This window comes from Colletotrichum abscissum, assembly GCF_030869225.1.
Source record: "Colletotrichum abscissum strain IMI 504890 chromosome Unknown Scaffold_2.1, whole genome shotgun sequence".
In the NCBI taxonomy this organism is placed as follows: Eukaryota; Fungi; Ascomycota; class Sordariomycetes; order Glomerellales; family Glomerellaceae; genus Colletotrichum; species Colletotrichum abscissum.
Window position 1 is genome coordinate 1,812,645 of NW_026850098.1, and position 109,441 is coordinate 1,922,085.

At 45.0% G+C, this 109,441-nt stretch overlaps 24 protein-coding genes across 24 annotated transcripts; 12 read left to right on the forward strand and 12 right to left on the reverse strand.

The window, feature by feature from the left end:
• Positions 1-28,214: 28,214 nt before the first annotated feature.
• Positions 28,215-30,622, forward strand: CABS01_01260 (bZIP transcription factor; the record flags this gene model as incomplete). The annotated part of the gene is made up of 3 exons (XM_060534640.1): positions 28,215-28,331; positions 29,198-29,858; positions 29,913-30,622. 3 exons carry the CDS (start codon positions 28,215-28,217, stop codon positions 30,620-30,622), a joined length of 1,488 nt encoding a protein of 495 aa, XP_060401718.1.
• Positions 30,623-31,392: 770 nt separating this feature from the next.
• CABS01_01261 (uncharacterized protein) lies at positions 31,393-32,605 on the reverse strand (the record flags this gene model as incomplete). The annotated part of the gene is made up of 2 exons (XM_060534641.1): positions 31,393-32,436; positions 32,492-32,605. 2 exons carry the CDS (start codon positions 32,603-32,605, stop codon positions 31,393-31,395), a joined length of 1,158 nt encoding a protein of 385 aa, XP_060401719.1.
• A 754-nt stretch (positions 32,606-33,359) lies between these two features.
• On the forward strand, positions 33,360-34,553 carry CABS01_01262 (protein transporter sec-13; the record flags this gene model as incomplete). The annotated part of the gene is made up of 4 exons (XM_060534642.1): positions 33,360-33,362; positions 33,421-33,465; positions 33,625-33,740; positions 33,806-34,553. The coding sequence occupies 4 exons, from the start codon at positions 33,360-33,362 to the stop codon at positions 34,551-34,553; spliced, it is 912 nt and encodes a 303-aa protein (XP_060401720.1).
• A 268-nt stretch (positions 34,554-34,821) lies between these two features.
• On the reverse strand, positions 34,822-36,388 carry CABS01_01263 (uncharacterized protein; the record flags this gene model as incomplete). The annotated part of the gene is made up of 3 exons (XM_060534643.1): positions 34,822-35,216; positions 35,275-36,025; positions 36,095-36,388. The coding sequence occupies 3 exons, from the start codon at positions 36,386-36,388 to the stop codon at positions 34,822-34,824; spliced, it is 1,440 nt and encodes a 479-aa protein (XP_060401721.1).
• A 918-nt stretch (positions 36,389-37,306) lies between these two features.
• On the reverse strand, positions 37,307-39,563 carry CABS01_01264 (dipeptidyl-peptidase III; the record flags this gene model as incomplete). The annotated part of the gene is made up of 6 exons (XM_060534644.1): positions 37,307-37,592; positions 37,650-37,996; positions 38,060-38,195; positions 38,253-38,289; positions 38,341-38,916; positions 39,518-39,563. The coding sequence occupies 6 exons, from the start codon at positions 39,561-39,563 to the stop codon at positions 37,307-37,309; spliced, it is 1,428 nt and encodes a 475-aa protein (XP_060401722.1).
• A 1,269-nt stretch (positions 39,564-40,832) lies between these two features.
• CABS01_01265 (uncharacterized protein) lies at positions 40,833-43,062 on the reverse strand (the record flags this gene model as incomplete). The annotated part of the gene is made up of 2 exons (XM_060534645.1): positions 40,833-42,783; positions 42,854-43,062. The coding sequence occupies 2 exons, from the start codon at positions 43,060-43,062 to the stop codon at positions 40,833-40,835; spliced, it is 2,160 nt and encodes a 719-aa protein (XP_060401723.1).
• A 3,319-nt stretch (positions 43,063-46,381) lies between these two features.
• Positions 46,382-49,819, forward strand: CABS01_01266 (uncharacterized protein; the record flags this gene model as incomplete). The annotated part of the gene is made up of 3 exons (XM_060534646.1): positions 46,382-47,116; positions 47,204-47,837; positions 47,889-49,819. 3 exons carry the CDS (start codon positions 46,382-46,384, stop codon positions 49,817-49,819), a joined length of 3,300 nt encoding a protein of 1,099 aa, XP_060401724.1.
• A 1,783-nt stretch (positions 49,820-51,602) lies between these two features.
• On the forward strand, positions 51,603-52,916 carry CABS01_01267 (cell differentiation family protein; the record flags this gene model as incomplete). Its single annotated transcript, XM_060534647.1, has 4 exons — positions 51,603-52,035; positions 52,090-52,245; positions 52,304-52,679; positions 52,733-52,916. 4 exons carry the CDS (start codon positions 51,603-51,605, stop codon positions 52,914-52,916), a joined length of 1,149 nt encoding a protein of 382 aa, XP_060401725.1.
• A 5,196-nt stretch (positions 52,917-58,112) lies between these two features.
• CABS01_01268 (uncharacterized protein) lies at positions 58,113-58,331 on the forward strand (the record flags this gene model as incomplete). The annotated part of the gene is made up of 1 exon (XM_060534648.1): positions 58,113-58,331. One exon carries the CDS (start codon positions 58,113-58,115, stop codon positions 58,329-58,331), a length of 219 nt encoding a protein of 72 aa, XP_060401726.1.
• A 4,657-nt stretch (positions 58,332-62,988) lies between these two features.
• Positions 62,989-63,395, reverse strand: CABS01_01269 (uncharacterized protein; the record flags this gene model as incomplete). Its single annotated transcript, XM_060534649.1, has 2 exons — positions 62,989-63,073; positions 63,175-63,395. The coding sequence occupies 2 exons, from the start codon at positions 63,393-63,395 to the stop codon at positions 62,989-62,991; spliced, it is 306 nt and encodes a 101-aa protein (XP_060401727.1).
• Positions 63,396-65,952: 2,557 nt separating this feature from the next.
• Positions 65,953-66,417, reverse strand: CABS01_01270 (uncharacterized protein; the record flags this gene model as incomplete). Its single annotated transcript, XM_060534650.1, has 1 exon — positions 65,953-66,417. The coding sequence occupies one exon, from the start codon at positions 66,415-66,417 to the stop codon at positions 65,953-65,955; it is 465 nt and encodes a 154-aa protein (XP_060401728.1).
• Positions 66,418-74,348: 7,931 nt separating this feature from the next.
• On the forward strand, positions 74,349-75,294 carry CABS01_01271 (uncharacterized protein; the record flags this gene model as incomplete). Its single annotated transcript, XM_060534651.1, has 3 exons — positions 74,349-74,541; positions 74,603-75,120; positions 75,181-75,294. The coding sequence occupies 3 exons, from the start codon at positions 74,349-74,351 to the stop codon at positions 75,292-75,294; spliced, it is 825 nt and encodes a 274-aa protein (XP_060401729.1).
• A 5,614-nt stretch (positions 75,295-80,908) lies between these two features.
• On the forward strand, positions 80,909-81,746 carry CABS01_01272 (complex I intermediate-associated protein 30; the record flags this gene model as incomplete). Its single annotated transcript, XM_060534652.1, has 3 exons — positions 80,909-80,952; positions 81,056-81,505; positions 81,563-81,746. The coding sequence occupies 3 exons, from the start codon at positions 80,909-80,911 to the stop codon at positions 81,744-81,746; spliced, it is 678 nt and encodes a 225-aa protein (XP_060401730.1).
• Positions 81,747-81,875: 129 nt separating this feature from the next.
• CABS01_01273 (homoserine dehydrogenase) lies at positions 81,876-83,068 on the reverse strand (the record flags this gene model as incomplete). The annotated part of the gene is made up of 2 exons (XM_060534653.1): positions 81,876-82,936; positions 83,032-83,068. The coding sequence occupies 2 exons, from the start codon at positions 83,066-83,068 to the stop codon at positions 81,876-81,878; spliced, it is 1,098 nt and encodes a 365-aa protein (XP_060401731.1).
• A 239-nt stretch (positions 83,069-83,307) lies between these two features.
• On the forward strand, positions 83,308-84,700 carry CABS01_01274 (uncharacterized protein; the record flags this gene model as incomplete). Its single annotated transcript, XM_060534654.1, has 4 exons — positions 83,308-83,403; positions 83,456-83,903; positions 83,965-84,301; positions 84,406-84,700. The coding sequence occupies 4 exons, from the start codon at positions 83,308-83,310 to the stop codon at positions 84,698-84,700; spliced, it is 1,176 nt and encodes a 391-aa protein (XP_060401732.1).
• A 388-nt stretch (positions 84,701-85,088) lies between these two features.
• On the reverse strand, positions 85,089-86,238 carry CABS01_01275 (fructose-1,6-bisphosphatase; the record flags this gene model as incomplete). The annotated part of the gene is made up of 3 exons (XM_060534655.1): positions 85,089-85,219; positions 85,277-86,058; positions 86,114-86,238. The coding sequence occupies 3 exons, from the start codon at positions 86,236-86,238 to the stop codon at positions 85,089-85,091; spliced, it is 1,038 nt and encodes a 345-aa protein (XP_060401733.1).
• A 475-nt stretch (positions 86,239-86,713) lies between these two features.
• Positions 86,714-87,199, forward strand: CABS01_01276 (uncharacterized protein; the record flags this gene model as incomplete). Its single annotated transcript, XM_060534656.1, has 1 exon — positions 86,714-87,199. The coding sequence occupies one exon, from the start codon at positions 86,714-86,716 to the stop codon at positions 87,197-87,199; it is 486 nt and encodes a 161-aa protein (XP_060401734.1).
• A 1,231-nt stretch (positions 87,200-88,430) lies between these two features.
• On the forward strand, positions 88,431-89,208 carry CABS01_01277 (peroxisomal biogenesis factor 11; the record flags this gene model as incomplete). Its single annotated transcript, XM_060534657.1, has 2 exons — positions 88,431-88,972; positions 89,046-89,208. 2 exons carry the CDS (start codon positions 88,431-88,433, stop codon positions 89,206-89,208), a joined length of 705 nt encoding a protein of 234 aa, XP_060401735.1.
• Positions 89,209-90,085: 877 nt separating this feature from the next.
• Positions 90,086-91,758, reverse strand: CABS01_01278 (pre-mRNA splicing factor; the record flags this gene model as incomplete). Its single annotated transcript, XM_060534658.1, has 7 exons — positions 90,086-90,505; positions 90,562-90,658; positions 90,719-90,795; positions 91,191-91,363; positions 91,439-91,444; positions 91,517-91,645; positions 91,707-91,758. The coding sequence occupies 7 exons, from the start codon at positions 91,756-91,758 to the stop codon at positions 90,086-90,088; spliced, it is 954 nt and encodes a 317-aa protein (XP_060401736.1).
• A 4,551-nt stretch (positions 91,759-96,309) lies between these two features.
• Positions 96,310-99,945, reverse strand: CABS01_01279 (uncharacterized protein; the record flags this gene model as incomplete). The annotated part of the gene is made up of 1 exon (XM_060534659.1): positions 96,310-99,945. One exon carries the CDS (start codon positions 99,943-99,945, stop codon positions 96,310-96,312), a length of 3,636 nt encoding a protein of 1,211 aa, XP_060401737.1.
• Positions 99,946-100,837: 892 nt separating this feature from the next.
• CABS01_01280 (tRNA (guanine-N(7)-)-methyltransferase) lies at positions 100,838-101,592 on the reverse strand (the record flags this gene model as incomplete). Its single annotated transcript, XM_060534660.1, has 2 exons — positions 100,838-101,325; positions 101,385-101,592. The coding sequence occupies 2 exons, from the start codon at positions 101,590-101,592 to the stop codon at positions 100,838-100,840; spliced, it is 696 nt and encodes a 231-aa protein (XP_060401738.1).
• Positions 101,593-103,020: 1,428 nt separating this feature from the next.
• Positions 103,021-103,428, forward strand: CABS01_01281 (uncharacterized protein; the record flags this gene model as incomplete). Its single annotated transcript, XM_060534661.1, has 2 exons — positions 103,021-103,086; positions 103,141-103,428. 2 exons carry the CDS (start codon positions 103,021-103,023, stop codon positions 103,426-103,428), a joined length of 354 nt encoding a protein of 117 aa, XP_060401739.1.
• Positions 103,429-104,179: 751 nt separating this feature from the next.
• CABS01_01282 (uncharacterized protein) lies at positions 104,180-105,229 on the forward strand (the record flags this gene model as incomplete). Its single annotated transcript, XM_060534662.1, has 1 exon — positions 104,180-105,229. The coding sequence occupies one exon, from the start codon at positions 104,180-104,182 to the stop codon at positions 105,227-105,229; it is 1,050 nt and encodes a 349-aa protein (XP_060401740.1).
• Positions 105,230-105,740: 511 nt separating this feature from the next.
• Positions 105,741-108,192, reverse strand: CABS01_01283 (uncharacterized protein; the record flags this gene model as incomplete). Its single annotated transcript, XM_060534663.1, has 2 exons — positions 105,741-106,905; positions 106,961-108,192. Coding segments are annotated over 2 exons (2,397 nt in total), but the record flags the coding sequence as incomplete, so codon positions are not given.
• Between the last annotated feature and the right edge of the window lie 1,249 nt (positions 108,193-109,441).

Below are 109,441 nucleotides of genomic sequence, written 5' to 3' on the forward strand. Positions count from 1 at the left end.
AATATACTTATTAATAAGCCCCCTTTTTATATATATTATAGGGTCTTTATAATATAAAAGCTTATTATTTTTACTAAGACTAAGCATATTTTTAAAAAAGCCTAGACTAAGCTTTATAAAAAGTTTAATAACTAATACCTAATCTTTTAGTATTTTTATCTAATATACTTATTTTTAAGAGTATAATAGGCCTATTATTTTATTTAAAAATTATTATATTAGAACTTTAGTACTTATATTACCTCTAGTACTAAGTTAAGTAATAATAATATTAAAAATTATTTTTTAAATAGTCTTAGTTATTTATATTAGCTTATTAATATTATATAGGATATAATTAATAATTAAGAGCTACGTTTTTACTAAGCTTATATAGAGGATAAGGTACTTATAAGCTAAGAATATATAAGTACTTATTTTAAGTACCTAAGTAAACTTTAAATAATATTTTTTTTAAAATATCTTATTTTAATTAGGATATAAGGCCGGTTTATAAAGAACGTAATATTGTTTAATAAGAGGCTATTTTAAAAACCCCTCGGATCTTATAATTTAAATTATATTATTTTAATTAAGCTAAGTATTTTATAATATTATAAGATTTACTATAAAATATTAAATTTAACTACTTTTAATAAATAAAAAGTATACCCTTAGTAACGTTTTTAAGAAACATTTTTTTTAAATTTATATTACTAAATCCTTAACCCTAAGATTATTAATTCTTTTTATAATAAGCTAAATAATATAATATAACCTATTTTCTTATTACTAGCCTTATTTAAAAAAAAGCTAGTTAGCTAGTTAAGCTTATATTATTTATAATAACTTAAGTATTAATAATAAGAAGCGAGGCTATTTATTTAAAAATAAAAATAAGTTAATACTAACTAAGTTTATAAAAAAAATAAATTAGCTAAGTTAAAACTAAATATTAAGCTTATTTTAATAATAAATAAAAAGCTAGTTTAGTGTTCTTAATAAGAAGAGGATAACGGGGAATTATATAAGTAAATAGCTAATATAACCTAGTATTTAAAAAAAATAAAGTTAATAAAAAATAGTTTATAATAATAATAAATTATTATAACTACGTTAAAAGAGTTAGTTACGTAGACGTTATTATAATTTACTCTTTATATATTTTAAATATAAAATAAAAAAAAGCCTTATTTATTTAAAATTTATAAAAGCTTAGATTATTAACTTATTTAAAATTTATAAATCTTAAATAAGTAATATAATAGTTCTAGATAAGTACGTAGGTTATAGTAGTATTTTTCCCCCCGATAGAGCAATCCGCCGGGGCCGTACTATATATTACGTATTAAAGAAAACTAAGTATATTACGCTCTATACTTAATTACTAATTAAAATAGTAATTAACTAACTTAATTATTATTTTCTTTTTATTAATAACTCCTGACCTTTCTCTACTTCTAGCCGTTTAGAGGGCGAGTTATACTTATTTTAATATATATAAGACCTCTTAATACTAGCTTATATAAGTAACTAAATCCTATATTATATACTCCTTTTTATTAAGGGTTAACGGGCCCCTTATATATTCCTTTATATTTATAATATAGCCTATATTAAAGGGATTTCTAGTTTTAAAAAGTATAATTTCTAAGTTATTATTAATATACTAAATTTTAACGTCCGTATTAGCCTAGCTATTTATAATATTCGTATTATTATTTAGTTAAACTCCGTATTATTAAAAAGTGCTTTACTAATCCTCGGGTATACTTACGTTAGTTACGATAGTTATAGTATTAAGCTAGCCGAGGGTACCTAGCCCGAGAGGGGTAAACTTATCGACGGGTATTTTTAAGTTCTTATTAAGGTAGTAATTTATATATTAATAGGTTTATTTAGTAGATTTATTTACTAGATTTATTTAGTTTAAATAGAGCAGCTTTAAGTAATATTAAAAGTAATAAGGATAGAAAGAATCTTTACGAGCTCTAGTATAAGTAGTAAATATTAGCTTATTTAACCCTTTTTTTAAAAACCTCTACGTCGCTATTAAAATTTAGAACCTCTGCGGTTAAAGAAGGCCGCTTCTAACTATTATAGCTAATTATTATAGCTAACTATTATAGCTAACTTTTATTATTAACCTTTTTAACTAGCGCCGTTATAAAATAGCTTACTTATCCTAAATTATATAGCGGTTTTAATATTGAAATTACTATATTACGTTAAGTAAGTACTTAGGGTATATTACGTATATTATATAGTTAAAAAGTATATTATATTATATAATTTCTTTTAAAAGCGTAATCCTGTTAAAGTCGATCTTTTCTACTTATAGAGCCGGAAAAAAAAACCACTACATAGTAATATTTTTATCTTTAAAGATTTTAAATTAAAGCTTAGGTTAAAAAGGATAATAAAAATAGCTATATTAATATAATTACTTTTACTACTTTTATAGGGAGGTACTATTTTTATAAACTAATAAAAAAATAGAATAATAACGCCTATATAAGAGCAACGCCCGTATATTAATTTACGGCGCCAGTATATTAATTCCCTTCTTTAATTATATTACGTAGTTATTTAACGAGCCCTTAATATAAATTTTTAAATACTTTTTCAATATTTAGTAAGTCCGCTCTATTTAGCTACTTATTTATAAATAATATTCATTCTTATATTTTACTTTTATTAACTACTCGGGTAGTTCTTAATATTAATTATATAGTATTAATATATAGTATTAATAAATACTCTTACTATCTTAATAAATCATTTTTTTAAATTTTCTACCTTTTTAACTTTCCTTTTTATAAAGTTTCTAATTATAGATTATTAATAGTAATATTAAATACCTAACGCTACTACTTTATAAGTCCGCATACCTAGCTAAGATAGTTACCCTTTTAAATAATAATAGCTTATAATATTATAATATTAAAAATACCCTCGTTATTACTATTAAAAATAATACTAACCTTCTTATTACTAATATTTATTATATATATATATATAGATATATATATTCGTTACCTCGTTTCCTTTATTAAAATTAAAAACGCTACTTCTTTTATTATTATTATTAATATTACTATTTAACTATTTATTTTAAATATATTTTATTAAAATACTAAGACGTTATTAATAACTCGTTAACCCTTAGGGCTTCTTTAATAACTCAAAGTTCGATCTTATAAATATTATACTAAATAACCCCGAGCTATAAAAAAACTACTTTAATAAATACTATATTAATAATATTAATTTATAAAAGACGGATAGATATATTATAATAAACGTCGCCCTTATTAATACTTTTTAAATATAATAAAGTAATATAAATAAGCCTAAGCTTAATAATATAATTAAAAACTTAAAAAGAGCGTAAGTAAGTATATTAAATAAGAATATTAAAGAGAGATTATTATTAAATAAAATAAAAAGAGAAAATAAGAGGTAGTATTTAGTTATTAAAAGGGTAATTAATATATTATAGCGGGATCGTTAATATCTTAAGTTTAGTTAGTATTAATAATCGATAATAGCTATACTAATTATAACTAGCTATTATTAGTTATAAATTCTTATTAAAGTACGTAATAAAAACTCAATATTAACCCTAATAAACTAGCTTACTTATAAAGGCGAAGATAGCCCCTAATGAGGCGGACCGGACCCTAAAGGGATATTAATATATATATTTAAAATCTTTAAGTTAATTATTTCTAATCCGTATTCCTTAAGACGACCTTATTATAGTTCGGGGGTTTTTAATATAATATTAATAAGATCGAATTACTAAAAATATCCCCTAAGGTATCCCTATAAGTTAACGAGTTATTAATATTTTAGTATTTTAATAATATATATATTTAAAATAAGTAAATAAAATAATAATAATAGTAATAATAATAGTAATAGCGTAATAATAATAAATAGCGAGGGAGGCGTTTTTTAATTTTAATAAAAGAAATAAAGTAATAAATATATATATATATGTAAGTAAAATTAAAATAGGGTAAATATACTTATAAAAGTTAGTACTAGCTATTTTTAATAACGGCGACGATAATATCTTTTATATTACTATTATAAACTATTATTACCTAGAGGGCCGTAAACTTAGCTAAGTAAACGTAGGTATATAAAGTAGTAGTATTAAACTTAATATCGCTATTAATCTATAATTATAAACTTTATAAAAAAGAAAGTTTAAAAAAGTAGAAGAATATTTAAAATAAAATAGTTTAATAAGATAGTAAGAGTATTTCCTAATACTATATATTAATACTATATAACTAATATCGAGAATCGCCCGAGTAGCTAATAAAAATAGAAATAAAAAATAAATAGTTATACTTATATTATAACCTCGCTAATTAATTACTTATAGCCTAATTTTCTATAATTTCAAAGGTTTTATTATTTTAAAATAACTAATATAAGTAATAATAAATTACGGAAATAGATAAAATATTAATAAAATAATACTTAGTCATTAATAAGGAGCTATTAATATTTATAAACTATAACTATTTAAAGTTAACTACTTAACCCTATTTTACTTAAAATAACGAGCTTATTATAAAACGGGTCCTATTTAAATATTAATATTTATAAAAGAGCTAAATAAAAAAAAAATCGGGGTAAATTACTTTTATAAGCTAGTTACCCCGTTAATACCCCGAGGACCTTATTTATTTTAAATAGGGCGTTTATTAATAATTAATTACTAAATATACGAGGTCTAAGCGTATATAAAGGTATAAATAATATTAAAATAGCTAGTTTAGTAAACCCTATATAGTAGTTTTTTTCTGGCTTTATAGGCGCAAAAGATCGACCTTAACGGGATTATATTTTTAAAAGAAATTATATAATATAGTATACTTTTTAATTATATAATATATATAATATACCCTAAGTACGTACTTAATATAATATAGTAATTTTAATACGAAAACTACTATATAATTTAGGATAAGTAAGCTACTTTATAGTAGCGCCAGCTAGAAAGGTTAACGATAGAAGTTAGCTATAAAAGTTAGAGGCGGCCTTCTTTAATTATAGAGGTTCTAAATTTTGATAATAATATAAAGGTTTCTAAAAAAAGGGCTAAAAGGGCTAATATTTAGCTACTTATACTAAAGCTTATAAAAATTCTTTTTATCCTTATTACTTTTAATATTACTCAAAGCTCTATTTAAACTAAATAAATTTATTAAATAAACTTATTAAACGAACTTATTAATATATAAATTACTCCTCTACTTTTAGTATATAGTTAGTAATTAGCGGGCTAGGACTCTTTAAAAATGCCCCTTAATAGGTCCCCCCCTCTAGGGCTTAATAAATTCTTAGGCCCCCTCGATACTTTAGTTATTATAATTAATATAAGTATATTTAAGGAATAGCGTAGTACTTTTTAATAATACAAAATTTAGCTAAGTAATAATATAAACGCTATAAATAGCTAGGCTAATATAAACGTTAAGATTTAGTATATTAATATTAACTTAGAAATTATATTTTATATAATTAAAAATCCTTTTAATACGGGCTATATTATAAATATAAAGGAATATATAAAGGGTTTTTTAATTTTTAATAAGAAGGAGTATATAATATAAAATCTAGCTACTTACGTAAGTTAGTATTAAGAGGTCTTATATATATTAAAATAAATATAGCTTATTTTTTAAATAACTAGAAGCGGTAAAAGGTTAGGAGCTATTTTAATTAGTAATTAGGTATAGAGCGTAATATACTTAGTTTTCCTTAATACGTAATATATAGTACGGCCCCGGCGGATTGCTCTATCGGGGGGTTAGTAAACCCTATAAGCTTAATAATAACCTATTTCTATAAGACAATAAAAATAATAATTAAAAACTAAAACTAAAAACAGCGTTAATATAAAAAGCTTATTTAATAACTTACTAAGTAGTTAATAATATATTTAAGTTAATAAAAATATAAAAAGCCTTCTTTTTATAATTATAAACTAATTAAAAAAGAGTTTACGAATACTTAAATAATAAAGCAAATTCTTATTATAAAAGTAAGTAATAATCTTTATTTGATTTTATATTCTGCTTTTACTAATTACTCAGGTAGTTCTTAATATTAGTTATATAGTATTAATATATAATATTAGTATATACTCTTACTATCTCAATAGACTATTTTTTTAGATTTTCTACTTTTAATCTTCTTTTTTAAGAAGTTTAAGATTATTAATAGCGATACTAGGCGCTCAATGCTACTACTTTATAAACCTATACCTACTTAGCTAAGTTTATTACCCTCTAAGTAATAATAGCTTATAATAATAATATTAGAAATAATACCGGTACTATTATTAAAAATAGATAGCGCCGACCTTATATCTACCCTAATATTTTTAATTTTACTTATATTTTATTTTATTATTCTACCTTTACTAGCTACTCGGGCGATTCTCGATATCGGTTATATAGTAATAATACATAGTATTAGTAGATACTTATACTGTCTCGTTAGACTATTTTTTTAATTTTCTTTTACTTTTTGAACTTTCCCTCTTATAAAGTTTACTAATACGGATTAATAGCGATATTAGGCGCGAATTTTACTTATATATATATATATTTATTACCTCGTTTTTTTTTTATTAAAATTAAAAAACGCTTCCCTCGCTATTTATTATTATCGCGCTATTACTATTATTATTATTATTTATAATAGATTCGGGATGCGGCCGGTAATAAGACGCTAATAACTTAGCGACTAGTATATAGATCGTATTATAAAAGAACTTTTTAAAAAGTAGAGCTTTTATAAAAACCTTTATAAACTTTAGTTTTATAATATATCTATATTTATATTATAACCTTACTAATTAAATACTTATAGCTTAATTTTTTATAATTTTAAAGCTTTTACTTTTATAAAATAATTAATATAAATAATAATAAATTATGGAAACGAACGGAACGTTAATAAAACAAGGCTTAGTTATTAATAAAGAGCCGTTAGTATTAACGAGTTATAGTTATTTAAAGCTAATTATTTAACCCTATTTTGTTTAGGAAAACGAGCTTATTATAGGGTAAATCCTACTTAAATATTAGTATTTATAAAAGAGCTAAATAAAGAAAATAATTAGGGTAGATTATTTTTATAAACTAATTACCTTATTAATAACCCGAGGACTTTATTTATTATAAACGGGGTATTTATTAATAATTAATTACTAAATATACGAGGTTAAGGCGTATATAAAAATACGGGTAGTATTAGAATAGCTAGTTTAGTAGACCCTATAAGCTTAATAATAACCTATTTCTATAAAATAATAAAAATAATAACTAAAGATCGAAACTAAAAACGGTATTAATATAAAGAGCTTATTTAATAACTTACTAAGCGGTTAATAACGTACTTAGATTAATAAAAATACGAAAAACCTCTTTTTTATAACTATAAACTAATTAAAAAAGAGTTTATAAGTACCTAAGTAGTAAACTAAATTATTATTATAAAAATAAATAATAACCTTTATATAAAAAGTATTATAGAATAGTATATTAAATAGGCCCTATTTAAAATATCCCTATTATTATAAATATAATAATATAACTACGAAAAGAGCTTTTAAGATCCCCTCTCTTAGGGCGACTTCTTAGTATTTATTTATTAATAATACGTAAACCCCGAGACTTAAGAATAGGAATATTATAAGGAGCTAAGGATAAAAAAGCTAAAAAAGGACTAGACCCCTACTTAGTTCTTTATTAAATAATTAATAATTTATTATAACTTAAATATAAAAAATATAAAGAATTTAAAAATAGAGGTATATTAGTTCTTTTTAAATTACTATCTTAGCTATAGGATGATCTAATTTATTAAAAGATTTTAATTAAAAGAGTATATAATATAGTTTATAAAATTAATAAATTATAATTATTAAATTAGTAAAAAGGTAGTAATTAGTTATAAAAGGATAATAAAAAGAGGCTATATTTATTATTAAAATAACTACGTTAAATATCCCCTTTTTATAAAAAAAAGAATAAAGAGAGCTTTAAGAAGCTAGGCTCTAGGGACTTATTAAAAATAATATTATAAAAGCTATATAATAAGAGTACTCGTACCGAGCTATTATAGAAGTATCGTAATAATAATATTGAGTACTTTATATATAATAAAATAAGCTATATATTTAGTAAGTACTAAAAGAATAAGTTAAAAAATAGGGGCGATAATAAGCCGACGTACTTCTAATTAAAGCTAATATTAATAACTATTTAATAGGTTATTACTAAGCTAAGAGTTATAAAAGTTAACTTATTAAAAATTAAGTAAATATAGGTAATATACTTAATATATTTATACTAAATATTAAAAAGGTATTAATAAAAATAATTATAAAAAGTAAGGTAATAGTTCTATAAAGTATTATTAAAAAGCTAGTAAAAGTTAATATAAATATATATTCTAAGATAAATATTATTAGTATTAGGCTTATAACTTATTTAAAGTTAACCCCGGCTATTACTATAGCTCCCTTATTAAGGAACTTTTAAAATAAAACTATAAACTAAAAAAAAGCTTACTAATTAACGCTCTTCTTTATTAATTATTATAAGTAATTAAAAAAGATTTAGTAACTATTTATTATAATTAATAAGAATAAAAGAATAATAAACCTCTTATTATTATAATTATTAATAAGCTAAGAGGGTATTCGTATTAATATAATAATAAATATATAGTTATATAAGCCTATTTTAATTATTAAACTAGAGGTAATAGCTCGTAATATTATTAAGAATTACGAGAGGGCTTATATATTATATATTATTATTATAAAAAGTATTACGAGGGTAATAAAAACTAAATTATAAGGGGGTCTATTATTAGAACTTTAATTAAAAATAGAAACGTTTAATAAGTAGTTAATAAAGGGACCGTAGTTATATAGCGGGGTAAAATACTTAATTAACCTAGTTCTAAGTACTAAACTACTATATAGTCCTATTTATCCTTTAAATTAGAAATAATTTAATAAACTTCGTATATTTATTTTTTATTTCTGCTTTTGCTAGTTACTCAAGCAATTCTCGATATTATTTATATAGTATTAATATACGGTATTAGTAAATACTTATACTATCTTACTAAACTATTTTTTTAAATTTTCTAACTTTTTAACTTTCCCTCTTATAAAGTTTATAACTACGGATTATTAATAATAATAATAAGCGCTACTACTTTATAAGCTTATTACGTACTTAGCTAAGTTAGCTACTTTTTTTAAATAATAATAGCTTATAACGGTAGTATTAGAAATATCCTCGTTACTATTATTAAGAATAATACTAACCTTACGATATCTACCCTGTTTTAACTTTATTTATATATATATATATATATTCGTTACTTTGTTTCTTTTATTAAAGTTAAAAAACGCTTCTCTTACTATCTATTACTATTACCCTATTACTATTACCCTATTATTGTTACCCTATTACTATTATTATTACTATTATTATTAAATCGTTTACTTATTCTTAAATATATACTATTAAAATACTAAGACGTATAATTATTATCGACCCCTAGGGCTTCTTTAATAGCTAGAAGTTCGATTTTATAAGTATTATACTCCCCCTGACGGAGCAATCCGCCGGGGCCGTATCGTATACTACGTATTAGAGAAAACTAAGTATATTACGCTTTATACCTAACTACTAATTAAAACTCCCGACCTTTTACCGCTTCTAGCCGTCTAGAGGGCGAGCTATACCCACTCTAACGTATATAAAACCTCATAGTATTAGCTTATATAAATAATTAGATCTTATATTATATACTCCTTTTTATTAAAAGTTAGGGGACCCCTTATATATTCTTTTATATTTATAATATAGCCTATATTAAAGGGATTTTTAGTTTTATAAAATATAATTTCTAAACTAGCGTTAATATATTAAATCTTAATATTTATATTAGCCCGGCTATTTATAACGTTTATATTATTACTTAGCTAGATTTTATATTATTAAAAGGTATTATACTACTCTTTAAGTATACTTATATTAGCTATAATAGCTAGGGCGTCGAGGGGGCCTAATCTATCGAGCCCTAGAGGGGGGGACCTATCGAGGGGTATCTTTAGTAAAGTAGTAATTTATATATTAATAAGTTTATTTAGTAAATTTATTTAGTAGATTTATTTAGTAAATTTATTTAGTTTAAATAGAGAGTAGCTTTAGGTAATATTAAAAACGATAAGGATAAAAAGAATCTTTACGAGCTCTAAAGAGTAGTAAATATTAGCTTATTTAGCCCTTTTTTTAAAAACCTCTATGTTATTATTAAAGTTCAAAACCTTTATAGTTAAAGAAGGCCGCTTCTAATTATTACGGCCAATTATTATAGCTAACTATTATAGCTAACTTTTATTATTAACCTTTTTAGTTAGCGTTATTATGTAATAAAAAGGGTAGCTTACTTATCCCGAATTATATAGCGGTTTTTATATTAAAATTACTATATTACGTTAAGCGCGTACTTAGGGTATATTACGTATATTATATAGTTAAAAAATATACCGTATTATATAATTTCTTTTAAAAGCGTAATCCCGTTAAAGTCGATCTTTTATACTTATAAAGCTAAAAAAAAGACTACTATATAAGTATTATACTAAAGGACTCCGGATTATAATACGGCTATTTTAAAAAATATAGATTAAATATTATTAATTTAAAAATTAGAAAAATATATATTAATATAGCTATTACTTTAATAAGCACCTAGCTTATATAATATAATAACCTCGAAATACTTAACTAATTCTAGAGTATTATTAATATTTTAAAAACGTAGTATAAGAGTAGGTTAAGAAAGACTAAAAGGGATATTCTAAAGTTATTAAATAAAGTAGAAAATAGGGGGTAGTTTTTAGCTATTTAGAGGGTAATTAATATATTATAATAGGATCGTTAGTATTTACTTAATAATAGCTATGGCTAGTTATTATTAATTATAAAGTTTATTACGTAATAAAAACACTTAATATTAACCCTAATAAACTAGCTTATTCGTAAAGGCGAAGATAGCCCCTAATAAGGCGGACCAGACCCCAAAGGGCTATTTACTATATATATATTATTTATAAATAGATAGTTAAATAGAGCGGACTTATTAAATATTAAAAAAGTATTTAAAAATCTATATTAAGGGCTTGCTAAATAAGTAAGTAGCGTAGTTAAAAAAGGCCGAGTTTATATATAACAATAACTAATACTTTATTATAAAAATATCCCTATATATAGTATTATATAGTTACTACCCTAAGTATATTAAATATATACTTAATTATAAAGCTATAGTTTAAAAAGTTTAAAAAAGGGGTTAAAAAATTAGAAATATTAAGGCCTAGGTTATACGAGTATAAGTATAAGCCTCTAAGAACTAAGTAGCTTATTATAATAAAAAATATACTCTAAAAATATTTAATTATAAAGAGGTTATTAGCTTATTAATAAAAAATATATAATTTAAAAGTAATAAACTAGTACCGAGATATATTAAAATAGTAATAGCTAAAAAAGTAGAAAAATAAGCTTACTAAATATATTTATTAAAGTAATATTAAAAAATATATAATATTTTCTTAGTTTCTTAGCTTAAGTTATAAGGAAATTATTAAATAGTTAGTAACTAAATAGTAAATCTCTTAAAGTTAGAGAATAAGTAAGACGTTTAAGAAGTTAAAAAATTGTTATAAAATAAAGCGAGGGAAGAAATTTATAATATCTTATTAAATAAGCTAAGTAATTTACTAAATATAATACGTAAGAACTTATTAAGTATTTTAAAAAAGTAATAAAAATAATTAAAAAATTCGAATATTATAAAAAAATATATATATATAAAATAAAATAATAAACGTTAAGTTCGTAATAAAAAGTTACTAAAAATAAGTTAATTAATAATACTTTATAAAACCCTTTTTATTTAGCTTAGCGCAATTCTTAAGAAAAAATTATAACATTATAACCCTTAGTAATATATTACTAAGAAATTATTAAAATCTAGCTATATAAAAAGAGTAACTTACGTAATACTAATAATAATAATAATAATTTTAGTATATACTTTTAAAATGTAATAATTAGTAATAATAATCTATTTAATAAGTAAAAAACGGGGAGGCTTTATATACGTACTTAGCTAACTATTTAAAATAAAGCCGTTAACTTTATTAATATTATAATAAGTAAAAGGGAAGTAATTAAAATTACGTAAAGTATTATATATATTAATAATAGTAGTTTATAAAGCGTTCGCTACTTAGTTACCGTTAGAGGCTATAATAAAAAGTATAATAAGAGCTATAATAAGAAGTATAATAGGAGTTATAATAAGGAGTATAACGAGAGTTATAATAAGAGGTATAATAAAAGCTATAATAAGAAGTATATTAAGAGCTATAATAAAAGGTATAACGGGAGCTATAATAAGAAGTAAAGTAAGAAGTAAAATAAGGGGTATAATATTATTATTATTAAGAATAGGTCGGGGACGGGGGACGTTATCTAAAGTAATACTATTATAATCTTAGTTAAACTAAGGGACCTTAGTAATATTAATATTTATAAAGAACTTATTAATATTAAATTACTAATTATAACCCATAGCTTTAACCTTAGTATAAGTTATAACTTTATTAAGTTATTATAAAACTTTTACTTAGAGCGGGAGGAGTATAATATTAGTTTTATTAAGATTTAAAATAATATAACTAAGGGCTAGAGAACCTTTATTTATATTAAAAAAAGCAGTACGGGTAGGGGTTAATAAGTTATTAATATTAAAATAGTAGCGCTTATTATAATATTAAAAAAGAGAATTTTCTAAGTTACTATCGAGCTTTTTAGATTTAATATCCTTATACTAAGACTTATTAAACTTAAACTTAAAGTCGTCCCGCTCGTTATTATTACTAAGAATATAATTAGTAATAAAAGTATATTTTTTAATAAGAGTCTAAGTTTTAGGGCTATGGAAAATAAAAGTAATATTATATATAATAATAATATAAGTAAGTACTTTATTTATTAAGAACTTAGTAACGTATTTATAAAAATAAAAAAAGTAAAAAACTCCTAAATATATATAATAATAACGTCCTAAGGAGTCTTTTTATAATACTAAATTAGAGCGTTAAGGTTATTTTATAAAGTAGTTACGTAGCTATTATTATAAAAATAAGCTAGTTAAAAGCGACTAAGGTAAGAAATAATCTTAGCTTTATTATTAATATTAAGAATACTAACCTAAGAAAAAAAATCTAAGTTAATAAAAAAAAAAGTTAGCTAAATAATTATTAATAACTTATTATAATCGAGATTAATAAGTTTAAATACTCGTAGTTAATAATAAGCTCTTAAAAAGTAACTTATTTAAAATAGACCTTTTTCTCTTTATTACTTATTAACGAGTTAGTAATATAAGTAGTAACTTTCTCTTATATATTAATAATATAGTTAAAAGTATAAAGAATATAGCTACGTTTATCCCCCTAACGGAGTAATCCGCCGGGGCCGTACTATATATTACGTATTAAAGAAAACTAGGTATATTACGCTCTATACCTAATTATTAATTAAAATAGCTCCCGACCTTCCTCTACTTCTAGCTATTTAGAGGGCGAGCTATACCTATTTTAATATACATAAGACCTCTTAATACTAACTTATATAAATAATTAGATTTTATATTATATACTCCTTTTTATTAAGAGTTAAGGGGCCCTTTATATATTCTTTTATATTTATAATATAGCCTATATTAAAAAGATTTCTAACTTTATAAAATATAATTTTTAAATTAATATTAATATACTAAATCTTAACGTTTATATTAACCTAGTTATTTATAGCGTTCGTATTATTACTTAGCTAGATTCTATATTATTAAAAAATATTATACTACTCTTTAAGTATACTTATATTAGCTACGATAGCTAGGGCATCGAGGGGGCCTAAGAATCTATCGAGCCCTAGAGGGGGGGACCTATTAAGGGGCATCTTTAGCCCGCTAGTTATTAATTATATACTAAGAAAGTAGGTTCTTAACGAGGTAGTAGTTTATATATTAATAAGTTCGTTTAATAAGTTTATTTAATAGATTATTTAATAGATTTATTTAGTTTAAATAGAAAGTAGCTTTAAGTAATATTAGAAATAATAAGGATAAAAAGAATCGTTACGAGCTCTAAGTAATTAAATATTAGCCCTTTTAGCCCTTTTTTTAAAAACCTCTACGTTACTATTAAAGTTTAAAACCTTTATAATTAAGAGCTATTTCTAACTTTTATAGCCAACTTCTATTATTAACTTTTTTAACTAGCGCCACTATATAAATATATTACTTAGCTTATCGTTAAGTAGCTTACTTATTCTAAATTATATAGCGGTTTTTATATCGAAATTATTATATTACGTTAAGCGCATACTTAGGATATATTATGTATATTATATAGTTAAAAAGTATACTATATTATGTAATTTCTTTTAAAAACGTAATCCCGTTAAGGTCGATCTTTTATACTTATAAAGCTAGAAAAAAACTACTATATAGCTACGTTTATAAAAGTTAAAGTTATTCTATTCCTTAGTATTATAGAACTTTATAAGGGTATTTAAAATAAACTAAATAGTACTATATAGCTCCTTAAGAACTTAAAAAATATTATTAACTTAATATTTTAATAGTAAATTAACGAGGACTTAATAACTTATAATAAAATACTTCTTTTTATTAATTTTATAAACAATATACTTAGTAACGTAAGCGCTAGTAATATAAACGAGCTCGTTAATATTATAATATATACTAGCTAAGTAGTATATATAAAGAGTACTATTATAGAGACTATAGAAGCCCTTTTTAAGATTATATTTTTAATTAAGTATATCCTAAATATACAAAATAGTAAATATTTTAGTAAATATTCAGTAATAATATAGTAAGAGAGTTGTAATTAAGAAACGATACGGAATTAGAATATTATAAAAAAAAAGTATAATTATATAAAAAAGAATTTATAAAACGGTTACTAAATAAAAGGGAAAAATAAATAAATAAATATATAACTAATAACGGGAAAAAAAATTTATTATACTTAATAGCTTAGTAATAATAATAACTATAAGGTTAAGTAAGCTCTTAAATATTATAATAATTAGAATTTGTTTTTTATTTCTACCTTTACTAGCTACTCGGGCGATTCTTAATATCGTTTATACGGTATTAATATACGGTATTAGTAAATACTTATACTATTTTACTAAACTATTTTTTTAGATTTTCTAACTTTTTAACTTTCCCTTTTATAAAGTTTATTACTACGGATTATTAACGGCGATAATAGGTACTATTATTTTATAAACTTACTACGTACCTAGCTAAGTTAGCTACCCTTTTAGGTAATAGTAGTTTATAACGGTAGTATTAAAGATACCCTCGTTACCGTTATTAAGAATAATACTAACTTAATATCTACCCTAGTACTTTTAACTTTACTCGTATATATATATATTCGTTACCTTATTTCCTTTATTAAAGTTAAAAAACGCTACTTCTCTTACTATCTATTACTATTACCCTATTACTATCGCCCTATTACTATTACTATCGAATTATCTATTTTAAATATATACTATTAAAATACCGAGATACGCAGTTATTATCGACCCCTAGGGCTTTTTTAATAGCTAGAAGTTTAATTTTATAAGGATTATACTAAAGGACCCTAGATTATAATACGGCTATTTTAAGGAATACAGATTAGATATTATTAATTTAAAAATCAGAAAAATATATATTAATATAGCTATTACCCTAATAAGCGCCTAGTTTATATAATATAATAGCCTTAAAATACCTAATTAACTTTAGAGTATTATTAATATTCTAAAAACGTAGTATAAGAGTAAGTTAAAAAAGATTAAAAAGGATATTCTAAAGTTATTAAATAAGGTAAAAAGTAGGGGGTAGTTTTTAACTATTTAGAGGGCGATTAATATATTATAGCGAGATCGTTAGTATTTAGTAACGGCTACGACTAGCTATTATTAATTATAAAGTTTATTACGTAATAAAAATACTTAATATTAACCCTAATAAACTAGCTTGCCCGTGAAGGTAAAGATAGCCCCTAATGAGGCGGACCGGACCCTAAAAGGATAATAATTAGAATACTTTATTATAAATACGTATTACTAACTTAGTAACTAGTTAGTACGCTATTACTAAATAATAATAATAAAATATTTATTAAATAATAAGATAAGAATAATACCTTATTCCTAAGTAAGAAAAGATATTATTAACGCTTTATAGAATTTATTATAAATAACGACGTTAATAGCTTTATTATTAATATTAAAAAGAAATATTATATAATAATTTTAGGGACTAGAGTTATATAAGGGGGAAGTAATTATAATAAATTTAGGATATAGTTAATAATAAGACGTTAATAACTTAGTAATTAGTATACGGATTATATTATAAAAGAACTTTTTAAAAAGTAAAGCCCTTATAAAGGACTCTATAAGCTTTAGTCTTATAATATACTTATACCTATATTATAGCCTTATTAGTTAAGTACTCATAGCCTAATCTCTTATATTATTCTTATTACTATTATTATTATTACTACTATTACTATTATTATTATTATTACGATTATTATTACTATTACTATTACTATTTAATTATCTATTTTTAATATATATTATTAAAATACTTAGATACTAATAACTCGTTAACTTATAATAATACCTTAGGGGATATACTTAGTAGTTTAGTTTATAGAGATAGTAGGAGTATCTATTAATACTATATATTTATACCATATAATCGATATTAAGAACCGCCCGAGTAGCTAGTAAAAGTAGAATAAAAAATAAATAAATAACTACGGATTAGTAATAGTAATATTAAGCGCTCAATATTATTACTTTATAAGCCCGTATACCTGGCTAAGTTAGCTACCTTTCTAAATATAGTAATTTATAATAGTAGTATTAAAGATACCCTTATTACCGTTATTAAAAACGATATTAACCTCATAATATTTACCTTAATATTTTTAATTTTAACTCGTATATATATATATATATTCAGTCTATCGAGATAGTAGGAGTATTTATTAATACTATATATTAATACTATATAATCGATATCGAGAACCGCCCGAGCAGCTAGCAAAGGCAGAATACTAAAATAAATATATATATTCGTTACCTCGTTTCTTTTATTAAAATTAAAAACGCTACTTCCCTCGCTATTACTATTACTATTATTATTACTATTTAACTATTTCCTTTAAATATACTTTATTAAAATACTAAGACGTTATTAATAACTCGTTAACCCTTAGGGCTTTTTTAATAATTAAAAGTTATTTAATTTTATAAGTATTATATAAAATAACCTCGAGTTAGAAAAAGATTATTTTAATAAATATTATATTAATAATATCGATTTATAAGAAATAAATAAATATATTATAATAAGTATTATTTTTATTAATACTTTTTTAATATAAAGAAGTAAAATAAATAAACCTAAACTTAATAATATAATTAAGAGCTTAAAAAGAGTATAAGCGAGCGTATTAACTAAGAATATTAGAGAGAGGTTATTATTAAATAAGATAAAAGGAGAAAATAAGGAGTAGTATTTAGTTATTAAAAGGGCGATTAATATATTATAATAATAGCCCCCTAACGGAGCAATCCGCCGGGGCCGTACCGTATATTACGTATTAAAGAAAACTAAGTATATTACGCTCTATACCTAATTATTAATTAAAATAGCTCCTAACCTTCCCCTACTTCGAACTATCTAGAGGGTAAGCTATACCTATTTTAATATATATAAAACCTCTTAATATTAACTTATATAAGTAACTAAATCCCGTATTATATATTCTTTTTTATTAAGGGTTAAGGGGCCCTTTATATATTCCCTTATATTTATAATATAGCCTATATTAAAGGGATTTTTAGCTTTATAAAGTATAATTTTTAAACTAATATTAATATATTAAATTTTAACGTCTATATTAGCCTAGCTATTTATAGTATTCGTACTATTACTTAGTTAGATTTTATATTATTAAAAAGTATTATATTACTTTTTAAGCGTATTTACGTTAGTTATAATAATTAAGGTATTAAAGGGGCCTAAGAATTTATTAAGCTTTAGAAGGGGGGACTTATTAAAAAGTATCTTTAGCTTACTAATTACTAACTATATACTAAGAAGTTCTTAACGAGTAGTAGTTTATATATTAATAAGTTCGTTTAATAAGTTCGTTTAATAAGTTATTTAATAGATTTATTTAGTTTAAATAAAGAGTAGCTTTAAGTAATATTAAAAATAATAAAGATAGAAAAAATCTTTATAAGCTCTAATATAAGTAGTTAAATATTAGCCCTTTTAGCCCTTTCTTTAGAAACCTCTATATTATTATTAAAGTTTAGAACCTTTATAATTAAAAAAGGCCGCTTTTAACCTTTATAGCTAACCTCTATTATTAACCTTTCTAACTAGCGCCGCTATAGGGTAGCTTACTTATCTTAAATTATATAGTAATTTTCGTATTAAAATTACTATATTACGTTAAGCGCGTATTTAGGGTATATTATACGTATTATATAATTAAAAAGTATATTATATTATATAATTTCTTTTAAAAGCGTAATCCTATTAAGGTCGATCTTTTGCGCTTATAAAGCCGGAAAAAAACTACTATATATTATAATAATAGGCTCGTTAGCATTTTAAGTTTAGTTAGTATTAATAACTACTTAGTAATAGCTACGGCTAGTTATAGTTAGTTATAAAGTTTTATTTAAATACGTAATAAAAATACTTAATATTAACCCTAATAAACTAGCTTATTTATAAAGGCGAAGATAGCCCTTAATAAGGCGGACGGACCCTAAAGGGGTTTTTAATAATATATATCTTTATTACGTATTTTAATAAAACTTTATAATTAATTATAGCCGGCTACAGCCGTTATTAAATACTAACGACCTTATTACTATAAGATATTAATCGCTTTATAAATAGTTAAAAACTACCCCTTATTTTTTATCTTATTTAATAACTTTAGAATATCTTTTCTAGCCCTTCTTAGTTTATTCCTATACTACGTTTTTAAAATATTAATAATATCTTAAAGTTAGTTAAATATTTTGAGATTATTATATTATATAAACTAAGTCCTAATTTAAATAATAGTTATATTAATATATATCTTTCCGATTTTTAACTCAATAATATCTAATTTATATTCTCTAAAACGATTATATTATAATTCGGGGTTCTTTAATATAATACTTATAGGATTAAACTTCTAGTTATTAAAGAAGTCCTAGGGGTTAATAATAACTAAGCGTCTTAGTATTTTGATAATATATATTTAAATAAGTAAACGATTTAATAATAATAGTAATAGGGTAATAGTAATAGGGCAATAGTACTAAATAATAAGGGAAGCACCGTTTTTTAACTTTAATAAAAGAAATAAAATAACGAATATATATATATATATAAGTAAAGTTAAAGTCTATCGAGATAGTGAGAGTATATACTAATGCTATGTATTAATACCGTATAAACGATACTAAGAATCGCCCGAGTAGCTAGTAAAGGCAGAATATAAAAATAAATAAGTATAGTTAAAAGTGCGGTAGATATTAGTAATAAGTAGATTAGTATTATTCTTAATAATAGTAACGAGGGTATTTTTAATACTATATTATTATAAGCTATTATTACCTAGAGAGTAGTAAACTTAGCTAAGTAGATAGTTTATAAAGTAGTAGCGTCGGGTGCTTAATATTACCGTTAATAATTTATAATTATTTATTTTTTTATTTTTACCTTTACTAGCTACTCGGGCAATTCTCAATATCGGTTATATAGTATTAATATATAGTATTAGCGAATACTCCTATTATTTTATTAGACTGTTTTTTTTTAAATATTCTTTTACTTTTTGAAACTTTCCTTCTTATAAAGTTTATAATTACGGATTAATAATAATATTCAATACGATATTATTACTTTATAAACCTACGTTTACTTAGCTAAGTTTACGGCCCTTTAAGTAATAATAGTTTAGAATAATAATATTAAAAATACTATCGTTATTATTATAAAGAATAGCTAGTACTAACCTTATATCTACCCTATTTTAACTTTACTTATATATATATATATATTCCCTTTTGGGGTCCGGTCCGCCTTATTAAGGGCTATCTTTGCCTTTATAGGTAAGCTAGTTTATTAAGGTTAATATTAAGTTTTTATTACGTAATAAGCTTTATAACTAATAATAACCGGCCGTAGCTATTAATACTAACTAAACTTAAGATATTAATAACCCTGCTACTATAGTATATTAATTACTTTTTAAATAACTAAATACTACCCCTTACTTTCTCTTTTTATTTTATTTAATAATAACCTCTCCTTAATATTCTTATTTAATACGCTCGCTTATGCTCTTTTTAAGCTCTTAATTATATTATTAAGTCTAAGCTTATTTATATTACTTTATTATATTAAAAAGGCGCTAATAAGAATAATACTTATTATAATATATAGTGGTCTTTTTCTAGCTTTATAGGCGCAAAAGATCGACCTTAACGGGATTACGCTTTTAAAAGAAATTATATAATATAGTATACTTTTTAATTATATAATACGCATAATATATCCTAAGTACGCGCTTAACGTAATATAATAATTTCGATACGAAAACTACTATATAATTTAGGATAGATAAGCTACCTTACTACTTATTAATTATAAGCTAAGCGATATATTTACGTAGTAGCGCCGGTTAGAAAGGTTAATAATAGAGGTCGGCTATAATAATTAGCTATAATAGTCGGCTATAATAATTAGAGGCGGCCCTTAATTATAGAGGTTCTAAACTTTAATAGCGACGTAAAGGTTTTTAAAAAAAGGGCTAAATAGGCTAATATCTACTACTTAGAGCTCATAAAAATTCTTTCTATCCTTATTGTTTTTAATATTGCCCAAAGCTCTATTTAAACTAAATAAATTTATTAAATAAATTTATTAAACAAACTTATTAATATATAAACTACTACTCTCTTAGTATATAATTAGTAACTAATAGGCTAAGACTCTTTAAGAATACCCCTTAATAAGTCCCCCCCTCTAGGGCTTAATAAATTCTTAGGCCCCCTTAACGCCCTAGCTATTATAACTAACGTAAATATACTTAAAAAGTAATATAATACTTTTTAATAATATAAAATCTAACTAAGTAATAATATAAATACTATAAATAGCCGGGCTAATATAAATATTAAAATTTAATATATTAATATTAGTTTAAAAATTATACTTTATAGAGCTAGATATTTTTTTAATATAAGCTATATTATAAACATAAGGGAACATATAAGGGGTCCCTTAACCCTTAATAAAAAGGAATATATAATATAAAATCTAATTACTTATACGGGCTAGTATTAAGAGGTCTTATATACGTTAGAATAAGTATAGCTCGCTCTTTAAATAGGTAATAAAAAGTTAGGAGTTTTAATTAATAATTAAGTATAGAGCGCAATATACCTAGTTTTCCTTAATACGTAATATATAGTACGGCCCCGGCGGATTACTCCGTCGGGGGGGCTTATTATAATATATTTATCTATTTTTTATAAGTTAATATTATTAATATAGTATTTATTAAAGTAGTCTTTTTATAGCTTAGGGTCGTTTAGTATAATATACATAAGATCGAACTTCTAATTATTAAAAAAGCCCTAAGGGTCGACGAGCTATTAACGTCTTAGTATTTTAATAAAATATATTTAAAGTAAACGGTTAAATAGCAATAGTAATAATAATAACAAGGGAAGTAGCGTTTTTGATTTTAATAAAAAAAACGAAGTAATAAATATATATATATATATATAGTAAATATCGTGCTTATAGAGGTCGGTATTATTTAATAATAGTAATAAGGGCATCTCTAATACTACCGTTATAAGCTACTATACCTAGAAGGGTAGCTAACTTAGCTAGGTACGTAGTAGGCTTATAAAGTAGTGGCACCTATTATTACTATTAATAATCCGTAGTTATAAACTTTATAAAAGGGAAAGTTAAGGAAAATCTAAAAAAATAGTCTAGCGAGATAGTATAAGTATATACTAATACTATATATTAATACTATATAAATAATATTAAGAATCGCCCGAGTAGCTAGTAAAGGCAGAATATAAAAATAAATATATATATATTCGTTACCTCGTTTTTTTTATTAAAATCGAAAAACGCTTCCCTTACTATTTATTATTATTATATTATTACTATTACTATTACTATTATTATTACTATTACTATCGCTATCGCTATTAAATTATCTACTTATTCTTAAATATATATTATTAAAATACTAAGACGCTAACTTATTAATTTATAAGGATACCTTAAGGGCTAGAAGTTCGATCTTATAAATATTATATTCCCTTTAGGGTCCGGTCCGCCTTATTAGAGGCTATTTTTGCCTTTATAAATAAGCTAGTCTATTAGGGTTAATATTAAGTATCTTTATTACGTACTTTAATAAAACTTTATAACTAATTATAACCGGCCGTAGCTATTATTAATTATTAATACTAACTAAACTTAAGATATTAATAACCCTACTACCGTAATATATTAATTACCTTTTTAATAACTAAATATTACCCCTTACTTTCTCTTTTTATCTTATTTAATAATAACCTCTCTTTAATATTCCTATTTAATACGCTTACTTATACTCTTTTTAAGCTCTTAATTATATTATTAAGTTTAAGCTTATTTATATTCTATTATATTAAAAAGGCGTTAATAAAAGTAATACTTATTATAATATATCTGTCTATTTTTTATAAGTTAATATTATTAATATAGTATTTATTAAGGCGGTTTCTCTATAGCTTAGGGTCGTTTAGTATAATACTTATAAAATCGAACTTTTAGCTTTTAAAAAAGCCCTAAGGGTTAACGAGCTATTAATATCTTAGTATTTTAATAAAGTATACTTAAGTAGCGTTTTTTAACTTCGATAAAGGAAATAAGGTAATAAATATATATTTGTTTTAGTATTCTGCCTTTGCTAGCTGCTCGGGCGATTCTCAATATCCTTTATACGGCTTTAATACACGGTATTAGTAAATACTCCCACTATCTCAGTAGACTATAAACTATGTTATAAATATAAAAAAATATATAAGGGGTCCTTTAATTTTTAATAAAAAGGAGTATATAATATAGGATCTAATTACTTATATAAGCTAATACTAAGAGGTCTTATATACGTTAAAATAAATATAGCTTGCTCTTTAAATAATTAGAAGTAGTAGAAGGTCGGGAGCTGTTTTAATTAGTAATTAGGTATAGAGCGCAATATACTTAGTTTTCTTAGATTTTAATATATAATATCCGGTACGGCCCCGGCGGATTACTCTATTAGAGGGAAAAACCGCTATATAATTCGGGATAAGTAAGTTACTCTACTACTTATTAATAATAAGCTAAGTAATATATTTATATAATAATACTAATTAAAAAAATTAATAATAGAGGTTAGTTTTAAAAGTTAAAAGCGGCCTTTTTTAATTATAAACGTTCTAAACTTTAATAATAACGTAGAGGTTTTTAAAAAAAGAGCTAAAAGGGCTAATATTTAGCTACTTAGAGCTCGTAAAGATTTTTTCTATCTTTATTACTTTTAATATTACTTAAAACTACTCTTTATTAAAACTAAATAAATTTACTAAATAAACCTACTAAATAAACTTATTAATATATAAACTACTACTTCGTTAAGAACTTATTTTATCAAAAATACTCCTTAATAAGTCCCCCCCTCTAGGGCTCGATAGATTCTTAGGCTCCCTTAACGCACTAATTATTATAATTAATATAAATATACTTAAAAAGTAGTATAATACTTTTTAATAATATAAAATCTAGTTAAATAATAATATTAATATTATAAATAGCCGGGCTAATACGAATATTAAAATTTAATATACCGATATTAGCTTAGAAATTATACTTTATAAACCTAGAAATGCCTTTAATATAGGCTATATTATAAATATAAGGGAATATATAAAGGGTCTCCCCTTTGGGGTCCGGTCCGTCTTATTAGGGGCCATCTTCGCCTTTATAAATAAACTAGTTTATTAAAATTAATATTAAGTTTTTATTACGTACTTTAATAAGACTTTAAAACTAATTATAACTAGCCATAGCTATTACTAAATATTAACGATTTTATTATAATATATTAATTACCCTCTAAATAACTAAAACCTACTTCCTATTTTCTAACTTATTTAATAACTTTAAAATATTCTTTTTAATCTCTTTAAACCTCTTATTTTACTATTATAATACTAAAATATTAATTATATTTTATAATTAATTAAGTATTTTATTAAGGCTATATTATATTAATTCAGTATTAATAAGGGTAATACTTATATTAATATATATATTTTAAATTTTTAAATTAATAATATTTAATCCGTATTCCTTAAAATAACCTTATTATAGTTCGTGGTTTTTTAATATAATATTAATAAGATCGAACTACTAAGTATATCCCTTAAGGTATCTTTATAAGTCGACGAGTTATTAGTATTTTAGTATTTTAATAATATATATTTAAGAGTAAGTAAACGATTTAATAATAATAATAATAGTAATAATATAATAATAATAAATAGTAAGGGAAGTAGCGTTTTTTAATTTTAATAAAAGAAACGAGGTAATAAATATATATATATATATATAAGTAAAGTTAAAATAGGGTAGACGTAAGGTTAGCGCTAGCTATTCTTAACAATAATAATAATAATATGTCTAATACTACTATTATAAACTACTATTACTTAGAGGGCTATAAACTTAGCTAAGTAAACGGCTTATAAAGTAGTAATATTATACTTAATATTACCGTTAATCCGTAATTATAAACTTTATAAAAAGAAAAGTTTAAAAAAGTAGAAAATTTAAAAAAAAAATAGTCTAACGAGATAGTAAGAGTATTTACTAATATTATATATTAATACTATATAGCTAATATTAAAAATTACCCGAGTAGCTAGTAAAAATAGAAATAAAAAAATAAATATAAAGGGTCTCTTAACCTTTAATAAAAAAGAGTATATAATATAAAATTTAATTATTAATACGGGCTAGTATTAAGAGGTCTTATATACGTTAAAATAAGTATAGCTTACTTTTTGAATAAGTAGTAAAAAGTTAGGAACTATTTTAATTAGTAATTAAGTATAGAGCGCAATATACTTAGTTTTCTTTAATATATCATACGTAGTACGGCCCCGGCGGATTACTCTATTAGGGGGATATATTAATACTATATAAATAATATTAAGAACTACCTAAGTAGTTAATAAAAGTAAAATATATATATAAATAAAAATAAATAAAATTAAAATAATAAACTAGTTCTTTATATAGTTTTTATATGCCCCTCTAAGTAATAATAATATTTATAAAAAAGAACGAATTATATTAAATTTAGTTATATATATAAGCTAGTATTACCCCTTAGGGTCCGGTCCGCCTTATTAGGGGCCATCTTCGCTTTTATAAATAAGCTAGTTTATTAAGGTTAATATTAAGTTTTTATTATATACTTTAATAAGATTTTATAACTAACTATAACTAGCTATAATTATTATTAAATACTAACGATCTTACCGTAATATACTAATTACCCTCTAAATAGCAAAATACTACCCCTTACTTTTTTTTTTATTTTTTTTAATAATAACCTCTTTTTAATATTCCTATTTAATATACTTACTTATACTCTTTTTAAGCTCTTAATAATATTATTAAGTCTAAGCTTATTTATATTATTTTATTATATTAAAAGGGTATTAATAAAAGTAATTTGTTTTTTATTTCTACTTTTACTAACTACTCGGGCGATTCTTAATATCGATTATATAGTATTAATATATAAAATTAATAAATACTCTTACTATTTTAATAAACTATTTTTTTTAGATTTTCTACTTCTTTAACTTTCCTTTTTATAAAGTTTATAACTACGGATTATTAATAATAATATTAAGTGCTTAACGCTATTACTTTATAAGCCCGCGTACCTAGCTAAGTTAGCTACCCTTTTAAGTAATAATAGCTCATAATAGTATATTATTAAAAATACCCTTATTGCTATTATTAAATAATATTAACCTCTATAAGTACGATATATACCCTAACACTTTTAATTTTAACTCGTATATATATATATATATATATTCGTTACCCCGTTTCTTTTATTAAAATTAAAAAACGCTTCCCTTATTATTTATTATTATTATATTATTACGCTATTACTATTACTATTTAACTATCTATTTACTCTTAAGTATATTTTATTAAAATACTAAAATACTAACTCGTCGACCCTTAGGGCTTCCTTAATAACTAGAAGTTCGATTTTATAAATATTATACTAAATAACCCTAAGTTATAAAAAGACCGCTTTAATAAATATTTTATTAATAATATTAACTTATAAAAAATAAATAAATATATTATAATAAGCGTTGCCCTTATTAATACCTTTTTAATATAATAAAGTAATATAAATAAGCTTAGACTTAATAATATAATTAAGAACTTAAAAAGAGTATAGTTAAGTATATTAAATAGGAATATTAAAGAGAGGTTATTATTAAATAAGATAAAAAGAGAAAGTAAGGGGTAATATTTAGTTATTAAAAGGGTAATTAATATATTATAATAGGATCCTTAGTATTTACTTAGTAATATAGTGGTTTTTTTCTAGCTTTATAAGCACAAAAGATCGACCTTAACGGGATTACGCTTTTAAAAAAAATTATATAATACGGTATACTTTTTAACTATATAATATACGTAATATACCCTAAGTACGCGCTTAACGTAATATAGTAATTTCGATATGAAAACCGCTATATAATTCGGGATAGGTAAGCTATTTACTTAGTAATAGTTACGGCTAGCTATAAATTATTATAAAGTTTTATAAAATACGTAATAAAAATACTTAATATTAACCCTAATAGACTAACTTACTTATAAAAGCGAAGATAGCCCCTAATAAAGCAGACCGGACCCTAAAGGGTTAATAAAAGTAATACTTATTATAATATATTTATATATTTTTTATAAGTTAATATTATAAATATAATATTTATTAAAGTAGTTTTTTTATAGCTCGGGGTCGTTTAGTATAATACTTATAAGATCGAACTTCTAATTATTAAAAAAGCCCTAAGGGTCGACGAGCTATTAGCGTCTTAGTATTTTAATAAAATATACTTAAGTAGCGTTTTTTAATTTTAATAAAAGAAATAAGGTAACGAATATATATATATATACGAGTTAAAAGTAAAAGTATAACAAATATCGTAAGGTTAATATTATTCTTAATAATAATAACGAGGGTATTTCTAATATTATTATTATAAACTACTATATTTAGAGGGCTATAAACTTAACTAAGTAAGTAGCTTATAAAGTAGTAATATTAAGTACTTAATATTACTATTAATAATCCGTAGTTATAAACTTTATAAGAGGGAAAGTTAAAAAAGTAAAATCTTTTTAAAAAAATAGTTTATTAAAATAATAAGAGTGTTTATTAATACTATATATTAATATTATATAATCGATATTAAGAATTGCCTAAGTAGCTAGTAAAAATAAAATATAAAAATAAATAAGCTAATATTAATAAGTCTTATATATATTAAAATAAGTAAAGCTTATTTAATAAATAGTTAGAAGTAGCAGAAGGTCGGGAGTTTTAGTTAGTAATTAGGTATAGAGCGTAATATACTTAGTTTTCCTCAATACGTAATATATAGTACGGCCCCGGCGGATTACTCCGTTAGGGGAATGTATTAATACTATATAATCGATATTAAGAACTGCCTAAGTAACTAGTAAAGGCAGAATATAAAAATAAATAAGTGTTTTTACGGCATCTTTCGTACTGACGGCCACGTCGGTGGGCTCTTTGCAGCCAAGCTCCTATCCAGATACTCTAATAGTCTCACCGGCACTGTGCGAGGGAGATGCAGGAAACTGAAGTAACTCCTGCTGGAGTATTTTTTTGGACTGAACCGTCAGACTGCAGCCAGATTCGGAGGAATCGTTGTAGGTTGAAATGGTCGTGTTTCAGGTCGCCAATGGTCGGTCGCAAGCCATCCTCACTGACACGGAAGGAAATGCATATTACAAACCCCATCTTTCCTCCACGCCATTCCTCTGTGAACATAGAATATTTAAAGCAAAGCACCTGTGAGACTTTTGACTCCTTCCACAAGTATGTACCGGCTTGAGACTTGTGGAACTCTCCAGCATTATTGGATTGCGGCCCGTGGGATTACTGTGTCGGTATGGCAAGAGCATCGACAGGTAAACAGTAGGAGTTGAGCGGTACGTTATTAGAGCAAATTCCGCATATCAGCGCAGCGCGGAAGCTCTAGGTGCCACGTACCTACATACCTTAAGCGAAGAAGATGCCCCTCATCGTACTACTTATCGGAGTTGATCATTGGCTGCTGTTGGAGCAATGCCTTTAGTCCGCACTGTATTCTGCCTGCCATCGTCACAAACCAATCAGAGCAAACGTCCCGTGCGCTCGGTCAAGCCGAATCAGGCTTAGCATCAGAAAGTGTGACTCACACTCTCATTTCGTGCAGGGGTACCACTTCCTTCCTGTGGGCGCAGTTGCCTGCCTTGCGCTCCATCTGGAGGCGGTACTTCTGTCTAGGTAGCGCACTTGCGATCTGAAGACCGATCCGTGCGCTTAATGACATGGCGGGATACAAAGCCCCGCTGTACCTTCTAGACAACAGGGCTTCGACAACTGCGCCCTTCGCCCTGCTTGCGTATCCGGAAGTGCCGTCCCACAACCACCCGCCCTTTTCGGGGGGGTTTGGCCTGTTGCTGCCTTTCAGGCTACAAAAGCTCGCTAATCCCTCCGTGCCTAATTTTTCACGTACCCTTTTCCTCCTTCCTCCTCACCACCACAATTTTCCAAACTACAATCAAGAATCATTCAGCCATAGAGCCCCGCCAAAATGCGTTAAATCATCGTCTTCAGTTCGATCCCGCTTCAAAGCTCAACAAAATTCAGTCTACAACAATTCACGACTTTTCTCCGCTCTTCACTTCAGCTCAACCTTCCCAGGTCGACCTGAACTACACTACGGCTTCCAGCTCTAGCTTAAGTTCCGCCTCCGCCAACATTCTACCTCGAGACTTTTCAGTCTTCACAACGGATTCCCAATCATCATGGCTTCCCTCCAGTTCACCCAGCCTGCCGGCACAACCCGCGCAACAGCCTCAGTTCAGCCCACCGGAACAGTCTCCCCAGCAGGACTTCGTCTTGTTCGATCAGCCTCGTACCAGTCAACCTAGACACTTGGCAACCCATACCGCCATCGGTTTGAACCAACGTCGCCACTCGTCATATCATCTCCGACAGAACCAACAAGGTCGCGTCCATTTTCAACAGAAGCATCGTCTTGCTCAGATCCAAGCTTCCGGATCTAATTCCCGGTCACCTTCAGTGTGCTCCCCCGCTCAGTCAGCTCAATTCTACGCTTCATCCGCTCCGTCGTCTTCAGCTGCTCTGAACCGCCGTCAGCGTCCTCCTGTACCATTGTTCGCTCAAAGTACTCAGGGCGTAACCAACAAGATGGATATTCAAGGTAAACCGCTCACACTCTGGTCTCGCCCAGGACTGTGCTCACATGTCTCTACAGACCTTGACCTTGACGACTTCACCGGCTTCGAGGGTGGTGCGTCTACCACCTACTCGTCGCCAGCCATGCCCTCGGTCTTCGATGTCGGTCCTAGCACCCTGGGCACCGTGTCTCCTCATGACCTTCTCATTCAGGAGCCCTTCATGTCTGCTCCCAACTCAACAGCTTTGACCGCCTTGACATCGCCTTCGATCTACAATGAGTCTCCTGACTTTAACGACGGTTACGATGTTTCCCCCAGTTTTGACTCGGGCGACTTCGGGTCGGCAGATTTTGACACCACTGCTGGTGATCCTTGGTTTCCCCTCTTTCCCCAGGAATCTACCGCTGTCACAAAGGACGTCACCGGTATCGAGGAGATCCAGAAACTGCAGACTGATCAGTCTCCCGCTCTCAAAGGCGATGATCTGGAGGTGGTCGAGTTCACTTCAACCTCGGGCCGCCGGAAGTCTGTCAACTCTTCCCCAACTAGTTCTGCCCGCCACTCTTCAGTCTCGGGCGTGAGCTCTCGTCGACGAGACAAACCGCTGCCTCCTATCATTGTTGAGGATCCTAGTGATACCACTGCTATGAAGCGTGCCCGCAACACACTCGCTGCACGCAAGTCTCGCGAGCGTAAGGCCCAGCGGTTTGAAGATTTGGAAGAGAAGATTCGTAAGCTTGAAGAGGAGCGTGACCACTGGAAGAGCATTGCCCTTGGTCGATCCTGAACTGTTTCCTCACAGACCACTAAGGCACAACTGGATGAATTGGAGGGATTACGGTACACTTTGTGCATTTCCTTCAGCAATATCCATTTTCCTCATCGCTTATTGTTTTTGTTGTTTGTCCCGCTTGTCATTCTCGGCTGTAGTTTATACAATTCACATATTAAAAATCCAACATCTGGAATATCGAGTAAACAAACAAGATGATTATACTCCCTCGTAAGCGGAGGATACTAAATACAAGGTACGGTAACTCGATCTAGGCTCGCAAGCGTCTGCATATCTATCCCTGCTTATTCCTCCTGTAATCCCAACCCCGATGTCGTAGTTCGGCAGAATCACAGGTTGCTAAATTCCTCGTGCCATGTACGTTTGTCCTTCAAATCCCACCAACAAGCCTTAGAGCTACCGACCGACCGACATTTCGCGTCGCCGCCAGGGCAGCTTCAATTTCGCTGTCGTCTCGATGCGATCTCCAGCGTCCTCTTTACGCCAGTAATCATAAGCCCTGCCTGTTATTGGAAGTCTCTCGATGACGATTCGTCGTATCATACGTAACGGTACCGGATCGCTAGAGCATCAAGTGGTCTATAGCTGTGTCAACGATATTTGCTACAGCGTTCTGTAATATTCATTTTACATACAACAACGCCGAATGCCGTCTTTGCGCGATGACCCCTTACATAACGGCTCTTGTACCGGGCTTTGCGGTTGACATTAGCCATGATATCAACGTGGTTGGGTGGTGTTTAGGAGCATTGGAGTTCTCGAGGTCAATTCCGGCCGATTCGCTCGCCGCCAACTTTGGTTTCGAGAATTTCGTTGTTGACGATGTCTTTGTTTCCATCCCGAAAGTCTTTCATCAGTGATAAGAACCGAGAATTCTTCCATTTGTCTCCTTGTTCATGTTGAACCGAGTCAAGTATCTGTCTCGCTGCCTCCGAAATGTCAGATGTTGACTGGACATGTTCTGCAGATGCTTGCTCCGCTTCGTCGAGCCCTAGACGTTCCAAGTCAGGCATGTGGTCTGGAAAACTCGCTCTTTTTGATACTCCGATGGCATCAATCCCAAGGACCGAGGATGCGCCGGGTATTTGTTGGTTTGTTGAAGCTGTAGCATCGAATGTTTGTATTCCTTGTGCTTCATCTTGGACAGAAACATCTAGAGAGGTCGTGAAAGTATCCACAGAGCTGCCGGTGGTATCTCTGGATGCTTGTGTAGCGGCCTCTGGTTGCTGCTCTTGTTCCAGTTCTCGCGCGAGTTGTTCCATAACAGTGTCGAGGTCCTCCATCTGTCCGTCTCCGTTGGCCGCCATCCACCGATTCATCTCAACATCAAAGTCAGCTTCGGTGTTTGTAACTCCGTGATTTGTGGCGGTTACAGAACCGCCTTGGGGCCCGAATAACCAAGGTCTTAAATGCGACCCCATCATATTCTGCGTAAATCCGGCTACAGGCGCTGGATATTGCGAAGAAGAAAACCCTGTTGTGTAGTTTCCAGCACCTGGCGGTGCCCTAGAGAATGATGCAAAATCTTGTGCCCAACTCGATGTCCTCGGTGGCGACGCCATAGACACATTTTGCCGAGAAGCTGTCGGAATTTGTGACGTAGATTGGTAGAGGTTGGGTGGGAGAATTCGACCGGCAGGGGCCGCTGATGATTGGAATGATTGCAACCCTCGAGGGAAGCTTGATGCGGGCGAGTTGAGAGTTTGGGGAGTGTTTATGCTGACTTGCCCAGCCCCGTTGGAGTCGAGGAATTCGCCAAAGCCTGCTTGAGCCGGCGCCGAGACGGTTTGACTTGTGGATCGAAAGCCCTGTCATTGTTAGGAGAACTGCGTGAGAGCACGGGGGCGGTACTGTAGGCCTTACTTGCTGGAGACTAGGAGTACTGGAAAACCGATCTCGGTGCAGACTTCGATCTTGGGCCCCATGGTCAACGAGACCTTTGAACGGCGTAGAGCCGCTACAGGAACTGTCAGCCATTATGAGGGCGCCTGCGATGGCTTCGTACGGGAAATGATCAATGGTTCCAGTGCTTAGGATGTACAGTATTCGAGTGCGCACTCGGATTGCATGTGGTGTCTGAAGAGTGTGGCCTGTGGTGTTTAAGGCTGATCACAGTGTTAGCAGAAGCCTATGGCGCGTCGAGTAAAGGTGTCGACTGAGATGGTAAATTATTCCGTCGAGCGCCAAGGTAGCCGGGTACATGGAGTAGCACTGTAGAGAAAAGTACCGCAACGTTGTCTGTTATTCATGGGTCGGTAGACAGTAATGAGGCTTTCATCGACTCTCACTTCGGTTTACCTCGGCATCGGCTTGTACGCACACTACCTCTGCGTCAGCGCGGCACCCACCCCGTTAACGGGACCGGAGCTGGGGGAGGGGGAGGGGAGACGTCTCACGTGCAAGAAACTGGAAGCTCCTAGCCGTCAATCTAAAGGAAGTCACGAGACTCAGGTCACGGGAAGTCTATCCCACCGCCTTCCTCATACGGAACACCCTACTGGTGGTCCTGCAACACGGCCCCATCCCGTTGGCCAAATTGGATCTCAAGCTTGGGCTAAGGCCAGCTGGGAGCTTCGATTCCCTTAGGTGGCACTTACAGTGACGCCGTCCAGTCTGCCATTCAACATATACCCAAGTCTTACCCAGCTCTCGACCTTCCCGCATCAGCCCATATTAGATGTTCTGAATGAGCGCAGTCCTTGATTAACAACACCAGCTTCTACTTCACGCAATGGTATGGCTTCTCAATATATACTTGGCAATCCGCTCCGCTAACATGGCTCTTCACGTAGGCGTCTGCCCAGGTCATATCGAATTCTGGCCACGATGATATGATTGTAAGTGTCTCTTCGAGTGTTGCCCCACGTTCCCAATCGCCCAGTGGTTTGCGAGACGGGGAAATATATACCATCGACGCCTGTGTCATGATGTGCGATCGGCGGCCGCCTCCTTGTCCTACATGTTCGGTTAGGCTAATACTTCACCACCCTTACCAGCACGATGCCGTCCTCGATTACTACGGACGTCGCCTTGCGACATGCTCAAGCGACCGCACCATCAAAATATTCGAAATCGACGGGGACTCCCAACGACTTGTCGAGACCCTGAAAGGGTAAGCATTGCACATTCGAGACCTTCAGAAACACGAGCCTACTACTCCTGCTGACTCTGTTGCAGACATGATGGTGCAGTTTGGTGCGTTTCATGGGCGCACCCCAAGTATGGAAATATACTGGCCTCCGCAGGTTACGACGGCAAGGTCTTCATCTGGAGGGAACAGAACAATCAGTGGCAGAAGATTTTCGATTTCGCTCTGCACAAAGCTTCCGTCAATATCGTCTCTTGGTCACCACACGAGTCTGGGTGCCTCCTGGCGTGCGCTTCTTCGGACGGCAACGTAAGCATACTCGAGTTCCGCGACAACAGCTTCGACCATGTGACATTCCCAGCCCACGGGTTGGGCGTCAACTCCGTCTCATGGGCCCCAGCCACGGCCCCTGGAAGCATTGTCAGCAGTTCTCCTGGTCCTGGTTCAGCTGGGGTGAGGCGATTTGTCACGGGCGGCTGTGATAACTTGCTCAAAGTTTGGGTTTTCGATTCAGCATCGCAGTCGTACAAGCAGGAGCAGGAGCCTCTTGCCGGTCATACAGACTGGGTTCGTGACGTAGCATGGTCGCCGACGGTCTTGCAGAAGTCATACATTGCGTCAGCCTCCCAAGACAAGACGGTTCGCATTTGGACGTCGGATTCGTCGAGCCGTGGACAATGGAACTGCAAGGTCCTCAACTTCGATGCAGCTGTGTGGAGAGTCAGCTGGTCTCTGAGCGGCAATGTGCTCGCGGTCAGCGGAGGTGACAACAAGGTCTCGTTGTGGAAGGAGAACCTCAGAGGCGAGTGGGAGTGTGTCAAGAGCATCGAGGAATAATACAGACATCCATGTAACGTCATAGGCGAGGCGTTCGCGGCAAAATAGGGCATAAATGGGTCATCACGTATTTGAACTCGTGAATTTCATGTCGTCTTGGAGTTGGATCAATCGTTACGGATGATACAAACCCAGACTAGCAAGCCACTGTCGATTGCACACCGTAGATCATTGATTACATGAAGCAGCATACTCTTGGTACCAACTGAATATTTGTTGACTCTTTGAACCCGGCCATTCCCAGACTGAGAGTATATGAAGCTGAATCTCAGAGAAGGATCAACCTGACCACGCCCGCACTTCCCATGAAAACAAATACTGAGACCGCAAGGCTGCCAAAAGAGGTGAGCCGGGAGGGGACTAAAGTTGCTGCAGCGTCGGGTGATGATGTTGGAACAGGGATGGCCGGAGAACTGGTCGAGACTGAGACATCGGTCCGCTGAAGGACATAAATTTCACCCGTCGAATCTGATGTCATGAAGAGTCTCTGCTGACTGTCCCAAGCAAGTCCTACCGGGCGAAAGCAGTGGTCAGGGCAGCTGCTGGTGTCTGCGTTACTTAGAATATCAGTAATTGGTGTCCGGCTATCAGCTGACTCTGTAGGCTCTCCGTTCGAGAAACGTATGCTAGATAGCTTGTAGCCGACTGCCTCGTCTCGGTTCCCTAGGCCGGTGTAAGTCATGGGATTAAATGTGGACAATAGAGCCCTGGCACCACTCACAACTGCCATGGAATGTTACAAAGGCTTCTGAGCCATCGGGCGTGAATTTTATATCCAATGGAGCAGTGTGCGCCTGGAAAGATAGTCTCGGGGGCACATAGGCGGAATTGCAAGTTGTATCGTTCAGGGTGCGTGATGGGTTGAGGCTGAACTGATCTCCCGTCGTCATGTTGCCTTTATCGGGAAATCCCTCGGTCGACCAAACAGCAAAGCAACCTGGATATCCATAATTACCGCCCTGATCCTTGTTAGAATCACTGAGGTGCCCGTGGAAGTTGAGTTCTTCGGCAGGATTGTCAGTGTGAATATCAACATTGTTCCTCCTCAACTGGTCCGCTGAATTCTCTACTGTCCATACACCGCCTGTGACGGGCTCTTCTGCCACGCCCACTGAGTTCCGCAATCCCCAGCCGAGCATCCTTCCCTCAGTTGGGAAGTTGAGCGGCCCAGAATTCTCACCGAGGCTCCCGATATCAAAGGCGCGAAGCTGGGAATGCCCAGTCGACTGGCGGGTCGCAGCCTCGTCAATGTTGGACGCGCTACCTCTCGACACCAAGAGTATGCCTGGACTTTTTTTGGATAGAAGTAACGTCCGGGTGGTATGATCGGTATTGCTCATGTTCGCTATGAGTGTCCTATTCCTATCGCCAACGGTGGCAGCACTGCCATTGTATGCCCAGGAATATACCTTGTCGGCGGTCGAGGCATACAGAGTCTTCCCATCCGGGGAGAGGGCTATTCCGTGGTTCAACTTTGGGTCGCCGGACACATTACAATAAGTAAGCTCGCTACACATACTCGGCCTCTAGAGTTGCCATACCTCTGGAGAATCAATAATCGTCCGTTTCTCGGCCACAGATAAGCAAGTGCCGCCATCGTCAGTCAGCTTCAGATGTTTTACTCCAGAGTTAGCATCGACAACCAGGAGAGCTCCCTGGTTGTCGAAAAGTATGCTTCTGGGTCGAGTGAGTCCGTTCGCGATCAGGCGATATGTCCAGCCACCGGCAGCAATGGGCGAGGTATACGTTGCTTTCAACGTATTTCTGCACTCCTGGGCCAAGGCCACAGAAAATTGAGTGGCGGCAAGAATATGCAAAGAAAGTAAGAGATTCATGCTGTTGGTAGTGGACACGTACATACTGGAACGGAGAAGCACGGTGAATGTAGAGAGGGCCGTATGGCGAATAACCGGATCGGACCTGAAGCCGCTGTTATAGTGCGGAGAGGCAGGCGTCACTATTCTGCGACGGAAGACCACCCTGTGTTGCACTGAAACTTAGCCTGGACCGACGGTCCAGCCAAGAAATGATGCCACACTTGTTTGTGCCGGGGGAACTTGGCTAGGATTGGGGGCTGATTAGTGTGCCTGACGCTGATTCTCCCCAAGTGAATGATTATGGGGAAGAAGGTGCGATGTCCCCTTCGTATGAGGGCTGCTTCTGTCTCCAAATAAAACATAGCTAGCATTGAGGTGCAAGGCATTTTCTCCTTATTGTCCAGGAGCCCAGTGGGGTGAAGGATGCGACAGTATGAGCAGGAGTTAGATGAAGACTACCTACCCATCTATACTGACAGATTGAGAACACAGCTGGCAGCGGCCCCGAGCCAAGACACCATAGACTTGAAGTCACTACACCTGAAATTATTCAATGGTCCATTCCGTTAAGACGATGACGAGAACGTCACTACTGGGTTCCTCACAAGTATCAATCATGAGCCCACGTATCTAAGTGACAGTCATGATCAAGAAAACGCTTCTGTTTGATTATGTAAGAACTGACCTATGACTAATGTTTGCTTGGTCTGACGCACCTATGAACACGCTCAATATCAGCCTCAGATAGCGGTCTCGCCATTGAAAACGAATGTTGCCTATGCGTGGCCGACGAAGCCCACGAACCATTTCGCGCATGTGTTGAAAGAAGTAGACGGAAGGAAACCCATATTTCAGCCCACAAAGCCAGGCTGCGCTACACCATTACGCCCATTCCTGACCTCTCGCCGCACAATATAGTAGCCAAGCTTGTCGGCCTCATCGGAGGCCGATTACGCTCATTTCCAGGGTCCAAACGCGCCTGATCCAGACCTTCAGCTTCCCCTCAATACCCTCAACGTTGTCAAGCTCCACGCCTTCCCACCAGCAGCGTCTCGCAGGCTTCCTCCAAAAGAGGAGCAGCTTTTGCGCCATGCCAACGGCATTGCTGCCCATATCATTACCTCTGATATCGCTTCGTAGGCGTGCCAATGCTAAGCTACAAACGACCGCCTTGTTCGGTTCTCCTGCTCTGTGTCCCCAGTTGTCGTCATGGTTGAACCCGCTGGTGAATGGTTAGCTCTTGTCAAGGGCCGGACATTGTCATGCCGGGGGAACTTACCCTGCTGTGAGCATTTCGATGAGGTGAGCTTCCGTAGTACCCGGCTCATCACTGCGCTTCAGACCTGAGAAAATACCCGTCTGTTGAAGAAGGGCTCTCCCCGCAGCTCTCTTGACTTCCATCATTTCAGGCTGCGTGATTTCGGCCCGCGGTGGTATGACGTAGAAGTCAAGATCCTCTCTCAGAACGATGATGCCAGCTCTCTTGGATGAGTCGTCTCGTGAGCCCATTGGGTCTCCCGTCGCAGGATCCTCCTCCTGAGAAACACTCGGAGATGAGTCAACAGGTATCGACTGCGCAACGGTGCGAAAGAAGTCCAGCATATACTGCAGGGATGCCGGGTCGTACTGCCGAGAAGTTGTCAATAATTAAAGTGCACTATGTAGGTCACTGTGAGAATTTGTACTCACGTCCACTTGCACTGCATCGCCCTCAGTAAATCCCCCCATATGCCCCTCAGGGAAAAGGCCGTTAGGGAACAACGATAAGAGGACAAATTCGGGCAGCGTCAAGAGTTCGTCTCGCGACAGAACAAATCGGGTGCCCCTGCAGATCACAACGATTAGCGTTCAGGATAGGACGTCGAGTAGAAGCAAACCCTACCGAAGGTCCATCGCGATCGTCTCGTCGGCACCAACATCTGCCATTACGTTAGTCTTATTCGATTTGTCCTGGTCGAGTAGCAACTCACCTCCAATCGCATTGATAGGCGGCCCTCCTTGTTGCACCTGAGTAATGATACTCGACGCGCCTCCGGCGGTAGCCATCAGAAAGGCAAACGATTGGAGTGGACTGGGTCCCTCCGAGTATGCGGGGGGTGGTTCGGCGTTGTCGTCCTTTCCGGATGAGCCCCCTTTGGTGTCTCGAGGGAGCGCACGCTTTGTTTCTGTAAGAGCGTGATCAAAGGAAGTCGGAACCGATTGTTCTGTAGAGAAGCCTGGAGCTAGAGATGCATACGACGGTGCAGCAGGGGATATTCCAGCGACTGTGACTGTGATCGCAGAGCGGGGGTCGTGAGCCGGTTCGGAGGGGTTTTCGAGCGAATCGCACACTGAAGAGAAGGGTGGCGGCCGGGAGGTTGATGCTTCGGAGGAGGGATACTGAGGAGGCGGAGGAGGAGGAGGAAGAGGTGACGGGGCGCTGAGGCTGGACTCTCCTGCACTTTCTTGCTCGGTCTTTGCTGGTAGCTGAGGAGGATCTTCTTCTTCAGAGGCGGTGACTGTACGCCGGGCGGACACGGGCTGCCCGTTCCTGACGTGTTGCGAGCCTGGCAACGTGTTGGCGGTTTCGACAAGGTATCGAGTATCGGATCGTAGTTGGATACAAATAAGTAGGGTGCACCACTCGACCTCTTAGCTAGTTCCAATTGATGGCATTCGTTAACAGAGTTTGTAATCAGGCGCCAATGCGAAAGCCAAACGTATGTTTTATTTGTGCCGCTCCTAGCTCGGATGGCGAAGATGGGTTCAGTGAACAAAGTGGTTTGCGAAGGACAGACGTGTAGAGAGAGGGAGAGAGGAAGAGCGACGGGATGCTCGCCAAAGGTTAGTTCGTTTAGTCGAGTGCGAAACGGGGTAAAGGTCGCCTTGCAAGCGCAGGGGTGGCAGGCGTATGCTAGGCCTAGAGAAACCAATGGTTGATTGCGAGTGTCCGAGCAAATGGTGGATGGGAAATTGGTCGTTGGGGGGCAGTTTGATGAGGTAGAACAGGCAGGGGATGATGGCGGCTATTTCCTTACCTTAGGTAGGCAGTGACCAAAGAGGCAAGCCCAAGTCCAGAGCACTTTTGCCCAGTCAGTCCCAGTATTACGTCTACGCGCCTGCAGTAGTCTACTAAAGGACCCTAGGAGTGAGTGGTCACCCGTTGACGGATCTCCGCTTTAAGGCATGGCAAATCGTAGCTTGCTTTGTTCATTATTGTTGTTTTCAAAACAAATGATGCTAATGATATAAGTTAGACTAGACTGTTTTTTTCCTTCTACAAATTCGATTCATATAGAGTATTTTATGTGTATTTTATCTATCAAATACTAGGATTTAATAATTAAAAGCTAAACTGTATAATATTAAATACAAATATTATAATGTCTACTTCAATATTTACATAGCTTTCTCTAGTATAAGTCTAAATAATATAGTTTCAATAATACTTATGTCTTATTTAAGAAGAACTCTTATATTGCAAAGAGAATCGGCCAAATGGAGTGAACCGTCGTGTAAGTGAAGGACGCACCCAGACTAACAGGAACAGTTTATGGGCTATCTTACTGCGACTACAAAGTTGCTTGAGCACCCCTTTGAGGGTGGGGAACTACTTGCTGTTGTACCCAGACTAGGTACCTGAAGGCTGACGGAGGGAGATGGTTGGTGCAGCCAACGAACGCACCTCGGAGGCCCAGCGCGCCCGTAAAAATGGACGTAGCCCAGGTATCGTTATGAGATATTGCTTACCTTCCTCACAACCATTTTCCTTCTAGATGATGGCCAACAAAATTCAAGGCAAGTCACCATGTCATTAGACACATGCTTGGCCATTGGGATGTTATCGCGGGGCTTTCATGCATCGAAATAACATGTGATGACCTCACGTGCTATGCCGATAGTCTAGTCTGACGCTCCGAACACCTGCAGTGTCGACTTCCCTTACCGCTACGGTAGCTATAGCACAAACATAGGCATATGTGTAAAGCTGTATGAAGAAACTACTAGTAGGAAGGTCTAGATTGCCCGCGGCGCCCGGTTCCAAGATAGTGTCGTTTCCCCATCTCATCTAGCAAATGCATTGCCCATGCTTTTATGCCCAACATAACTGAGTTCCTGCCCGCTGTGTATTATGATTCCGAGCATGGCAGCACTTTCTTGGAATACCCCAGGTTCCTCAGCTCTATCGGCATCTATTGTTGGCCCTGTGGTATAAACGATTGTGAACTTTCAAAGCGCGATTTTCTTACGGAGGCATTTCAGTCAATCCCCGTATCTCGGCTTCCGCGAATACATCCAAAGCCGGTATGTGGAGCACCCGCCCTTCCGGTCCTGTGCTGCAAACAGCTTGCTATATTCCTTGAGAGTCTAAGTCGAAGGTGATGGGTTTTGTATACCAGCAAGGCCCCTCTGCGAAGTATGGCTCTAGGCTTTCTGGTATACGTCATGACGTCAGTCTCAGTGAAGACAGTTGATACTTACTTCATTCAGCCTCATCGCTGCTGTCACCAAAGATCGATTTGAAGACGTCGTTGCTTGGTCGCGAGACCTCGCCGGCCTCGCTTCCGAGCTTTGAGATGTCGGCCGTCTGCGTCGACAACTGCTTCGCCATATCGAAACCCAGCATGTCATCCATATCTGAGTTCGTTTCACGACTGAGCGGTTCGTGAGGTGTGACCTCACTCGCAGGTACTCCGTAGGAAGTCTTATGAGGCTCTAATGGAAATGCCGCATCTGAATCTGGTTGCGAATGAGCCGGGGGCCGGACATTGAACCGCTTGCACAGTAATCTGGTGGGAAAGAAGTCTGCAGTCAGCCTCGTCATGCGCCCATACATTCCCATCTTGGCCGCCGTTTCAATATGATCTGCCTGCCCAACTGGCCTCGGGACCTGCTGCGCATTGTGAGTAGAGCCTGCGTCTACGCCCTCCCCAGACCCAGTCGAAGCTGTCGTGAACCGTGTTGCCATAAAGCCCGTCATTGGCTTGAATAGCCGAGCACACCCGTAAAACTCTTCGATCTCCTTAACATAGTCATCTTCGGTCATGCCTGAAGGCTTGAGAGGAGCTGAACCCCCGAATCCCGCGGCATCCTGTAGATACAGTCGATATCTTGCCTGCTTGGCCTCGTTGTTTGCATAAGGCCCTCCTGTGCCTGATCCTCGACTCATTGCGGCAATGGCCGTCTCTTTGGCCAAGACAGGTATGTTCCCTAGCATATCCTGTAACTTTTGCTCTGCCGTGCGCGCATACTCTGCGGGAATCTCGCCTTTAGCGGGGGGAAGATTTTTTCTCCCAGTGGCCGCGGCCAGTCGCTCGCGAGCAGCGGATGACATGTAGTCAAAGATTGATTTGCCAGGCAACGTCGACTCACCCAGGAGCAGCGCGCGAGATCTGGGATCATGTTGAGCCGTCTTGGCAGCGTCTGCTGTTGAGATGTACACTGCTGTTGTGTTCCCACCGACAGGGCGCTTCGTTGATATCCAGTGATCGGGTACGGTTGGGGGACGATATGACACCGCGAGTTGTCCAGTCAGCCGAGACTCTGTACTGCGGCCAAGGGCGAATCCCTTGAGCGGCAGCTTGCCGTCAAGACATCGTTTCTGGCCATAGGCATTTGCCGACGAGGATTTGGCGATGAAGACTGGTTTCGACCCCACGGTGGGGTTCGCAGACAGACTAGCTGGTTGCCTCTTCTTCTTCCTACTTTTGTCTCCACCTAGAACTCGATTGTATGATATTCGTGGCCCAATATCGTACGGATCTTCGTCATCTGAGCCGGTGTCATTCAGTATGCCCACACCCAACCCCCCACGCGGCGCTGCCTGGACTGGCTTTCCTGTCCTGCGTGAGATGCCGAGTGCGGGTTGGAGGCCATCCGAGAGTTCATTGCCGTTGCTCGCCTCGTCATCCACGCCAGATTGATCTCGACTCGCCCGTATGATGCCTGGACCAGATAGCTGTGAGAGTTTTTGCTCTCCTGTGAAACCCAAGCCTTGGCGGTTTCGCTTGCGATCGAACTCTATCATGTTGACATCATCTGGAGCGAACAAGTGGGTGTTTCCACTGGTTACATCTTGAGTGCTGGTCATGATACCCAGGCGAGCGGTCCGCCGTACTTTGGGGCCAATGCCCTGCCCGTCCTTCCAGCCCATCTTCCTCAAAAGCTTGAGGCCCATGGTATCGCCATAAGCTCTCGCTAAACCAGTGGAATCGTTCGCGTGACGTCTGTCATGGCTAGAAGCTCCGAGAGAGGAAAACGGATCAGTTGTCTGGATGTTCTGAGTGGCAGCGGTATCTGCGAGATCCTCTTCGTCCATGTAATCCTCTGGCCGTTGTCGGCTCATACGTGGCTCGTTTTTTTGACGGTTTGTGCGACTTGAGACGAACGTAGATGGCGTCCATCCTTCTTTGGAGCCAACGGTGTTGAAGTATCTGGGTTCCTTATGTCAGTCAAGTGATGACTGAGTTTGATTCAGTGCCGGGGGTCTTGTGGGAGACAAACCCTGCACTCCATCCACCTGTAAAAGCGCCGTGAAGACGTCGCCTTCCGTGTTCATCCCTTACTTCCTGCTTATGTACTGGGATGTAGGCGCCATCATCGCGCACTTCCGGGCCAAGTGGCGGGAGAGGGGTGCCAAAGGCGACGTGTACGGCGGCTTCATCGTGCAAGTCAGCCTCGTAAGTAGCATGCGACCTCTTGCTACGCGACATGTAATGACGACGGTGAACGATTTTGTAGGCTTTCGTAGCTAGTCAATGTGTCGCTGCCTACATTCGCTTAGACGAATCGAGCGGACGCCTGCGTAAGATACGTCAGGTTTGCGGTAGGAAATAAGGCAATCGGGTGGAAGGACCTTGACATTGACAATGTCGGAAGCTTAGGGCCCAGAGGTTAGGTGAAATACCTGCCTAGGTCGGAACCTAAGGTACCTAGGTAGGTAGGCAAAGGTGGATTTGCTATCGATAAGATACGATAAGATAAGAGCTCGATCCGCTATCTCAACCTACCTAAGGTACCTGTAATTAGAGGTTGATTAGTTACGGTACCTAAGGTAGGTAAAGACCTGTACCTTCAAAGATATCTTGAGTGCCTCACTACCTCAGTCATGGACAGCGCATGGCGGCTTTTCATTGCGTAAAGTAGAACGGATACCTGAAGGTAGCGCAATACATTGAGCTTATTAGTCACGGATGGTGTAAAGGGAAAGAGTGCGGTTGAACTTGTCTATCACCTCTGGGAAGGTTCTTGCAGTGTAGCGAATAGTCTTGAAGGATCGACAATGCTCAGGTCTACAATTGAAATGCGGGAAAGGGGACAAACAGCAAGGTGGATCTCGCGATGCTTGTTTCGCAGTCCCAATCTTTCCTCGCAGCCGTTGCCCGGTATAGAGTACAGTCATCTACCATTGAGCATAGCTGCATTTTCGATTCTCACGAACGCGTGTTGTCACGTAATTTGGCTCTAGCGTGCGCTTGGTGGATGCTGGGAAAGGTGCTGCCCCGCCTATGGTTCTGTACGTGTACTTTGTACTTGATCAGCATGGCTGAGGGTGGGATGACATGCTAAACAAAAGATGACCGCGAATGCCCGTGTTAAGCAACTGTACGTAACCACGAGCCATCTCCCATCCTATAATGAGGTGTTGCAGTCCCGGTCTATATAGCACCCACACCGTGATTGATAAAGAACCGGAAGCTAGGGCAAGCTGGGATAGGAATCAAAGGGTACTTGGACTCTGCTCTGCATCAATCTCGGTCCAGAGACTCTTGGCTGCATCCGTACGGATACCGGTATTCTTGTCTTGGAAATAGACCTCGTCTGGTTCCTCCTGCTTGCTCTTGGGTACCTGACTGCTATGTAGGGAAGTCCGTGCAGTTGTTGCTCGGCCTGGCCTAGACCCAGGTCGTCCGTGATTCCTCTAGTTACATGTACTTCATCGTCGGTGTATTCACGAATACCTACCATGCTAAGGTACCGTGTTACTTCGTACCTAACCCTGCTCTGTCTTTTAACTAAGGTAGGCCCAATCATATCACACTCTGGGAGTCGGGACTGGCATTGGGCAACTGCTCCAAATTGAACGCGGATACCCGATTTAATCATATCCAGATGCTGATCAGCGCGGCTTGATGTCCTCCAGGGCCCTAGTATCGTGTGCGAGACTCGAACGTAGAGCCGGTACGTAGCCCCCTGCTTGTCTCTTTCAGAGATCCGGAGATTCTACGGATAAATCTACGGCGCATCGTGGAGTTCTTCCCTGATGCTGTCCGAATATCCGACTCAAGGAATAAGTTGCCGCATGGTTGCTCAATGTTCCCTTCCTGTCTTGGCTTGTCTCGCTTGAGATACCTTGAGGTACGGACTTTCCAGGCAGCGTGCCTAGGTTGGTCAGCACGGCCTGGTGAGGACTGGACGTTCTGTCCGAGGTACCCACGTAGTACGTTCCATACCGAAGGCAGGGCAGGGGACGTTGTGAACCTTGGGCCCTGGCAAAGAAGGCTCTGCGACCAAATGAATCCGAGGTTCTCCAGCGCGGGGTCTGCATTCCTATCCACGGCGTCTGTCGTCATCTCTGATGGACTTGCTTTTGTCTAACTCGTTTCTGCCATCCTCAGCCCAATTTACCAGAGGATGGGATGTGAGGTATTAGATATCCGTGTCCGTAGATGCAGATAGCCAGACACAGGCATTCTACGGATACATCGTACCTCACTATTCGAATTTGGAGCGCCTGCCACCCGACACTAATTTCCCAAGGTGCAGAAAGATGCGTGCCCCCTGACGTCCGAGGCAAGGTAATGTGAGGTAGGTCGACATGGCACCACGCCAACAATGAGGTGGCTTGCCCCGTCAAACAAAGACACTGGAAAAGGAGATCTCATGTCGACCTCGCTCACAAATACTATACCTTGGCAACATGGAAAATCTAGTTCAACCCAATGCACGTGCCATCAGTAACGAAGTGGCCATGTCTATTCATACCTATTTCAGGTACCTATCGTAGAGTATTGGGGGCTTGGCCGGGTATCGCTGGGGGGTTGCCAGTTGAAAGCGAGAGGCATTCGCAAGTAAGGCAGGTACGGATGGATACCTTACCTGACCTGGAACCTGACGGTAAGGCACCTAAGAAGGTCAGGTAAGGCAAGGCAGGCAACCGATAAGCGCCGGGCAAACACAACTTGAAGTCTTGAACAACTTAAGACAAGGTACCAGAAGTTGTAATCCGACTTTCTACCTACCTTACTCAAGTTTTCCACAATTCTTCTCTCCTTCTACAGATAATGTATTGCTTTCCCCGCCCTTTCAAGGTCATCCTCACTCCCATGCTTCTTTTGCGTGCAAACACACACAGACAGCATTCACGCCCGCACACCCGCATCAGACGAGACTGAACGTCTGCCTTCCTTGCTTTGCCTGGTGTGGATACCTCAGCTCTCAAATCATCCTTGCAGGGGTTGTTCACTGCCGCTCACTCTTGAGTTTCTATGAGTCTTGTTGCGCACACCTCCTCTCTCCCCCGCCTGCCACTGCGAATACTCTTCAACCATTTGTCGCTGTTTTCTCCCCCCCTCTCTCTCTCTCTCTTTCATTCACTCTCTGTGCGTCTGACCGCTCGTCTGCTTCGGTGCCTCATCCCCGACAAATTTCTACTTTCGCTTCAGACAGTGCAGCGCTTGCCCTCCTCAGTACCTCGACTCCTAGCCCCCCCTCCCTCACTCTCCTCCACTCCCCTTCAACCATACGGACACCTTATTCTTGTTTGGAAGACTTGGTTGAAGTAAGCAGTGGAGCCGGTGGTTCCCCAGCCCCCCCATACCTTCCTTACTCCGTACTTACCCTCCCATCCCATCCCATCCCATCCTGAAAGTGTCCTACCGTACCTGACCTCACTGTTCGGTCCACGTTCTGCCTCTCCCCCTCTCGTGTCGCCAGAGGAGCCGGAAACTGTGCCAGCGTCAGTGCCAGTGCCAGTGCCAGTTCACACAGCGAACCCTCGCAGTGTCACACCCCCGTTTCCTCTCTCCTGCAATGACAACAGCAATCCCGGCCACCACTGATCTGCCAGCACATCCTCCTCCCCAGGCTCCCCTTCCTCTGTCTCGCTCTCAATCTCAATCCCAATCTCAACCATCGACTGCGCACCGCTCCCTCTCCACCCGAACCCGGCCTCCTGTCTCCGCCTCTGGCTCTGGTCCTCCTTTACAGCGTGGCTCCTCCACCTCCAATCAACAACACAACCACCACCAGCGCCGTCACCAATACAGCGGGAGCGAGCAACTCCAACACCGCTCTCACTCTCGACAACCTTCCTCCACCTCCGCCACCGTTCCTGCTGCTGTCGCTTCCGCTGCCTCAGCTGCTTCTCGTTTTGCTCAAGACATCCCCCCACGACATGAGTATGAAACACCAGAAGTAGTCCTTCACTCCAAGCGAAACGCCCCAAGCCAACACCCGCCCTCATCGACCCGCGCCGACGCCTCGCGTCCCCAGCGGCACAGCAGTACCAGATCAAATCATCGATACAATCACGCTGCCGACATGCCCGCGAGCACCGCAGTTGCCAACAACGCCGGGCCTGCTCCTGTCAGCAACCATGGCGGGCCCGATCCCCGGAGCCCAGGCGCACCCACTACCTCGAAGCACACGAGTAGATCACGCACCACGATACCAACCCCATCTGGAAAATGGATCTTGGGCAAAACAATCGGTGCTGGTAGCATGGGAAAGGTGAAGCTGGCCCGTAAAGAGGATACAGGCGAGCAGGTATGTTTCTTCCCCCTCCCATGGCGTACCGTGCTTATCGGCCCAAACGTGTCGTGCTTGCTAACCTATGCTCCTCTCTAATCGCAGGTCGCCTGCAAGATTATTCCCCGTGGCTCAACGGAAGATACACAACATCAGACTCGAGCGGACAAGGAGAGAGCGGACCAATCTAAGGAAATCAGGACCGCCCGAGAGGCCGCCATCGTCACTCTCTTGAGCCATCCCAACATCTGCGGTATGCGAGACGTTGTGCGCACCAACTACCATTGGTACATGCTCTGCGAGTACGTCAATGGCGGCCAGATGCTTGACTACATCATTTCGCACGGCAAGTTGAAGGAGAAGCAAGCCCGCAAGTTCAGCCGTCAAATCGCCAGCGCTCTTGACTATTGTCACCGGAACAGCATTGTCCACCGAGACCTCAAGATCGAAAATATTCTCATCAGTAAAAATGGAGACATCAAGATCATTGATTTCGGGCTTAGCAATCTGTTTGCTCCACGTGGTCATCTCAAAACTTTTTGCGGCAGCCTTTACTTCGCTGCCCCGGAGCTACTTCAGGCGAGAGCCTATACCGGGCCCGAGGTGGACGTATGGAGTTTCGGCATCGTTCTTTACGTTTTGGTGTGTGGAAAGGTGCCCTTTGACGACCAGAGTATGCCTGCCCTACACGCCAAAATCAAAAAGGGGTTGGTGGACTATCCAAGTTGGCTCTCAAGTGGTAAGTTGCTCAGACTCGTACTGCGTCTGGTCTCCATCTAACCTGATGCAGAATGCAAGCACCTGCTATCTCGGATGCTTGTAACGGATCCCAAGCAACGTGCAACCATGCAGGAAGTCATGGTCCATCCGTGGATGACGAAGGGTTACAACAGCCCATTGGACAACGGATTACCTCCACGAGAACCCCTCTCTCTCCCTTTGGACACCGATGTTGTCAATGCCATGACTGGATTCAATTTTGGCTCACCAGACGCCATCAAGGCCCAGCTGGAACGGACAATCGAGTCTGAGGAATACCAACGCGCAGTCAAACTCTATCAGCGCGAAAAAGAGCTCCCTCAGCCTGCCAAAGACGTTGAGAAAAAGCGCGGCTTTGGCTTTGACTTTTACAAGAGGAGGAACTCAGGCACCAGTCGCGACACGTTGACGGCTCCTAGTTCTGAGGCCCTCCAGCTCGGCAACGATCCTCTCAACGCCTTCAGTCCGTTGGTCTCGATCTACTACCTGGTACGAGAAAAACAAGATCGCGATCGTGTTGAGAAGAACCCCGGAGCTGCCAGTGCTCATAAGGAGAAGGAGAAGCCTGCAATCCCGGAGATTACACCGCCGCAGGAGGCTCATACCAACTCCTCTACTTACGAAATGCCCGGCGAACGGGTCACGGGCGGCCGTTCTCGTCCTCGCGCAAGGACTCACGGTGAAGACGAAGCTCCCGACACCGTGAAGAACTCTCAACTTTCACCAACAACGCCCCTTTCCCCAGAGGTACCGCCCGAGCCGCTCCCAAAGAAGGAGAGTACCGCTGCAGGCATCCTCCGTCGCTTCAGTACTCGAAGACGCCGGGATCCGGAAAGGTCGGATAGAGATCGATCTCATCCGCCTGTAGTCCAGGTTCACTCACCCTCCGAGGCCCCTCCTGCACCGATGCCCCGGAAAAGCTTCAGCATACGTCGCGGCAGACGGGAACGAGAAGAACCGGACCCTCTCCCGCTCAGATCCGGTAGCAGTCAGCCACAGCACGGTGATCTTCTTAGCCCTCCTTTATCGGCCGGAGGTCAATCGTCACGGCGCAAAGGTTTGGGCCGATCTACAAGCGTAAATTCTGCAGACTTGCGTCGCCGTGGGTCGACGCGGACACCAAAAGAGCCACCGCCGACGAGCGGCTCAGACCAATCTACGGCCACCGATCGACCACCGCCTGCGTCTAGAGACAGCCAGCAAACACGGGCTGCATCCATGAGAGCGAAATCACTCGGTCATGCCAGGCGCGAGAGTATTCAGCAGCGCAGGCTTCGCCGGGAGGAAGCTCGAGAGGCTAACGTGCCGGAGGAAACGGATCAAGAGCAAGGCGACCAGAGTGGCGTGTCCACCGACAGACTGGACAGCTCAGACTTGGCTAAGCCCGTTTTCCTCAAAGGCTTGTTTAGCGTTTCAACTACTTCTACCAAGAACGTCACAGAGATCCGGGCGGATATCAAGCGGGTGCTCAAGGGCCTAGGAGTCGACTACACCGAGATCAAGGGTGGCTTCTTGTGCAAGCATACACCCAGCATTGACCTCAAGAAAGTACCAGAGGTTCCCGGTAGCCCGGGACAAGCGCCACCAGGTCACAGGAGACGCTTCAGTTTTGGGGCAATCAGAGGTGGCGACCGGGAACGAGAAGACTTGCCAGCAACTGAACGAGGACCGAGTACGCCGCGTGGCTCTGGGCGTACTGAGGCAGATCACAGTTACTCCAACTCGGACGTCTCGGTTGATAGTGTCTCGCGGGAAGCGGGAGTGTCATCCAGAAGAGTACCCGGCGAGACGAGCACTCACGTTCAGAGTGATCTTGGCGGAAGCATGGTCCTCGAGTTTGAGATATTCATTGTCAAGGTCCCGTTGTTGTCTCTTCACGGAATCCAATTCAAGCGACTGGTGGGAAACACGTGGCAATACAAGAACATGGCCGATCAGGTTTTGAGGGAGCTTCGTCTTTAGATGGGGCGGAAGCGTTCAGATGAAAAGCGCGGAGAACATATGTGGTCAAGGATTAGCTCCGATTTGGGAGCCCGACTCCGGGATACCAGAGCGGGTGGAGGGTATCGAGGGCAAACAATCTCATCGTACGACCTTTTTGACCTTTAAGTTATTTGTTTTCTTTTCTCGGTCGCCTCGGCGTCAATCGAGGTGTTTTAGTAGCCAACTGCCAGTCAGTAAGCACCTTTCTGCCTTGGCGAAGGAACGGCATTACTTGAATAGGTGTCCATCGATGCATGCAGCGGCGGTTGGGTAATGTCAACTAATTCAAATAGGTGAACGTGTATAGAGAAGTTTAGAGACGATAATTATGTGTACGTATGTGCGTGCACTTGGTTCTTTCTGAAACCAGCTGGCCGTATAATTTGCTACTCCGTCTACGCTACATCGGTGTTAGGGCAGAGATGGTTCAAGTCAGTAGCTATCACTCAGCCATTGGATGCCGGCAAGCATGAGATATCCGGAGGCTCCACGAGGAGGGCTATTGGGATTCTGCTGGATGTAGCTTAGAATTATGATGTTGGCGCGGACAGGCGCGTCAGCCCAATATGAGCAATGGGCAATGATCATCCTTCTCTACGTTGCTGGGCAGACTCGGAAACTTGGAGACATGACCAGCCAAAGTGACTTCCCTCTATGTAAGTTGAATCCATAATACTCCGCACCAAAGAGCCTATTTCAGGACTTGAGCCGCACGGGCAACCGCGACATTGAACGCAGAAAGCTATGACAGCAATTTCGGTCCGGTCTTACAAGTCTCCTAAGCACACCGGTCACATTGAGGCCAGGCGTGACACTGGACTGCCGCTTCCTCCTCTCCTATACCTAGGTCTTCTATGTTGTGGAATGTAGGTACTTCATGCTGGCCAAGGTAAGGTCATTGGAGAAAGGAATTTAAGCAATCACCTAGTCATTGCTATATGCTGTGCTATGTGCCCCCTGTCATTATAGGATTGCCTTGCTCTCCAGCCTTAAGTTAAGGCGATGTATGAGAGGCACCTTATGTGGTCGAAGGACAGGCAGCTTAGGTAAGTACACGCCAGTCAGGAGGGGGGGGGGGACTTGGGGTGATTCAAGGTGAGAAAGTAGGTAAGAACAAGAGCAACGGTGCTGACTAACCCGCCCTGATGCTGGTCTAGGTAGTTGCGCGCTATTTCATCCATGCCCGTGCATGGGGCACCTGTGCTCCCTGCCTCCAACGCTCTCCATAGATACACCTGACCTTAGCCTGACTACCGACCAATTACCTAACCCTGTCTCGCCTTGCCTTCCTCTGTGTGTGCCTCATCCTCTCAACCTTCCCTGCCCAGTTTATTGTTCACAACCTCGACCCTGATTGAGTACGCACATTTGTCACCTTGACTACGAAGCACCCGCCAAAGGTTTGAAGTTCGCGCCACCACGAAATAACGACGGCTCAATTTTCGGGCCCTTGAACCCATTACGAATCTGCGATTAAGTCTTCCAACGGCCTCGCGCGCAAGAGCCCAAAGCCCAAATCGCCCCCCCGCGAAGTTGACATCCTCGATCCGCCGCCGCCCGCCGCCCACAGATCAACACTCCGACGAAGTACTGCAGCTCATCGTCGTTCCTGTTGCTGAAGTGCTATTTGGAGAAGATTTCTCATTAGGAAACTGCGATAGAAATACTTAGCTACGATCGGTGCAGTGGCTTCCATCGTTTCAACACCACACATATTCGTCGAGAACATACTCTGTGAAGCACACGGATCTGGGATTCGAAGATGATGCCCGCTCAGCACGTTTACGGACACCATCAGTTTAATCCACAGACTGACTCGGCATGGATGCATCAGCAGTCTAATCAACATCACCATGCTCAGCAAGCTGCTGCTGCCGCCGCTTCTGCCGTACAGCAGCAGCAACAGCAGCAACAGCAGCAGCAGCAGCAGCAACAACAACAACAACAACAACAGCAGCAGCAGCAGCAGCAGCAGCACTACAATAGACTTGCTAGTGGGCATTCTGCGGTTCCATCTCTTGGCAATGCGCATGCCCCGGAAGGCAGCCACGACAATATATCCGAGGACAATCGAAGAACAATGGCTTACATTGCTGATCTGCTCAGCGAGAGCACCCGTGAGGCAGCTCTTCTGGAGCTGAGCAAGAAGCGAGAACAGGTTCCCGAGCTTGCGCTCATATTGTGGCATTCGTTCGGTAAGCTTTCATGTCTGGAGACCAGTATGACTGACGCATACTAAACCCACGTAGGAGTCATGACATCGCTACTACAGGAGATCATCTCGGTCTACACTCTCTTGAACCCTTCGCAACTCACTGCTGCGGCTTCCAATAGGGTATGCAACGCGCTAGCACTTCTTCAGTGTGTTGCCTCCCACAATGATACGCGCACGTTGTTTCTTAATGGTACGCCGTCCAGGTGATCCCCTTAAATATTACCTGTCCCTGAGCTCACATCTCTCAGCCCATATTCCTTTATTCCTATATCCCTTCCTCAACACGACCTCGAAATCGAGACCTTTCGAATACCTACGCCTGACGTCGCTAGGCGTCATTGGCGCCCTCGTCAAGAACGACTCTTCCGAGGTCATCAACTTTTTGCTCACCACAGAGATCATTCCTCTCTGCCTACGTATTATGGAGACAGGCTCAGAGCTGAGCAAAACTGTGGCGATTTTCATTGTGCAAAAGATCTTATTGGACGACAATGGGCTCAACTACATTTGCGCTACCTACGAACGCTTTTACGCGGTGGGCACTGTCCTCAGCAACATGGTCGCTCAACTCGTCGAGCAGCAGACAGCTCGGCTTCTGAAGCACGTTGTCAGATGCTTTCTCCGGTGAGTTCTTCGATACAAGTCGATTGGGCCAGCCTCTCACTAATGCCGCATAGATTGAGCGACAACGCGCGCGCGCGCGAGGCTTTGCGCCAGTGCCTCCCAGAACCCCTCCGAGATGCGACCTTTTCTTCGGTACTTCGAGACGACGCTGCGACCAAGAGATGTTTGGCCCAGCTCCTTATAAACCTGTCAGACAATGTCGTCGAACCGACCCAAGGGGGGCACCCTGGTCTTTGAGGAAAGGCCAGGGATACCTGACATATTGTAAACGTTCTGGGGCCAACATAGACTCATGCATAACTCGGCGACTTGGAGGTCAGTGATTTCATCGGAAAACGCAAAGCATCGTAGACGTATTGATACCCGCTTTCTCTGCCCAGATGGGGGCATATCAGGCTGATCTGGGATGCATCTTCAACTTGCGCGGACTCTCTTTCTCTCTTTTTCTCTCTTCATATGTAGCATCGAAAAGGCAGGGGACAAAAGCAAGGGTTTCTTTTCTCGTTTGGTATTGGCGATGGGGTTGTGTCATTTTGATTATACGGTAAGGAGCAGGCGGACCTGGAACTGGCGCCGGAGGCTGGGGATGACGTCTCGGGCTTTATGGACACGGCTCAAAGATTTCTGTTGCTAACATACTTCCTATCCGGGGTCGCGCATGGTAGTATTGGCTTCAGTCGGGCGGTATACTTGTATGAACTGTTCTTCTTGGCAGTGTGGTAGGGGTTGTCATGCCACATGGCTTGACCTACCCGTGTATGTGTAGAGGCTCAGGTCCATGAATCCAATTTTTTCAACTCATTACCTGTTCCCCAACGATGCTTTCCAGTGCTCTCCGACATTCAGGTGAGTGATGTACCCGTCAGATAAGACGATGTCTCCGCAATGAATTTCCTGGCCATCTAGCTTAAATCATTGCGGGATAGCATGACAGCTGTGCGGGGGTGAGGGAGAGGTACCAGGCAGAGATTCACAGACCCAGACACTCCTACTCGACTTTGGATGCATGATGAAGGCTTTCTGAGCGTGACCACAGACAGTTTTGCTCGTTGTTACATGCTGGGAACGTCGGCAGCGACGTCGCGGGCCGCTTGGATGTATTCTGCTCGAATCTTGGCAATTCGGTGCAGCGTGACTCACCTCGGTGCCTGCAAAGGTCAAGTCGTCACCCTCTCAAGGTAGAGAAGGCGCGTTGAGGTAAGGGGGCCACTCTATCGGAGTAGGCATTTTCTGTAACTTACCTCTTCCTTTCTTCTTCTCTCTTCTTTCCCCTTCTTTCAACCTCGCAACCTCATAGCAAATCTTCGCACAAACAACTTTTTGGCCATTCGCATCACGTTCCGGCATTCAAATCATGTCAACATTTTCCAAAGCCTCTATGGCTCCTTTGGAAGCTTTTATTGAGCTCAAAACAAAGCCAACACCAAGTTTGAGTTCGCTGCTCTCCGAAGGCCCATCGAAACGTTCTACGAGCAGCATCAACGTGATACCGAGAGTGTTCAGACTCTATACTATATTCCCCCAGCGTTACGGGAGACGGTCAGCAGGCTCAGCCGGGACATCAATCAAATTAGACAGGTTTTAATCACTTAGCATCTAACAAGTTCGTGTCCCCTCCAGACATTCACGAGGAAACATTCACTATCAACAACATGCAGAGAAACAAACGATTAATGGCGCAAGGCAAACTTTAATGCAGTGAAACAGTTCGGACTCCAAACAGAGCTCCATGCACCGATGAACCCCACCACCCACGGGTGCAATAGAGTGGTTGTTCCCGGCAACACCGCTGGGAAGCCTAGGACCTGGAGTATCCAATGGTCATAGGAAAGCCACATGTAGGACATCGATTATCTCCTTATTACATGCCTTTGAGCCGGTGTTGCCTTGGTTTTTACTGCGAATGCGCTGGAAATGATGAGTTCAAGACGACAAGTCTCTATGTGAGGAGGATCTATAGTCTCTAATAAACTTATCTATAGTACCCTTGACCTTATTACTAAAGCTACCTATCGTCAATCTACTATACCTCCCCGTATACACATACAAAAGCCTAATGTAATAGAAATAACAAGGACAGGAGGGATCCATTGAGTGTCTTTTGTGTTTTGTACTCGATGGCAGTTGAAGTCAACGGATGAGCTCAATCAGATCGGTGGCCGATTGGCAAAACGGGCAGGGTGTCGCACTGGGTCTGGTCATGTTCTCAGGAATTACAGATTAGTGGTCAGCCTCTCGGCTTCTTTATATGAAATCAGTCAGAGATCTACCGGAAATGGTGAAGGAGGCAATATACGGCCAGACCTAGGCATCGGTAGTTGGACTTATCGTGAACGTCTGAGAGTTTACTACACTCGACGCAACAGCATATGCCCAGTAAGAATGGAGGCACACTTCCTTCGCCGTCCTCAATTCTATCGATTGTGACTCAAAGGGTACTACACAAGCCTCGCGAAGGGTTTCTCCGTGAGAATGTCTCAGTGATCAAGCATTCGACGGCTAAAGAAAACATGGAAAATTCGCCTCAACAGCTTGATCCCCGGCTGAGCTCAACAAACGAGCATCGTTATGCATTGAATTTTCGCATATTTCCTCTAGCATCAGCGGGTGACGGTAGTGGTTGGTTCTTCTCTCAATATTTCCAGCATAGAGTCGTTCTGTTTAACTTGGGATTCGAGGGGAAAGATTATTATTCTTTCTTGAATACTTCAGTTGGGTAGGGATGGGTGTATATGAAGGCTTTGACAAAGTGGCCTGGTCCGTCGTTGGGCTTGATTAGTTCAATAACGCTATGTACTCGAGCCTCGCATGTATTATGGACATCCTACGCAATTCCAGCATTCGTAGGTATTACTGGCGTTTATATGTTCATTCTACGTGTCTAACATCCAGTTATCCTGCTCAAGTTGCGGCACCAGTGAGTGGGCAATGAACAATTTCTTGGCAGTCACTTTGATTGGAACTTGAAAACAACAATCTAGCGATTAGAATTGGCTTAGGGGAGGTAGACGAGAAGCAGAAAATAAATGCCCGGTATTCTTCACAATGGCACACGATGTCTACGAGCCCCATACCTATGAATGTTTGTCCACGGGCAAGTAATGAGGGCACCTTTACTACATAGATACTTGTTTGGAGCCACATGATCCTAATACTTCTCGGACCTATGCTGACCCCTCGGAGGAAGAATGGAGGATTCCGTCAGCCCTACGGCCTAATGTATTCCCAATAGGGTTCTGAGGTAACTCAGCCACCAAAGACATGCTCCAGGAAACCGGGTCTCCCAATCACAAGGTCTGTCCGCTACCAAGTGCTCCCTCATGTCGCTATGAGAGGTAAACGGTTCAGAAGACCTTGATAGAGGTAGCTCTCTAAGAGTGAAATATCAACATATCGCATTTTATTTAACCATGACAGTGAGTTTGATAATTGAAGATGCTACCTATTACGGCAAAACGCCAGCAACTCAAGTTCTTTGCGCCGGCAGAAGCGTCCTCACGGCTCAGGATTCCTTGTTTGAGAAGTCAACAACTCTCACGAAGTGTCAGACTCCAAATCGCAGTGTTCGACGAGTAGTATGTGGAGATGGCCGGGAGAGCAAGTCTGTATCCGTGCCTGCCCCAGTTGGGACTGTGCAACGCAGCAGAGCTGAAATCAGAGCATACCCTTCCAAGGCAAAGTAGGAGATGAGGCTCAAAGAATGGCCCCCAGTCGACCAGACGAGTCTAGCATACGCTCGAAGCCTGATAGATTCCTCCATTTCTCACGTGGGGTCTAGAATACATCTGTTGGCGCGGATAGGCCGAAAGGCCCATGTGAAGCGAAGAGTGTGTGGAATTTCGTTCGGGGGCCTCGGGGCCTTTTGTGAGCCAAGCTCCTATTGGAGGCGAGTACGAAGACACTATAGGATGTCGGCGGAAGGATTGATCGTCACAGTTACCACGGGGCATCGTGGGCATGTCTGGGCCAGCGTGTGCGTCGTCGTGTGTGCGTGTTGGGCGCGCGCGAGTATTCAGTCAGAGAGAGCAAGGGGTAGAGTAAAGGAGCCAACTCTTCGACATCCAGGCCCAAAGACAAAGTCTATGAGCTTAGCCGGAAGGCTAGTCAGAGGCTTACAAACTCAGCCTTAAAATACACTTCCAATCATCTGCCGGAGCCTGGCGCTCCTCCACGCGGGCCATATTAGGCTCATAACCGATAGCCAATTTGGAATAGATGCATATTTCCCAGCCCCAAGGCAGTTATGACTGATTCGTCGCCACGCACGAAGGAAGGCAGTATGTTTCGTGTATTCAAGATTGCTCGAGGGTGAAGTAGACGAAGGTTGGGCGGAGATGGTTGTGTCATCGACAGCGGCAGCGATGATGGGCCTGCAGCTACCTACCTTGAGTGATGTAAACTCCGCCGCACTTTCCGTCGTGGATACAAGACATTGGCAACTTGTGCCTGCGTATTGGGGTCCAAAACGAACGGACCACGAGAACGTGTGACACAAGAGATGGAAGTAAAGTTAAGGATAGCGGACGCTATTCGCCAGCCCTACGAGCTTACGTCTCACTTTCCGTGACAAGTCCAACGGGCCCGGCTCACTTTCGTCCTCGTCGAATGAGTAGAGGAGGAAACGATGCCTTGTGTCCCGCCTCAAGTCTGCTGCCTGATATGCGCAAGGCGGCTACGTCGTTCATTGGGCTGCACTGTACCAAGAGACAAAATGTAGGTGCACCTCGAGTTCTCTAGATACCAATCTACAGTAGTGAGTGTCTTGCTAATTAATGGGCAATTATGAATCAATTCGACGGAGAGCCCACTAGTGAGTCAACCGCAAGCTTTTTCTCAAGGAACGAAATAGCATCCACTGCATTGAGGCAATATGGTAGGTAGATGGGTTCAAGGCCAGCTGTAGTTGACCATGAGACAAGTACCTGTAGTCCGCCAATACGGTACTAATCGAGCTAGTACGAAAACGGGCACCGTCTTCTCGAGTCACACAAAACGGTATGGGTTCCAAGGTTCCGAGGAAGGCGCAGTGCGGGTGCAGGTTCACTTGCAGTTGCAGGTTAGGTAGCGCACGGTGCAGGTGAGGTGCAGAGCGGGTGCGGGTGGGTGTGAGGTGGAGCGGAGAAGCAATGGAAGGCAAGTACGTATTGGATCCGTACTTCGTCCGGAAAGTGAGAGACAGAGTAGTGCAGGGGTCGTTACGTCCAGTCCTTTTCTGTACCTTAGCTCATTGCAGTCCAGACCCCAGTCTTCCGCCTTTTCACCACCAAAGCTCGACGAGGCACACCAAAATCTGGCGGGAATTGGCGGTGGCTCGTCCTCGTCAAATTTCGGAGGGGGAAAAGATGGCCGCGACCTAATTGGCTAACATGCCGTTTGTCCGGACACAGCGAGTTGAACCCCCCCCCTCTGCAGTCGTACCTGAGGTTCCTCACCATGGCCTCATATTCCATACCTCGTCATTTCGTACACACTTGGCTCTATACTACATCACACACTCGCGGATTACGGATACAACTCATTCTCGCTATTGTATCTTGCCTTGCCTTGCCGTGCCTTGCCCTACTTACGAATTGCCTACATATGCCCGGTGGCATAGGTATGGTGGTGCCATCAATGTCCTTTCTCGGTACGCCGTTGAGGCTCACTTTATGACAAATTGGGTCATGCAGTCAGTCAATAGGTATCAGCAGCTGTCTGGATCAGTGGATGCCCGCCCATACGGCTACAACGTGCTGAGGTCCATCGCCATGTTCTCCCTGCCCTTGTGTCACCGGCCATCACTGACTGCCTAGATCTTTTGTTGCCCATGACTCCATGAGAGGCGGCCGCTCGACGACGTTGCACGCGCAGACAAGACGATACACGCGATTGGTCATATCGCACTAACATACGGATACCCGTACGCAGATGCCTTGCCCGACTGTCTTGACAGACATGGATACAGATTAGGACGCGATTGCATTCATCGATACCCATACGCACCTGAACCCCAATTGCAGTACCGGCGCAATGGCCCTGCGTGTCCCGCACTAGTGGCCGATTTTCTTTGCGATCGGGGGCCATGAACGACAAATGACAACGGCATGATGGGTCCCCTTTCGCCGCACAGCCGCCCAAAGGCACAGGAAGAAACAGCCACGAGTTCGTAGCCACGTCTTGCCGGCAGCTGTCCTGGTGCGAGACGGATGCAGAGATAGAGTGATACACTCAGACATGGAGAAGAACAAGCAGATGCCCGGCACGAGTTGATTTGAGAATTAGAGAAGCACTTCAGGCTACCTCCGCCGGAGCGGCACCCATTGCCTAGTCCCGGTGTGACTCTTCAAGATACGGGCCAGCCACGTGTAGCTTATAGGCACGAACGGACGAACCGCATCGGGGTTCCGAGTCCAGCACCATTTCTATCATATTTTTGATAGCCAAGCCAGACCACCATCTGCCCAATGGTCTCTACACTATAAGCTCTGTATGTGTTGACAATTGCTATTACCCGTCACTCCGGAACTTGAGTGCGGATCACAAGGCTTTCACAGTCACTCGCATTTGTGCCCATCGTTGTTTCACGTCCGTCCGCTGAGCCGCAGTTGTATTGCTGTTGGGGCAGGCTCGCCAACCCTGGGAAAACACCAAAAAGCCATGGCGAACGTTGCGTTTCATCTCTCTGCCGATTCACATTGTGACGACACAGGCCGGTATTAATTGGTTGAGAGGGACGATGCCTTATCAAAAGTGTTTGCCTGCACGAATCTTGACCAGGCGAGGCGAGGCTACGAATACCTAGGTACCATCCAAATGATCCAATGCTTCCAGGTGGTCTATTGTGGCGCCACCACCACCGGCGCCGGGAGCCCCCGACGTTACAACGACTGCGTCGGTGTTTGTCCCCTGGTAAATCCAAACACCGAGTCACTAGGATGGATCAAACATCTTGTCTGATCAAACGCCGTCTTATCGATATTCCCATCAAAGGGCACACGTATGGATACTACTGTTTCAATTGCTGTTTAGCCCTGGAGGCATGCTTGCCTCTCCTTTTCGTCGTTAGATGAGATGTAAATGAGCAAGAAGCCGACAAGACACGGCGTGCTCCCTTACTCTGGCTTCTCTAGACACTTAGGTTCATTAGCAAGCGGCTTGCGGGTATGCACATCTTCATGGCGAGGACACCCGCGTGTGATGCGTAGGTACACGTGTAACACCTTGGATGTCTCTGTGCGCAAAGGACATTTCGGTCGATCATCACCAATGCACCTAGGTATGTACTGGCATGAGGTGGCCGTGGTGGTGTACTTCCACGGGTTCCTAGATTACAAAGCATGTGCTGTTGCCCAATCCGGCCGAGGGCTGCTGCGGGCGTTGCCGCCGAAGATACGCCCAAGAAAGCGATGACAGGTTATATGTCGCATGAATGCCCAGGAACTCCGTAGATCTTCAGGAAGACATGCATAGCAGTGCTTAGGGAAAAGTCTAGTTATCCGTACTTGCGGAGTTTAGAAGAGGCCTTGGTCGGGAGACGGGGTGAAGCAGCGGGACTCGGGGAAGCTCGGACAGCTAGGCGTGAGGTGGCAGGGTGCCAGAACAGCGGGCGGCTCTCAGATAGGCAAATTGCAGTACGGATACCTCTACGCAGTACTCCGTACTGAATATGTTTTTTGCTATGGGGAACGATATACCCGCCTCCCTCACCTTGGCAGCAGTGTGCCACATTCACAGCCTCCTGGAGTACCTAGGTCCTGGGCCTGCGGGGAGGATGAGGGTATTCGTGTACGTACCGTAGTAAGGTAGGTACCTTACTTCGTAGGTACCGTCATGCAGGCAAGGCAAGGTACCCAGGTACCGCAGGTAACCAGCAAGCGAGAAAGGTTGAGGTTACACAAGCTCTTGAAGCAAACAGACCAATCAACTACGTCCCACGGCCATTCCTTCAGCCCTACGGCCCCTCGTTTTCTGGCGGCGTCACCGAAAGCTTGGCATCTGCAGTCTGCACCCAAGCTCCTTTGACCCCGCCTGATGGTCTCCTGGTCTCTCCGCCTCTTGCCTGGACCTGCTCCCATTTCCCATCTGCCTCACCCCAGTCCATGAACTTCTTCAAGCCCTGTGTAACCTGCTTCCTCCGCCTTTTCCCCTCCCTGCTTCCTCGTCATCCACCCTCCGCGTCGGCTGTGCGCGCGTAGGTACGAGTTACACCAGTCTGTTCCGTAGGTACTCTTCTGCTTCGTCGGCCCCGTTGTGTAACAATTTCGTTTGTTCCATGGAATCATTCCCTCGCTTCTCTTTACCTGTCGTTTCACACCCCCCGGGACAACACAGCAAACCCAAGCGAATCATCAGCTTCACGAATGCAGTCTAAGACAGCTCGCTCCCCTGCCAGTCCACACCAGGCCCGGGGTCGACCCCGATTCCCCATTGTCTCGCCCGTTTGTCCCCCTCTTATCGAGTACCTCCCTACAGGCTACTCGCACAAGATTCTACGACGGGAGTCTTATGCTGCAGCAAGTTGATGCACGAACAAAAGACCCTGTATGCTCTGCGCATCATCGTCAACGAGATCAACTGTGACCAGCACGTCTCATGCTGCTTTGGGAAATTCCAATTAGATAGCTACACCGCTAGAAAGACTGAGTCTACGACATGGACGCAGGTCATGTCTTGTACGGACAGAAACGCCTTCGATTATGCCTTACAGCTGTCTCGACGGAACGGGGGTGCTGCTCCCTCTCCTCCGTGCATGCCGGCCACATAAGCCCGGATCTTCGGGGTGACTGCGGCGCGACCGGTACATCCACCGCATCATAAGCGAAGTTGAAAGCAATCAGCTATCCCAACAGTCATCCCGATATCCCAGTGGCTTATGGAAGCTAGCCCTACGGGCATCCATCTGGCAATTAAGCATCTCACTGGCGCATCGAAATGGCGGACCAGTGAGGTAGGTACATGACTGGTGGAGTTGCCATGTTCCCGCAAGCAGGTCAAGTCCAGGTCAATGGATGACTACTTTGTCATCACTGGAACTTTTGGTGTCTACTGGGCGTGGCAGACATGCTACAGCAGGAACTTGTATTTCCAGTATGAGGTGGGCAGAGCATGGTAGGCGATTGTCAAGCCACGTCTGTCCCGGACTGTATGGAGCCGATACCTATGTGAACAGTCTAGGTAAGGTAGACTAAAGACAGGGTGCTCAGAGGCTGGAGTTGTATTGACATAGGCAGAAGTTTTGGTCCTTTGAGAGTCTGGGTCCTGCGACTGGTTCGTCGTGGCTTGCGGTTGAGAGAGGATTTCCATTGGCTCACACCACGAGTTACCGCATCGAGACGAGCTAACAAGTCTGCGAGATACGTTACGGTCCACGGATACGCAGTGATTACGCTGTACGCACGATTTGGCACCCCAGCCGGGCCGTTGTCGTCTGATTACCAATCGTGGAGTTTCTAAAATCCTCTCGCGGGCGCTGAGCCGTCCATAGCGCGACATGGGCAATTCCCCAGAGCTCCCTTGCCTTGTTACTCCTGTTGTGAATGGGATGATTACGGTTAGATTAGCAGCAGGCCGAGCAGACAGCTTCGTTTCTTGTTCTCTTGAGTCTCGGGAGTGCTGATCTATTGATTACTTAAGCACAGACCACTTCACTCGAACGATCACTACGTAAAGATACTTGCTACATCGCTTGACCCAAATAGGCAAACCCTTTCCCCGGAGGAGGGGTGGTGGTTCAATCCTCGAACGATGTATAGCGACACACCCCTTGCCCCGGGTCCCTCTGGCTGTTGCTTTCAACTGGTGGCCAGGACGGGACTCCCAACACCCTGGGTTTTGGAACCGACAAGGCGAGGGTGCGGCGTATTATCCGTCATGATTCCAAGGCAATCGCAATCTGCAGACATCGTGAGTGTGACATGGCGACTCCAAGCACGGACAGACAAGAAAAAGCACAGGTATCACTGCAATCCCTTCCCTTTTCCTCCCGCTGAGGTTGTTCAAACTTCCAGTCATGGTTGACAGGGGTTAGGGATTCCACATCATCCACCATGATGGGGTTTCCTCCCGGTGGGCTTTAATCACAATCATCCATGGGATGGCATCTCTCTACCCACAACTTTGTACGAACTATGTACGAATACCCTCAGCTTCCCTTTTACCCTTTGAGCCTCCACGAGGGGGCTCCACCCTGCACTGCAAAATATGCCCAGATCAAGAAATCAATTAGGGGCAGCCCATCCTCCAAATCCACTTTCGCGATTCACCGCCGCAACGAAACTTCATCCATGATCCAACATCGAGAGAATGGCGCTGGGTCGAGGAGATTTGCTGCTTAGCCATGACAAGCGAAGCGGAGCCTAAAGACCAAACGTCCACCGGTCGCTCCCAGGCAGCAGTATGATGGCCTTGGAAAAGGCCTGTCTAGATTTTCAACAACGTGATTTTTTCAGCAACTTTTTTCCATCAACGAATATGTACCGAGGCCAGCAAACACGCCATCTCCACATTGTTCGCCTACCTTAACCTTGTATCTGATTCCTGCATGCCAGTTCTGGAATCCGATGAATTTGTGATTGGGGCAGTGATTGTGTTGCTACTATTACTTCGTCCTATTATCTGTACTCTCTCCATTTGACTTGTGACCGACCGGGCATGACGATAATGGTGTATTGCGGTGACCAAAGCAAGCAACGCAGGCAAAAGGAGGGCGTATTTCCTTGCGACTCTGAGCCAAACCATTCTCGATTGTTACTATCATATGTCCCCATATTGCACCCTGCGGTTTGGCGATTTCGTGGTTTGTGGTTCACGGTTAGGTCGCGTTGCATGGCCCGCAGCAGAAACGAAAGAAACGCTGCGCTGCCCTTTCACCCCAACCCCGGACAGTGGAGGCCCCACGCAACAAATGCGAGCCGGCCAGTCGCAGCTATTCGTCCCCGCTTGCTGTGGGTCTCGGAACCCTGACGACCGTCACGACCCCCGGGGCGTCCCCCCTTTCCCCCTGGCTCTCCTGCGCCCCGATCGACTCCGGAGCTTTGAAGCGGACAGGAATGGACGACTCCTACGGACTACTACGACATGCCTTACGGAGTACCTCAACTGCCCATCTCATCTGCCAATCTGCCAATCTGCCACCTGCCATCTGGTGCCCTGTGCTGTGCTGTGCTTGTGCTTGTGGGTGTCGCCCGCTCCATGTGCCCGCTATGACCCGCTGTTGCCCCGAACCCAACGGCCTTCCGGAGACAACACCGTACCTGCTGCCAATCCCGGCGATCCTTTTTTGCCTCCTCATCTCTCTCCAAGACTTCCAACCAGCCCATATCGTATGCGTGTCCATGGTCGTATGGATATTCAATAGCCTCAGCAACCGCGCAACCAAGGAGAATGAGGAGAAGGAGGAGAAATCGCGCACCTTGGCCCGGTCTGGACTGCCTTGGACTTCTCAGACCTACCCTTGCTCTCCCTCGAATCTGGCAGCCTAATGCTGCCTCTCTCTTGCTCTCCATCTCCATCTCCATATTCTTAGCCAAGGTAGCTCTATTCGTACCTCCCTCTCTTGGCCAAGACCCATCAACATTATACACAGCAATGCGATGAAAAATGGTTACATCCCAGCATGCCACCCCTTCTCCGTACGCATGTGACGATGGTATACCTATACTGACCACAATGAGGCCAAGTCCCGTAAAAGAAGAAAACGGCTAGTACAATCAGCCACACCCGCGACATTTCTGCACCCTGCTGGCAAAGCAACCCCAATGTTCGGGCTTGGCAACCAACCCAGTACGGATACCAGGCTGTCCCTCACCTTGTGTGTGGACATCGTCAGAACCTAAAAAAAACACACCCTCTTCAGATTTCCCCCAGAGCTTCAGCTGGCACATTTCTTAACAGGTAGCCGTCTCGTGAAACATGGCCTGGTACCCAATCGTTCAATCGCCCACCCGTCGTAAACCCCCATGTCGATGAGAGCCTTGTAGCCTGTACGGATAGCCTGTAGAGGGGGACCAGCGCAGCGCCCCCTTTCCTTTCCTGGCCGGGGCCCGTGTAGCAGTGTAATCCTACTGGCCCACCGCTACATCCTCCAAGCCCGAGAGTTCGGTGTGGTGGGCTGGGGTTCGTTCGCTGGAGGAGGATGCAGTCGTTATGCGCCCATCTGTCTGTCCCCCCCTAGGATGGATGAAGCCAATCTAGATGGCGTAGGGCTGGATATTCAGGAGAAGGCATAACATGTAGAACACCATGGTCCCTTACGGCTCGAGCTTGGCCACCTTTACGAACCTTTATCCGCAGTGCCGGGCTCAATTGATCAATGGGAAAAGAATCGTTAGCAACTGATGTTTATTGATCATCCAAGGTTTTACATTGGAGGGAGAGACCATGTTGTCGTTGAAGTTGAGTAAACTGGAGGCAGACCACAAGGCAGCTCGCAAGTTTGGCTCCTGCTTCTGCTTCAACCATGTATCTAGGTAGTCAAAGGCGACGCAAATGGAATAGGATCTGCTGCCCAAAGAGGAGAATGTGAGGACTACCGAATCGTGGACACGTTGGATTATCGTCATGACCGACAGTGCTGCGCCATCATCTCGCGCAACTACCTAGACAATGCGCACGTCTGACGGCATGGCACGGTGCGTTGTGTTTCTCGATTTGGACAGCTCTGCTCTGTTCGGAGCGAAGGTGATGACAACGTCTGCATGGCATCTTTGGTCCGCGCTGCCATGACAGGGTGACGGACCGGCCGCCGTTGGATTGCTGACAAGTGCAGATGGATAGATAAACGGCCTCTAAAGGGAGCTAGATGGCGCCCGCCTTTTTGGTGGACAAGTGCGTCCAACGGTTTTTTTGCGGCGTTGTGATGCCCCTCCCTGCAAATCGAAGTCGGAAGCTACGTTGTATCGCATCGTACAGTTGGAGAAGTGCAGTGCTGACAAGCTCGGCAATAGCATCGAGAAGATAAACCGTGGCTGGGGTATCAATTTGATCCTCCTTCGTCTGGCGGTCCAGTGATATCCTTCTTATTGGGCCCGGGGCTGGAGAGGACGGCAGCGACGCATAACAGGCAGCATCTAAAAGTGAGCAGCTAAATAATTAGGTCTTGTTACACTCTGGGACCTTATTTCGGAGATGGATATCGCCAAGTCAACGTGTCATGCAACGGCGGGCCACTCAGAGATGGAGATTGTGATGGTGATGGTGATGGCATACTCTAGGCGTTCTCGGTGCGACAGAGGAGGGGTGGTTACTGGCGCGTAAATAAGTCGTTGGAAGTCAGGTCAGGTCAGGGCAGGTCAGGTCAGGTGTGCGCTTGATGATGTCTGAACCCGACGGGCTTAACGGCGCGTCCCTGCAATAGCATCAAGCGATGGGAAATGCAGCCCTGTTGGAGCTGTACAGCAATTACAGATACTCCGTAGAGAAAATACACGTTTTGTTGGGTGCCTATTCGTACCCTCTCCTGTGGAACCCAAGTCCGAGGTCCCCACCCACTGCGAGCTTTCGACCTTGCGGCTTGCCCAGGCTGCGACGAAGATCCAGGGACAAGGGGTGTTTTGGCGATGGAGCCGGCTGGCCGGCGTAGACAGGGGTTGGGGTGGTAGGGTAGGTATTGCGGGCGTCGATGGTTTCCATGGACGGGGTTATGGTATAGGTTACCGTACGATACAGGTCCAGCGAAGAGAGAGCAAGAGAAAGAGAGAGAGAGGGAGAGAGGGAGAGGGACGTGGGGAATTGTTCGGATCATGGGCATGAGCATGGGCATGGCATGGCCCAGCGATGTGTTTGAAGGTGTGGTGATTCTTGGGAAGGGGGCCGGTCGGGGTCGGGGACGGGGTTAGGACAGAAGGGTTAGATGGGTACGAAGTACGGATACATTCCCAGTTTACTGTGTACGATGGGATGGGTCACTTCGTCCGAAGGAGCGCAGGTGAAGGTTGTATCCGCGCATCCACGGTTGAGGTAGATGGAAGAATATGCGGAGGATTTGGGCAAAGCAGGTACTTTGTTGTGTGACTGCAAGCAAGTACGGACGAATAGGAGGGCAGGCATCGTCTTGCTAATCGACTTTGCAAAAATAGACGTCTTACAAAGCACGTGGAAGCCTTCGTCATTTGGCCCCCTCCTGGCAGACTTTGGGGTCCTTGGAGAGGCACGGGAAGGGTAGACCGCACTACCGTAAGGTAGGCGTACGGCGTAGTTCTCAGAAGTACCTCTTCCTAGTGTACATACCACCCCTAATTACCCAGTCACCAGTAGACACACACCTACGCCTACAGACTACAGAGAGCCAGAGCCTAGAGTCACCATCGCTGGTTGGGGGCCGAGAACGAGCGTCCCAAACAAGCAGATGAAGCGCACGTTGCAGTTGCAAGTCAACATGGGGGAAGGGGAAGGCCCTGTCTCGAGATTGATAATTCATAGTTACACACACCAGACCAGCGCGGCTGTCGGCCGACCTAGAGCACCTTGCGCCCTTTCCAGCGTCCAGGATTGTTTTAACACCTTGTCCATTTTGGCCTCCTGTATCGACTATTCGTGACTGGTCCCGCTCTGAAGGATTCGCGATGTCGAGGATCCAGACCGAGGGGGTAGGATTCAGGACGACCAAGGCGATGGTGATGATGATGATGATCAAAAAGAAATTCGTACGAATTACCGGAATTCGCCAACGATAGCCGGAGCAAGACGTGGCCCCAATCTCACCAGTCCCTTTCACGACACATCACTCTATCTTATTCCCGTCTGCACGGATCAATCTACGTCTCGACCGCTTTCTTGGATCCAAGTATCCTTGCAATGAACGATGTTGAAGTTCGGATGCTCAATATATCTTCAGCTCGCCAACGACACACTCACACACACACACACACCTATCTACAGGCAGGGATCCATGGAAACTCCGGACGTGGTCCATCCACGTCTCCCATGGCGATTTGATAATGCCATATCCGAATTTGTTGTTTGCAAATAGCAAGATATCAACAACTCGTGCCAAGTACGCGCATTCAGTGTTCCGTGATACGAGTCACCTCTTGTCCACACATGTCAAATAGACCAACCGCCAGAACGTAAGCCAGCGGTAGGACGTTGACACGGGTAAGGATTCAGGAAAGACGTGACGATGTGCCGTGTGTGCCTTGCGGGCGGGACACCGCCAAAACGGCGCTGGCGCACCTCGCCCTGTGGCTTGGTAGCCGGAATAGCCTCGTCCCGCCTCTAGGCTGGAGAGACTTGGGGTTGGGTGGTGGGCTGTCCCCTTGGGCCTTGGGGTGTACCGTGTGTCCCGTCCTTGAATCCTTTTTACCTCTTTAGTGATGACGTCTCGGCAGGGGAGAGAGAGCACCCTTGGTTTTACACTACACTAGACCACAGTATGGGGTTGAAGGTTCCCTGGTCTCTGGAGTCGGGTCCGGGACTGGGGCTGGGTAGGACTCTTTCTCCAGTCAACTCACATGGGAAGATCGAATGGAAGAAATCCCATGGATTCTCCACCCTGTCTGCGCCTCTTCGCGGGCGCAAGATGAGAAATACCACAGCACATCACTGCGTAGCGAAGAAAAAAGATCAACGACGGGCTCTCACTGGCTGCTCCGTTCGTTAATGACCAAGCTCGGCCACGAGACTCCCCCACTCGCCTCTAGGCAATCGAATTCTCGTGATGCTGGTTGGACCACACGCTTCAGTGTTTAATATAGCCAAGGCAAGGTTAGGGGTAGAGTGGTCCAGCTAGTGTATCCCAAGTCTGAGTCCCCCTCCCTTTGGGTTGGACACACCCGGCCAGTACTCCGTAGACCCAGCATCTGGCATTGAGCACCTGCCGCCTAGCATTAGCACCGCTACCACAGTCGGTGGTCCGTGGAACCTCAAGATTGAGAAGAGCAGAAAAAAAAAAGGATCCTGGACCCCAAAGCATCACCCATCTGCGTTGGAAATCATGAGAAAAGTTTAGTGCACTGACCCGTGTTTTGGGAACACTCACCTCCCGTCTCCACGGAGTACCTAGGTACTTACACAGGCTCATACTCCGTAGGGTCTGCAAAGCTTGGCCTGCGGAAAGAGGCTAAAAACCAGGGGCTTTGGAGCTTCGGGATTGGCCCGTCTTACGAAGCTACATCTTGGGACTAGCGTCGCTCCGCTTCATCCCGGGATCGGCCCACTTTTGTCCCGTCCTTATTGCCGGCTGGCCACGGATGCTTCAATCAACTTTTTCAGGCAATGGCCCTGTCTGCGAACACCTAGCTCCCGCTCCGGCTCAACATTACAGGCGCGAGATTGCGGGATTGACTGTGATCAATTCGGGAACCCTTTCGAGATTCGCCAAGGGTTTCCCGATATCGTGCTGTGTCCGGCCCCATCGCAAGCGGGGTCTTCGCATCCTACGCGTCCACGATGAACGAACCTGCGAAAATGTCTGCTGGTGTACGGATAAACGAACAAACTGGGAGTCCAGACGAAAGCTGTATCCGTAGATGGAGTCACTTCGAAAGAGTTTCCGTGCCATGAGTTGATCCATGCTTCTACTGTCCAAGGCTCCCCATCCCACCGGCTCTGCCTTGACCATCCGCAGCTAGACTTGGGACTTGATCTTTAGGGTTCGAGGCCAAGGTGGATGCCATCATCCTCATCTCCCCTCTTTCCGATATCGTCAGTACCAAGACGTCGTCAATTTGTTGTCCACGGAAACGGTGCTAGCCTGAAGAAATAGCCACTGCACCGTCCGACCTTCTGACAGCATCTTCCCGGGCACACTGCTTGCCCACGGACCTGGTCACGACCTCATTCGGATTACCAACCAGCCGTGCCAACCAACTAGCCCGCGCCTCTCGGGACGTATTATGTCAATGGGAGCAGCAGACAGCAGTGCTCGACCGTCAACGTCCATACGGATCTGCGCTCGCCCTTTTCGCGCCTCCACTAGGACGGTACACCTGTGAGGCGCAGGGTCGTTGCCGATGATCCTTCGAACCCAGCAAATGCCGCCAGTGTCAACTCTATTGCATGGTACGCCTTTGGTTAGCCATCTCCCGTTCGGGACTCATTCTGCGCGAGTGCGCGCGCCCGCGCAAGAGAAGCCAATCTAACCACACTTCAACTACACGAGCAATAGAGCTCGTCCGTTGTTTGGGTCGGAGACTATATCTTAACCCCCAAGAGAAGATTTCGGTCGTTGTCCGGGGAGGGGGTGGGGGGTAATTGACGTGGAGCATCTAGATCTGCCAAGCACACCTTGAATTGACAAGGGGTGCCTCTGTATCAGAATATTGAGAGCTCGCCACGGAGCCATGGCCTTCATCCACGGCAACGGCATGTTCTTTTGCTAGTGAACGATGACCAGCCACTGGCCGAGGTAGGACGAAACACTCGTCACTGGGCCCGGGAAATGCCATTGTGAGTTCTTGTCAAACATTGGTCCGTATAGGCGTAGTTTAAGGTGTCAGGGCGCGGAGACTTACCAGATGGTTTACTGTGTCTCTAGTGGCATCGATGGTTCCAATGATGAAGGCCAGGTAAGGTGTGAGGCATAGCCGCATAGGTACAGAATCCTACCCGATTCCATCTCGGGAGGGACGTTATGGCGCGGCAGAGAGAAGCCGCCACAAAACTCAAGGTGTGTGTGTGTGAGAGAGAGAGAGAGTGTTTTGGTGGTTTAAGACGACGCATCTTAGCCCTATGTGAGGAACTTTGGGAGAAGCTAGGCCTTGTGTGCGGGCTGAGCTAGGTAGCTTGGGGAGCAGTGGTTTTGAAACCTCCCCCCAAAAACCCCAAGTTGCTACAGATTAGCTACTGCGCTACGTACCTTACTTTCACCTTAAGGTGTACCTTGCCGCGTATGGATTCTGGGCGACGGCGGCCTGGAATGGGCCCAAAGGCCACAGCTCACCACCAAGTGGGCGGTGGTGACTGGTGGAGGGATCGGCCGCCCGCCCTACAGAACGCCAGGCGAAAGCTTGGATCTGAACGGCGGCCCCCAAATGGGGCAGCAGTTCCCGCGTCGGGGTAAGGGCGATTCTGCCGCAACAGCGCATACCAATTACCTTAGCTGACAAGGTACTCTCTGTAGACTGAGGTGATTCCAGGAGCCAGAGCGGCGCTGCCTTTCCGTTGCTTGACATGGCATGACTAGGTACGAATAGGCGGATGTTGGCGACGAACGGCGCGGACTGAACTGTGCATTCTACCGTTTACCATTTCCCAAACACCCCCCCCCCCCCCAAGGACCCCAAGGTGCTTCTGCGCTGGCAGATCCTTCAACGAGAGAGGCGCCGAGCAAAGGATGAGCGCGAGGGGGAGGCGGCGAGAGAAACGGGATCTCTCTGCGCGTGCGTGCGTGCAGCCCTACGGGACGGACATAAGGTACGGAGTAAGGTGTTTATTGTCGCTCTGTATCCGTGTCCGTAGCACATACGGATGGGATAAAGCCTGTCCGCGCCAATATCCGTACGAACTCCCTGCCCTGTCCTTTCTTGTGTAACACCAGAAGTTGGCAGGGGATGCGATCCTTGGTACCAGTACAGGACTGTAGGTACGGGTGTACTCCGTACGTGAGTACGTTCTTCGTGGGTGGGGCGCAGTGAGTCCTCGATGGTAGGTTGGTTTCCTCAAGGGCTGGCTACCTAGAAATCTAGGACTATTGTCGAAGCATTGAAGCAGAGCAAGGCGTCCACGAGGTTATTCCTAACTTCCTGCATATGAGATATATCGAGAGCAACTTACAAAGCAAGACAGCTGGCTCAAAGGAGCGAAACCTTGACGCTATGTCATCCAATGTGAACCGAGCGAATTGCTCATTCGATTTGTTGGCGACCCGATTGACGCGGGAAGTCCGACAGTTGTCACCTGGTCCATCGTCATCCATGAACCCGAAGTCTGGCCAGCCTGGAGCTTCAAGATGAAGGATGGATTGATTGATGCACAATGGATACCAAAATAAGATGGGTAAACCCAGACTGCCTTTGACTTGACGCGCTTGATTCGCGATGGCATTTCGAGGTAGCATTTCGCAGGTATTGATAGAAGGAGACGAATGCAAGTGGGCAAAATTAGCCCAGGCTAGTAACCGTAAAGCCAATGAGAATGCTTCTGCTGTGCCGCGTGCTGCCACCAACCAAGGTATTAGCCCTCCAAGTCGACTTGGTCCCACGGACGATGTTGAATGGCCTATCTACTATTATTATTGAGCATCTCGATATATCATGGTGGTGCTGTCGGGTTCTAACAATACCCAAATGCCTCTCCCAAGATTGGTAGACAAAATTGGCTTCCCGAAGGGGTTTTCTAATTCTGAACTTGATAGAGTACATCCGGGGGTGTTTCCGAGGATGCCATATGATGAGGAGTGGCTAGGCGCCAGCGATTGTCTAGGTCCCCTCGTCGAAATGGAGATGATGTCGTAGGGATTGATGGACACCAAACCCTTTTGCGTTCGTCGTACAAGTGATGCAGTCATTGGTATTTGAGGTGGATGATTTGGATTATCTAGCGAGCAGGAGTGGACAAGTACCAATGTTGCTTTGCCTTAGGTAAGTAAGGTAAGGTAGGTAAGGTCGGATGATTCGAGGCATTCGTAAGGGAAGGAAGGTATCCGTAAAGTAAGAGTCCCCGGGGCTTGGTGGTGCCGTCGGGTTGGCGCTGCCGCTGCCGCTGCCGCAGCCGCAGTTTAAACCCCGAGGAGCAGCGCCTTCCTTGGAGGTCCAGCCACCTACGGATACCTGCCAAAGGCGAGTGCCCCTGCCCCCGCGCTGAGTATTCCATTGTACGGAGTACGGATACACAGTAGGTAGTCTGGATGGAGTCGTGAGGAAGTTGCGGTTGATGGGCGTTGCTTTCCTCCCCCGGTCGTAGGACTCTCCACCCCCTGGGCCCTCGTAGATAGCAAGGTACCTACCTTAGGTACTCCGTAAGGTGCCTACACAGTACCTACGTAGCGTATCCGTAGGTTCTCCGTACCGGGCCACCAGCGTCAGAGCCAGTGCCACCCTTCCCTTGTCCCCAATGAGCAATGGTACGTACTCCAAAAGATACATACTATGTACTCTTTGGTGTGAGTCTGTGTCTCCCCTCGACGTGGAGACTCAAAACTTATCGCGAACCCTTGAACGACAGCCGCGGTGCACTCACAGCTTCTCTCGACCCGGTCGGGTGGAGCCATCAAAGAAAGTGCGAGATGGAGATGCAAGGTACGTACCTCCACCGCCGTCTCTGTTCAACTTACCTGACGGATACTCTTCCACTCTTCCACTCTTCCATGTCTTTGAGAATGAGAATGACTGAAAATGACACTCAAACACAACACCACTGTCGGACCCGACCCCTGCAACACAGCAACAGACTACTCCATCCATTACCGAGTATTGCCATCTTCATCTCCTCTTTTCACTCTCTCTCTCTCTGTCTCCTTCATGCTTCCCCCCCGCCCAGCCTGGACACTCTCCGAGTCCAACCTTGTCCTCCACCGGCCTAGATGCAGTGCAGCGCAGCATCCGTCCAGTGTGCATGTGTGTGTGCTGCCGCCTTTCATCGCCTACCGGACTGCAGCCTGGCCGTCAATCTGTGTGTGTTTGGTCTCTTCCAGCTCCGTCAAATCTCCTTGCTGCGGCCCAGCCCAGCTGATCCCTTACCGGTGTGCCCATCTCTCCTGTGCTGGTGTGCTGGTGCCAGCCTACAGCCTACCGCATACACTCACCTCTCTCCCAAGCCGTCCCGTCGTAAAGAGCTCCCGTTGAAACTGAGGCGCCCAGTATCTGTAAACGGAGAGGGGAACGAGGCGTTGCTCTTGGCTTGCTCCGTTTAAACCAAAAGGTCATCAGGCACCTTCTCGACCACCCACTTGTCTCTTGTGTCTGCGGACTGCTGCCGTTCTCTCTCTCTCTTTCACACACACACACACACACACTCTCTCTCTCTCGCTCTATCTCTGCCCTATGGTCCCTTCACCCCCCCCCCCCACCCCCTTTCACTTTACTATTAACACGCCCGTATCCTCAACCCTCTCTCTCTCTCTCTCTCTCTGTCTGTCTCTGTGTCTAGGTCTGTTTCTTCCTCGCTCTCTTGCCCCTCCCCCCCTCCTTATTCCTTCCCATGCGCCCCCATCTCCATCCCTAGGCATCGTGGTATCCTACCTTACCTGAGATGGGTAATTCGTAGGCTTCCTCACTTCACCCACACCACATCACACCCCCCTTCCTCACAGCCGCACGCCCTCCCCCTGCCTCCCCTCCCATCCCCTCCTCGTCTTCTGGCGTAAGGCACGGTACCTGTACGAATACCCTTCATCTGCTTGCACGTCTCTCTTGCTGCGATACCTTGTACTAGTGTAGGGTCGCCAGGCTATGTGGAACCTATCTACATAGTTACAACTCCACGCCCTGCGAGGCACCCCTGCTTGTACTTGGTGGTCCTTCGCACTCACGCCGCCAGCCCTGTCGTTGCTGCCAGCCATGTCATTGCTCCCGGCTTGCTGGGCGGTTCGGGCTGAGCTCCTGTGAAGCCTTTGGGCTACTTTTTATTTAATAGCTTGCTCTCCCCTTCCTCTGCCACATCTTGCCTCATCATCCAGACTTCCAACAATCTAGACTTGATATAAGTTGCGACTTGTCAACTATCACCAAGCTTCCTCTTCTACATCTTGAACCAACATCCCCCCCCATAATCCTCTTACACCAAGAAGCGCGACAACACCACAGCCCGCTCACAATGTCAATGTTCACCATGTCCCAACATCACCAATACGCCTACCCGGCAACAGCTCCCGCTCCCAGAGCATACTCTGGACACGGAACCAGCAGCGCCTTCAGCAGCTCCGCCAACCCTGATGAAGACTGGACCAAGATCTCCGACCTCGCTGAGCGCAGGAGGATCCAGAACCGCATTGCCCAGCGCAACTACCGTACGTCAAAGTCATAGCCACCCAACGATACCAGCACGCAAATACTAACACCGACTTACAGGCAAGAAGCTCAAGAGACGCCTTGAGGACCTCGAGAGACGCGCTGGCCAGGAAGGCACATCCCCCACCGAGAAGCCCGCGGCAACCAAGAGCACCAAAAGCAAAGCGGCGGGCAAGACACAAAAGACGCCCCCACCAACAAAGACCATGAACCAGGGCCAATTCACTCCTCCTATGAACAACGACGACGAGGTCTTCTTCGCACAACAGCACTACGAGGATGACCGCGGCAGATCCATCACTCCTCCGTTCCTCACATACTCAACCTACCCCCCGGCTGAAGAGATGATCATGGCTCCCGCTTACACCACACAACCGTACCCCATGTCTGCCGCCGAGTATCCCACATATCTCGCCGCAACGGTACCGGTCACGTTACCGCCCATGAACCACTTCCAAGACGCCATCAAGCGCGAATCGTACCACAGCGACGACGGTCTTTCTCCCTACATGAACTACGCGTACATGCCCAGCATGGACATGAACGCGCAAAACTCCTACGACCCCACGAACCCTCATGTGAGTTATATGCGACAACCGCCTTCCCGCGATACATGATGCTGATGGGTTGATGAGCAGACTCCTCCGCTCTCACACTCGTTTGACCACTCGGCCAACTGTTCCGACGCCGGCTACGAGTATCCCACAACACCACTCTCCATGCCGGGATCTCCTGGCATGATCCAGCAATAGAGAGCGCAGCGCGAAGGAGAAGGAAAAACGAATATGCAACATCCCTGTCTATCGGAGCGTAGCATTTCTGGCGACCACAATTTGGGTTTCCATCACCACTTGGTTCTTTTTCATCCACGACCCCCCTTTTTTTCCTTTTGCACATGTTCAGCGTGGCTTTGGCCAGGAGTTCGGGGGCGTACGGATCGCATGTATTGGTCGAAGCGCTCGACCTCACGGAGATATGACTGGGAATAGGCGACGGCGTTTCACTTTGGGCAGACTGATCACATCGAGGGTCGTCTTGTTACGAGGTTTGATACGGCAGTCCAAAATTTAAAAGACGAGATTGTCCCAAACATTCTTTGTACTACTATAGAGAGCAACCTCAAAAAAGTAACACGATATCAATCACATGAGTGGAGCATCCGCCTTGACTGTTGTGAGGTGTTCGTGCTTGGAAAGGTGTCCGATGACGAGATGGGCGTTGGTATGGGGGCCGAAAGGGCGGCAGCAATAGGACGGGACAGCCTGGTAACGAGAAACAGCAAGTTCTAGCCCGCCGTGGACGACTATACGTATCGTAGGATTATACGAAGCGTGCAGGGAAGGCGGAGTTAAACATCAGTCTGGCCGAGGGCGGGTGCGGAGAAAATAGCTTAAAGTTTCTTAACTCCTAGTATTCGTGTGGACTCGGGACAAAGCTCGAGACTCGAGATACAAACTACAAGTCTTGGCCAAGGTCAAGGCAGCTGACAAAGCACTTTGAGGAGCAGACTTTTTGGGGTTGAGGATGAGGGTGGTGCTGGGTTATTCGTAGCATGCGTAGAGGCTAAGACACGTCCATGGGGGAAGAGGCAGACAGGAACTTAGACACCATGCTTCAGGATTTTTACCGAACTGTGGGAGGAATTGTTTCCATGATACCTCACTTCTGAAGAAGACGGTGATTGTCGATAAATGGAAAGACCGGGATTCCAGCAATCCTGAGCAAAGCAGTACACTAGAGATGAACGATGTTGCGGTACCACCCACGAATGAGCCTCTGCCGCAAGCGAGTACTCGACAGGGATCAGAGACCAAGACAACTGGAGAGAGCGGAATGGGGGGAACGAGGGGCGGAAAGCATATACGCGAGAATACCTATCGTCCCTCCATTTTCTTCAACATAACGCGCAACATAACGCACGACAAGGCTCCCCAAAAGTACCTGAAACAAGATCACGAAGACATCAGGGAGATTCACGAGCAAACAACGTAGAAACCAGTGCAGCCTGGTAGAATAGATACCCACGTGATTTCGCGGAATAAGAGGGAATCTGTGCCTTGGACAAATTCCCGACGGGCTGATGTTCGCCCGTAGCCCGGTCGGATCTTGTGAATTTTCGTCATATGCCTTTACGTGTCTTGGGGCCGGACGCCGTGGCGGTGGAACGGCTTTGGTAGTCGTGGCCTTCAGCCAAAAGTCCCAAAATATAGCACTTTTTGAGGATTGTCTGTAGATAACTCATATAGGGTACATTGGGTCGGGATAGGAAGAAGGGGAGGGTGGAAGGGCGCTTTCAGAAGCATGCCTTACACGGCAAAGTCCGAACAGCCTGCCGCCGCCTTTTACTTGCCCCCTTCTATGAGGAGCATGAGAGGAGAGTTCTTACACATGACAAATGGAGCGGGAATATGGCGTGTCAAGAGCATGAAATGGGTGTCTGGACGGATATTACGAAGACGATACGGATCATTCGTACACGGCGGCAGGGCAGAGCCGGGCGTCGAGAAGGTCTCAATACATCATGTCAAAAGGGAACTTTGGCTGCTGTTGCAGGGCATTCGCAAGGTGTGGCATGGCATGGGATCAACGCCTTCATGGGTCGATGATGGTTGGGCGGACGGTCCGGGGATGGCATTCGGATGGCCCAAGGGAAGTACGGGATTTGAACCGCTTCGCTTGTCACTCTTCCCTATTGCTGCGAGCTGCGTTTATTTCTCGATTAGGGAAGCATGGCCATTGTCGTACAAAGAGAGAGAGGCCGACCCGCCCCAGGGTTATCACTCGGGCTCTGGGCCAAGGTGACACAATGAGGATTCGAGTCGGCTGTCAGGTTGCGTACTGCTCTTGTCACCCCCCCCCCCCCCCTCCTCCCGCAAGCGCAGAAAAAGGACCAAGCATTAGGAGAAGAGGGGAGGGGAGAGAAGCAAGACTGACTGATAGCGCGTGCAAGAGTTGCCGGCGACCGCATGATGTGTCACCAACGACTTTCATCCTTACCGGTTTGCCAAGGGGGGACGGCCGCGAGTTCGGTTTGGTGACACAGCATTCGAACGTAGACGCAGAAGGGGAACTGACTTGCACGTATTGGAGGCGCTTTGCCGCGAAACCCTGGAACGTCGGTCGAAGAGGAGGAGTAGGGGGTGTGGGGTGTAATTGGGGGAGCCCAAACGGTCGGTCGGTTCAGTCAGTCTGGGGTAAGAATTGTTGATGAGGCCATGCTCCCCTTGGCACTGATTGACTACAAGAGATTGGGGAACTTATGGGAGGCGTTTCTAAACTTTACCACGGCCAGTCTCCAAAAGCTTAGCAACTTTTGGGCTAGTTTCTACTACCAGTCTTGTATCCGAACGCCTACGGATGTTGTTCAACTGGGGGAAGTCGCCGGAAAGTCGCCGAGGGCGGCAGAACGCCATCTTTTTGGAGGGAGGAGGAAGACAGCCGAGTGGGAGGGGAGTGCGGGATAAGGAGACAGAGAGGCTCGAGGGTGGCCGTGAAAGAGACGGGAGAGAGAGATCCCGGGGGGCGTGTGCCGTGTGCGAGCTTGTCTTCCGGAGTTAAGCCCCGACTGCTTTCTGCCAACCCGTGCCATCACTGCCGTGTCAAGTCGTGCAATAGTAGAGCCTCCTCTTCTTAGTAAGGATTCCATCCGAAGTGCGAGCATCTCAGGATAGGGAAGTTAATCTGTGGGCCGAGATGGGGCGGGGACAATTCACTTTCACCGGACAACAATCCATGGTACTCGCGTTAGTCTGGAAGTCGCGAGATATTCTTCTGAGTTGTACAACCCATCAGCATGATAGGAGTTGTTCTGTAATAATGCCATGTACCTAAGGTACGCAGTGCCGGCAAATGTGCATAATAATGCCGCTAGAGGTCTCACTTTCGCGTGTCCTTTAAATAGAGTCGCGGCCTTTGGAGGAACAAAACACTTTCCCACCACCTCATCTTATGTCTCTGCCCTCTCTCTCTCTCTCTCCCTCTCTTCGAACCAAAAACAGGTAGCGCTATTACTAGTAACTGTGAACCGTGACGCTGCGCACGGCCTAGGCTGGTACGACAGGTTGCATATGTCGGCGAGATTTTGAAAGGTGCCGAAGTTACGGACTCTTGCAATTCGTCGCTATGATGATGGCTGCCGAACAACCATAACTCAGACTGAACGTTTTCCGGCACTTACCTTTAGGCTCCAATGGTCCCAAAGGATCATCCGACAAATGGAAGAACGGTGGGATGTGCAGGCTTTCCCTCTGTACTCCGTAGGTGGAAACGGAATCGGGACCGGGGCCGGAATAAGATCGGACGGAGTTAGGGGCCGTTCAACAACAGAAGGCATTACCCCAAAGTTTCTTCCATCGATACAATGCTCAACCATATTCAACCACGTCTGCGCAGCCAAGTCCCAAGTCTTGGATCAAGGTTCCTTGAAAAGAGTAGACAAATACTTGGAGTGTGTTTGTTGTATACTTGATGAACTTTTGACTAGTGGATAAATCATGCGACTGAATAGGCACGTTCTAGACCTCCAGCCTACTCCAATATTCAACCCGATTTTGTCCCTTTACTTCATCTCAAAACTCATCGGGGAGATCTGGAACCGTCGTCATCCCGTCTCAGTCGGCTTCAGCCATGAACCATATTAGGCCGTCAAAAGGCCTTGCCCGCCTCCCCGTCTTACTAAGTCACGAGTCTTCAGAACCGCCATCTTCCTGGTTACACACTCGGGGCCGATCCGGCAGAAGACGGGGGCACAAGACCGGCCCCCGTCAGCTCGAACGCCCGTCCCCATAATCCCGTCACTGCGCTAAAACAACATCCGTCCACGGTCATTTCATGCCTTCTCCAAGGGCGCAATCAAGACAAGCTCTTGGGATCTGCTTACAACAATAGGGGTGGTCGGGGAGCTGCAGAATACAGAGAAGAAAATGGTTAGTGATTAGTGATGAACATACACCACACCACTCAGGTGCAGCTCTCCCCACAAGCATCAATGTCAATATCCATCAGCAACAAGGAACATCCCTTACGTTGCCTTACCTGGTCGTGTCTACCAAGTCGAATGTGAGCCAGATCATCCCAAACAGACATCGTAACGCCCCGCACCGAGGCGATGAATCGTGAAAATTAAGACGATGAGAAAGTGGTGTCGCTCATCCGAATCCGTCGAGGCGAGCATTAAGTTAAGCCTCAGCTATTTTCGAGTTTAGCCCACGCTAGGCTCTCAAAGACATATGAGCTTGAGCCCGGCGTGCCGTCTTGAGGCCAAAGCTGCCTTTGGAACATTGACACAACACACGCAGACAAACTAAGGGCCTTGTGGCTCAACCTAAGATTGATCTCATTCGTCATTGCATTTTACACTTGAGTTTCGCGCTCGCCTTCGCGACCTCGCCCAGCTCGCCCCTCGGTGTCGCTCGCGCTGAGCCGCACCATTTCAACTTCAGCAAACCACCGTCTATGTAGTGAAGTTTCAGTTGCATTCTAAAGTTAACTTTCTCGCGTGACATAGCGTGTAAAACCGTTCTTAGCCGTGAAGCAAAACCCGTTCAACCATCTCCAACGGGTGAGCAATCCTGTCAATTGGCTGGCTCGAAGATTGACACCATTTGCCCTAGCGTTTCTCGGCCTTCCTTCTCGGCTCCTTGGCGGAACAGGCCGTGATGATCTCCACAGTCTGAGTCTTGATTCAAACGTTCTGACAAACCGCCTTTTTCCAAATGCATAGGCTTAGCTTCGTAGTGCTTCGGGGTAATTTGAGACAATGACACAGCGATCGAGATGCCACTCCCACCTCCAAGGACGACTATGTACGTCCTTTTGCCAATTATGGAGCCGAACCCATATGGATTCAATCGATCCTAGGCAGCAATTAGAAGTAAATAGGGAGGCACTGGTGCTTTGTTTGAACTAAGGTATGCGCTGTGATGTGAAGGAGGGAGGATGAACATCACAGCCGTTGTACAGCCACAATTCAGGACGTCTGTGGGAGCTTAGGTAACTAGATTGCTGAGCCACAATAGCTACCGGGACCCATTCTGGTGGGGCCATGTTACACGCCTCTGCCCACTCATCCTATTGGCCAGGATTTATGTGGGAGCTCACCAGCCTCGCGAACGCTCAGATGAGGTCGTCATGATCCTTCGCGCTCTTCAACGACTATTGTCCACCGTCGACCGGTCACGACACAGCCCTATTTTGGAGCCAATTCCGTCCCTAACGCCAAATAATTGAACTTCGTCACTGGTTTTTGGCCCGTTTTCTGCCAATTGACCAGCTCGAATCTTCGTGCCATCAGTTCTGTTCCGAACCCGCGCCTCAGTGCAACTGCCGATATAGCCACAGCTTTGCCAACCCGCCAAAGCGCTCATCATGCCTCCCGATTGGAAATTGCTCTACCTTTACGGTGGCGACAAGTCAGTGTGCCCAAGTTTGCTTCACAAGCGTTGCTCGTGGTCATGCCTGACCATCCGGCCTCGTTTTCTGATTCCCGTGTGAAATTGCATTGTTGACCATCAGGTGCAGCCCCTGGGACTCAAGTCTGTGGACCGATTCAGATGACAGAGTACGTGGCGGTAAGAGCCAGTCCCATTTGCACTGCGAGTCACCGGAGAAGGCTGAGTTCTTCGGCAACTTGGACATCACCGCTCTGGGAGGAGCAGGATTTGCGTCGCAGAGGACACTCGGCACACTTGACCTAGACTTGAGTCAGTACGACGGGCTTGCTATCAGAGTCTTGAAGAGCGATTCCAAGAAGTACACAGTCACTATCAAGGATGAAATCCTTCCTCCGAGAGAGGATGGCCGCGACCAGAGCACCATCAGCTGGGAGTATGACTTTGTTCCCGAGGAGGGCGAAGTGAAGATCCCGTGGGAGCAGTTCAAGGCAACCTACAGAGGCAGGGACAAGCCTGATGCCAAGCCACTGGACATTGCCAACATCAAGAGAATCAGCTTCATGATGCGAAGGTAGGACGCAAGCCTGTTTGCGAAACAATCCCCCGGCTGTTGTTAACACCATCGCAGCTTCTTTGGCACCCAGTCAGGTGATTTCAGCTTCACCGTTGGCTACCTGGCGGCTTTCAGCAACCGTCGCGAATCATCGGGCTCCGATGTCTCGTTCCAAAAGGAATATGTCGCTGCACCTGCACCGGCTAAGTCATCATCATGGTTGAGTTGGCTTTGCGGATGGGGAGATAAACGAGTTTAAGATGCTAAGGCGACTGCAAAGCTGTATGGCAAGGCGGGTAGGAAATCACTATTGTTATTTGACATCCCAAGATATTCCATGGCGTCAGGGTAGGCAAGTGAATTTCATTCCATAAGGCTACATAGAGCTTTAAGCAATCTGGCCCAATACCTTGATCAAGTCAGCAGTAACACCCATGGCCGTGACATCGCCACCGGCACCTGCACCCTGGACGATGAGAGGGTTGCTGCCGTAACGTTCCGTGTAGAAGCTGATGATGTTGTCGCTACCCTTGAGGGCGGCGATGGGGTGAGATGCGTCGAACTGCTCTAGGCCAACCTTGACCTGCTTGCTGGCAACATCGATGCTGCCAACAAAGCGAACGACCTTGCCCTGCTTTTCCGCAGCAGCCTTGGTCTCCTCCATTTGACTGTCAAACTCGGGCAGTTTCTGAAGGAACTCGTCTCCACTCGAGCACGACTCGAGCTCCTTAGGAATCAAGCTCTGGACGGGGAACGATGTGGGCGATTCGACGGGGAGTCCTGCCAGTCTGGCGAGAATGGTGAGCTTGCGGGCGACGTCGAGGCCGTTGAGGTCGTCTCTCGGGTCGGGCTCCGTGTAGCCCAGCTCCTTGGCCTTGGCCACCTCGGCAGACCACTTGCCGCCGGCGCCCGATGTCGGAGCGAAAGAGTTGAAGAGGAAGGACATGGTGCCGCTGAAGACACCCTCAATCTTGGTGACGCGGTCACCCGTGTCGACGAGATCCTTGAGGGTCGAGATGACGGGCAGGCCCGCGCCGACGGAAGATTCGTGGTAGACCTTGGCGCCGGAGGTCGAGGCCGCGTTGAAGATATCCTGCCACAGCTTATAAGAGCCAGAGAAGGCCTTCTTGTTCGGGGTCACGATGCTGATTCCCTTGCCGAGGAAGACGGGGTATGCGTCGGCGACATCCTGGGAGCTGGTGTTGTCGACTAAGACAACCTTGGCCGGGGCGGCGGCAAGGTAGTCGGCGAGCTGAGGGAGAGGGGGAGGGGCTTGCGAAGCGCGAGACAATTCCTCGATGGCGCCGGCAAAAGGGGTAGGGGTGTACTTCGCATCGTACAGGGCCTTCTTGCTAGTCGAGATGTAGATCAAGTTGAGCTTCGGGGAGGGTCTGCGAGTGGCCAAGGCCTCGAGCTGGGACAGGAAGCACTTTCCGACACCACCAGCACCTGTAACACCCCGGTTGGTCAACCCAAGTTTGCTAACACGTGCAGTAGGAGGAAGAAAAGCCTTGAGGTTGTTTTGAGAGGTGAGCAATTCTTACCGATGATGGCGATGAAAACTTGTTTGGAGGAGGCCATTGTTACTTGCTTGATTGACTTTCGTCGATTGACTCAGACGTACTGGCAGAAGAGTATGTTATGCAAGTGTACGTTGGGAAATAGACTCATTTTCGAAGCCCCTCCGACCGCGGGGCAGCTCTTAGTGGGGTAAAAGCCATTCAGACCCCGATAATCTGTCGGTGAGTGCGGGGTCGGTGTTCCACTCACCGAGGACAACACCGACCTACTCACCGAGCGACCGCATCCGGCAGACGGGCATGTCGGCATTCCGCACCTTTCTGAAGACCGAAGTCCAGGGAGCTTGGGCCCTCCTTGGCCAGGTCGTGTCGTCATTCACTCCAGTCTCACCAGGGGTGAGCTTCGGCCGAGTGGACTTCATACAAAGCCATAGGGCTGACTCTACAGCAAGCTCAATTCGATTCTGTAGCTCATAAAGGGTTGCTTGTCCCCGATCTTGCACCGTGGTGGAAAACAGGCGGTTTCCTCGCAACAGCATCGCCCATCATGTCCCTACTACAATCTCTTCTGCACCTCACCAACTTCAAGAACCCTCTGCTGCGGACTCTGATCCCCGCCGTCTCAGCAGCATATGCGATCCAGGCAGCCTTTGCTGTACCGTCAATCGTCGCCCAAAATGAACGTTTCTACGACTTCTCCGGGTCGCTGACCTACTTGTCCGTTACTGCTCTGAGCTTATACCTGCCCTCTCTCCGTGCCAAATACTCCTCGGCCGTTGCCAGTTCAGCACCGCTCCCTGGTCTGCTCGAAGCGTTCACCAAGCCCGGTGGCGTGGGAGCCCTCAACTGGAGACAAGTCGTCATCAGCGGTGCCGTCGCGTTCTGGGCTGTCAGACGTAATATGCCACTCCTCTAGCCGCGCGTGATGGCCAAAAACTGACTGATTGTGAACCGCAGTCGGATCATACCTCTTTCAGCGCATCTTGGAAGAAGGCAAAGACTCTAGATTCGACGAGATCAAAAAGTCCCCGGCGAAGTTTGCTGGCGCCTGGTTCGCCCAAGCAACCTGGGTTTCCCTCTGTCTCATGCCCGTCATCGCTTTGAACTCCGTACCAGCCGCCGCCTTCGCCTCCCTTCCCGCTTTCAAGATCACGGACGCCATTGGCCTGTTCGTCTACGTCGCTGGCTTCGCATTCGAGATCACGGCAGACAGGCAGAAGAGCAAGTGGCTGCGCGAGAAGCGCGCAAAGGCCCACGACGAGGAGTTCATGACCAAGGGTCTGTGGAGTGTTAGGTATGTCTGGCGATTACACCTGAGCGGTGCGCGTGCTGCAAGACCGCATGCGACGCTACCCTTCGACGCTGCGAGAACAAGACACAAGCTGACCCTCTCTGTAGCCAATACCCCAACTACTTTGGTGAGATGTCACTCTGGACAGGTATCGCGACTGCGGCGGCTGGAGTACTTGTGACACAACCCATTCAATTGGCCCTCGGCTTGTCGTCTGGTGTCACCGGGCCACTTACTGCGATGGCCATGTCCTATGTGAGCCCGGCCTTTGTCAGCTTCCTTCTCCTCAAGGTGTCGGGAGTGCCCATGAGCGAGAAGAAGTACGACAAGCGCTACGGTGACCGCAAGGACTACCAGGAGTGGAAGAAGAACACACCCAAGTTGTTCCCCAAGATCTTCTAAGTGCGCAGGTACTGCTGTGGGCATCATAATCTTCAATGCATCTATCATGATTTGGGATATACTCAATGGTCAGCGAGCTTCACTCTGTAGATGATTCAAACGTGCAATCCATTCAATGCATATCCTATTCCTGGCCAACGCAAGGTTACGATCTACGGCCAGACAATTATCCTTGAGCTCGCAACAAGGAATCCTCAATCCAATCCCTTCTTGGCACGTAGCCAGCCATCCTCATGTTCATTGCATTTGTCCCAAAGCGCCACATTAAAGAAGAAAAAACCACCCGCCGGGTTTCAGTAAATCATGAAATGCGCCGTGTTCTCCCACATTTTGGTGTAAGATGGTATGTAGCACGAGGACACCAGTCGTTCTTCCCCAGCAATATGCTTTACTGGTGGAACTTCTTGACCTTCTCAACTTCGTCGAAGCTGCCCATAAAGATTCCAGCCCTGTCGTGAATACCCTCGGGAACGACGTCCAGCATTCTCCTCATTTGGCTGTCTACCGCTTGGCCACCGGCTGTGATGATGTTGTTAGTATGCTGCGATTCAACCGGTCTAACAGGCTGCAACTCACCATTCTCAAATACCAAGGCCATGGGCGCGCACTCGTACAGGATACGAAGCTTGCCCTTGGGGCTCTTTTTATCCGCCGGGTAGGCAAAGACACCTCCGTACAGCAACGTACGGTAGGCGTCGGCGACCATGGAACCAATGTAACGCGCGCTGTAGGGCTTGCCGTTCTCCTGCGGCGTCTTCAACGAGTTGAAGTAGTTGTTGGTGCTGTCCTCCCAGTAGAGCGAGTTACCCTCGTTGACGGAGTAGATGGCGCGGGACTGGGGCAGGCGCATGTCCGGGTGGGTGAGGATGAACTCGCCGACGCCGTTGTCGAGGGTGAAGCCGTTGACGGTGCCGCCCTTCATGGTGAGGACGAGCTGCGTCGAGGCGCCGTACATGGTGAAGCCGGCGGCCAGCAGCTCGGAGCCGGGCTTGAGGATGTCCTCCTTTGTGCCGGTGGAGCCCTCGGGCAGCTTGTGGATGCCAAAGATGGTGCCGACGGAGACACCGGCGTCGAGGTTGGAGGAGCCGTCGATGGGGTCGCAGGCGACGGCATAGCGGGCGCCGGTGGCGTCCTTGAAGAAGATGATCTCCTCCTCCTCTTCCGATACGAGCAAGGCGCAGCGGCCAGAGGACCTCATGGCTTCGATGAAGAGGTCATTGGAGATGACGTCGAGCTTCTTTTGGTCGTCGCCCGTGATGTTGGAGGAACCGGCCAGACCCGTCAGGTTGACCAGGGTAGCTCGGCGGATGTAGTATGCGATGGACTTGAAGGAGAATTGCAGAGCGTGACACAGAAGACTGGGGCTATTGTTAGGAGCTATCACGGGGGGTTGGAAGCGCGTATGAGACCTACGTGAAATCTCCGGTGGCTTCCTTGTGCTTGGTTTGCTCTTCCGTCAGGAAACGGGTCAAGGTGATAATGTTGGTGTTGATCTTCTCGGTCTCTTGTTCACCGGCGTTCGTTGTGTAGGCTGACATGATGGGCTATATTTTGGTCTACAGGTACCGAGTCTTAGCTATCAATGGTAGAGGAGGAATGGCCTGGACAGCTTGTGAACAGAGAGAGAAAACTTACGGAATAATTCCAATGGAGGACGAGGGGTTGACACTTGCGATGGCGGGGTTCACGGGAGCTCTAACAAAGAGTGTTGCGCACTGACACAATGGTTCGGGATGTAAGCCGAAGGATAGTAGAGGATAAGTAGATGAAGGGAAATGTTGCAGGAGGAAGGGAGGGAGAGAGAGAAGAGAGAGAGAGAGAGAAATAGTCAAGAGATGCGATCACGAAGGAGGAATTGGAAGGGGAATGGACCTTGTTTGTAGTCCCCGGGTCTTGGGGCATGGACTATTACTAGGTAATTACCTGAGACTTCAATCATCAGCGTTGCCGGAAGCTCTCGTGTGTGTACTTCCGTACCAAGGGGTCCTCTTCTGGCTCTCGATGGGCAAAGGCATGTCCATGGCCCAGCCATGGGAAAATGCCCCTCAGTTCGGCATACGGCTATCACAGGGCCACACGTCCTATTATCGCGCTCGATCCCGAGTCACCACGACAAAGTGGAGTCAACCGCAGGCACCTCCGGCCGAGGGGAACCCGAGACATGGGGACGCGGGCGCAACAAGGAGAGGACGCAAGGCGTCCCTCGAGGATTTCTCGGAAACCCTCGGCGCGGTGTGCAGCGAGCACACACGATGGCTGCGGCAGTCTACGGGTGGCTTTGGGAAAGCAGACTCTGGGAGGGCGGCTGGGCTGGAACAGAGAACCTTGCCTTTGGCGGGGGCGGGGGGGCCACGCCGCACCTTTGTGTGGGCAACGCAGCTTAGCAACACTAATAACTCGCGTCGAGGGGGAGGGGCTCCAGAGCCAGAGGCAACTCTTTCGGGGATAGGAGATGAGCAGACAGGGGAGCGGCAGAGAAGCACGGCGGATAAGACATGACCGATGGACGAGGTGACATCATGCGGGCGATGGGATGGAAGTGTTCTGGAGTCTGAACCCTAGCACCTTTTTCTTTCGGCTTCCAAGCCGTTGGATCTGACGGATATGTAATAATTGCTGTTCCGACGTATTACCCCGATAATATTCTCCTCTCTGAATAAGGATGTTGGGATGTTGGGATGTTGTATTTTCCATGTTCTTTCCCAGTCTGTGGTGAGAAAAAGGTGTTGACTTTGTCCGGACCAGTGTGCTTCATGTTGCTCCACGGGACGGCGGGGGTCGATTCTACAGTAGGTGCCGGATGGAAATAGAAAGACACGAGAAGTGGGATGGATAGTGAATGACAAGGGGGTTTCCGCGAACCCACTGCTTACAATTACCATAGGAGGAAAAACTAGTCATTGTGTAGTCATGGGAATTCAGCCTCTCCATACTGGCTGTGTGTGGAGAGGGAAGATCCAATATCCGTACCTTACCTCATAGAGAGCAGTTGGTTGCTCATGACTGGAAAAACGGTAAAGATTCAAATCAGAAGCGAAACGCTTTAACGCCTCATTGCCAGGCATAAATGGAGAATATTCTTGGCGTAGATGCTACCTCCCTACGCAGGACCTTAGCCGCAAAGGGAATTGTTCCGTATGCACTTGGTAATTAGGATATAAGTTGCCGATGACTGGCCCCTTAGGCCTTGGGTAAAACGTACTGCCGTCAATTGTCACGGGTCACTCAATTTCCCCAGCGAACCGCCCCACCTCCTTAGCTAAGCTGACCGAGTCGAAGAAAGTCTCTAGGCACGTGAGAGCCTTCTCCGCACCCGGCTGCTGCTGCTGTTGGCGTTATGGCTGCCCAGGTGCGCGTCCTTCCGTCTGTCTGGCCCCCCGGGTCCCCAGGCTCCCAGCCAGCACCCCAAGCCCCAGCTCTGGCGATGTCTCGGGTTCGCTGGCGGACCTCGGCATGTGGCAGCTCGTCTTTGAGCCGGTCGGCTTGCCCAATGCTCTGCTCTCTCTTTCTCTCTCTAAACCGCACCACCCCCGATAAGACTCCCTATTTGCTTTCGATACCATATTTGAATGCTACAACCTCCGCGTGAAGACCAGCCCACTCATCCATCTCGTGCTGCTTCCCCATCCAAAAAAGGGCCATCTCCATAATCCAGCAAAACATCATTATCCAACTCCACCATCGCATCCATCCCATCCGGTGATTTGCAATCCCATCAAGAACCGCCAAAATGGTTGCCGACGCCCTCATCTACCACCCGTCCGTATCGCACTACAACAAGTTCGTAGCCACCACCGTCGGCCGCGACAAGATCCTCCGCACCCTCCAGTACTTTGCCCGCTTCTACGCCTGGTACCTCTTCCGCACCAATGGCTCCAAGGCCGAGATCGCCCCCTGGGACGCCATCAAGAAGCAGTTCGGCCTGACCCGCAAGATCATGCGCATCGGCAAAAACGTCGAGCACTTCAAGGCCGCTGCCGTCGCCTCCGACGCAAAGACGATGGATCCCGTCCTCCGCTACGCCGCTGTCGGCCGCCAGCTGGGCTACGCCGGCTACCTGACCTTTGACGCCGCCACCGTCCTCGACGCCGCCGGCATCAGAAAGTGGGAGGGCGCAAAGAGGCTGCAAAAGGAGGCCTACCGCTTCTGGGCCATTGGCATCCTCTTCAGCGTCGTCGCCCAGACCTACACCCTCTACCGCCTCCAGCAGCGTGAGGCCAAGGTCGATAAGAAGGAGGGCGAGGGTGTCGTCGAGGCCAAGAGAATAGCAATGTACGTTCCGCATAGTCCCTCGAATGCTTTTTCCAAAGTTCTGGCAACACCAAGCTGACAAAACAAACAACAGTGAGCGCGCCGCCGGCCGTCTGCAGCTCATCTCCGACCTCTGCGACTTGACCGTCCCCACCTCTGCCCTCGCGTGGGCCAACTTCGACGACGGCATCGTCGGCCTTGCTGGCACCGTTAGCAGTTTGATTGGCGTGTATACCCAGTGGAAGAAGACGGCATAATCGCGTTGCCGCACGGAACAAAGGAAAGATAGTACGTTGTATATGTATGCTTGTGATGAATTGTGTTGTATGTCGGATAACGAGATGCGTCGTTGGAGCGATTGGTATTGTACTTGTCTACTAAATTGAAGAGGAGGAACGTTAGGGGTTGAGCTTGACTGAGGCAATGCTTTTGAAATCTTTTGGGCGTTCGGTATGCACCTAGCCTGAGCTGAAGGCATGGTGCCATGATGGGCGGGACAAGGTAGGCAGACTGCCAGCTACTCCCTGCTGTCGATGCGGACATGATAGTCGGCTTGGATACCAAGTAATCCTCTTTCACCAACATCGAATATTCAAGATATTTACGAACGGAGATATCTCTTGCTCTTGCTGATGGCAAGTCGTTTCAATCGCCCTCAGTCGCTACAGCTCATTTGGAAGAAAACCGGTCTGAGCCATGACACATGTCATTGTTCGATTGACTCGAAAGCCGGCCCCCAAGGACCAAAATTGTGCTCATAAAGCGAATACGCCATTTCATTTTTGGTGGATATCCATGCATGTAATCGTACAATATACATCAGGCACTCGACATTTTTTCCCCTCCTGAACTCAACGGACCCAGAATCGTTGCATCCGCAGCTGTGTTGTTGATGATGCTTTGACAAAAATCGCAATTTGAAACATGCCTCGAACGTCTGCTTGACGAACACCGTAGAGGCAGGCGTAAGCCTAACGCTGCTCAACCACCTCATCCTATTTCATTCTCACGGAACACCGCTTGTTGCCATTGATATTTACCATTGTGGCTGGAGCCACTAGAGTGGAGGTGCTTCCAGCATCTATTCAGAGTCAAGGACAGCCCCTATGAGGCAAGTTTATGAGCAGGAGTGAGTTACCAGTAACGGCCACCACGTTCATACTCGCGAGGGTACCCATCACGCGGGTAACCTGCTTCCCTGGGAGGGAAGTCTCTAGGGGGGCGATCATACGGCCCTCTGCCGTTGACATAAGGGTCGGGCGGCGGGGGGTAGTCCCGTCGGTAAGGGTCGTCGTAGCGGCCTCGTGGAGGGGGGTAATCGTCCATGGGGCGACGCGGAGGAGAGCGGTAACGAGCACGCTCGTCGTAGTACTCGCGGCGGGGACTACGCTCACGGTATCCCTCACGATAACCATCTCTGCGTGGGCTGTAGCCTCTCGGGGGACCACGTCGGTCGTAGTCGTCGACTGGAGGCGGGTAGGGTCGACGGCCGCCGCCGGGGGAACGAGACCGAGCGCTGCGCATGTCGCCACGAGGCGGCATGTCCGGTTGAGTCTGGTAAAACGTGAGTACAAAAATTCTCTCATCATCGGTCATCTGCTCTTGCTTACGTCTGCTACGCAGGTAACGCGGCTTCCCTTGAATTCCCGGCCATCAAGCTTCTCGACAGCGGTTCTCAAGTCCGCCGCAGTCTCGAATTCAACGAAGCTGGATAGAGTCTTGGTCAGCAAACGCAAAATTGCAGGTGTTGGGCTAAGGTCAACATACCCGCGCCCGTTGCCGTCGCGGGGCGTTTCCGAGTAGACAACGTCAAGGCTTGACTGACGAGCAAAGTCTTTGAGGTCCTATATCCAGAATCCATGTAAGTTGGTGTCCAGGATCGGTATGATGGGCCGAAGAGGGCTGGTAATCCAGGGTTCATAGACCAGTCGGCAGCAAGCCAAGGGGATTGAAGCCAGGAGTGGTGTCGTCCGGCATTGGGGTTCCGTCGCTGCTTTGGCAGGCCCGCGCCGGTTCAAAGAAACGGCCATGGACTTGGGAAAGCAAGGTTCAGGAGCGCAGCACGGTCCGGACTAGTCGACTGACAGGCCGCCAATGGCTTGGAGCTGAGGCTATACAGCATGCCGAAAAGTCCACAGTCCACCTCGAAGGGTACGATGAAGGTCCAGGCGCGCCATAGGCGCAAGAAGAGAAGGGAATCCAGGAATCCAGCTTAGAGAATGGGGAGAGAACAACAGACCTGCCAACTGGTATCGGTGGGAAGTCCCGTGATCTGCATTCGGTGGGGAGTGCGGCGAGGCCTGGGAGGAGCGCGCTCATTGTTGCCAAAGCCACCGGCACTGCCGCCCTCCCTGTGACGGGTTCCACGGGCAAATTGTACAGTCAAGCGTTCGCCCATGAAGTCGGATCCATCTTTTCAACGCTATGGTTAGCGCACCAGAAATGAAGGGATATCGTTACGCGGTGGGACGGCGCAGTAGGACATACGGAAGGCTAGGCAAGGAAGAAGTTAGCAACAGAGTAATGCATATAGGCGCAATCGTAATTAGAGCTGGGATCACCTACCAGGAACAACATCGCGAGCATCCATGGCATCCTTGTACTCGATGAAGCCGAATCCGTTCATGAGCTTTATTTCGGTAATTTCGCCGGTGCCATGGGTCGCGAAATGGGCCTCGACATCAGCCTTGGTGGCTACGAAGGTTAGCCAGGTTGCGATAAGAACGCGCCGGATGATGCGCAAGGCTGAGCTTACCATTGCGAGGGAGATTTCCCAGGTACAGCCTGGTGGAGGATACCTCGGTCATTGTGGCGTTGAATATGATGCGTCCTTGGGTAAACAGTCAGGGTCGGTCGCTGGATAGAAACAAAGGTTGGCCCAAGATTCCGGTCTGGATGGAGGAGAATTCGCGAAGGCGATGGTCCGCAGACCGGGCAGGGAGAGATGTCCAAAGGGTTTCCAGAGCAGTCCTAACAGAATAGCTGCGAAGGCAGAGAATGGGGCGACTGGGCCGGGGAGGACGAGGCTTCAACGGCACAGGCCGGCTTTGACCAAGGCGCAAAGATTGAGGTATACTGACGATTCAGGAAGACGAGATGCCCGGTCTAGTCGTCGCTCGACGTCTGCGAGAGGGGAATTGAATCGACGGGGGACGGTTGGTGGGCGGGGATATTATGAGGACGGGGATTTCGACGGTGACCCGGTCGGTCGAGTCGCGATGCGATTGGTCGGAGCAGAGATGGAATCTGACTGTGTGAGAGGTCAAGGACGCAGGATTCGGAAGAGGAGGAAGAGGAGGGGTTCTGGAATGGTTGTGGTTGTGGTGGTTTGCGGAGAATGGGACAAGGTGAGGTAGGTAGGTAGGTGTGGTGGTTAGGCAAATGGAAGGTATTTGATATTGCTTAGGTAGGTTGGCATCCGTACCTCAGGTAGCTACGCAGTAAGGTAAGGTAGGTACCCTTGGGCAGGCGGTAAAGTTCCTTACCTCTGCGACGGGAGGTACCGCGGTACAAACAGTGGGTACCTGATAAACCTATGTTCCTTGCGATTCGGTAGGCAGGAACTTAGGAAGAAGAGGAGGAGAAGGAGCCTTATTTCTTCCTTTTCCTCTTGAATGGGGGAAAAAAAAAAAAGAAGGAGCAGGGGAAACAGCAGGAGGCTAGGAGCTGTGAGTTCGAAAGGAAGGAGGGTGGAGCGAAAAAGAGAATCAGACATGGGCCTGGAGGGGAGGCGAGGAGGAGAAGACTGAATCTGGGCGTGATGGGCCGCCAGCCGCGCCCCAGAGCACAGCTGCGGCCTTCTGCTTCTGGTCCCAAGGTACCTTTGAGCAATGAGGAGAGCGCCTGCCCCCCCCCCCGGCGCACTAGACGTAGCATCAGCCAATGATCGCGTTTGATTCAGTCTCCTCGACCATCGTGATCCTGGCTCGTACCTGACGATGGTGGGAACCTGAGGTACCTAGGTAGGGAACCTCACCTCACTCCAAAGGTACTTTTTGAAGGTACACGAGCTCGGGTTCTTTCTTTGAGTCGCAGAACAGCCAACACCTTGCTTTCTTCATCACTCAAAATACTCAGCCAATCCCGTCTACCTAAGAGCTCTTTTGCCCAAGTCGTAAAGGTATCATGACCCTAAGAGTCCCTCTTCATTGATTCACTCATTCATTACAACAGCGATGGCCTGAAAACCCCGGGAAGATGAACCAAAAGCCTCTGGCTTGTTGGACATCTCACCTCGAGGAAGGAACCTTGCCGTTCAGCCAGATCAGTTACATCGCTCTAACCCGGCTCAGGTACGGATACCTCGCCAGACCAGGGTCTGCGAAAGGGGAACATCATGTCCGAGGGTTCGCTTTCATCCGATCAAGCTTCCATTCGGCTCCACGAGTCTATCTCACCAGAAATCTTGTGGCTAAGAGGGCAGCCAACTTTCGTTCTTGTTGTGTTGCAAAGTCTAGACAACATCTCGACTCAGCTTTGCGACAAATCCAGGGGAAGTCGCTCTATGCGCACAGGTACCTCACTAAAGGTATTCATACTGGTCATTGATCACGCCTAAAAGAAAAGGCATTCCAATTTCGGGCTAGCTCATGCACGTTGAATTTGACACTCTTCAGTTTGAAGGCCGTCACCTGTGGCTAGCTCCAACGGTCACACTATTTAACTCTATCGTTTTATATTACTAGAGGATTACCGCAGTATATATAGACGCTACCCTACCCTCGAATTCCGCACTATTTAACCTTAACCCTTTTTATAAGTTACTTATCTTTTTTTTTATTCTACCCTCTCCCTTAAGGGATTATTAAAATCGTAGTTTCGATAGCTTATTAATAAGCTAATATTATTATTTAAAAATAAATAACCTACTCTTATATATAAGTATTAAGAATCTTATTATTATAAAAATAATAATAAATATACTAGAGTATTTAAAAGAGTTTTTTAATAAACTTTTAATATTATTTAAAGTAATTATCCTCGAGTTATAAAAAGAAGCCGAGGCGCTATATTAATACGGCCCTATTTATCTTATTAATATTAATAATAATCTTTTTAATATAAAATATATTACCGATATTTTATAGCTATATTATTACTTTTTATAAATCGTACTTAACGTTAGTAAGGATTTTAATATTATCTCTTAGTTCATTTTTTAATTTTTTTATTAAAACTATTATTATAAGGTTAGTTTAGTTATTAATATTTTAATAAGTATTTTAACTTAATTTAAAGGCTTTTATAACCCTTAAAAAGAGGTTTTTAAAAGACTTATAATTAGACTTTTTACTTATTATAAATAAAGTTATTATAATTAAAATTATAATACTAATTACGAACCTTAATAATAAATAGTTAATAATATAATTATTTTTTTTTATAGCGAGTTTAAAAAAGTATCTTAATTTAAGTACTAAGTAAGTACTATACTATTTTATTAAAACTATATTCTTATACTTATAACTTAGAAAGAATTAACTTTCTTTAATAATAAAATACTTAGCTCTAACGGTCACTGTGGCGCTTTCCCTCCGCATCCTCCTTCTTCTTACGTTTAATTTCTTTTGTTTCTTTAATGGATCCAACTGTTCCAGAGAGGAGGAGAATAGAAGGAGTCGCCGGCGCAACTTCAAACTCCCCTTAACGTCCCAAAACAGAGAGGGGACGAAATAAGGAAGATCTCCGTCAAGGATGACAACCTCCTCTTGGCTTCGGGCCTATTCCGATTGCCAACATCGCACTGCCCAGCCGGGCCTTGTGTCCACGTTGGTTACAAAGTGAATACGGGATGCACCAGTGTTCGGCAACTATTATCACAGTAGAAAGTCTCAGCGAGAGACAGAGACAACAGAGACACGCCGGGCGACCTCGTCTCCAGATCGGTGCCACCCCGGCGCCCTGGCGCCCCCCTTTTTTCCTGTACGACCCTCGCTGCGTTTGGTTACCAAGCCCAGGCAGTTCCAGGACCTGTTCGTTTCACCAACCCGCAATAGGACAGTCGACACCAGGCAACGTCTCAATTCATAGTCACATTTGAAGAGAAAACCAAGCCGAGATTACCGTGACCATGAGGGAAATCGGAAGATCAATGGCAAGGAGCCAAGTCTGCCAAGACAGTTCGGATACTGCAACAGGCTGACTTTACTCGATACGTTGTGACTTGTGGAACGAACCAACTTCCCTCTCCACCCTTTCTCCCGCAACAACTATCCATGGCAAATCAGGGATGACTTGAGAGAGCGAGTCGGTCGCGCGCATGCCATCCGATTACCTTACACTACTTTAACACACGATCTGATTAATCATGGTCGATTGATTGATAGAATAGATACTTGGTTGTCGCCATATCACCCAACCAAGCTTCACAATCCGATGTGCGGTACCACAAACACGCAAGCTAAACCCATCCAAGACGTGACGAACGTTCGGTAAAAGATACACCCTGGAGTAATACCGAGTATTCTTAATCATCAAAAACTCCACCAAGCCGTCCGCTCTGAGGGGATGGTGGGACCCCGAAGCCCGAGGTAAGCCTGGCCTCGAAACTCAGACGGCCCAGCAAAGATATCTATTATTCGTATCCGACCTGGTTCCGTAACAGAGACGGGCCTCCTTACTCCTGCCTATTCCACACATACTCTCCTTTCCTCTGCCGACCTATATGTCAACGGACAAGCAAATCTAAACTACCGCTCTCGCGGGCAAGAACTTCAGACTTATTGTCCCATGAGCCAATGTGCAATTTCCTGTGCTGGCTTTCGGTTCTCCCGCTTTTAAGGTTGTCACTATTGACTTGAATGTGTCTTGAGCTTCATCAACCTCGCGAGTGTGGGGGTTCCTGCCTAGCTTCTTTATGTAAGTTTGCGTATCTAGTTGACTAGACAATCCATCCCGATTCCTGGAGAACCGCATATCCTCCCGTAGGCTTCATAGGACACAGTCTCGTGCCTCTTGTCGCTTCATTACATCTTTCCGTGAATAGATCCCTGTCAGGACTTTTGCATTATATGCCACTTCTTGGGCCATCCGCCTTCCTCTCTCCTGGCATGAGGGTGTATAAGTATGTATGTACTTCCGGAAGAAGAAATATCAAACCAGACGCCTGCTCATGCAACCTCATAATCGTTTCCGGCGTATGCCGCCGGTTTGGGCTGAATGATCGTACTCCCATCGCCGCATCATCTGTAAACACATCCGAATGGTATCAAACTGACCAAGTAAGCAAAGCCTGCGCGTCTTAACCAAACAAAGTTTCTATCAATTCATCCATGAACGTAAAGGCTAAGTGTGCGCTGAGAAGAGATGTCTTGTTAGCCACGTGACAACCACCGGCAATTCAGCTTTGCACCGACAACTTACTTGAGTCTCGAATTGTTGAAGGTTGCGAACACACGCCGGCTGGCTGCTTGTGCATTCACTCTTCCGACAACGCTTCCTGCTAGGTCGGGTATAAGAGTAGCCAACATCAAGCTGGCTTCCGTCCTCGTCTTCTTCTTCTCTGATGCCGTCCTCGGTTGCTTGTTCTTATTCATTTCACCACCGGGCCACATGCTATCCTTGAGCAGGGCGATGTACTTGATGATGGCATCTTCCTGTACAAGCATCTTGACATTGTCTCGAACCTTGCGCTCGATTGTGCCGCCCAGTAGCTGTTGAAGGACAACAACCACAGCGCGCCCTCGAAGCCAGTTGTTTCCTCGGTTGAGTTCAAAGACTTCTAAGAAGATGTCGCAGATAGGCTTGATGAAAGACTCTAGCTCCTTGTTCTCGAAAGCGTTCAGTTCAGCCTCGGCCTCAGCAGCGCTGACACCATCCTCGTTAACAGGTAGTGGCATAGCGTTCAGCTGGTTAGTGGCTGCTGCGATGAGATTCTGACCAGCCACAGACAATTGATCCAAGACAGGAATGTTGCCGAGGATGTCTTCCATTCCATCCGTAACGGAGTCGTAGAACCTTGTGATCATGTCTTTCTTGTCCTCGCGATCCACAAGATCTTGGCCTTGCGCTATCACACTTTGCGACAAGAATGCTCGCAGATCTCGACTCCTGCACGCCTCTGGAAGCTGAAGGAGATCTCGGAGATACTTCTCAAGGGCCGTCCGTCGTTTGCGTAGAAATTCACTCTGGAACTTCATAACCATCCTTCGCCTGGGAAATTCTAAGTTCCGAACAGAAGGATATCTTGAGCGAAGTCTCTGATGCAGATCGTGGAACTCGCTATACCGGCGAGTAACCATCCATGTCGCGGCTGGCATCTTCTCGCCAGCATCTCTTTGCACCTCGATCACATACAGGGCAAATTCCCTTCCATCGTCCTCCTTGCCGACTTGGATGGCCTTGATCTTGATCGTTGACCGCCCATACAAGCTGTTGTCGCTTTCTTGAACAACGTACTGTTGCCTTTGAAGTTCTTTGCGACGGATCTCACGTTGCAGACTCGCCTTGGACTTCCGCAGGATACGGAGCTCAGCCGTGTTGTTCGTGAGGTCCGCCTTCTTTGTTAGTGACTCGACAATAGCATCTTGTGCTATGAGGCGGTCAATATCATTGGACAACGCCGTGATAGCTTCTGCTAGCCCGAGGTCACCAGGGGCTGCTTCCTGGATTTCGTCCTCAACATCGCCTTTTGTTTCTTCCTCTGGATCGTCTCGTTCGTCAGAAAGGTACTTTTCCTCATCACCAAAAAGATCGTCATCTACAAACACTCCAATGCGAGATGCCGCACTAACGAGGCCAAGAGATGCAAGGCTTGGTTTGTCGGTTTCCTTGGAGGAAGCTGCAGGTCTTGACATTTCAAGTGATCCACGAAGGGATTCGTTATCTCCAGAAAATAAACTTGACCTGTCGACTTGGTCATCCGCCCCAAATAATGATTCTCGAAACTCTTCAGCCGTTTGCGGCCGATTGTCCTCCATTATGTTGTTCAGAGCTTCTTCCATTGCTTGTACCACGTTCGTATCTGGCACAGGAGGCTTGCCTGCGTCCTGGTCAAGACTAGCGACCGAGTCCATCATGCCCTCCTGATCGAAATCGTCGTCGTCAAATAGCGGGGTTGAAACATCTTCCTCGAAAGAACGACGTTGCTTAGAGAGCGATTCAGAACCGTTCCCGTTAAGAGCGAGGCTGGCCAAATCCGATGCAGAACCAGCTCGCCTTGATAGCGGTCGTGTTAACCTTGGGGCTATACGGGTGACAGGACTGGGCTTGAATTGGAAGGAATGAGAGCTTCGATGCGTCGGTGGGTGTGCTGGAGTAGACGCTGACGGCTCTGCAACGGGTAGTGGTGCACTTTTCGCCGACGCTTCTTGTGAGGCTAAACACTTGTAGAATAGATCAGACTTCTTGAAGGCCTGGAAGAATTGGGCTTGCATCGCGTCTAAGACAGCTGTCTGGGCCCTCAGGATTGCTCTGCGAGCCCTGTAGTACTGCTCGGGAGTGGCTATCTTGCCGGCGTTCAGGAAAGCGCGCACCTCATCTCGGGAGGCTTTCGAGACCTTCAGTTCGGGTTTGGATAGATATGCGTGGTCAATCTGGCCCAAATCCTCACGGTCAGAACTGGTCCACATTGGTAGATTGGACGGTAGATGCTCGTCATCTTGGCCCTCATCCTCCAAAGGATTGCGAAAGCCATCAACAACCAGCCAAAATTGGACCAGAGGCATCATGTGGTGACGATCCATGAACTCCATGAAATACGACAAGCCTGATGCATCTCGGAGCAGGTCAACAAGAGATGCATGCTCTAGCTTGGAGGGTGCCTGAGGAACACCGGAAGGGCGGGCGGGCAAAGTCGCGGAGGACTGTCGACTTCCACCGGCAGCAAGAAGCTGGACGCGTTCATCCAGTAGTCGCTTGCCCATTTCTAGTCGTCTGAGGTAGACCTGATCCTGATTTTCCTCCAAGGAATCCCGCTTCAACTGGCTCGCGACCTCGCTCCGTAGCCGCCTTGCATCCGAGAGATTGCCGACTTTCCGTATAGCGCGGATGAACTTCTCAAACTTTCTCTCACTATCGGTGGGCGAGAGACGGGGTATAATGGCAGCCTTGCCTGATCTTGGTGCTGGAGAAGCATGTTGATCCAACGCCGCCCTGAGCTTCCGGACTGTCGACCGATCTTGCAACATCGAACGCCCGTAGTTTTCCATAACTTGATTCCAGGTGTCCGGCTCGGCTAGGATTTGCATTACGGGAAATAGCACAGCGCAGGCAACAATCTCTCGGATGATGCTCGAGACGGCTCGACTGGCAAGCATGTTTGGCGGTAGGACTTTTGGCAGAATTCCAGACACCATCTTTCGTAAATAATCTTGCTGCACGAGCTTTGTGTCGGGGAATGACAACGAAGCTGCGGGATGGAGCTTCCCATCCTTGTATTTAGAGGCAATTGCGAGGTCCAGCTCCTCCGATTCCGTCACCGACCGATTGAGTTTCTTCCCTCGGACAGCTCGCTCGGCCTCGTAGAAATCGCGGAAATGGGCGTTGAGCATCGGTACGATTCGAGTGGTGACGATGTCGACGAGGTCAAGCTCCAAGAGGCGCTCTCGAATGTTGATGAGGGCATCGCGCACAGCTTTATCGACCTCGTTGGAGAAGACTGGGTTCTTGCTGATGTTGGAATACCACGAGCTGACAAAATCCCGTATGATGAGTTCGAGGAGGTCGTCGAGGGCTTTGGATATGCGTTTGGAGTTCGGGTCGAGAGCGACTTTCGTATAAGCCTGTCTTGTTTGAAGGCTTGAGACCTGTCGGGCCCAGGCCTTGGGTGCGAGGAATGCAGGGCCATTTGGTCGCGGGGATCGGTGTCGCAAACCGTGTCCGAAGCCGCGCGACGTAACGAGGACGAGGGCGAGAAAGGCGACAACGGTCAAGATGACCCCTCCAACCAAGGCGTATCCTACCCATCTCAAGACCGGGACCCAGCTAACAGCATAGCCCCAGGCTATGAAGCATGTGACGGCGGCAAGGATCAGTTCTCTTCCTTGCAAGGCCATATCCAGATCGGTTGTGAAGGGCGATAGGCTGTCGCTACATCGTACGTCGTCGATAACTGCGGTACTTTCGGGAGCTGCTGGGTTGGGAGATCTGGAGGAGAAGAAGAATAGGTCGGCTTGGCTGGGCCTTATCGATTTCAGGGGACGTGAAGGTGCGGGTCGAGAGACACGTGTGGATGGTGGATGGTGGATGGCGGATGATGTTGAGGTGTGACCGTTGGACGCTTGTTCCCGGTGCTTGCAAGGTGAGGGAGCACCTAGGCGTGTACCTCGGTGAAGTGTACCTGACCTCACCGTACTTACGTGCACATTACCTCAATTTGGGAGGTACCGTTTGTACTCTGCATAGCAGGTACAGCAGGGTACCTAGGCACTGACCTCAGAATACTAGCGGCTTTTGCAATAGGTACTCTTACCGTTGCTGCAGGCGCGCAGCAGGGTTGGGTGCATGAGGTGAGTCTCGGTGGGGCCCTGCCACTTGAGGTACCTCCGTATGCTTAAAATGCGCTTGCCTTTCACCGGAAAGCTACCATTAGGGCATGAGTTGCGTCGAGAATAGAGTTGGATGTATGTAACTATGCGGACTTTTTTGCTAGTGCATGAAGCTATAGCGGTGAAAAGCCCATGGGACTGAACGTATTGTAAATAGCCTCGACCATCGTAGGGCTGGCATGTACGATAGTAAGAGTTAAACATAAAGTGGCCTGTCAACGGCCTCTGACATACGTATTTTGAAGTTCAGTATTCCATCAAGACCAGGGCACAACATAGTCATCTCTGTGAATCTACGACAAGAGGAAAGGGGTATTATTTGAACTTTTTCGAGCCTCAGCACCGGAGTCTCTCTTCCCAGAGAGCCATGCCGCCATCACTCTGGTCAAGTTCTTGCCATTCACCATGGAGGATCTTCCAGCCTGCGGAAAAGCGCAATGTGCTTCTGGCCCTGATTCCGCGTCACCTTCTTGCTCTCCTCCGTCTCGGACGCCATCACCTTGACACACTCGTCCGCCTCCTGTTCTTCCTCGGACACACGCTCGAATGCAGGATGGGCATTGAAGTGGCCCACCATCCACTGATGCAAGGGTTCGACGTCTGTAATGGTGTACACGATGCCTCCTGGGCGCAGCGCAAAGGCGTATTCGGAGTTGAGCGTCGTTGATACGATTCTGGCCTTGTGTTTCCGTGCCTTGAAGTGCGGGTCGGGGAAGCAGATGAAGATCTTGGAGAGCTGTGCCTTTTTGAAAAAGTTGGGGAGAAACTTCATGCTGTTGGCTCGGAGGCAGCTGATGTTCTGGTACCCGCCAGTCTCCTGATTCTGAACTCTGAGGGCCTTGATGCGCTCCTGGACATATTCGGTAACCGAAGTGCGGATCTCGAGGCCTGCAGAGGGAAGAAGGGTCAGCACACTCACCGGTTGCGAGCTTAGAGAGTCCACCTACCGAGAATGAGGGTCTCTGGGAGGATCGGTGACAGAGCTACGGTCAAGCCTCCGAAGCCGCAGCCAATGTCAACAACCTCCACATCCTTCGTTAGACTGCGCGTTTTCGGCTTCGAGGCATCCAGGGTCATGGATTCCGTGACTGTAGGATCGGTGGAGGGAGTCTCATCGTTGGCTGCGAAGGCGGGATAGTACTGCGTCCAGTTCATGGAGTCTGGACTGGCCGGGCTTTATTTGGGACGGTGACAGTTAGCGAGAGAGTAGAGATCAGAGGGCGGTATGACCATTGAGACTCAACTAGACTAATTGATGGTCCGAGAAAGGGTTTGCATGGGCGCGTTGGCGGTAGAACTTCTTTTTGGGCAGTTCAGCCACGCCATCTTGGTTGCGCGCATTGCGATACTCCTCCCTCTTTGTGGTTTTGTTTTTCTTTTCCGGTCTACTCATGGCCAGTCGCTGGTCGAATCCGATCAATTACCTATGAAAAGAGCCGTAGAGAATGATTAGACACGTTCAAGCTGTCTTCGGGCAGAGAGACGGCTTGGGTGGGGAGTCGTCTGGTATGCGCTCAAAGTGAATATTTGGCCGCCTGAAAATCAAAAAGTTGCGATGGGAGCGGGCGGTGATGCATGGCGGGGGACGATGAAAGCTGCCGATTGGGCAGGCGGTGAAAATCGACACTTGACCTCCCCCGTGAACCTCAGGGTATCGGTACCTGAGTGATAAGCGATAAGAGCTGAAGGCCCGCCCGACGCACCCGTGCCCGCTGCGGGTTCCTAGCTGCGTCACTCGTTCCGGGTGATCAGCCACCCGCCAGTGTACCTTACAAGTTAAGGTATGTTTTCCAACGCTGAAGAGGGGCCGAGGGCGCCCCTTTTGCCATCCAGAACACGACGGGAGGGTTTCCTAGATACAGGTGTAGGATATATCAGTGATGGATTTGTGAGAGAACAGAAAAGGCTCAGAAGGGAGCGGGGTGACTAAACTACCTTGGCCTTAAGGCATGGGAAGACATACAACAAAGCCCCAGCTTCCATCGAATGGAAAGAGGGGGGCGCTCTCGGAAGATTACCAAAATGCCTTGTCACTTACAGAGTGAGAAAGTCGTTGCACCGTGGCCGCTTGATCTGGACTAAACACTAAAACGTGACGGAGGCGTCGGTCGGCCATCCCATGCTCTCTCCGCGCATCCTCATAAGCATCTATATCAATGCCTCCCTTTGCCTGATTATCCACCTCGGCACCCAACACCTGACTGTCTCACGACTGGCCCGCCCAAGAACATGGCCGAGGGGAATATTTATTAACATAGAGATCCCCCCAATTGCATCCCTCGGCGCAAAGGGTCCAACATCCCCAGCAACGACCCTCTACCTGATTGCTCAATCACGTCTCGTCATACCACTCTCAACATCCCTTTCGCTACCTGCCGTCAGACTACCTTAGATTTCTGCCGTTACACGCGCGACTGCACCAACCGGCCATTGCGATTCAAGAACACCCCGCCGCATTACTCCCTCCCGTCATTCTCCCATCATCGTCATCTTTCTTCAATCTAAATAGCCAACGGCCCTCGCCGTTGCTCCCGCAATCCCCTGATGAATACTCACGCGCAAACCGTCTCGTGGTACGACACCATGATGACCTACTCATTACTACACTCCGACTATCCTACCATTGTTAGATACATTTCAGGCGCCTTTGTAAGCCCAGTAAAATTCATCCCAGCCGCCGCGTCGCTAACACTCCTTCAATAGATCGCACTGGGATTCTGCTTCTTTGGCCCTATCCTCCTCCTGATCGGTGTAGACATCGCTATCTACACCTATAGAATATGTTGGAGCCGCCCATGGAACCAAAACCAAAATCAGACGTCTTCACGCGAGCCGAGGCACCTGTCGCAACCGCAAAAGGCACAACCGCCGCCACCACTGGAAGCCTCGGGTGGAACGACGGCCGTCCCTTCGACAGTGACAGATTCAGCGCGGAAACGTATACAGCATCCGAGCGAGTCCGGGACCGGGCACAGCTCATTTTCTGGGTAGAGCGAATGCGAGGTTATGATCAAGGGGCTGTGCTTTGAACGCAAGGTTTTTGCGAGAGACTAGAGCAGTAGCTCAATGGGCGTATAGGTCACGGTTGCGTAATGAGCTGCGAAAAGCGTTTCTCTCCTGATCCAGCGTTTTGTCTTTCTTCTTTCCAATGTGTTTACTTTATCGGGCTCCCAATCGTATCTGGGCGGTTCTCATGATTGAAGGGGAGGCTCGCTTCTCGTCTCGTTTGTTGAGGTTCCCTCATGAATGGGATGTCATAAATATTTACTATGAAGCCACAGGGGCAGCAGACACGAGTAGGTGCTAATACGGAAAGCTACCTTACTCTTGCATGGAATTTCGGGGTGCCATAAGATTCCAACTTCCGTAAACAGAACTTACGGGAAATAGCAATGTTTCCAAGGAATACGAGTAGTGGAAGGTTTCAAATTATTTGAAGACATCATTTCTAGGGTACCTGGAGCTCTGTTCTAGGGTACCTGTGGCGGTTTAAATTCTGTTTCTTGCTTTGAGGTAGCACCTTGGTGTCGCCTGCCCGACGTCCCTGCTATTCCGATAACGATAAGGGACTTTGGGGTGGGATTTCCACAGCGCTCACTGCGCACGCATGCGTCCAGGCAAGATCCTCCCACCTACACCACCTCCTCGACGAACGCCACCATTGTACACAGCGACGTCAAACACAGCAAGCATTCCTTTGGATTTCTGATCAACCCGAGTGATACTCTCGGAGCACACCAAGATGCAGCACTCCAAGACCCCGCAAGATCCAAACCTCTACGGTCAACCGCCGCCCAAGAAGCGCAAAAACGACACGGCCCTCGGCAGCTCGCTCGACTTCACAGCCCAACTCACCTCCCTCATGTCGGCCACGCCCTCCTCAACATCCTCCGCACCAGCACGGCCTCGACCCTCCAAGGCACGATCCAGCCTCTTTGGCGGGAAAGGAAGAGATGACGACAGGCAGAAAAAGAAATCCGCAGACGCAGCTAGCAGCAGCAACAAGTTGAACCTAAAAGACCCGCTCGGCACGGAAGAAGAAACGTCAAACCTCGCCAGCGCACGGCGCAAGATGGAAGAGAAGGCACGCCTCTACGCAGCCATGAAGCGGGGCGACTACGTCCCCAAGGAGAACGAGGCGGCGCCCCTCATCGACTTTGACCGAAAATGGGCCGAATCCGAGGACAAGAAGAACGGCCGCCGGGAGGATGCGAGCTCAAGCGGCTCCGACGATAACGAGTCCGACGGCGACGGCAACGACGAGGACAACACAATCATAGAATACGAAGACGAATTCGGCCGTCTCCGCCGCGGCACAAAAGCAGACAAGGAACGCCTCGAGCGCCAGCGCCGGCGCGGCCTCCTCGGCGCCGAAGAGCTCGAACGCATGTCGGCCCGCCCCGCGGCCCCGGCCAAGCTGCTGTACGGCGACGCCATCCAGACCATGGCCTTCAACCCGGAGGACCCCGAAAAGATGGCCGAGCTGGCCAAGAAGCGGGACCGCAGCGCCACGCCGCCCGAGGCCAGGCACTACGACGCCGACAGCGAGATCCGCACAAAGGGCACGGGCTTTTACAAGTTTAGCAAGGACGAGGAGACGAGGCAAAAGGAGTTTCAGGGGCTCGAAGAAGAAAGAGTGCGGACGGAGGCGGCGAGGAAGGAGAGGGAGGAGAAGAAGGAGGCGAGGCGCAAGGAGATTGAGCAGCGGCGGAAAGAGGTCGAGGCCAGGAGAGCCAAGAAGATGGCTGAGAACTTTTTGGACGGGCTGGCCGCCGACATGAAGGAAGAGTGACGGTTGAGGAAGGCGGTGATTTGAAAATGATACCCAGTAGGCAGCACATTTGCATTACGAGAGCAAGGCCGTTTTGCCATACAATGTGGTTTCTTTCACGTGTGACTTTGAATTCCTCTATGCCTACCGCTCTACACATAACACTACGACTAAGATAGGAAGACTTGCAACATGAATAAATCTCTTTAGGTAAGTGTGTGGCCTACTCTGAGAGGAATCGGCAGGCTATATAAGTAAACCTTTCAGCCGTCCTACAAGTGGCTTTTTGGGGGCATCTTTGCCCATCCATAGGTATTTGCCAAATATGTATACAATCGCCTGCCTAATTGCGCCTACTGAATGACGCCCATAGATGCTCATCCATATCTCAATTGACGCCCCCAAACAAAAGAAGTCAACAGCCGCATTAACGAACACAGACTGTTGACGCAAAAATGGTGTGTGGTACATTAATCCGTACAGTAAATCATGGTTGTGGTAGTGACTTTGTCCGTCATGGTCAAAATGGGTGTTATGTGAACCACCATATACATCCACAGTCGCTAAGTTGACTTGTCCTTGATGGCCGGTCTCGAGGTGATACCAAGAGGCTGTCTTCGTGTATCCAACGTTTGCTCGAGTCTGCAATTGCTACCGTTTGCCGGTTTTCCATGATCATGACCTCAATTGGCTGGCCCTGATCGTCTAGTACGGGCACGGTGTTCTGGCCGTCATCGCAGACTTCGACTTGTCGGCAGTAGGCATTCTTCGTTTGGTCGAGCGAAACACGTCGCTCTTCAAATTTGATGACCTGAGGGTAAGGTGGTGGTGGGGCACGGCGTGGCCTATCAGTCGGGATTGGACTTGATTGGGGAGACTGGGTTTGCAATCCGCGGACCAAGAACTGCGTCGATGTTGAAGGAGGGAATGTTGCTGCCGCCGGAGGCCTGGACGTCGTAGTAGAAGGCTTTCTTTGATAGCTGTTGTTCTGGGCAGGGTAGACGAAGACTTCGAGAAGGGTTCCGGGCCAAGTACAGATCCAAGGCCGATCGCCGGCCTGTGCTCCTTTGACCCCTTTCCTACTGAATTCAGACATACCAGGCGGTGGTCCATCCCATGATCCGCCTCGTTTGGACTGTGGCTGTTGCTTCTTGGGGGTTGAGACGACGCCAGGGAACCTATCCTCAGGTACGACCACGGTCTTGTTGTATGTCATCTGGGCGAACCATGCGGCGCCGCGGCCTTGTTCTGAGGTGTCATTGACAAGACGCATCTTTAGAGGATCCATGATCAGTGGTGGTTGAGTACCCCACGAGAACATGTTGATCCTAGAGTTATCGTCGTGATCGCTGTCATTGAAAGTAGTAAGTTTTAAGGTGTAATCAGATATAGGTAGTTCATTGGCGATTCTAGAGACGCCCATGACGTAGCTGGTAAAAGGAATGTTGCAGGTCCAGGCTTGGGCTTGCGTTGTGTCGTTGAAACAAGTACTTGGTGCCTGGCTTGCAATGAGAGGCGGCAGACCGAAGGTACCAATCTCCATTGGTGGAAGATCCGGTGGAAGAGTAGCAAGGGGCTTCACATCAACCGTGGCTGTTGGGATGACCACTGGTATAGGCTCATCGTCCTGATGCTTGCCGGGCGGCTTTTTATGCTTGGCGAAGAATGTTCCGATGACAGCACCGAGAATAATACCCCTAGATATGGTTAGTGACATCAAATAGAGAAGGGAAGAATTTTATATCAACTCACATCATCACCAGTCCAACTGCCAACAAGCAGATAGCCCAGTAAGGAACGACACCAAACAACCTCTTCTTTGCCCTCTTCTGCCATTTGCGGTCGGACGCGTTTTCGCCCTTCTCGGCGTAGGACTCGGCAGCAGTGTTGATCTCGTGTTGGCTAGCAGTCTCATCATTCAGCGTCCGAGAAGATGTCCGGGATGGCGATGAAAGACGTAAATCCTCTCGTGACTCAAACTCGGGGTTGCGTGTCGCAAGTCCGATGCCGCCAGCGCCAGCAGGAATGGCGGGTACCGTTGCAGTCATGACAGTGACGGCAGTTTGTTGTGCCGGAGGTTGTTGCTGCTCTGGCTGCCGTTGTTGCTCTTGTTGAGATTGGACCGGAGGCGTCGATGATTGTGGTTGTTCACCAGGCTGTTTCCTTGTATAGGCCTGCTCGGGATACCGAGTGTAGGGCGGAAGCTCTTCGGTATGGCCCAATGGTCCGATCAGGTCAGCAGCTTCCTCTCCATCCGGCCCAATGCGGCGGTGATATCCATCGGGGCGACCAGCAAATCCCACGGGGATGCTGTCACCATCGTTCGTGTCGGGGGTTACGGTGTTTTGCGTGTAGAGTGTATATGGGTGTGTCGGTCCGCGAGGCCCGGCGTATGATCTTTCAGACATGCGAGCGGTGTTTGACGTCGCGACACTGTTGGTACGTTGCGGGTACATTTGGTACGGGAAGGACGGTCCAGATGGTCCCTCGTAGGGGCTCTCGGACCTGATTATTGGCGAATCGCTCGAGGCACTGGAGACACGAGACATTGGGGCGCCGTTGGATTGGGATTGAGACGTCGAGCCATCGTGACGGAGGGCTAGCGGATCGTGGGAACGAGGAGGTTTTGAAATGCTGGAAGGTCGGGGTGGTGTGACGCGCTGAGGCACGGGAGATTCTCGTGACACAACCGCCGAGCCAGTCGAAGGGTTGGTTATCGAGTTGATGGGTTGATGGGAAGCAGAGACGTTGGCTGGGCGAAAGCCGTCCGAGATGCCCATTGCGGCTAGGTCGTAGTCATCATCGTCGGCGGTCAAAGAAGCCCTCGCTGACATCCTGAGGGAAGCCCTCCGCTCGTTGCCTGCCTTGTCGTGGAATGGATCCATGGTGATGGTGATTCGATGGTCGGGTTTCGATGTCGACGAGGAGCTGCGGCCTGTTGAGAGTGTGGTGGCACCAAGTTCACAACATGGGCGTCCGCCGCTGACCCCGTAGGCCCAAATCCAGATCCAGTCCCGGCCTCAACCCGCGGTTGCCTGCGTCGTTAACCCTCTGCCGATTGTGCCGCGCTCCGAACCAGTCGTCGCCCAAGATAGTCGAAAAGAATCGATCGAGTGAGTCGACAGAATTGTGATTACGAGGTTGTCGGGATTTTGGTGGTGAGTGGTGGACAGGTGTGGAATCAGTAGTGTGCAAGAAAGAGAGGCAGGGCGTGGGTAGTTGGGTCGTGGAGGAGAAAGAGAGGAATAGGCGTAGGACAGGGCGAAAGAGGGAGTGAGCAGGAGAGTGCGGGTGCGGGAGGGTAATACCAGACAAGGTTGGACGATTCAGGAACAGTTTGGGTTTGGGGTCCGACACGAAGCGTCCGGGACGTTGATTGGTGGGAGGCCAGGGGTTCCTCTTTTTTCCCTTCTCTACCGGCTGCGGAGGCAGGATACCCAGGGGCCGTATTCAGAAGCGAGAGAAGCCAACCCGTTGGAGACTTTCCTGCTGGAACCAAGAAACGACCGGGGCTCCCTTGACGGTGGAGAGGAAGTGGTACTTATGGGTACCTGGCCTTCAGGCACATCACGGCGTGATCAGTCTGTATTGGAAGTGTTACCCAAATGTTGTCCAGGCCAGCCCGGGGGGGAAGGAAGAGAGAAAGACTCGAGAGGAAGAAGGAGAACAGGCTATGACCCAGATGTACTACGTAGTATGTACATACTGCGTGGGAGGCGTGGGCACCGGGCAGAGAAGGTGCGTGCTGGGTGAGTGACATGGAGGGACAAGAAGGGGAAACCGTGCCGTCTTTGGGAGCACTGAGCCGGGGGGCCGGGCGAATCCATCACAAAGACGCCCGAATACAGACAATCCATTGCTAAGGTCTAGGGAGTAGTGGTACAGCCGTTGTCTGTATGTCGCAGCAGCTGGATCAAGTACACTCTTCCGACACGACTAAGACGAGGAGCGTGTGGCCGTGTACCTGTATTCTGGCCTGGCGTCAGCAGGCTGCAGACAGCGATGATGGGAAGACAGGCTGGGCAATGTCGCAGTCTCGTTGGAAAGACAAAAGACTGGCGGGCGGACGATGGGTATCTTGCTCTCATTGACTATCAACAAGATGTCGTGGTATCTATCTGTAGTGTAGTGTAGGTAGTCACGTAGTCTGCGTGTCTGACCTTTCCTCGGCGATCTCCCTGTTCTTCAAGAACAATTGCCCGTATGTACATGTACGGAGAGTGCTAGGCGGAA